The sequence below is a fragment of the Muntiacus reevesi genome, chromosome 3 (genome assembly GCF_963930625.1).
Source record: "Muntiacus reevesi chromosome 3, mMunRee1.1, whole genome shotgun sequence".
NCBI lineage: Eukaryota > Metazoa > Chordata > Mammalia > Artiodactyla > Cervidae > Muntiacus > Muntiacus reevesi.
The window spans coordinates 121,067,531-121,211,709 of NC_089251.1; the positions used below are offsets into that span (position 1 = coordinate 121,067,531).

Genomic DNA, 144,179 nt, shown 5'->3' on the forward strand with positions numbered 1-144,179 from the left:
GAATTGTTGTTATACGGAGCAGAGAGGAAGTGAATGTCAGCCAAAGTTTCAGCATGGGAAGAATGAACATCACAGAGACACACTGGGAGATGAATTTTTAATTTTGTTTTTAGAGCTTGACTCTGGAAGATAGTAAGAAAAAAGAAAATGTTTTCAAAGAAACAAATGCCAAGGCTGACTCATGATGGATCTGGGAGTTAGAACAACCACTCTGAAGGCCAGTCAATGGGGAGAAGAGTGAGGATGATTAACTGACGAGAGCACACGGGTCTTTGGTCAGCAATTACCTGGCTTTCCCTTATCTGGGCGTGATCGACTCGCACTGGCTGTGAGGAATGAAGGAGATCCTTGCTATGGAGCAGCCCAAAGGAAATTGGTCAGTGCTGCCCAGGGCAACTGGGTCATCACCAAATGGAGGCAGATGATTATTGCATATTGTGGCCCCACGCAGTGGAGAATTTTGGTGGCCTAGTCAGCAGCATCTCCTTCTTACCTGATGATGTGCAGGAATTCAGGTCCCTCCACGTAACCCATATAATGTAGGAAAAACTAATTCCATCCCAGAGCGTGGATGGATACAGGTTAGACTAAGCCCATTGGAGCCAGTCTTCCCTTGTTAGAATCCTTATCAATTCAGGAGTAGATTTGGAACCTATATTTCCCAAGCCAAAGGGAAGAAATTTTATAAAAGATTCTATCTATATCTACCTATCTATCTATCTAATCTATCTATCTATCTATCTATCTATCTATCTATCTATCTATCTATCTATCTACCTATCTCTCTCCAGCTCCTGAGAAAAAGTGAACAGGAAAGCATTTCTCTGGCTACTTCTGGCAGCCAAACTGCAAATGTAAACAGTTTATTAAATGACCTGAATTACATGAGGCAAACAAAACATGATGCATTTTTAAGTTCCTTCAACTACTGGGCCAACTGTGTTCTGTCAAATATATCTTTGCCGACCTATGATAAATCTAGGGCAGATCCCATAGTTTCTGTTCTCTTTCATTACTAAGCTCTCCAGCCAGTCTAATCCAATTTGTAGCCTGGCTCTGGTGTGCGATTTAAAGTTCTTATTTCCTTCTGCTAAGCACCAGCTAGGCTTCAGCCTAAGGAGCTTGAATTTGGAAAAGGGACAGTGTCTGCTGTGTTTTTGTTCTTCCTCCCCAACCTTTTCTGGTTCCATCTTGGTCAGTGTTAGGCAATGGGAGAAGGAAAGGAAGCAGGACAGATGTTTCTCGTTTTATCTGGAAGTTGATCTCCAATTCTCTGTTGACTATGATTGCTTCTCTTGTTAATATCACCCCACTGGTGATGCACTTCTTGGAGCAGGAACCCAAATATCTGCTCTCCCCATGGGATACATGTGTTTTGGAAGGACTTGTTGGATCATGGTGAACATATTTCTCTGAATAGAAGACACAAGTAATTGAGTCCAGTCAGAATGGCCATCATCAAAAAATCCACAAACAATAAACACTGGAGAAGGTGTGGAGAGAAGGAAACACTTCTGCACTGCTGGTGGGAACATAAACTGGTAGAGCCACTACTGAGAACAGTTTCAGTATTCCTTTAAAAACTAAAAATAAAACTACCAGGTGCTACATGTGCTAAGTCGCTTCAGTCACGTCCAACTCTGTGCCACCCTGTGGACTTTAGCTCTGCAGGCTCCTCTGCCCATGGGGATTCTCCAGGCAAGGATACTGGAGTGGGTTACCATGCCCTCCTCCAAGGCATCTTCCCTGGAGAGAAGCTATCATATGACCCTACAATCCCACTCCTGGGTATATATCAGGAGAAAAATATGATCTGAAAGGATACAGGCTCTCCAGTTTTCATTGCAACACTGTTTACAATAGCCAAGATATGGAAGCAGCTTAAATGTCCATCAACAGAATAATATATAAAGAAGGTGTGGTACATATATAGAGTGGAATATTGCTCAGCCATAAGAACAAATGAAATAATGCCATTTGCAGCATCATGAATGGACCTAGAGACTGTCATACTGAATGAAGTAAGTCAGACAAGAAGAAATATCATATGACACCCTTAAAATGCAGAATCTAAAAAGAAATTATATAAATAAATTTATTTACAAAAAAGATAAAGACTCACAGACTTAGAGAATGAACTTATGGCTGTCAGAGGGAAAGTCTGGGGAAAGGGATAGGTAGGGACTTTGGGAAGGCCATGGACCCACCGCTATATTTCAAATGGAAAACCAACAAGGACCTATTGTATAGCACAGGGAACTCTACTCAATATTATGTGGCAGCCTGGGTGGGAAGGGAGTCTGAGGGAAAATGAACGCATGTATGTGTGTGGCTGAGTCCCTTCGCCGTCCACCTGAAACCCACAACACTGTTTATCGGCTATGTGTGTTCAGATGCTCAGCGGTGTCCAGCTCTTTGCAACACTGTGGACTGTAGCCTGCCAGCCTCCTCTCTCCATGGGACTTTTTCAAGCAAGACTACAGGAGTGGGTTCCATTTCCTCCTCTATGGTTAATAATTGGCTATACTCCAATATAAAATTAAAAGTTAAAAAAATAAAAAGAGGAAGAGAGTAAAAAGGTTAAAATAAAATAAAATAAAATAAAAAAAAAACAGAAGACGCAAGTATAACTCCAGTTTTACTTTTTCTTCACATGGCCCACACTCATATGACCCCTCCCTCTATCTCTTCCCTGTCCCATCCAAGCCTCTTGCCCCTGGTTTCCAATATTTAATAGACAATTCCATGGGTGTGCACCATCAGAATAGTTCAAATACAGTCACCTACCCCTACGCTTGCAATGAACTTTGGCAAACGCATGACACTGAATAGGAAGAATCTTATCTGCACCAAAGCTGCTCCTCTTTCCCCCTCATCTGAGCTGGGTCTTCTCTCTGGAATGTTGTGCGAAAGTAAAATCGTCAAGTTGGCTGTCCAAACAGGCAGCCAATCAAAAGTAAGCAAATCAGAATGCCTACTTTCCTGGTTGATCTTGGTTCATCTTGATGCCCCTTCCTGGGATTTCAAGGAAAGGGAAACGAAAATACCCTCCCCACAAGGGCGAGACAGAGGCGACCACAGGTTGATGACCCACTAGGCATGCGGCTGACAACAAAGCAGGGTGGTTGAAGTGGCTTGAGCAGTACAGCTGGGTAGCCTTGCTTCTCTTGTTTCTAGAAATCAATTTTGGGCAGAGAAACAGTGTCAACCAAGAGAGAGGGGATTTCACAATTGGCCAGTTAAACAACAGATGACTGCTTCTTTCCTTCTCCCTCCCTTCCATGCCAACTTGTTGGAATAATTAAAATCAAGGGAGCAGGAAGAGCTGCAAAATTTGCAAGCTTCAGTGCAAAATTAAAATTGTTCAGATTTTCCAGATTGCAACAACAGAGCCTAAAACCAAGTGCAAGTCTTCCCTAAGTGCGAGGCCCAGGTGACGTGGCCCACTGGGTCCAGAAGGTAGAGCATCAAGCCAGAAAGGACCATTCTTGAGGCTTAATGGCTCATGGAGTTAGCCTCGTTCAGTTCAGTTCAGTTCAGTTCAGTGTCTCAGTCGTGTCCAATTCTTTGCGACCCCATGGACTGCAGCACGCCAGGCCTCCTTGTCCATCACCAACTCCCAGAGTTTACTCAAACTCATGTCCATTGAGTCAGTGATGCCATCCAGCCATTTCATCCTCTGTCATCCCCTTCTCCTGCCTTCAATCTTTCCCAGCATCAGGGTCTTTTCAAATAAATCAGTTCTTCGCATGAAGTGGCCAAAGTATTGGAGTTTCAGCTTCAGCATCAGTCCTTCCAATGAATATTCAGGAGTGACAGCCTTGTTAGGTACTGGGTTTGCTTGGGACCCATCGTGTCGTCCTTCTTTTTCATACCTCTAGGTGGCGATAGAGGTAAAGAATCCTCCTACCAATGTGGGTACTATCCCTGGGTCAGGAAGATCCCCTGGAGAAGATCATGGCAACCCACGCCAGTATTCTTGCCTGAAAAATTACACTGGCGGAGGAGCCTGGCAGGCTACAATCCATGGGGTCGCAAAGAGTCGGACACAACTGAGCACATCAGGAATAGAAATGTCTATTCTATTCGCCACTGTGTTTTAGAACCATTTGACTTGTCTGGTTTCACAGATTCCCAGCTGGAGCGGAATTTTGCCTCAGGATTAATCTTACCTCCAGTCTCATTCATATCTGATTTAGGTAGCATTTAGATGAGACTTTAGACTTTAAAGTTGCCTTTGAAATGAGCTAAGATGTCTGGGTCTCTTGGGATGGAATAGATGTCTTTTTCACGGACATAAATTGGGGGATGCTAGAAGTGACTTCACTTTCACTTTTCACTTTCATGCACTGGAGAAGGAAATGGCAACCCACTCCAGTGTTCTTGCCTGGAGAATCCCAGGGACGGGGGAAGCTGGTGGGCTTCTGTCTATGGGGTCGCACAGAGTCGGACACGACTGAAGCGACTTAGCAGCAGCAGCAGCAGCAGCAGCAGCAGAGGCAAAATGGTACAGGTTGCATGTTTGTCCTCTCAAAGTTCCTATGTTGAAGCCTTGATCCCCAATGAGATAGTGTTTGCAAGCAGAGCTTTTGGCAACTAATTAGGTCACAAGGGTGAATCTTTCCTAAATGGTATTACTACCCTTTATAAGTAGAGCTATGGGAGAGGTCCTCTCTCTCTCTCTCTCTCTCTCTCTCTGTCTGTCTACCATAAGAGGATACAGAAGGAAGATGGCCATCTGCAAACAGGAAGCATTCCCTCAGCAGACACAAGATCAGTTGGTGCCTTGATATCAGGCTTACAGCCTCCAGAATCGTGCGGGGGAAAAAAAGTTTATTGTTTAAGTCCCACAGGCTGTGGGATTCTGGTACAACAGCCCAAACTGACTAAGATGATTTCAGAGAGCTGTGATTTTCCCATCAGCCTTCCTGCTACTACACACACACACACACACATATTGAGACAGAGGGATGGTGTTGGACAGGAATAGAATTATAGTGAGATAGCTTAAGGGATTAGCTGGGGAATAGAGACTTTCAAGTTCCATGTGGTTGTGCCTCAAATCCCAAATCAGATTTGGAAAAGCAGAAATGGAAGACAAGTTGGGAAGAAAATTTTAAGCAAAAGGAAGAGAGTAGGTGATAGGATGGGTATCAAAGCCAAGACAATACAGGATACAAACAATACAGATGGGAGAATGGAAAAATATGATTTGGAAGTGGTTGGAGCCAGAATTTGGAAAGTCTTGAAAACACAACTTCATCCAAGCAGTATGGTGTTTTATGTGTATTTGTTCTTAAAGTGTGTGCATGTGTGCCAAGTCTCTTCAGTCGTGTCCAACTCCGTGTGACCCCATGGACTGTAGCCCGCCAGGCTCCTCTATCCAATGGGATTCTCCAAGCAAGAATACTGGAGTGGGTTGCCATGCCCTCCTCCAAGGTATCACCCCAGCTCAGGGATAGAATCTGAACCTCTTATGTCTCCTGCGTTGGCAGGGCAATTCTTTACCACTAGTGTCACCTGGGAAGCCTATTCTTAAAGTGTGTTACTTGCATTTTCTATTATCCTAGTATGCTGATTATAGGCAAATTATTGCTATAATTCCAGTTATGTGGAATAGCTTAAAACACACGTGCTCTGAGATTCACGTCATACTTTAATAAGGGAGAAGCTTCTGATAATGCCTGCTTTATTCATGATAGGAAAAAGCGACACCAAAAGAATGCTGAATTTGGAAGAAGGGAGTCTAGGCTTGAGACTCATTTGCCACTGACTGTCTGTATATCTTTAGGAAAATCACCAACCTTTCTGAACTTCAGTTTATTCATCTGTAAAATGAGTATCAACATACATTCATCCTACAAATAACCCAATTTCATTCCTTTATATGGCTGCACAATATTCCATTGTGTATATATACCACATCTTCTTTATTCATTCTTCTGTCAATGGAGATCTAGGTTGTCTCCATGTCCTGGCTATTGTAAATAGTGCTGTAATGAACACTGGGGTACATGTATCTTTTTGAATTATGGTTTTCTCAGGGTATATGCTCAATAGTGGGATTGTTGGATCATATGTTGTGCCACACAGAGTGAAATAAATCATAAAGATAAAAACAAATATCACATACAAACACATGTATGTGGAATCTATAAAAATGGTACAAATGAACCTAGTTCCAGGGCAGAATTAGAAATGCAAATGTAGAGAACGAACTTGTGAACACAGGCAGAAAATGGGGAGGGTGGGATGAATTGGGAAATTAGTTTTGGCATAAATGCACTATTATGTGTAAAATAGATAGCTAATGGAAATCTGCTTTATAGCACAGGGAGCTCAGTTCGGGGCTCCGTGATGACCTAGATGGGTGGGATGGTGGGTGGGGGGCCATTGGGGGAGAAGGAAGGAAAGTCCAAGAAGGAGAGAATATGCGTATACATATAAGTGATTCATGTTGTTGTACAGCAGAAATTAACACACTATTGTAAAGCAATTATACTCCAATAAAGTATAAATATATTAATAAAAATGATCAAATATATATACATTCATTAAACAGTTGTAAATATTCAATATGACTACATTTGGAAGTATGCTTTGTAAGTAAAAGGCACTATCCAAGGTACAGTGTCAATGTGATTCCTGAATCTTTGACTCCTTTGGAAAGGTCACATCAATTGATGCCTGCTTGTAAATGACATATAAGTCTGCTGAGACAGAGTTAAAACAGGCTAAAGTATTTATAAATCTAGCTTTCAGCTGGGCAAAGCATACTTTTGACAGATGATTCTCAGGGGAAGCTTTCAAGTGTCAAGTTCATGAGCCCATGAATAGAACCTGTAATTGAGGGTAGTCAACTTTAGCTTAAAGAACAGTTGCTAAGATCTTAGAGAACATAAGTGTTTTTTTCTTTAATGAAACTTTTATGTAAAACTTCTGCATTTATACTTGCCTATTCCCTATATTTTCTAAGTCTCATATCTCAGCTCCATGAAAATACATATTTCTGTTTTTTTTTTGAAAGAAAGTTGATAATGAGTCAATTATGTAATCATCCTTCAGTGTGACATAATTATAGCCTGGTTCCTGTGTTTTTGTGGGCAGAGATATTAGGTACTACTTACTCCAGCCATCACAGTTCCTTACCATTACCCACAAGCAATACATGATTGTAGAGAAACTTACACAAGCTGTTTTTTCTGTTTGTTTGAAGTATGCATTCTCCCATCATGGATAGTGGATCTTCTAGCATCAATTTTTCCCATGCCAATGACTCCTAATTTCCATCCTTGTATCTGCTTGCTTAAAGGGAAACTAACATCTGCCAAGCCTCCAAGGGTTGACACAGGACCTAGGCTAATCCAATCACTGCTTTCTATTTCATTGGCCCTAGTGGTTGATTCAGGGGTGGACATACAACTGAGCCCAGAGTATTGATCAAGGGTTGAGCGACTCTTAAGTTCTAACTAAATAGATGTATCAGGATAAATGGGCTTGTTTATTTGTTTTTATTTTTCCATTTTTCTAACATGTTCATTAAACATTTGTAGTGTGTGTGTGTGTGTGTGTGTGTGTGTGTGTGCGCACACTCAGTTGTGTCAGACTCTTTTAGAGATCCCATGGACTGTAGCCTGCCAGGCTCCTCTGTCCATGGGATTTGCCAGGCAAGAATACTGGAGTGGGTTACCATTTCCTTCTCCAGGGAATCTTCCTGATTCAGGGATCAAACACACATCTCTTGCATCTCCTGAATGGGCAGATGGATTCTTGGTATTACATATTAAACTGATGTTTCTTGGCATGTATTCCTTTCTAAGTATGGCAGGATCATTCTGACAATCTTTTAGAAACAGTTTAATTGTTATAGAAGCTCAGTGGTCAAGAAATTGATTAAATATGTCTCTAAAGAATTCCCATGAAATCTTTCTGTGGAACAAGATGTACTTAGGCCTCAGCATCTCTTTTCTGGTAAGCAGTAGCCTTATAAGTCAATTATGATAGATGCCCAATAAAGTACCTTGAAGGCCATATCAGACCAAGTTTGTTTAAGTAAATGCAATAATTCATGACTCTAAGAAGAGTTGTCCTTAGTTTATATCCAGCTTTGTAATTTGATAAGGTGATTTTTTTCAAAACAACCATTGGGCAGTGTCTATGTCTTGTGTACTTGAATCTGAGCATGGATCTGACATTTTCACACAAAAGTGCTTAGTAAAAGCAATGCCATGTGATTGATAAGGCTAGATAATTAAATGACAAGCAGTTTCTGCCTGATGCTCTTGAGTACTCACTATGAGAGAATCCAGCTGTCAAATAAAAAATCAGGCTAGTCAAAAATTACCAGGGTGGAGAGACCAAGTGCACACACCCGGCTGTCAATCCCAGTGAGTGTAGCCTTCAGGTCACCCAGACCAAGAACCACATATCATGGAGCAGAGACAAATCATCTCTGCTGCATACTGTCTAAATTCCTAACCCACAGGATTTTATAGCACAGTAAAAATTTGTTGTGCCTCTAGGTTGCTTGTTATAAGTAAAGTAACAGGAGGATTCACCTTACTCCTCTTCCTAGATCTGAAGTCACATTGGGCTTGTCCATTGTTCTGTTGGTTCTCATTCATGTCATCCTGGTTCCTTATACATCTGATATTTTTGATAGCAACCTGTGTATTCTGTTTGGAAAACTATTGTACAAATAATTTTAGGCAAATAGTGGTGAACCTTCCTCGAATCAGAATTTTTTCTTGCTCTGCCTGACATCTAAGTTTTTCAGTCCAGACTGCCTTAACTTCACTTTGTATTTTATCCAGATCTTTTTATTTATTTATGTCAGTGGTGGTGTGACCTAACTACCCAACTCACCATTACCTAAATTCAGGGAATGGCAGAGTAACAGAGACCAGTGTTCTCAAATTTTAAGACACACACAGTTCATCCGGCACCTTGTTAAACGGTGGTATTGTCAACAGGAATGAAGATTCTGACTCAGTAGGTCTAGAGTGAGGACTAGAAGTCTACATTTTAACAAGCTCCCAGATGATGAAAATGTTAATATTTGAATTAAAAAAAGATACATGTGTAAAGCTGGCTAGGAATATTGAGTGGGAGTTGGGAAGATTAAAACTCATGATAGAACATCCCAAGTATATTTTTTAAAATAATATGCTGCTCAAAATCAAACCGGCTTCCCTGGTGGCTCAGATGGTTAAGTGTCTGCCTGCAGTGTTGGAGAACCGGGTTCGATCCCTGGGTTGGGAAGATCCCCTGGAGAAGGAAATGGCAACCCACTCCAGTACTCTTGCCTAGAAAATTCTATGGACTGAGGAGCCTGGTAGGCTACAGTCCATGGGGTTGCAAAGAGTCGGACACGACTGAGAGACTTCACTTTCACTTTCACTTTCAAAATCAAACATGTTTGACCCTTTCCTTTGTAATATGTTACATATATAGATATTGGAGAAATTGGGGCATGTCTGATAGTACCTGCTACAGCGGGCCTCTCAGCAGTACTCTTATTTCAGTAAAGATGATCTGCAAGAAGTGAGTTTATGAGTTTGACTGAGAAAGAGAACAGAGAGCAATATGACATCTGCCTCCACACTGCACCCCATGATCAGACGTCAATGCCCTGTGGTAGGTGAGTCTTCAGATAAAAGTTGAAGGAAGTGTTTTCACAAGGAACTATATGAGGCATAGGGGTGTAAGCAGAAGGTCGCTTATCATCATTAGATCTGGTAGCTTTGGAAATTCGGGGAAGCCAACCTGTGACTTGTCTTCATTACTTGGTACCCACTAGGCAGATTTGCAAGGAGGGCATGGCAACCCACTCCAGTATTCTCCCCTGGAGAATCCCATGTACAGAGGAGCCTGGCAGGCTGCAGTCCATGGGGTCACAGAATCAGACACAACTTATGTGACTTAACACACACAGGCAAATGTGCTGAGTGGATGGGTCTCCTCAAGTTCAACGGCATATTCAAGGCAGTCCAAAACAAAACACTGTGAGTAAATTCAGCTGGCAAGAAACACTTACAGGAACTCCTAGAAATAATTAGGATAGCTTTTAAATGGGAGTCATTCAGGATACAAATGAATATAAAAATGCAGTGGAGTTTGAATAACTACTGTTTGTTGTTGTTTAGTTGCTGAGTTGTGTATGACCCTTTGCTACCCCATGGTTTGCAACACGCCAGGCTCTTCTGTCCTCCACTATCTCCTGGAGTTTGCTAAAATTCATAGCCATTGAGTTGGTGATACTATTAATTACAACTGATTACTATGAATGTTGACCTTATGATATACATAAGGTCATATACACACACACACACACACACACACACATATACACACACACACATATATAAAGGCTCTATGAAGCCTTTTTTTAGCATCTAGGGGCCATATATATTAAATTTCAAAATGAAGGGATAGGGACTTCCTTGTCCAGTGCCTAAGACTCTGCACTCCCAATGCAGGGCCCAGCTTCAATCCCTCATTAAGAAAGTAGATCCCGCATGTAGCAACTAAAGGTCCACAGGCCACAACTAAAGATCTGGTGTACTGCAATTAAGACCCAGCACAGCCAAATAAATAATTTCTTTTAATAAGGGGGTAATTCTTAAATAGTGGAGGCAATATGTTATATTGGAAAGTGTGCAAGTTTTTTTTTTTAGGATGACAAAGTCTTTCCTCTTATTTATTTTACTCAAAAGAGATTTCTTTTTTCCATTTATTTTTATTAGTTGGAGGCTAATTATTTTACAATATTGTAGTGGTTTTTGTCATACATTGACATGAATCAGCCATGGATTTACATGTATTCCCCATCCTGATCCCCCCTCCCACCTCCCTCTCCACCCGATCCCTCTGGGTCTTCCCAGTGAACCAGGCCCAAGCACTTGTCTCGTGCATCCAACCTGGGCTGGTGATCTGTTTCACCCTAGATAATGTACATGTTTCAATGCTGTTCTCTTGAAACATCCCACCCTTGCCTTCTCCCACAGAGTCCAAAGGTCTGTTCTGACATCTGTGTCTCTTTTTCTGTTTTGCATATAGGGTTATACAGAGTGAAGTAAGCCAGAAAGATAAAGACCAATACAGTATACTAACACATATATATGAAATTTAGAAAGATGGTAACGACAACCCTGTATGCAAAACAGTGTGCAGGATTTTTAAGCAGAACTTTTTGGGTTCAAATCCCTGCTGTCACCCCAAGCGGGGTTGTTCGGGGCCAGTTGCTTGCCTTCTTAAATTCAGGGAGTCTGTGAAGATGAAAAGCAACAGCCTTTACAAATTACTTGCCATGTATTATATACTTAAAAACAAATGTACATATCTTTATTTTTCCTTTGCTTATTACCAATGACTTAAAAATATATTTGAATCCCAAACACAGCTTTATCCAGTTAGGACTGTGATGTTAGAAAATCTGGAATATTTGCCCAAGAGATGCTCAGAAAATCAACAACACTATTGCATAAGAATTCAAAGCAATTGGAGGTTAAGTTCTCTACTCCTCACTCCAGTTTTAGAAAACTGATGCACCAGACCAAGAGCAATGACTTATTTGGTCACACCATTTCAAATTTGAGGCAAACAGACTTGGGATAATTGACTAATAAATTTTTTTCTTATTTAATAACCAAGTGAAAAGACAATGCTTGCATATCCTCAAAGTAGGTCATTCTCATATTCTTTTTGATGCAAAGTGGTAAGCATAATTTATAAAAAAGTTTTACTGTTTAGAGATGACATAAAGGCCAAAATATAAATATAATTTTCTTCTATATCCCCTCTCTAACTTGTTTAGACATATTTATTCATAATCACTTGTGAAAGCATAATTCACAAATCTTCTTAGAACAAGAGTGATTTTATTTGCCTCCACAGTACCACAGGCTGGTGCTCACTGGGCATCCCTGAAAAATAATTATACAGCATCGACATGGTAAGTTTAAAATTGGGATCTATTTTAAACCTGAAAAATACATTTTCAAATTACCCTCTTAAAATGCCCTCAATTAATGAAACTGAAATCAAAGAAGATTGCTTTTGTATATTGGAAATCATTCATGTAAGCTTAGGAAAATTGCCTTTTATCACAGATACTCAGTTGAATATACAAATATCTTCAACACCAGCATTTCCAAACAGGATGGGCAGTTTAGTAAGATAAAGGCTTATTGAAATGAAAACATGGTGACTACTTTTTAAAATATTTATTTATTTGGCTGTGTCAGCTCTTAGTTGTGGCACACAGGATTTTTAGTTATGGCATATAAGATCTAGTTCCATAGCCAGGGATCGAACGTGGGCCCCCACACTGGGAGCACAGAGTCTTAGTCGATGGGCCCCAGGGATGTCCCCAAAACATACTATTAAGTGGCACCTCACACAACTGGGTCGGAGAGACGCTTGCAGGTCTAGAAAAGACTTGACCTTAGGGCTAGCTTCTCTTTCCCAGAGAAGCCTCCATTCTTCAGAGCTGTGAAGATCGGGGAACGGCTGGGGACAGTGCTGGATAGTGACATTAATCTGACCAGGGAACTGCATTACTGATTCTCCACAGAGTTTAGCCAGGTTCATTGCAAACAGACTTCTTTAATTGGGTACTATCTGAAAGCTCTCTTTATCTTTTTATTGGGTCTGAGGAGGTGAGAGTCAGTGGTAGTCTGTGGTATCAAGGGAACTCTCCTTTACGGGTGCTATCGTTGTGTTTGGGATCACAAATGTCTCAGGGCCACAGATATGAAGTTGCGAGTCTATGGAGCAGTAGACTTGCAGAGCTAATGAGCTGAGAAACACCTGTCCACAGAGAAGGATTCAATCCACTACACACACACACACACACACACACACACACACATATCAAAGAACAAAGAATGTGTGGTATGTGAATTCTCCAAATATTTAACAAGTCCTTACTATGAGCTAGTTATTGGGCTCAATGCAGAGATATGAAACCAAATTGGCTAGATCTTATTAATGAGCCACCCGGAGGGAACAACTGCCCTGGAGAGTCACGTAGACTCATGGCAGACCTTGAATAAGTGAGAAATAAATCTCTTTTTTTAACTTCCTGAGAAGTTAGGGGTTTTATTTATTTGGAGCATACTGGTATCAATTCTAATTGATAGTGATAAGTGATGTTTATGTCCCACTCAATGATGTTCATGTCTCAGTTATGTCCTACTCTTTGTGACATCATGGACCATAGCCTACCAGCCTCCTCTGTCCATGGAATTCGTCAGACAAGAATACTGGAGTGGGTGGCCATGCCCATATCCAGGGGATCTTCCCAAACCCAGGAATCAAACCTGGGTCTCCTGCATTGCAGGCAGAGTCTTCATTGTTTGAACCACCTACTTGTCTTCATTAGACTTACTATCCCGGAAGGTGACTTTAAGTATTTCAGTGGCTTTAAGAAGAACCAATTTTTAAAACTAAAATAATTATTTCTTACTAATTTATGCATTTTTAGTTTCTAAGATGGTCAGACAGGAGATGGCAAGAGTGAACATTGACATTCTAGGAATCAGCAAACTAAAATGGACTGGAATGGGTGAATTTAACTCAGATGACAATTATATCTACTACTGTGGGCAAGAATCCCTTAGAAGAAGTGGAGTAGCCATCTTAGTAAACAAAAGAGTCCAAAATGCAGTACTTGGATGTAATCTCAAAAACAACAGAATGATCTCTGTTTGTTTCCAAGGCAAACCATTCAATATCACAGTAATCCAAGTCTATACCCCAACCAGTAATGCTGAAGAAGCTGAAGTTGAGCAGTTCTAAGAATACATACAAGACCTTCTAGAATTAACACCCAAAAAAGATGTCCTTTTCATATAGGGGACTGGAATGCAAAAGTAGGAAGTCAAGAAACACCTGGAGTAACAGGCAATATTGGCCTTTGGGTACAAAACAAAACAGGTCAAAGGCTAACAGAGTTTTGCCAAGAGAATGCACTGGTCATAGCAAACAACCTCTTCCAACAACACAAGAGAAGACTCTTGTCCGTGTGTAGATGGACATCACCAAATAGTCAATACCGAACACAGATTGATTATATTCTTTGCAGCCAAACATGGAGAAGCTCTATACAGTCACAAAAACTAGACCATGAGTTGACTGTGGCTCAGATCATGAACTCCTTATTGCCATATTCAGACTGAAATTGAAGAAAGTAAGGAAAACCACTAGACCATTCAGGTATGACCTAAACCAAAACCCTTACGATTATACAGAGGAAGTAAGAAATAGATTCAAGGGATTAGATCTGATAGACAGAGCGCCTGAAGAACTATGGATGGAGGTTCATGACATTATGCAAGAGGCAGTGATCAAGACCATCCCCAAGAAAAAGAAATGCAAAAAGGCAAAATGGTTGTCTGAGGAGGCCTTACAAATAGCTGAGAAAAGAAAAGACATGAAAGGCAACGGAGAAAAGGAAAGATATACCGATTTGAATGCAGAGTTCCAAAGAATAGCAAAGAGAGATAAGAAGCCTTCCTCAGTGATTAGTGCAAAGAAATAGAGGAAAGTAATAGAATGAGAAAGACTAGAGATCTCTTCAAGAAAATTAGAGATACCAAGGGAACATTTCATGCAAAGATGGGCACAATAAAGGATAGAAGTGGTATGGACCTAACAGAAGCAGAAGATATTAAGAAGAAGTGGCAAGAATACACAGAAGAACTGTACAAATAAGATCTTCACAACCCAGATAATCACGAAGGTGTGATCACTCACACTCACCTAGAGCCAGACATCCTGGAATGTGAAGTCAGGTGGGCCTAAGGAAGTATCGCTACAAACAAAGCTAGTGGAGGTGATAGAATTCCAGTTGAGCTCTTTCAAATCCTAAAAGATGATGCTGTGAAAGTGCTGCACTCAATATGCCAGCAAATTAGGAAAACTCAGCAGTGGCCACAGGACTGGAAAAGGTCAGTTTTCATTCCAATCCCAAAGAAAGGCAATGCCAAAGAAACTTCAAACTACCACACAATTGCACTCATCTCACACACTAGCAAAGTAATGCTCAAAATTTTCCAAGCCAGGCTTCAGCAACATGTGAACCATGAACTTCCAGATGTTCAAGCTGGATTTATTTATTTATTTTTTTTACTTATTTTTATTAGTTGGAGGCTAATTACTTTACAATATTGTAGTGGTTTTTGCCATACATTGACATGAATCAGCCATGGATTTACAGGTATTCCCCATCCCGATCACCCCTCCACCTCCCTCTCCACCCGATCCCTCTGGGTCTTCCCAGTGCACCTGCCCTGAGCACTTGTCTCAGGCATCCAACCTGGGCTGGTGATCTGTTTCACCATAGATAATATACATGTTTCGGTGCTGTTCTCTTGAAACATCCCACCCTCGCCTTCTCCCACAGAGTCTAAAAGTCTATTCTGTACCTCTGTGTCTCTTTTTCTGTTTTGCATATAGGGTTATCATTACCATCTTTCTAAATTCCACATATATGTGTTAGTATACTGTAATGGTCTTTATCTTTCTAGCTTACTTCACTCTGTATAATGGGCTCCAGTTTCATCCATCTCATTAGAACTGATTCAAATGAATTCTTTTTAACGGCTGAATAATATTCCATGGTGTATATGTACCACAGCTTCCTTATCCATTCATCTGCTGATGGGCATCTAAGTTGCTTCCATGTCCTGGCTATTATAAACAGTGCTGCAATGAACATTAGGGTGCACGTGTCTCTTTCACATCTGGTTTCCTCAGTGTGTATGCCCAGGAGTGGGATTGCTGGGTCATATGGTAGTTCTATTTCCAGTTTTTTAAGGAATCTCCACACTGTTCTCCATAGCAGCTGTACTAGATTGCATTCCCACCAATAGTATAAAAGGGTTCCCTTTTCTCCACACCCTCTCCAGCATTTATTGCTTGTAGACTTTTGGATAGCAGCCATCCTGACTGGTGTGTAATGGTACCTCATTGTGGTTTTGATTTGCATTTCTCTGATAATTAGTGATGTTGAGCATCTTTTCATGTGTTTGTTAGCCATCTGTATGTCTTCTTTGGAGAAATGTCTGTTTAGTTCTTTGGCCCATTTTTTGATTGGGTCATTTATTTTTCTGGAATTGAGCTGCAGGAGTTGCTTGTATATTTTTGAGATTAATCCTTTGTCTGTTGCTTCATTTGCTATTATTTTCTCCCAATCTGAGGGCTGTCTTTTCACCTTGTCAAGCTGGATTTAGAGAAGGCAGAAGAACCAGAGATCAAATTTTCAACATCCGTTGAAACATCAAAAAAGCAAGAGAGTTCCAGAAAAACATCTATTTCTGCTTTACTGACAATGCCAAAGCCTTTGACTGTGTGGATCACAACAAACTGTGGAACATTCTGAAAGCAATGGGAAAACCAGACCACCTGACATGCCTCCTGAGAAATCTGTATGCAGGTCAAGAAGCAACAGTTAGAACTGGACATGGAACAACGGACTGGTTCCAAGTCAGGAAAGGAGTATAGTATGTTAAGGCTGTATATTGTCACCTTGCTTATTTAACTTATACGAAGAGTAAATCATGAGAAACACTGAGCTGGATGAAGCACAAGCTGGAATCAAGATTGCCAGGAGAAATATCAATAACCTCAGATATGCAGATGACACCACACTTATGGCAGAAAAGGAAGAAGAACTAAGAAGCACCTTGATGAAAGTGAAAGAGGAGAGTGAAAAAGTTGGCTTAAACCTCAACATTCAGAAAACCGAGATCAAGACAACTGATCCCATCACTTCATGGCAAATAGATGGGGAAACAATGGAAACCGTGAGAGATTTTATTTTGAGGGACTCCAAAATCACTGCAGATGGTAACTGCAGCCATGAAATTAAAAGACCTTAACTCCTTGGAAGAAAACTTATGACAAACCCAAACAGCATATTAAGAAGCGGAGACATTACTTTGGCAATAAAGTTTCATCTAGTCAAAGCTATAGTTTTTCCAGTAGTCACGTTTGGATGCGAGAGTTGGACTACCAAGAAAGCTGAGTGCCGAAGAATTGACGCTTTTGAACTGTGGTGTTGGAGAAGACTCTTGAGAGTCCCTTGGACTGCAAGGAGATCCAACCAGTCCATCCTAAAGGAAATCAGTCCTGCATATTCTTTGGAAGGACTGATGCTGAAGCTGAAACTCTAATACTTTGGCCACCTGATGTGAAGAACTGACTCATTGTAAAAGACCCTGATGCTGGGAAAGATTGAAGGTGGGAGGAGAAGGGGACGACAGAGGATGAGATGGTTGGATGGCATCACTGACTGGATGGACATGAATTTGAGTAAGCTCCAGGAGTTGGTGATGGACAGGGAAACCTGGCATGCTGCAGTCCATGCGGTCACAAAGAGTCAGACACACCTGAGCAGTTGAACTGAACTGAAGTTGATGAAAAGATCATTTCAATATCAGAACACATATAAAACAGGACAGCTAAAAAAATCCAATCTCTTTAGAGCAGTTGTTCTTAATTCTAACTGTATATTAGATCTGCCTGGCAGAACATTTTCAAAGCATAAGTTCCAAGGCACTAATCTCCAGAAGTTTTGATTTAATTGGTCCAGAGAATGGTCAGGTCATTGCTATTTTTCAAAGATACCTAGTTTGGCACTCAATTAATTCAATGGTTGCATTAAATTCTTAAAGTTCAGTCTCAAAACTGAACATTAAATGTATCTCTAAGCTTCCAGCTAGACAAAGGAATATAGAAATATTTTCTTCTCCTTCCTGAATCTTATAGTGATATTTTTTGTGTGGTTTGTTTTGTGTTCTTTCCTGTGATGGTCAGTTTTTGTGTCAGCTTAACTGGGCTACAGCCCCCAGTTATTGAATCATATACTACATAGCACTTGCTGTGAAGGTACTTTGTAGTGGTGATTACAGGTCTAATCAGCTGACATTAAGCATGGAATAGTTTACTAAATAATCTGAATGTGCCTGATTCAATCAGTTAAAGTCCCTAAGATCAGAACTGCTGCTGCCTGAAGAAGGAGAATTTTTACCTGTGGACAGCAGCTTCCGCTTGTGCCTGAGAGTTTCAGCCAATTCCTTGTAGTAAATCTCACAGTGTATCTCCTACTGTTTCTGTTTCTCTGGATGAACTTTGACCGATATGGTCCCCACATTTGTGAGTGTTCGGTTGCTTAGTCATGTTCAACTCTTTGAAAGAATACTGGAGTGGGTTGCCATTTACTCCTCTGGGGAATCTCCCCAACCAAGGGATCAAATCTATGACTCTTGTGTCTTCTGCATTAACAAGTGGATTCTTTACCACTGAGCCTCCTGGGAAATCAAATACACTCCTCAAGTCTCATTAAATTGTATGTTCTGAAGGCAGAGGTATCCATGTTATTCATTATGAATCTCAGTGCCTGACATATAAACCTCCAATACTTTGGCCACCTGATGTGAAGAACTGACTCATTGAAAAAGACCCTGATGCTGGAAAAGATTGAAGGCAGGAGGAGAAGGGGACAACAGAGGATGAGATGGTTGGGTGGCATCCCTGACTCGATGGACATGTGTTTGAGCAAGCTCCGGGAGTTGGTGATGGACAGGGAAGCCTGGCATGCCACAGTCCATAGGGTTGCAAAGAGTTGGATACAAATGAGTGACTGGACTGAGCTGAACTGAACCTGACAACATGTTTGGTGCATAAGAGACATCAATGAACACTTGAATGAATGAACTATATGGTGAGGAAATAAACATGCAACATAAAGAGTGGACCATGAAACTCAGTAAATACTGTGAAATTCCACACAAAGAACAAGTGCATCCCCCCTATGGAGATTAAGGAAGATGTGAAACAAGCTGATTTTGAAGGTTTGACATTGGGGAAGCTAAAGCTGTATGGCATATTAGATCAGTTGGACTAGACAAATCATGTAAGCAAACAGATCAATGTGAGTTTAGAACAATAGATCATGACCAGACTTTCATGATTAAATGCAGAACTGTTTTCACCTGATGATCTCTCTCTCTCCCTTAGAGATTATAAAACCTATCTCCAAATGCTTCCCTGATAGCTCAGTTAGGAAAGAACCCACCTGCAATGCAGGACACCCTGGATCATTTCCTTGGTTGGGAAGATCCCCTGGAGAAGGGAACAGCTACCCACTCCAGTATTCTGGCCTGGAGAATTCCATGGACGATATAGTCCGTGGGGTCACAAAGAGTTGGACACAACCGAATGACTTTCACTTCACCACTTCTCCAAATACTCAGGAAGAAAGTGCTTTATAAAATTGTTTTCCTTTATGGTTTATTGATGATGATGATGATGATGATGATGATGATGATGATTTAGTAGCTAAGTCATGTCCAACTCTTACAACTCCATGGACCGTAGCCCACCAGGCTTATCTGTCCATGGAATTCTCCAGGCAAGAATACTGGAGTGGGTTGCCATTTCCTTCTCCATTATGGTTTATTACAGGATATTAAATATAGTTTCTTGTGCTATATAGTAAGACCTTGTTGTTTACCTATCCTAAATACAATACTAATCCCAAACTCCCAAACCTTCCCTACCTCCTCCGGCCTCCCCTTTTGCAACCATAAGTCTGTTCTTTGTGTGATCCTGTTCTTTAACAAAGTTCCTCTGGTTAAAGAAATATGCAGAGGACACAGTTCTGTGTGCTCAGCCCCTTGCTCACTGGCATGGAAGGCTTTGAAGAACCTCTAAAGAACAACTAATGTCCCACAAAGCATCATTTGAAAATCAGCATTAAAGTAATTAGCCACAGCAGTTTTCATTCATTCTATTAATCAATCAGTTTAGTTCAGTCACTCAGTCGTGTCTGTCTCTTTGTGACCCCATGAACCGCAGCATGCCAGGCCTCCTTGTCCATCACCAACTCCCAGAGTCCACCAAAACCCATGTCCACTGAGTCAGTGATGCCATCCAACCATCTCATCTTCTGTTGTCCCCTTCTCCTCCTACCTTCAATCTTTCCCAGCATCAAGGTCTTTTCAAATGAGTCAGTTCTTCGCATCAGGTGGGTAAAGTATTGGAGTTTCAGCTTCAACATCAGTCCTTCCAAAGAACACTCAGGACTAATCTTTTTTAGGATAGAATGGTTGGATCTCCTTGCAGTTCAAGGGACTCTCAAGAGTCTTCTCCAACACCACAGTTCAAAAGCATCAATTCTTCGGCACTCAGCTTTATTTATAGTCCAACTCTCACATCTATACATGACCACTGGAAAAACCATAGTCTTGACTAGACAGACCTTTGTTGACACGGTAATGTCTCTGCTTAATATGCTGTCTAGGTTGGTCATAACTTTCCTTCCAAGGAGTAAGTGTCTTTTAATTTCATGGCTCAATAATCAATCAATCATTACCTATTTAGAGCAATTTACCATACCAGGGATTCCCTGGGGCTCAGACCATAAAGAATCTGCCTGCAATGCAGGAGACCCAGATTCAGTCCCTGGCTTGGGAAGATCCCCTGGAGAAGGGAATGGCAACCCACTCCAGTACTCTTGCCTGGGGAATCCCATGGACAGAGGATCCTGGTGGGAAACAAAGTCCATGGAGTTACAAAGACTCAGACACAACTAAGCAACTAACACATTCACCACACCACATTCTGGAGAAGCTCAGAGTTTAAGAGAAACCTTCTTCTGAAAGTGGAACCAGCTTGAGAGGCCGTGAGATGCTCTCCTGAGGTTCCAAATCATTCCAGGCATGACTAAGGTCCTAAGAGTCAGCTTTCCAAGGGCTTTGAGGTTTATTCCAAAGACAATCTGTCTCTGATAGAAGAGACAGGGTTTTGTAAAAACTGTGAGTATGTGCTTACTAGATTTTCCCCATCCTTGAACTTTTACTAGAGCCCTAGGGAGAAGAGGCAAAAATAAAGTTATCCAACATAAAAATATCTGAAACACAGGGCAATGACAAAGCTGCTTCAGAAACCATGCTGCAAACCGCAACATGGAGGCAGTGCCAAAAGGTATCATCTTCACGTGAAGTGGAACAGATTCTAAAATGGGATATGAGAGAATATCAACGATCAAATGAGCGAAAGGTGAGGGTCATGGTGGCAGGATACCTGTCACTGTGCCTGCATCATATGTTGAAAGAGGCAGAAGTTCTGACAAATCCAAAATGGCCCATGGAGACTTTAATGTCTATTTGCTTAGTTTCTTTTGCATTGCAGGCTTTCAGCTTTGTGTTTCCCAATCCCTTCATTTCCAATGTCCTGGATTCTTTCCAGCCAAAGACCATCTCATGACCCAGAAGAATTTCCACTCAGAAAGTCCTCTAAAAGACTTTCAGTTTCCCCTTTCTCTTGGTGGTTAATTCCTTCATCATATATCTTTATTCATTGCATTGCCCATTCTTCTCATCTTCACTCTCAAGTTTGAACTCCTGTTCTTTTATCCTGGTCTCTCTGAAAACCCCAGGCCAGGACCAGTGTCGGAATGTCCCTTCTCCATACCTGTGCTGGGTGGCCAAGCATCAAGGATGAGAATCACACAAGCACCATGCAAATGACTGCAGCAAATCCGTGATCTCTGACCTTGACTTTCAGTGTTGCCCATCATCCCTTTGTGATTCTCTTCAGTGATTACCAAAAAAAAGATTATCAACATCCAGCTCAGTCTCTAAGCACCTCATTCTCTGCAGATGCCCTACAGGAACCAAGGTCGTTAGGCACTGATCAGCAAGATCTTTCTTGGTGTTGCTACTGGCTAATATTCACAGCCAGGCCTTGGTGTTCTCAAAAACAGTCTCACAGAACATCAACATTGGAAAAGGCCACTCTGTGCTCAGGATGTGTTTTGCCTAAAGGTTTTTTTTTGTTGTTGTTGTTGTTTTTGGTAACAGGAACTATATATATATATATATATATTTTTTTTTTTTTTTTTTTTTACTTACACATGTGACTATATTTTGATGAATACAAGATAGAAGAAAGAGAGAGAAAGAAGTATAATAAGCAACTGTAATTCACTTACTTGATAATGTTACAAGTTCAAATGCTGTAGCCTTAATTGTTGTTTAGTCACTAAGTCATGTCTGACTCTTTTGTGACCTCATGAATTACAGCCCACCAGAATCCTCTGTCCATAAGATTATCCAAGAATACTGGAGTGGGTTGTCATTTTCTTCTCCAGGGGATCTTCCAACCTAAGTATTGAACCTGCATCTCCTGCATTGGCAGGCAGATTCTTTTTTTCTTTTTTTAATTTACTTTAATTGGAGGCTAATTACATTACAATATTGTAGTGGTTTTTGCCTTACATTGACATGAATCAGCCATGGGTGTACATGTGTACATGTACCCATCCTGACCCTCCCTCCGCATCCCATCCCTCAGGGTCATCCCAGTGCACCGGCCCTGAGTACCCTGTCTCATCCATCGAACCTGGGCTGGCTATCTATCTCACATGTGGTAATATACATGTTTCAGTGCTATTCTCTCAAATCATCCCACCCTCACCTTCTCCCACAGAGTCCAAAAGTCTGTTCTTTACATCTGTGACTCTTGCTGTCTCGCATATAGGGTCATCGTTACCATCTTTCTAAATTCCACATATATGCGTTAGTATACTGTATTGGTCTTTATCTTTCTGACTTACTTCACTCTGTATAATAGGCTCCAGCTTCATCCACCTCATTAGAACTGATTCAAATGAATTCTTTTTAACGGCTGAGTAATATTCCATGGTGTATATGTACCACAGCTTCCTTATCCATTCGTCTGCTGATGGGCATCTAGGTTGCTTCCATGTCCTGGCTATTATAAACAGTGCTGCGATGAACATTGGGGTGCACGTGTCTCTTTCAGATCTGGTTTCCTCGGTGTGTATGCCCAGAAGTGGTATTGCTGGGTCATATGGTAGTTCTATTTCCAGTTTTTTAAGAAATTTCCACACTGTTCTCCATAGTGGCTGTACTAGTTTGCATTCCCACCAACAGTGTAAGAGAGTTCCCTTTTCTCCACACTCTCCCCTTGCTGAAAGTTTTAACTTTTATTTCAGGTTCCAAGGATTTGTTAACAAAACAAACCACTCAGACACAAATAAATAATTCCAATATATAATAGAGAATTATCTAACTTACTTTCAATATACAATCATTAGTAGAAAAGAGAACCAATATCTGATAGAGAATTATCTCTCTTACTTTCAATAAGTAATCATTAACAGGAAAGAGAAAAGAACAGCAGATACATCACCTAATTGGGGCTGGCTAACATCCAGACTACAGATAACGCTGGAAAGTCCCATGTAACAGCAATCTGGTGTCCCAATCAGGAAATAGTCCCAGGCAGCACATCCGCCCTGTGGGTGAGACATCATAATTGCATTTTGGGGAGTTCCCGCTTACCATCCCAGGCTACAAACTGATACCATCAGAAGTTTGTGAGAAAACTGCAACTCTGGTTTTAGGTTGATCTTTTTAACAGTGCTCTTTATCTTACCAGTCCTAGGATGTTGCTAAATACTGGGCTTGGTTGGCCAGACCTCCTCCAAGGGATAAACAACTCCAGGACCCACTCCCTATCCTATCTACAGTTCCCCCGGACTTACTGGTATCCAGGATGCACTTGGAGCAGGCACATAGTCAGGGTAGTGTCCAGGCTGGTCAGAAGCAAGATCAGAGGCCTCCTCTGCTTTCTTGTTCCTGAAGCCTGAACAGGACTACTTTAACTTCCCTAACAGGCTGGATCAATACAAACACCACCACTCTATTCTGCTGAACACAGACAAAATATAAGCATTGCTCAAGCCACAAAAATGTAGTAAATCAAATGTCTCCCTCTTTTAGTTAATATAAGCAGTAGCTACTCCTTTACCAATGACAACTTTAGTCTTGCATAAAAGTTTTGAAGATACCCAATCACACTCATGGGGCTTCCCTGGTGACTCAGATGGTAAAGAGTCTGCCTGCAGTGCGGGAGACTTGGGTTCGATCCCTGGGTTGGGAAGATCCCCTGGAGAAGGAAATGGCAACCCAATCCAGTATTCTTGCCTGGAGAATCCCATGGACAGAGGATCCTGGCAGGTGTCAGTCCTTGGGGTCACAAACAGTTGGACACGACTGAGCAACTTCATTGATGAATCACGCTCACTTCCTGACAGCATCCAATCCAGAGAAAAGTCCTTTAATACTTTCCAAAAGAACCTAATATAAGCCTGTATTTTATAATCAGTCCTCTCTAGCATTCTTTTTTGGAACTGATCCATGGTTCCCCATGAGAGCATCTTCTCCCTCCAAGGAATAATCAATCCAGTTTGCTCAACTACAGGCATATCCCTGGTGGTTAGGCATTGACAACAGTAATAAGATTTACTGTTATTGATGATCATTTTGGTTAGGTTCTATGCTAAGTACTTTATGTGTGTGACCCATTTAATTGACGACAGTGTTGATTTTACCCATTGTAGACATAAAAACAGTAAGACAGAATGAAATGTAAAAGCCATTGATGTCACAGATCCAGCATAATGGGTGAAGGAATCATGGCTCAAGAACTTATAAACTCAAGGTATTTTTAAATAAACTATGAAAGTAGCAAGACAATTCTCTTTCTCATATCCCTCTTCCAGTCTCAGAACATGAGCTGGCCCTCCTTTCAATGTCAGCTCTTCCCTCTGTTCCTTGACCATCTCCTCTGTCATCTTTTATAACTGGTTCCAAGACTTCCCTAGTGGTGCAGTGGGTAAGAATCTGCCTGTCAGTGGAGGGGACATAAGTTCAATACCTAGTCCAGAAAGATTCCACATGCCACAGAACGACTAACCCCATGTGCCACAACTACTGAGCCCATGTGCCTAGAGCCTGTGCTTCACAGCAAGAGAAGCCATTGCAATGGGAATACACACACCTTAGTGAAGAGTAGCCTCCATTTGCCATAATTAGAGAAAGCTGGCATGCAGCAATGAAGATGTAGTGCAACCAAAAATTAAATTAAAAAAATAATAACGGTTCCAGCAAATACAAATTTTTTTCTTTTAATTTTTCAACCTTTATTTCTTTACTAGAATCGTTTCCTCAGTCTAAAATCAGGCAAGAGCCTCTTTCATCCTAACAAAAAGCCTAAATTACCTCAGTGATCCCATGGTCTCTTGATCTTTTTTGACTCCAGCAAGTTCTGGAAATTCTGGTCTTTATTTTCCAGAATAATATGATTTAAAATTATAAAATAGACATGCATGAATGGAATTGAGAGGAAGATCTTTTCCATCTTGGAGGAGTGAGGGTGGGTGGGAGAGTAGAATTCAACAGAAAAATTATATCTGAGGAATATATGAATCATTGGAGGGGGGAATTCCTAGCTAGAGATATAAGAAGAGGAATGTTAGGGTAAATAAATGGGTAACTTATTTACTTATTTACGGTAAATTACTTACCCATTTACTCCCAGCATTTTATGGTAAATGCTGTAGACTGAATGTTTGTGTTCCCCAAAAATCCATGTTTTGAAAATTAACCCCTGATGTGACATTATGTGGTAAGTCCTTTAAAAGGTAATTAGATCATGAGGGCAGAACCCTCAGCAAGACATTAGTGCCCTTACTAAAGCAACCCCAAAGGGCTCCCTTGGCCCTTTTGCCCTGTGAGGACACAGGAAGAAAAAAGGCCATCTGTGAACCAAAAAATTCTGTTGTTTACAAGCCACTGGCTCTATAGTATTACAAAATAACAGACCAAATGGGCTAAGAAACCGCTAGGTAATAGTGAAATCGCAGAGAAAGGAATGTCTGGCACATATATGAGATCTGTTGAGTAGTCTAGTTAATCAGGTGCATCATCTGCTCAGGCTGCCATAACAAAACACCACTGACTGGACGCTTTCAACAGCAGAAAATTATTTCGCACAGTTGTGGAGGCTGGAAGTCCAAGGTCAGCTCTGCAGACAGAAATCTTCCCTCTGTGTCCTCGTGTGGTCTTTACTTTTTGCACCACGACCCTGGTGTCTCTTTGTATATCCAAATTGGCTCTCTGGATACCAGTCAGATTGGATGAAGGACAGTCCTAAAGCCCTTAACTTCATCACCTCTATAAAGACTTTATCTCCAAGTACAGCTACATTCTAATCCCATTCTGAAGTGGAATAGGACTTCAAAATACAAATTTTGAGAGAGCACAATTCAGCCTGGGACATAAGGGAGCAGGGAAGATTAGGCCAGAAATGTAGGTTAGAGCCAACTCATAGATGCCTTGGAATATAAGAACAAGAAATCAGAACTTCTTCTTTATGCAGTGAACTCTATGAATGTCTGACATGACATTCCTTACCTCATTGGACTGTTAAATATGGAAGGTGAAACCTAATATGACTCCTTTACTAAAATTATTTCTAAATATTATAATGTTTATTTTGTGACAACTGAATTCCCTCTAAAAAGACTTGCTTTCAAATATATATTCATATACTTCTATTTATATCCTCCTCTTTCAAACCAATCTAAAAAGATCCTCCAGATATTTAGAAGATTGTCTGAAACAATATCTTTACCTGGAACCGATGCTTAAAACACTTTTTGATTAACACTTGTAGGCATTCACTCAAAAGCTTAGCAGTTGAAGCTATTCTAAATATAGGCCATCTGTTTTTCCCAAGGGAGTCAGCAAAACCTGAGTGGCTGAGAAGCACATTTACAAGGGACATCTCTACATGGCAATGTGGGCAAAGACCTTCAGAAAGGCGGAGAGGCTGTCCTTGCTCTCTCCAAGGACGGTTCGTGCAAGATCCCTTTTTCAATCACAGGAGTCAGCACTGACTCCATTCTCAAAGGAGAAATTGAAGGCTAAGGACACAAGTTAAATACCAAATATACCACAAGCCTTAGGCTAGTTTTTCTCCATGTATATTGTCTCATTTCATTCTATTTTTGTCTTTCCATTTTATAGATAAGGAAACAGACTCAGAAAGGTAAAACGACTTGCTCATAAGAATAGAATAATGAGTTGAACACTGTCTTATTCCAAAGTGCACTATGTTTGCCATATGCCATGTTAAATGGGTTCTCTCTACCATGATTATGTAGGTCAAAGTATCATCAGCCTTTGTTTGAATCCCATCATCAGCTCTCTGCAGGGGGAGGACACCAGGATGCAATAATGGCTATGGGTCACTATCAAGGATCTGTTTGAGGATAAACCTGAAGCAAAAAAATCTCTCAACCTGCACGTATACAGCAATGTATTAGGTTGAATCACAAGAAAATGTTTGTAAATCAAAATCTGTCAAAAGTTTATATGATGTAGCCTAATTGTTTATTCCTGGTAATAACCCAAGAGGTAATAGCTATAGCTGCTACACTACTTAACGATGGAGATTTTCTACCCTAGAAGAGAATTGTTCATGTTCTTTAGCCTCAGGCACACCTAGAAAACAAGTCTCCTCTTGCCTGGGGGAAAAAACCCAGTGTTATCCTCCACTCCAGGAATACACACTCCTCTGGGAAAACAGGGAAAAACCACATGCACACGAAGCAGAAATTCAGGCATTTCCCCTTGGATTGTTGTTTCCATAATTAAGGATGAGAGTGTGTCCTAGAAATACTTGCAAATAATAAGGTGTATAAGATGAAAAAAAGTACTAAAGCAGGTGTACTAAAAGTACACCACAAGAGATTCCAGGGGGATCATCACACGTGTGGCATAAGCCCGCACCCAAAATATTACAGGTCAACGCACTGGAGGTGCCAAAGGAAATTGTGTCTGTGATCACCCTTACTGAGGAGGTGCTGGCTTCTTTAATTGATTGACACTGTTGTTGTTCAGTCGCTAAGTCATGTCTGACTCTTTGTGACCCCATGGACTGCAGCAAACCAGGCTTCCCTGTCCTTCACTATCTCCCAGAGCTTGCTCAAACTCATGTCCATTGAGTTGATGATGCCGTCCAACCATCTCATACTCTGTCGCCCCTTCTCCTCCTGCCCTCAATCTTTCCCAGCATCAGGGTCTTTTCCAACCAGTCAGCTCTCTGCATCAGGTGGCCCAAGTATTGGAGTTTCAGCATCCGTCTTTGATTGACACTTTTAGTAATTAAAACTCAGATTTAGGGGCATTTGTCAATTTCTCCAATATGTAGGAATCACTGAAATTTTAATAGGCACATCAGAACACCCTGGGGAATATTACCACCTTTAAGATATTTTTAAGAAGCATTTGATAAATTCCCTCTAAATTTTCTAACAAAAACACCTTTTCTCAAAAACCAAGAGGATAACTTCAAGAAGATTTTCGAAATTTCACTTAATGGCATTTTCCTCTTCTTCAGTAGTGATTCCCTTGGCCGTGAGGGCTGGATGAGGCTTTACTTAGAAGGTCACAGCTTTGCAAAAAGAGGAAAATACTGAAAAATGAGGCTGATTAAGAGCCATGATCACTACATGTGGATTAATCTGAACCAAAACTTTATTCTCATGCCTCAGTCCATAAGAATTTATGAGAGATGGACATTAATACTCGCTGCATCTAACTTACTCCCTATCAGTTTCCTAGGAGAACATAGATGGGGAGGTTTTGAATATCTGTTGCAGAGATATCCCAAATCATAATAAATTCATGAGAAAACCTGCCTTGAATATGTGAATTCTTTCTCCAGTCTTAAGTCCTTTAAATCCAAGCCACTGAAGCCTTGTCTGCAAATAACATTAGCTATTCATTAATTGAATATTTATGATGTATCAAGTTCTGTTGCTATTGTTGTTCAGTTGCTGAGTCATGTCTGACTCTTTGTAACCTCAGGACTGCAGCATGCCAGGTTTGCTGTCCTTCACTATCTTCCGGAGTTTGCTCAGGTTCATGTCCATTGAATCAACGATGCTATCCAACCATCTTATCCTCTGCCACCTGCTTCTCCTTTTGCCTTCAATCTTTTCCAACATCAGGGTCTTTTCCAATGAGTGGCTCTTCGCATCAGGTGGCCAAAATATTGGAGTTTTAGCCCCAGCATCAGCCCTTCCAGTGAATATTCAGGGTTGATTTCCTTTAGGGTTGACTGGCTTGATCTCCTTGTCCAAAGGACTCTCAAGTCTTCTCCAGCACCACAATTGGGAAGCATCAATTCTTCAACACTCAGCCTTCTTTACAGTCCAAGTTTCACGTTCATACATGACAACTGGAAAAACCATAGCCTTGACTGTATGGACCTTTGTCGGCAAAGAGATGTCTCTGCTTTTTAATATGCTGTCTAGGCTTGTAATAGCTTTCCTTCCAAGTTCTTCATGTATCTATTAACTTATTTAATCCTCACAAACTCCCCACACACTATTATCAGTCTCATTTTATAGATGAGAAAACTGAGTCAAGGAGTGTTTGAAATCTCAAGGCCCCACATTCAAGAAGTATTTGAGCAGGATACTAAAACAGACGTTTTGATTGCAGTGAAAGTGAAAGCCGCACAGTCGTATCCAACTCTTTGTGACCCCAGGGACTATGCAGCCCACGGCATTCCCCAGGCCAGAATACTGGAGTGGGTAGCCTTTCCCTTCTCCAGGGGGGTCTTCCCAACCCAGGGATCGAACCCAGGTCTCCTGCATTGCAGGCAGATTCTTTACCAGCTGAGCCACAAAGGAAATCCAAGAATACTTGAGTAGGTACCCTATCCCTTCTAATATTATTTGATTGCAGATTCTGCATTTTCATCACCAAAATACTGTCACTCTTGAGAAACTGGCTGTCATGGCAGCTGCCCCACTACCACCATCAAATAAGAACTTTGATGACAGTTTAATGGCCACAAAACACCCAAGGCCTCTACAGAAAATCCTCCACCCATGACACTGAGCAATCCTTCCTTCTTTAAAAATGTCTTCAAATTGCTTTCTTGTCCATTGTAGCTAGTGAAAGGCTGCCAGATATACCTGAGAACCAGTTAGAAAGTCACCCTGAAGCTGCCACCTTAATAAAACACCTGTCAATCAGAGATTATCTCTGTATTTCATCTTTCTACTCTGAGACTAACTCCCCTTTGAAACTTGGAACTCCTGCTGAAATGAAAGTGATAGCAGATGGTCTTCCTTTATTAATAAATAGCCTCTGTTCATTTCATCTCAGAATTTTGTTGTCTTTGAAAATCAAACACAAACCAGATTGACCCTTTTGATTTACAATTATGTTAAAATAATTACATTCAAAGTATCCACAATTCTTGAGCTTTTGACCCACTGAGATTACAATCAATTTTATTAAAACATAAAAATTAATCAAGTATTACTTGATCCTAATTGAATGTTGGTTTACTTGATAGATTATATCATTATAAAATAAATGTTTAGAACACGGTTTCCAATAGAGGGATCTATAAAGAACAAATAAAACTCTTATCCACCTTAGTGGGTGGTGTTCTCATAAATACATGGAAAACATCTCTACACTGCATCAGGTTTAATGAGATATGTTATTTGCTCCAGATATGCCAAAATGGTCCTATGCTTTAAGCCATATCACAATCTGAGCCTTGTTATATAGCTCCATGTAGCTTGGGCTTTAAAGAACCCAGAATACAAAGTTTACTCTTTAGATTCTTCATTTGCAGCTGTAAGTAAAGAATTTCTTTGCCAAAAGATAAACACTGCCACCTGCTGAGACTAGAGAATAAACGTGAATAAGCTTATGCACTTTTAAAACACAGTATTTTCTACTTTTCATTTGTGAGATCAGTGAAAAGCATGCTTGTCATTTCTCAGTAAAGTACAAGGACATCTGACTTGTGGTGATCACTTGATTAGACCTCACAGTCCCAAGAAAGTAGTAACAAAGGCAACTTTTGATCAAAGAGATTCATCCAGCATTGCCCAAAAGATAGAATAAATAAGGCTTTGTCCTCACTGTATTTACAGCTTCCAGATAACTTTTCTGGGATTCCCATCTCTTGCATGACCACAGAGAATCATAAATTCATTTTTCAGTTCCAGGTAACTGAACCTGAAGCTCGAAATTGAAGAGGAAATTTAGGAATAAAGAGAAACAGCATAAAACTCCTAGAAGAGAGCAGAGGCAAAACATTCTCTGACATAAATTGCACCTATGTTTTCTTAGATCAGTGTCCCAAGGCAAAAGAAATAAAAACAAAAATAAGCAAAAGGGACCTAATCAAACTTAGATGCTTTCGCACAGCAAAGGAACCATTATAAAAAAAAAAAAAAAAAAAGACAATCTACAGAATAGAAGAAAATATTTACAAATGATGCAATAGACAGGGCTTAATCTCCAAAATATACAAATGTAACATGAACTATTTCAGTTCAGTTCAGTCACTCAGTTGTGTCCGACTCTTTGTGACCCCATGAATTGCAGCATGCCTGGCCTCACTGTCCATCACCAACTCCCAGAGTTTACTCAAACTCACGCCCATCGAGTCGGTGATGCCATCCAGCCATCTCATCCTCTGGCGTCCCCTTCTCCTCCTGCCCCCAATCCCTCCCAGCATCAGGGTTTTTCCAGTAAGTCAACTCTTCGCATGAGGTGGTCAAAGTACTGGGATTTCAGCTTCAGCATCAGTCCTTCCAATGAACATCCAGGACTGATCTCCTTTAGGATGGACTGGTTGGATCTCCTTGCAATCCAAGGGACTCTTTAAAACTGAACAATTCAGTAGTACTTGGTATATTCAGAGTGCTGTGCAATAAGCATCTCTAATTCTGAAACATATTCATTACCCCTAAAGAAAACACCATACCCATGAAACAGATGTGCCCCACCCCACCCCCAATCTTTGGCAAGCAACAATCTACATTCTATCTCCATGGATCTACCTATTTTGGGTATTTCATATAAAAGAAATCATACAAGAGGTGAACTTTTGGTCTTAATTCCACTGAGCATAATATTTTCAAGATTCACCTTATCAATATTTCATTCATTTTTGTGGCTAAGTCATATTCCACTGTATAGATATATCACAATTTTTTATCTCTGCACCACTGATGGACATTTAAGCTATTGTGAATTGTGCCTTAATGAAAATGCACATACATGTGCTTAAGTACCAGTTTTCAATTTTTTTGCATATTTATTTAGAAGTGAAAATGGTATATGGGCCTTATGGTGACTTGATGTTTACCTTTTTCAGGAATCTCAATATTTTTGAGTTGAGAATAATAACAATGCAAAAGTTGAAGCTTGCCAAGTAATAGAGAGTAGGTCATGATACCATGAACCAAGTGAGGACAAACCATACTGTAATCTCACTGGGACCCAGGAGTCTCCAGGGTGAATACAGCTGTTCTCAGGATGAGGGGAAACTTTTCAGGATCTATACTCTTTTACTATATGAATAGACCTGATCCATAATAAAAGTGAGAAATCTGTTCTAATATGAGAAAAGGGGGGAAAGTGATCATAATCTATCACTAAGCTTATTGTACTCATAAGTCAAAAATTACTACCTTGGATATAACAAATTACATTTATTATAATAAGTAACAACCATAGAACTATGGTGTTGGAGAAGATTTTTGAGAGTCCCTTGGACCGCAAGGAGATCAAACCAGTCAACACAAAACGAAAAGTTATGACCAACCTAGACAGCATATCAAAAAGCAGAGACGTTACTTTGCCAACAAAGGTCCGTCTAGTCAAGGCTATGGTTTTTCCAGTAGTCATGTATGGATGTTAGAGTTGGACTATAAAAAAAGCTGAGTGCCAAAGAATTGATGCTTTTGAGCTGTGGTGTTGGAGAAGACTCTTGAGAGTCCCTTGGACTGCAAAGAGATCCAACCAATCCATCCTAAAGGAAATCAGTACTGAATGTTCATTGGGAGGACTGATGCTGAAGCTGAAACTCCAATATTTGGCTACCTGATTCAAAGAGCTGACTCATTTGAGAAGACCCTGATGCGGGGAAAGATTGAGGACGAGAGGAGAAGGGGATGACAGAGGATGAGATGGTTGGATGGCATCCCTGACTCAATGGACGTGAGTTTGAGTAAACTCTGGGAGTTAGTTGGTGATGGACAGGGAGGCCTGGTGTGCTGCAGTCCATGGGTCGCAGAGTAGGACACGACTGAATGACTGAACTGAACTGAACTTTACACTCACGGTTTTGTCTTTTTTTCCGTTGTCTTCGAAAGAGTGATCTTTGACACCCTGCATTTTTAAATGAACTCCACAGTAATAGAGGCTTCCCTTTGTGGCTCAAAATCCACCTGCAGTGTAGGAGACCCAGGTAAGATCCCTGGGTCAGGAAGATCCCCTGGAGGAGGGAATGGCTACCCACTCCAGTATTCTTGCCTGGAGAGTCCCATGGACAGAGGAGCCTGACAGGCTAAGTCAGTCCATGGGGTAGCAAAACGTCAAACACGACCGAGCAAGTAACACTTTCACTTTCCACAGGAATACTAAGTGGGGACTACCTCTATGGTAGTTACTGTTTACAGAGTACAGAAACTTCTAATCGAGAATGAATTAACTTGATTTCACCACTTCACACAAGCTGTCTATTGCTAAATGGACCTCTTATATAACTGCCATATCTACCTTTTCAGCCTCTAAATGTGAACAATCAGAGTCTCAGCCTTTGCTCTTTACATTTCCAAAAGCTGTTATGAATATTTTCATTTAGTTTCTGTAATGTCTGGAAAAAAGCATTTCTAATCTGTTACAATATAATTTCCAGGGGAAGCCTGAATTTAGAACTACCAGATCACAAGCAATTGAAACTCTGTTACTAAATCATTGTATGTATAATAAAGGTCCAAATTGAAACTCTTATTACTTGGAAAAACAGCACCATGTTTCATAAAGTTAATTTTGTAAAGGTTATTCAGGGAATTCAAAAGAAATCCAGACCAAAAAGGAAAAAAATATGTGTATCACCAGCACATGAAACACACTATGTCAAAAAAAATAAGCCTCACATCACTATTTCATAACTTCTTTTGGTTATTTGTAGGACACAGCCTTTCAAGATTTGAGTCCATGTCTAACCAACTATCGGCCAAATGATTTTGGAGTAAACCACCTCTTCCCTCCCCTAAGTATGTGTTATCAGCTCCAAATTCAGTTTCTAATCATTCCTACTTTGTTCCTCTTCATTAAATGAATTGATGTATGCAAAAGTCTTGTAAACTGTAAAATCTATAAACACTTGGAAATTTTTTTCTGTTTGTTTTAGAAAGGAATAATCTGATGGAACTAAAGGAAGCCGAAGTAATTAAGTAGACACTGGTTTCAGTGTCTAGTGCAGGGGAAATGAGATGATAGATTACAGATTAAAATGGTAATAAGGTTGGAGACCTAGGGTTTGTTTTTTGAGGAAAATGCTTGCGATTTGGTGGGTAGATGAAATAAAGGGGGAGATGTGAGAGAGGATGTCATTGTCAGCATGAACAGAACTGCTAAGAACAGCAAGTGGAAATAATGAGAGATATAAGAAATTCTCTTCTGGATTTGATGAAATTAAAAGAGATGGCAAGATACATAAACTAAGAAAATAGTGTCAACCCACCTGGCAGCTAGGAAAGACACAAAGGACAGAAGCCAACAGGATGGTAGAGGGGATAGCCCCTAAATGGAGTGTCCCTCTGTCCCCATGCCCCTGAATAGCTCACTATGGGACTAACTAACCTTGTTTAAGGCAATTAAGTATTTCGTTACTTACAGCCCAAACCGAGATAACAGAGAACCTAAATTAAATGAAACCTAAGATAATCTTGGTAAGATAACTACAATGACTGTAGGTATTTTGAGTTAGGTTGTAAATCTTTTTTTGAAAAGGAGTATGCCTTTTATTATATTCACAATTTTTTTTTAACTTCAAATTTCATCGCTTTAGAGACCCAAAATGCTGAATTGGTTTAAGAGAACCAGAGCAATGGGAAAACATAACAAATTTCTTTGTAATTTAAAAGATCACTGATGCATTTTTAAATGGCAATAGAAGACGTCTGTGTATAAAAAACACTGTTTAGTTCAAAAATCATTTATTTTGCTTTAAATCAGACATTATGCTAAATCATGAGCTACTGCAGTTTTAGAGATGAGTTGTTAGAAAAGATACTTCATTTTTATGAAGACAGTTCATTCTCATAATATTATATATGAAATCTAAATGCATGAGGATAGGTTAGACCATAATCGTCTATATTAATGATCTCCTCACATCTCAACTCCTCTGAAGGAAAACCTTTAAAATGAAAGTAATAAAAGACTTAAATTTTAAATTAATTTACAAAAATTTGATATACAATCCTCCCTAAGATGTTTTTAACAAATTAAATGAGTTATATTCCAACTATTATTTCAGAGAAAACAACACTGCGTTCTTCCCTGAAAAATGTGTTCATATATGAAGTGCAATTTGTTTTGAAGAGGTCTCCTAAGTTATTGATCATAAATAATAATGGAAAACATTACCCTCATGCTCGTTATGTGCCATGTATTCCTAATCCTCAAAACAAGAACTTTTATTGCCACCAGTTTCCAGATGAGAAACCTCAGACAGAGTGGTAAGGTATTATAACTTGTCCAAGAATAAGAGTCTGAGTCAAAATATAGACATAGAGAATCTTACTCCAGGCCCCACACACACTTCACTGTACCTGACAATACTCCAGATGAAAATAAAGTGAGTATATGTAGTGAAAGTGCCTGACAATAAGCTTTTGACTACTGAGGCATCCCTTTTAAAGATATCCATCTCAAAAGAGCATATTTACAGCTCTGTGATTGTGAGGCGAGCAGAAGTAACGCAACTTAGATTAGGAGTAGACCTTCCTACTATCAGGTAGCTTTCGCTTAACAATGACCACTGTTTGCCAATTAGGGCCAATTAGCTTTCACCGATGTTTGCCAATTAGGAAATTAGGAACGGGGCGGAAACCCCCAGAAAAGTCCCACGCGCGCGAAAGTATTGACCAATGAAATTGTTTTGCAAACGTGTAACCAATCCGCTTCTCACCCTATAAATTTGTGTATCAGCTTGGGCTCGGGGCTCTCTGACCCGCACCACTGCGTTGGTTGCGGCAGGGAGTCCTGGCTCGAGTCAGTAATAAACTTCCCTTCCTGCGAGTTGCATTGTCTTGGAAGCCTTCTCTCTTCCCGCTCGGGGATTCGGACATCGGGCATAACATGATGACACATACACTAGCTAAACAACCAGATAAGGAGCCAGGCCACCTCACCTATGGCATTCTCTTTTAGAAAGCCCTGGGTGACCCGGATAACTTCACTTGAGTGACCCTGATTCTTTTCTTCCCAAGCCCTAATTCCCACTCTTATGTTTTAAATTCACTACTGAAGTGTGAACCTGTGAGATCCCTCCTTCCACCTGGCCTCCTATGTGACTTGTACCCTCCAGGACATGTGGGTAATAAAATCTTGCTTTTTTCTAAGTTCCCTAATGGTTGTTGCTGAAGTGCCTCTTACAATCATATTACCAAGTCCAAACTCATTCTGCTTGCCACATGACAGGCCAATAAATTGGGAGATGAGGTGTTGGGGCAAAGAAGAAAGACTTTATTTGGAAGGTTGGAAGCCTCAGATGACTAGAGTCCTAGAGAACTGTTTTACCAGGGTCTAGATGCTAGTTTTTTTTATAGGAAAGAGAGATGAGGGAGGACAGGAGGTAAAGCAAAAAGGCCCATAATTTTTGCAAGTATTTCCTGACTTGACCAGACTCTGGGAGGGGATGTGTTCTGCTTCTTCTTTCCTGCAGCCATTCACAGGCGAGCGGGGTCAGAATGTTTCTCTGGGAGCTGAACAAAGGTATATCAGTTCAGCATTCAGGCAGAGGGGGCAGATTCCTTGAGATGGGCCATTATATTTGCTTCTAACTGTAGGCATTGTCCTTTTAGTGATTAACTTGCTAAAAAAAAAAAAAGCAACAGAGAGCAAAGGTTAAACTAAAAGAAACATATCTAATATGGAGTTAGATTTGTTCTTCCCTATTAGAATCATACGAAGAACCAGGAAGGCCAATCCAGCCACACTGCCTTCAGGTGGGTAAATGTCTATGAGGACTCACCACAAGGAGCAGGAGCTCAGGTGAGCATTTCACGCATTGCTAGCCAATAGCATCATGATCAGTGGGATGAGACCAGCACCCAGCAGTATATTATTGCTTTCCCTATGATCCTAAGTAAGCACTTTTTAAAGTAGATTGAGATATTTGAAAGCAATCACAAGCATTCTATAAAGAAACAATTCCTCAAAACATAAAACTTAGGAGGTTAAGTCATTTTATGGCCAAGAGTTTCACTTTGGTCTGTAAGACGTAGGATAATCTCCATGACTATACATTTGTACAGCGGCAGGACCCTATGGAACCCTTCTAGGACAGGTCTTCTCCCATGCCCTCTACTTTGCTGTTATTCAGTTGCTCAGTGGCGTCCAACTCTTTGCGACCATGTCGCACGTGACTGCAGCATGTCAGGCTTCCCTGTGCTTCACTATCTCCCAGAGTTTGCTCAAACTCATGTCCATTGAGTTGGTGATGCCATCCAACCATCTGTCCCTCTGTCACCCCCTTCTCCTCCTGCCCTCAATTTTTCCCAGCATCAGGGTCTTCTCCAACGAATTGGCTCTTTACATCAAGGTGGCCAAAGTACTGGGGATTCAGCTTCAGCATCAATCCTTCCAGTGAATTTTCAGGGTTGATTTCCTTTAGCATTGAGTGGTTCAACCTCCTTGCTGTTGAAGGAACTCTCAAGAGTCTTATCCAGCACCACAGTTTGAAAGCGTGATTTCTTGGATGCTCAACCTTCTTTATGGTCCAACTCTCACATTTATACATGAATATTGGAAAAACCATATCTTTGACTAAATTAAACTTTGTTGACAAAGTGACAGCTCTATTTTTTAATATGTTGTCTATATTTCTCAGAGCTTTACTTCCAAGGGGCAAATGTCTTTTAATTTCATCCTTTGCTTTAGCTCCTCTCTAAAGTACCTATTGAATAGATAATAGTATCTGAGTTACATTTGCTGAGTTCTTTTGCAGATGTGGAAACACCCCCAAGTAGAAGATATAACTAGTTGATGACTGTGAGCACATAGCCTCCTGGAGCCTAAGGACTGATAAAGTTATTGTCTGTGACACCACCCTTTTCCACATCATCAGCTAATCAGAGAATTGTGCCCTAGATGATCACATACCCTGTGCCTCACCTCCTTCACCTGGCTTTTTAAAATATTTTCCAAAACCCTTCAAGTATCTCGGGGCTTTTTAGGGCATGAGTCACCCACCTCCTTGCATGTCCCTGCAATAAAACTTTCTTTGCTCCAAACTCTGACATTTCAGTTTGTTTGGTCTCACTGTGTGTCAGGCACATGAACTTAGGTTAACACATTGTCTGAGTCTTTTAAATGATTTAGCAAAATAGTATTCTCACTGTGGACTGTAAGTATGTATTCACAGTCTACAAGTTGAGCATTATGTCTTATTTGGTGGGAATTTTTAGGACTTCAAGCCCAGGAGGCAGCATCTCAAGTAACTCTGAGAACTGCTGCAAGGAGGCAAGTAATTAAAGAAAACTAAAAACCTCAAGGAATTTATCACTTTTCTACTCACGGGGAGCTGCAAGAGTCCTGACTCACTGAAATCATTCTTTTGATTTTCACCTCAGGTATCTGGGGCCAGTATCCTGTGTTCTCACATCCAGATTTTCTTCAGGGCTCACCTCAGAGAGTGGCTGCAGTCTGATGACTACTAAATAGCCTATTCTTCTCCCTACTGAGTGCCCTTAGGCTCCCCAACTTACAATTGGCTATGGCTGCAATTGCTGATTACTGTGACATCCTCTGTTTACTGATACGGCAGAAAATATTCTGTTTATCACCACCCTTCCCAAAGTTATCAAAGGGTTAGAAGGAAAAATCAAGGTCCACTGATTCTTTAGAATTTTCAAAGCAGCAGCTAAATTTTGGCCTGAAAGCGAAAAGTCACTGAGTTATGTCCAACTACAGTCCATGGAATTCTCCAGGCTGGAATACTGGAGTGGGTAGCCTTTCCCACTCCAGGGGAGCTTACCAACCCAGGGATCAAACCCAGGTCTCCCACATTGCAGGTGGATTCTTTACCAGCTGAGCCACAAGGGAAGCCCAAATTTTGGCCTGGTTTTCTCTAATTCAAGCTCTCATTGGCTGCTCCAGCTCTAAACTTACTTACCCCTTTCCAGCACTAAAGTTTTATTTTGTTTTATTTTTTCTTCTTGAGGCATCCACAGATGATCTGAGAGGTAATTCCCACCCCAAACCTTCCTACTGGTACATCTGATACTGTTCGTCCACAATTAAGACTTTTTCACTTAAGAATGTAATATATGAAAGTGAAAGTGTTAGTCACTCAGTCCTGTCTGATTGTTTGTGATCCCTTGGTCTGTAGCCCGCCAGGCTCCTCTGTCCATGCCATTCTCCAGGCAAGAATACTGGAGTGCACTGCCATTCCCTTCATGAGATCTTCCTGACCCAGGGATCAAACCTGCATCTCCTGCATTGCAGGCAGATTCTTTACCGTCTGAACCATTAGGAAAGCCCAAGAAAGGCTTTCTTGACCACCAGGGGGCGTCAAAGAACATAATATAATGGAGTGTAACTCCTGGACTCTAAATCCCATTTCACTACCTAATATTTTATGCCTTTAGTAAATTATTTAACGTCACTGTGATATACCTTTCTCAGTGTAAAATCAGGACTGCTATCTGCATTGTAACAGATAACAGTTGTAAAGATAAATCTTGTGTTTTATCTTTGAACATTAATTTTTTAAATGCATTGTGACACTTTTACATAGAAGAGACTTTTTAAAAACATTGTCTAGTATTTCAGCATCAATCAGGTTGGTGTTTGATGATTGCTCTGGTACTTCAATTGTTTAACAACCAGATTTAAGTTCAATAGTCTGAATTTATATTCTGTTTAACTTTGCCTCAGAGAAAAACATGTGTGTGTTTTCTACAGTCCAGTCTACTATGAAATCAGGATACATTTGCTACTAAATGAGATCCATTTTATTTTCCCTATATGTTTTTCTATATTTCCCTATATTTTATTCTGTGTCCTTTCTCAACTTTTTCTCTGGTGGAAGGAGGAGTAGGTGTATTCTTGAATATGAGGGAAGGAAGATAAAACTTCTATTGATATTTGCCTCTTTCTTTCTGAGCTGATAAAAGTAAAATAGCTAAATAAATAATAAAACTTCTAATCAAATTTCAAACTTACATATCCTCCTAAAAAATGTTGGAATGTAAATTGGTACAGCCAATATGGAAAGTAGCATGGAGGGTTCTCAAAAAAAATTAAAAATATAATATAATTCAACAATTCCATTTCTGATTATATATTTGAAGAAAACAAAAACCATAACTGAAAAAGATATATCCACCCCTACATTCACTGCAACATTATTTACAATAGCCAAGATGGAAAAATGGATAAAGAAAATGCACACACACACACACACACACACACACACACACACACACAATGGAATATTATACAGCCATAAAAAAAGAAAATCTTGTCATTTGCCACAACACAGATGAACTTTGAGGGCATAAAACTAAAATGAAATAAGTCTGACAGAGAAAGATAAATGTCATGTAATCTTACTTATATGTGGAACTTAAAACAACAACAAAATAAAACACTGAACTTATACAGAGAACTGAGATAAAAGTGGGTGAAAGGGGATCAAAAGGTACAAAATTCTAGTTATAAAATAATTAAGTCATGGGAGTGTCATGTACATCATGGTTCCTGTAGTTAGTAAATCTCTACTGCATATTTAAAAGCTGCTGAAAGAGTACATCATTAAAGTTCACATCATAATAAAGAAACCATACATCACACAGACACGCAAATTCACAGAAATTTTCTCCAGAAACTTTATTCAACAGAAATTATAATAGCCTGCAAAGTAAAATGTAGGAGACACATTGTTAAATCATTCTGGTTTCATTTATCAGTATGGTGATGCTATCAAGATATAAAACAAAATTGAAATAACCAATTTGCCAAGCAATATGCTCACTCCTGTCATCTCCATCAGACATCAAGGAATGATATAACTTCAACTTCAACGGTCATATCTGTGAAACTAAGGACAGTATACAAATGGTTGACTTGTGGATAAAGAGAAAACATTTGAAATATCAAAATAGCTTGCTGGCTGGCTATGACGCTCCAACTTTTGATCAGCATGGCTGGCAAGTTTCTTTGTTGACTGACTCTCTTCAATCACTGCCATATCCTACAGGTATTATCCTTGCTGCCTAATAAAGCAAATTTCACAAAGTTATTTTTCTTTGTTTTACTCATTTAACTCTCTCTGTGTTTACAGGTTGACATTTTCTGGGTCATTGTGGATGATCAATGTGCTCAATGTGCTAGCTCCTGGTTGTCCAGCTGCAGAGCCCGTTAGCAGTTCAGGTGTTTGGGGAGAGGGAGTCTTTTTGTTTGTCTTGCCCATTGGTCATAAGTTGGGCAAGTTCACATTCTACTCCCTTCTGCAAGATTCATGGCATTTTGGGATTAGAGAGGACCCTAGCATGCCACCACACCACCCACCCCTCTGCTTATCCCCATCCCGCTTCATGCATCACCACCAAGTGGCAAATATGATGACTTGGAACATGTCCAGGTTTGAGTGATCAATTTATGAGGAAGCAGCACATTCCACTTTGGAATGTTTCAAAATTACAGTGGATTTTTCTCATCAGTCAAAATGTGAAACTCCTGCCCTCCCCACGACAGCAACAGACACTCTTCCAAAGCAGCCTTGATACACTCCTCCCCCAGGGACCCCATCCACATTCGGGCCCTGGGAATGGCAGCCCCAGTATGAAGCACTGCTGAGTTCTGTTGGTTTTTTCCACCTCAGGTGCCAGGCATGTATCATCAATAAAAGCAGTGTGGGGGCTGCAAAAGCCTGTGAAAACTGTACCTTGTACCCAAAGGTATCTCATCTTTTTGAAAGTGTCCTGACCACTCTGGACAGTTTGCTTCCATTTTGTGATTCTAAACCCTCAGGCAGTCCACTGAAAATGCATGCAGTTAACCACACCAGGGTCCACCAGGAAAATAGGGCAGATTCATATTCAAACAAAGTGTTCTGCTGATGGCAAGGAAGACATGTCACTTCCAAGTTTCATAAGCACTGTCATCGAGTGGACCAGTATTTAGCATATTGGTGCTTTTATTTATTTATTTATTTTTGGTATTTTTCAGTCACCTAGTCATGCCTGACTCTTTGCAACCCCATTGACTACAGCATGCCAGGCTTCCTTGTCCTTTACTCTCTCCAGGCGTTTGCTTTGGGAAATACTAAATAAACTAATAATATCTTAAAAGAGCTCAGGCATTTGAAGGCCAGCATTAAAACAAGGCACAAACAACTAATATTCCTTCCCTAAATTCTCCAGGGCCTTCTGTGGATGAGGAAAGAGGTACTGCAGGGCTGGCCCGGCTTAACACAAACAGGGTGGACTAGGACAGGCTGGTCCTCTGACAAACCAGCCCCAACTTCAGTGTTCTCTGTCACAACCACTCACATCCTTCATCATCAAGAGAAAGGATTTGATGCTATTTACTATGGTGTTGTCTTAGGAATGCCTACATAATAGTAACACTTGCAAACCATAGGCCCAAAGAAAGTAATCTGTAATTTTAGAAATCATCCATAATTAGGTAGAAAGGACCGGAATTTTAGGGCAAAGGCAGAGATTATTCTCACCACCTTTGAAGTTGTCTGATTAAAATAAAATCAGCCAACATATGAAGCCAAGTTTGCATATGCGACATTTAACTCCTTAGACCAGTTAAGCAATTTAAAAATTTTCTCAATACAATTAGAATCATTAAGGGTTGAGCAGATTCATGCCCCTGTTGGTATCCCCACCCCATACTATCATTTAGCACCCTGCTTCCTGCCAGGGTTCCCTCCAGAGGCACCTACTCACGTTATGCCATACTCTTGGCATTTCCCCCCTTTTCTACAATCTCAATTAACCTGCTCTCAATCCAGTTCTTATGAAACATTGCTAATATAATTCACTCACAATAAATTGTTAATGGTGGAAAAAATGTTCAATATGTGCTCTTTCCCCCAGATATTAATGTGTTACAAGGGGACACCCAAGGAGAAAACAGTTTTGCTCAAAGAATAAAGCTCTAATGGGCTGTAAATCCCTCTCTGGAGAACTCAGGTCCTGACTTGTTTAGTTACTAACACTTACTGCCATCAACTGAATATTAACCACTTGATGGATGATGCCTGGGCATATGCAGTCAACAGTAAGGCAGGCTACTAAATTCTTACCCTGTCTGGGGCAATCGAAATTCAGGATTCACAAAGCCTTACAGTCAGTGGCAGAGCCCACTCCTGTGGTCCTGCAAAGCAGCTAAAACTAAATAATGGACATAAAAGGCACCCAGGAGAGATAGGGACCCTGGAAGAAGGGTGGGGATAGGAGTGGACTCCTTTCGGTATTCAGCTCAGAAACTCTAATAACCAATTTGAAAGGAAAGCTAAGTTGATGGGGTCTCTTTCTCCCCTACCTGTAATGATTATGTCACCTTTATAGTTGAAAGCACAGGAGAAGATCTCATCCAAGTGTCCCTCAAGAACCTGGAGGCACTGACCAGTCTGAGCATCCCAGATTCTAGCTGTTTTGTCGGAGCTGCCAGTGAGAAGACGGTTGCCTTGGGGGTTGAAAGAAATCTACAGGCAAGCAAGGGGGAAAAAAGAGATCACAGGTTGGTGTAATTTGATTCCCAGTATATTTTTCACCAGTAAAAAGGGGATATCACTGAGTTACCTGTTCATTTTCCCAGCCTGGTACTTATTCTTACCTAGAACAGTTCCTTCAGGGTGGGAAAAAGACTGCAGAGACTAATACATGAAAACTGAAATCTAGACAATGATGTCTGATTGCCTACCCCTCACACACAAGTCTAAGGATAAAGACCACAGCTCCCTTATACTTTGAGTGTTCCCCACCCAGCTTCTTTTCATTTCAGGAGCAAAGGCTGTTGACATCGACCTCTCCACTCAAACCAAGAGGCAGAGCCCTGGTGTAGATGAGAGCACAAGTCAGACATCTTCAAACCCAAACCTCGGTGTCACCTCTATAGACCAACTTTCTGTCGTCATGAGCATAGAAATAGTCCTTCAATCTGCGGTGCAGAATGTCAGGGTCCACAGGAGAGGGCTTTCTGCGTTGCTACTTAAAGTGCAGCACTTTGCATCCATGTGGGCTTGAGAGCCCCAGTGGGCCAGGCATTGTCACATGGTATGTGAGCAATAAAGAAAATTGTCAGTCCTCAGTTCCTCTGGACGTCCTGCTTACAACCTTTTCTAAATGATCAGAGGATGGAGATGTGGGTCACTTCCTCTGTGACTGTAGGTTTGATGAGGGCAAGCCCCAAGGTTATGGCTTTTTTCATTACAGTGCCACCAGGGCCTGGCATGATACCTAGCATACTGGAAGCTCTCAAAATGAATGAAAGAATACTTTAGCTTGGCACCCCATAGAAACTCCATTACTGGATGGCAATTCAATAGGTGATATATCAGTTAACAAGCATAAAATGCAATAATATAGAGTCTGAGAACTCTTTCTACTCAGACACACACAAAAACGTGCGTTTGTTGAGTGTGCCATGCCAGACACTCAGAAACATAACTCAGTCTCTCTTCATGGCCTGTTTCCCATGGCTATATCCCTCATCTCTCTTACTACCAATCTCCCGGGCCTCCCAGCCTAACACAGAGGATGTGCTCTGCAATGTCTCAGAGACCAACGCTGATGGGCAGGAGGGCAAGGGCCACCAATAGCAGGGGAGCCTGCAGAGACTTGAATCCATTGAGCTGATACATTAAAAAGAATGAACAATCTCATCTTAGGCACAAGACCAAGGAATTGGGCTGAGCTGTGGGTGAGAGTCACCGGTTCAAAGCCTTCTCTACAATTTTCTGAGGACATCTCTAAACCTCAGATCACTGAGTGGATGGCCATCCTGCATGGATAAGCTTTTGGGAGGAGTTCATATGAAATCCTAAACTACAGCTTTCAAGTTTTAACTTTTTAAACTTTTTAAGCAGTAAATATTTTTAACTTTTTAAGCAGTAAATATTTCTAGGAAATACTTCCTCAATGGCATGTGATCTACAGGACACTTAACATTTGGGGTGCAACCTGTTCTTTTGCATAATTTAAAAGGAGTGTGTTTACTAGCACCAGGAAAAGCACTTTACTAGCTTCTTAATAGCTTTAATAAGTATGCTTTGCTAACTGAAACTTTTTTCATGGCTGAGGAGAATGCTGTTTTATACTTTGTAAAAGGTTTTAGAAATCATTTTATTACACTGAGTTTGAGGACACATTTGAAAAGTTACTCTTGAGGTAACTGATTTCTACAAAGAATGAGATAACTGGGCAAAACCTTGGTACTATCAGTGACAACAGACCGATTTATATTAAGCCTGATGCTTATTTTTGAAAATAAATAAATTGCTCCAAATGAGAAAAGCAACTCACCTTTGAAATTTCTCCTTCATGGCCTTCCAGTTTGGTAATACATTTTCTTGTGGCCGCACTGAAAATTCTTGCTGTTCCTTTTTGAGAGGAGTGGAGATATATATAAATTCATCAGAAATGCAGGACTTGGAACCACATGCCTTGAATTATCTAAATATCTATCCCTCTGACACGTAAGCTCTGTGCTAAGTTTGTCTTCTTGCCTGTGGTGAGATCCAGACACTTAATACCATAAATGCAAGCTGATCCCCCTACAGGAGAAGAACGGCGGGGGGGCAGGGGGGAAGCATCTCTCTAGCCCCAACTTATCAGAAGAGACACTAGGTTCGAAGGTAGATGGAGGTGAGGGGACAAAAATTAAAAAAGAATCAAAATTTAAAAAGAAAAAATTGGGACTCACAACAAGTTTTGATGACTCTGATTACCTACAGAAATAAATAGCAAGACTAATATCATACACCAAATATGAGTCTAAGGTTACAGAAGACACAAGAGGCCTTCTGAGAGGGGTCAGCAACCACTACTTACAAAGAATGAAGAATAGGTGCTAGCTAGCAAACCTTTTCAACAGAAGAGACAAATAGAATGATTTGTTCCCTGCTGTATATCCAGTACCTAGAAATGCCAAACTCATATTAAACACTCAATAAGTAGATGTAGAATGGATGGATGGATAGGTAGATGGATGGATGGAAGTGAGGATGGATAGGTAGATGAATGAAAGATTGATAGACAAATGGATGAATAGATGGATGGATGGATAGATGAAGTGATATAACATTTCTGTAGGATTAAGGAATAGAGTTGTTACATAAGCATAGAAGGATAAAAAAATAGAAGTAATGAAATTGTTGCCATAAAAAATTAAAATTTATCTGGCCAGGTGAAGGACGCTGTCACAACACAAAGTATAAAATCAAAGCAAAATTTCCAAAGATAGGGAATTTTGGTTACTTAATTTCCATTTAGAGAGAAGCAAGATATCTTAATTTTTAACTTTCCTCTCTGACAACTTCATGAGGAAGTAGACAAAAATTGCTACAGTAGAATTAATATGATTAAAATATAATATTGCTACTTCATTGGGTATTTCAAAAGCTTTAAAGTAAAGTGATCCACTTGTTTTAAAAGTTTGTGAATATGACAAAAATATGCAGTATAGACTAACACATCAAATTTTGCAAAAGTATTTTTAAGTTTCAGAAAACACAAAAATAATATAGCCTGAAATTGCAATTTTTATAAGATAGAAATATGAATAAGACATCAAAAAAATTCAGCCTTGAGAGTAATTCCAGTGAAGGTGAACGAGGCAATAAATATAAAGAAACAGATTGTAGCTGCAGAGGCAAGTAACTCTGTTGAATGAAATCAAATTTTAAGATGGGAATGAGGAGCAAAGACCAAAGGTAAATAAAAAATGACTCTAAATATCAAGACTTCTTAGGAGGGACAGAATGAAAAGAAGTTTACAACACAAACCAAAAGAGAAAGATGTTTTGTGAAAGCAATATGCTATTGAAGAAAGGAAAGAACAGAATCACTGCTGGGGAAAACAGCAGATGATAGAAAGGACAAAATTAAAGACTTGAACTTATATTTTATTCACCTCCATCCCTCAGCATCCTGATCACTTGTCCCTGCTTATTTCCTCCCCCATACCACTGACAACTCCTGACATTCTATATAATCTAATATTCTATATAAGACACATGTATGGTATTGTTTGAGGTCTCCCCCTTCAAAACATAGCTCCAGGAGGGAAGAGATGCCCATTTCTTTTTCCCATCGATAAATCCTGTGTTCCTAAAAGAATTCTTGGCACAAAGTAGGCACTCCATATATATTTAATAAACAGATTGTTTTGTATTAATGAGAATGATATTTAAAATGAAAAGGGCAGATTCATTATTTTTAAGGGATGATTTTTAAAAGCCAAGATCTGTGAGAAGATGAGAAAATAAGTAGTTAGTTTAAAAAATAAAATTCTCCAGATTCAGGGTGTTTGTATTCCAGGAGGCAAAAAAGACATGTGTGTATGATCAAAGGATCACCTTTGAAAAGTCCTAATGAGTAAGAGAACAGCTTGCAAAAATAATTTTGAAGAGTGAGACAGTGATAAAGACTGTAATTAAAATGAATCACAGGCAAAATTCTACAACTGATTACAATACAAAGTAGCTACTTAAAAGTATGCTAGTCACAAGGAGCAAATATAGACAAAGAAGTGAACAGAAACAGCCTAGAAACAGCATTCGATTTTTGCCATAATTTCTTAAAAAGCTATTAAGGAATTTATATAAGCATAATGTAGTCACATATGGTCAGTAAGGGAATGAAACATATGTGTAGCAACATACATGATTATCAGAGAGGTGACTTAGAGTGAAAGCTTGCTCACATTGTCAGGGCAATGACACAGTCATAGAGTAGCAGGACACACACTCACAGTGGCTGACAGATTCAGAGTCACCTGTGGTTATCACAGAGAGGATGTCGACATAGGATGGCATCAAGCATGATGGTGTCATGAGGGACATGGTGCAGACATAGTTTAGGATCAAAGGTGATCAGAAGGATGATGCAGATAGAGTGTAGCATCACACATGTTCATCAGAGAGATGACCGAGACACAGCATAGTGTCATGGGTTACTGATGAGAAGATCACAAGGATACAGTGTAGAATCAAGGAGATGAGACAGACATAGTGTAGCATGATCCAGGACCATCAATAAGCTGATTCAAGTGTAAGGTAGGGTCATACATGGCAGTCAGAATGTTGATGCAGACACGGTGTGCAATGTGTGTGTGGTTACCATAGAGATAACACAGCTTTAGTATAGGATGATGTGTGCTTCTCAAGATGATGAAAAGACATAGGGTAGCATCATACAAGCCATCAAGCAGATAATGGAGACATAGTGTATAGTCATCTGTGGACTGTAGGGAGATAACACATACACAGCATAGCAACATATGTGGTTATCAATAGATGACACAGATATGTTGCAGCACCATAGATGGCCTTCATGGATATGAAGCAAACTGAGTCATCACACACAGTTGTCTAGGAGATGATGCAAAATAGGGCGGCATGCCACATGATTGTGAAGGAAATGATAGAACAAGGTAAAACATCACACTGAGCTTTTGAGGAGAGTACATGCACACAGACATTCATCATGTGGAATCATCAAAGAGAAAAGTCTTACTTTAAAGATCATACATAGTTATCAAAGAGATAGCATCACATGTGCTTGCTAAACAGACTTTGCACACATAGCACCTCATCATATATGATTGTCAAGGTGACAACACAAGCATCTTCTGGCACAATCTAGGGTCATCAGTGAGATAACCAGCAGCATAGTGGCATACATAATTATTTTTAAAGGATGTAGTTATAGCATAACTTCGTTATTGTCCAACACTTTTGTGACCCCTTGGACTGTAGACCACCTGGCTCCTCTGTCCATGGGATTTCCCAGGCAAGATACTGGAGTAGGTTGCCATTTCCTTCTCTAGAGGATCTTCCTGGTCCAGGGATCAAACCCTCATCTCCTGCATGGCAGGTGGGTTCTTTACCACTGAGACACCAGGGAAGCCCTGATAATAACAACATGCATAATTATTTTAAAAGGATGTAGGTATAGCATAACTTCATTTGTCATTGTCAAGAAAATGATGCCGACAAAGAATAAAACTATACATGTTGTCAAGATGATTAGACAGGGTGGCATCTGACTGCGGTTATCAGTAAGATGACATAGACATAGCGTAGACTCATAAGTGGTACTCAAGAAGATGAGGGGTAGCACAGCATTATATATGTTCATCATGAAGATTTGCTAGGCATGGGAGAGCAGCACATGTGATCATAAAGGAGAAAATGCAGATTTATTATATCACCATTGATAATGGTCAAGCTGATGAGAACAACATAGTGTAGCATGGTCATCAGGGAGACGACCCAAGATATACTAATATGTATAGTTATCACGGAGATGATGGAGATATAGTTTGACATCATAGGTGGCTGTCAAGGAGGTGATACAAACCTTCTACGGCATTGCATGTGGTATCAAGAATATGATACAGACACAGTGAGTGACCGGCATGGACATCATAGAGATGAGGCACATGTCGTTTCTGTCACAGCTGGTCATCAGGGAGATGACTTATAATGTAGACTCACATATATTTATCAAACAAAACATAAATCCCTCCATAAATTAAATGTACAAGTAGGTTACCTACCATCGGCTGAAGCAGTTGCAATAAGCTTTCCAGTGTAATCAAAACAGCTGTCTAGTATTTCATCATCGTGGCCTGTTAAGGTTGCCACACATTTTCCATTTACAGCATCCCACAGCTACAATTAAAAAAAAAAAAAAGAAAAAAAAAAAGAAATGATGAAGACCCTGACTTCCTCTCTAACATACAAAGATGGCCAGTAGTCTTTATGACATGTTTACAGCTGATTAAAAAGTGGTACCAAAATCATGTGCATAATTTTCACTTTTTATTCATTTTCTTTGATTCACAACCAGACATGGCAGCCAACCATCTAACAAGGCACACTTTCAACACAGAGAAGATCAACGACAGACTTTAGAATACAAATCTGTCACTATTTTAGGAGAAAAAATCTCAAAGTGCGTGCTTCACTGATGGAGTAGAAGCAACCTCTTTTCATATGAGGGTCATCAAGTGATACAGAGCTTGCTCTAAAACTACAATGCTAGGAAATGAAAAGTACACTCAGATTATAATACATTTAATATACAATCTATATATCTAATAATAATTCTAGAGCATAAGCTCTTAGCAACAGAAACACAAAGGCAGGAGATGTCATGTTGAGACTTCTTGAAGTTTACGCTAATGGAAGTTTAATAAATGAATAGAGAGATAGTAAACAAAGACAATGTGCCTTCAAAAAATAAGATCATTGAGCACAGGGAACTCTACTCAGTGCTCTGTGGTGACCTAAATGGGAAGGAAATCCAAAAAAGAAGGGATACATGTATATGTGTGGGTGATTCACTTGGCTGTATAGCGGAAACCAACACAACACTATAAAGAAAATATTCTCCAATAAAAAAGATCTTTTAATACATTTGAATCATCAAAGCTATTTTACATCATAAATCCTTCACCCTTGGAGGATCAGCAACTTGAAACTTAAAAATTACCAATTTTTGGATAAATTAATATCTTAATTTTCTAGCACCTTTAAAATGTATTAATGCTGCCATGAATACTTGACATGGTACAAAGCACAAACACGGGAGTTACAAAGCCCAGGTATTTCTCCAGCTTACCTTGCAGGTTTTGTCCATAGAGCCAGTTAATATCAGAGAGCAATCCCAGTTGAACAAGGCGCTGCTGATCTCAGCACAATGTCCGATTAAGGTATATACCTTCCTACAAAACAGAAACAGTTTGGACTGGTGGAAGATGCATTCACTCAAGACATGTGCACAAAGAGTGATGCCAAGTCATCAGTGTACGAGGTGAATTTCAGCTTTTACAAAATATCTGTGATGGCTTCACTGTGGCTGAAAAAGAGTGAACTAGGCTCTTAATTTCATCTCAACAAGAATATATTTAAAATTTTAGGCTTAAGTAGGCTTCCCAGGTAACTCAGGTAGACTTCCAGGGTAACTCAAACGGTAAAGAATCTGCCCACAGTGTAGAAGACCTGGGTTCAATCCCTGGGTTGGGAAGATACTCTGGAGAAGGGCATGGCAATCCACTTCAATGTTCTTGCCTGGAGAATCCCCATGGACAGAGGAGCCTGGTGGGCCACAGTCCATGGGTTCGCAACGAGTCAGACACAACTCACATAACACACATAATTAAAATTTAAACAACCCATGATAACAACATCACTTAAGACAGTGCTTCAGAAAGGTGTGGATAAAGAATAATAAAGGTTAAAAAAAAGAAAAGAATAATAAAGGTAACCTGAAATCCTGGAACTAATTTTACACCAGATGGGTGGACCCCTCTGTAGTTCAGAAACTATCCATCAGTCGTCTAAGAACCCTTCCTTCTCAATGCATCCATCTGAATTGGGATCCCTGAAAACTGACCCCACTATCAAAATGAGACAAATCCAAGAGTGGAGTTTTACAACACAAATTAGCTAATTTAGTTAACTTCTTAGCAACTAGAACCAAAAATAATTAGGAATAATATTGAAGTTCTTGGACTAAATTAAATTTGGACCATTAGCCATGATTTTATTTATTCATGATATCCATGCCGACCCTAAAGACAAGCCATTGAAATTTGATTACACAGTACATGGAATAAATAATAGTTATAAACCAGGCTATTGCTAACATTCTCCTTTATGTTGCTGTTTGCCATTATTTGCTCAGAATTCTGAGGAAGCATATATACCACGTAAGTGAGAAAGAGAAAAATAAATTTTATATATTAACACATATATGTGTAATCTAGAAAATGGTACTGATGAACCTATCTGAAGGGCAAGAATAGAGACGCAGACATAATGAAGATTTTGGACACAGCAGGAGGAAGGAGAGAGTGGGAAGAGTTGAGAGAGTAGTATTGAAACGTATACATTACAATATGCAAAACAGATAGCCCGTGGGAAGCTGCTGAATTAACACAGGGGGCTTCAGTCCTCTGCGATGACCTAGAGGAGTGGGATGGGCTGGGGGTGGGGAGGGTGTCTCAAGGGGGAGGAGACACATCTATGAAAGTGAAAGTGTTAGTTGCTCCATCAGGTCCGACTCTTTGCAACCCCATGGATTTTAGCCTGCCAAGCTCCTCTGTCCATGGAATTCTCCAGGCAAGAATACTGGAGTGCGTGGCCATACCCTTCTCCAGAGGATCTTGCCGACCCGGGAATAAAACCCAGGTCTCCTGCACTGCCAGCAGATTCCTTACCATCTGAGACACCAGGGAAGCCTTATGGCTGATTCATGTTGTAAGGCAGAAGCCAACACAATATTGTAAAACAATTATCCTCCCATTAAAATTAAAAAGAAATATCATTAAAGAATGAACTGATGTGCTTCCAATGTGTCCTATTCCTATGAAATCCAAGGCACAGTTAACAGGTTTAATATTAAGCTGATCAATAGCAAGTATTTTCTTAATCTTCTGATCCAGGTTTAAAAAATTCTTAAAAATCAAGGATACCTTCCAGTATCAGCATCCCACACTGTAGCCGTGTGATCAAAGGAGCCTGTGATGATCCTGTTTCCTGATGTGTTAAAGGACAAGGAGATGATTTCAGCTGAGTGTCCCTAGGAAAGGAGCAGATATCAACATGCATACCTGTAAATAAAACAATTTCTACCCATGTATCCCATAACAGTTCAAAAGAAAGCGCTACACAAAAGCAAAGCTCTATAGGGAGAAGAGAGATTAGCAATTGTGGGGTGGGAATAAAGACTGTAAGCCAAGGACACAAGGGTTTTTGGGGGGATGGGGAGTAATGGAAATGGTCGAAAACTAGTGTCTAGGTGATGGTTGTGCAATTCTGTAAATTTGCTAAAAATTTGAGGAGATCCAACCAGCCCATGCTAAAGAAAATCAGTCCTGAATATTCATTGGAAGGACTGAAGCTGAAGCTGAAACTCCAATACTTTGGCCACCTAATTTGAAGAGCTGACTCATTTGAAAAGACCCTGATGCTGGGAAAGATTGAAGGCGGGAGGAGAAGGGGACGACAGAGGATGAGATGGTTGGATGGCATCACTGACTCAATGGACATGAGTTTCAGTAAACTCCGGGAGTTGGTGATGGACAGGGAGGCCTGTTGTGCTGCAGTCCATGGGGTCACAAAGAGCCGGCCATGACTGAGCGACTGAACTGAACTGAACTGAAACTGTTTTACAAAAAAAAAGAGAAAGAAAAGAATACGTGTTTCAAAGGACTTCATTCATACTGTTGTGGAAACACTAAAAAGGTCTGTATGTTTTATGGGCTAAATTTTTTATAAATCTTACTCAGCTATCTCCAACTGTTTGTGACCCCATGGACTATGGTCCTCCAGGCTCTTCTGCCCATGGAATTTTCCAGGCAAGAATACTGGAGTGGGCTGCACTTCCCTTCTCCAGGGGATCTTCCTGACCCAGAGACTGAACCCAGATCTCTTGCACTGCAGGGAGACTCTTTACCATCTGAGCCACAGAAAAGTGCTTTATGAGCTAATAATAGGTGATGGGCAAAAGACAAAAAGTTTGCAAAATAAAGCTAATGTTTTAAAAACTAAAATTCTTATAGTGAATTAACATGAAATAGATTAATATATATCTAGTCTTTAGCCTGACTTTCATCTGGATGTCCTCTGGGGTGGATGAATCAAACTGTATGAGACAGTGGTAAGAATGGGTCCCCCTCTGCTGTAGATCCTGCTTGGATGTAGCCCTCGTTTTGCCTAACGATTTCAGTAAATTCACCTAACTACTTTTTTCATATATAAAAAAGTTCATTTACAAATTAAATTTCTGGTTGATTCCAAATGACAAAGCTTAAATGGAGCCGAAAATTAAAATTCTGAGCACACAAATGTATTCCCTGGTGCCAGACAGTGTGCAGAGCAGGACATATGCCTTTCAATGCTCTTAGGCATTTGTCTGAAAGAAGAGGTGGTGAAGAAGCCCAATGCAGAAAACTGATGAAGGTAAAGATGTGAAAAAGTATGCTTAATGTAAATAGAACAAGACATTCATTTAATAAAGAAACACTCTTGCTGTTAGTTAAAAGCACTGCTTTTCCTCTCTTTTTCTAGTCTTTTTTAAACTTTCTTGGAAAAAGTTCATGTATAAAATGGGTTCTATTCTTTAAATCCATTTATAATTCAAAAGAATAGGATAACATGATTTCCCATTTAATTGTTCCCACCTATTGCTACTGGGAATCACCCTTTTTTGTTTGGCTGGGGCGGGAAGAAGTGAAGGGGAGCAGTCAAGAACAGTGCTGAATGGAAGTGTGGTGGAGACACGGGACCCCCGCTGAGATACAACATTAGCATCCACTCTTTGGGGAGTCCCCTTTGACTTTGTCACCTCCTGCCACTTGCCCCTTATACTTCAGACTTTGTGATACAGGAAGCTTCTGGGATTGGAGGTTAGAGAAGAAGGGAGTTAACATTCATCCTTTTAAGAAATCTTCTGGCAGGTTCCTCCAGTTCTGCCTCTTCCAAAAGGTGCCAGCCTCCACGTCCTTTGCTTCTAGCCAGGTAGATGACCATAGATTTTAAGCAATAGCCACGACCTTTTTTAGACTGAAGCTAGTTGAAATAAAAAGCCCATCAGGCTTTTTTATGGGCTTTTAAAAAGCCCCAAAGCCCAGTGTGTCCATTTAAGTCTTTGGGAATAGCCAGCAAACCAACTGAAACAGTGTCTTACTGCAGTCTGAAAATCAATTGCTCAAAAACATCTTCTAACTTAGAGTTCATTTTGTAATAAAAGTACAAAAAAAAAAAAAAAAAACTCAGGTAAAAGACTTCTCCAAAGGAATAGCTAATGAAAATATAAAGCTCTTAAAGTTATTAACATTAGCAACATACTGTTAAGGTGAACACTTCCTCTCCACTCTGAATGTCCCAGAACTTGGCTGTCGTGTCCATGCTTCCAGTAGCCACCAATGTGCTTTGAGGATTAAATGATAAACATACCTGAATTACATGAAATGGGAGAGATTTTAGAAAGATAGTTTCAGACCGTTAATCCTACTATAGAGAAGCTTGAAGCTGCCACTCCCTTAGCAGATTCAGTCTAATTCTTTGCACAGATAAGCAGGCAAAACACCAGATATGGGTAGTCATCCATCTGCAGGTTGATCCGGAAGCATCCTCTGCTTGAGCAGAGGCTGCTGTTCTCCATGTCACCCAGCTCAGGCTTGGAGGGGCACTGGTTCCCCTTAGTCACTTCTAGACCACAGAAGGTCAAGAACAAAAGCAAAGCCCACTCCTTTGAGATTCATGCTGTTTGGCTCCCTTCCATTTTTGTTTATGTGTTTTCACTTTTTCACGTCTCAGGGCATGTGGGATCTTAGTTCCCCAACCAGGGACTGAGCCACACCACCTCCAGTGGAAGAGCAGTGGACCATCAGAGAAGTCCCCCTGCCTCCCATCTTCCTGTCGATCACATCCCCTCACTTGCTTAGGACTTTGGTTATTGGCTTACAGTCTCAGTTCCAAGTCCCCGGTACCCCTCCTGTGGGCCATTCATTCAACACCCCTAGACCCACGATCCCGGACTCCTTTTCATAATCACCCCCATGGCTACACCCTGACCTTGATGTCACCTCCTCTAGGAAATTCACTCCTGATACACCAATCTCTAGTTCCAGTTTTCCAGTACTTCTGCCTTTTATCTTCTTCACTAAGCCCAGACCCCTTACCTGCTGCAGGATGACTTCCATCTCATGTAAACCCCTTTGTCTTCTCCTGGTCCATCACGCCCCAGTCAACTGACACCTGGAGAATCACTCTTGCCAGCATGCCCAAAACTCCTAGCCCCCATCTTCCACCTGCACTCTTCACAAATCTCCTAACAACCTATATCAGCCTGGGAATTTATCCACTCATTTGCCAGCCCTACCTCATCACTCAACCAAGGTAGTTTAAGAAAACAGCATGGCAGACAACTAGTGTTGCTCATTCGTGCCTTCCATCCTCAGATGTGACCTTAGTACCATTCCCTACTTTGCCCAACATGCCTCTGACTCAGTACACTCTACCATTCCCTATTCTTGACTCCACTCCCATCTTTATTCCTGCTCATCAGATAACTTTGCCTCCTAACACATCCCTGAAAAAAACTTACCTGTCTGGTGGGAACTTCCTCCCCTGACCCTCACTTTCCTTTCCCCCAGTCTCAGACTCAGAGAGATTGCTGCCCTTTTAAGACACTGCATTCCCTGCGCTCCACGAGGAGATGATCTCACCAACTTTCCTTTCACTCTAAACTAGGTCCTTCCCAATAGCCTATAAACATGCTTGAGTTCCTCCCATATGAAAACAAATTCTCCCTTGACTCTATCTGTCCCTTTTTAAACTAACTTGATTTCCCTTTACCACCAAATTCCTTGGAAAAATAGTCTACCAACACTTGCTTCCCATCTTCTCTACTGGGACCACTCTGGGTAAATGTCCAGTTGAGAGGCTTGGTTGGTCTTGGTCATCTCACTTAACCTCCCTGAGGTTCTTGATATTTTCTTCCTTCTTGACTATTTTGATAAAGCTCTGCTTTTTTTCTCTTACTTCTTATCTCTTTTGTTGTATCTTTTCAAAATTTCTCTTCTCCATCTTCCCAGGATCCCACCAGTTTTCTCCTCATAGTCTACCTTTCCCATTGGGAACTTTTCAGTTGTTCGGTGGTTTTTACTGCCACTCCGGAGAAGGCAATGGCACCCCACTCCAATACTCTTGCCTGGAAAATCCCATGGATGGAGGAGACTGGTAGGCTGCAGTCCATGGGGTCGCTAAGAGTCGGACACGACTGAGCAACCCACTCCAGTGTTCTTCCCTGGAGAATCCCAGGGATGGGGGAGCCTGGTGGGCTGTTCTGTATGGGGTTGCACAGAGTTGGACACCACTGAAGCGACTTAGCAGCAGCAGCAACAGCAACTGCCAGCCAGATGCCAGCGACTCACACATCCGTGTCTTTTATCCAAACCTCACTTCTCAGCTCAGCCCCAAAAAGCCATCTGCCAAATGGATGCCTTTTTTTGGACATCACACAGGGAGATTTTATCACCCTGTCTAAGACATGCAAATCAAATGAAGAAACCTGTTTCTCTCTTCTGCACAGACTTGGTGAATGGCGCTGTCAGTTGCCCAAGTCGGAAATCAGGAAATCATCCTAAATACTTTCTCCCTTCATGCCTCATATCTCCCTGGTAACCCAGTCCTACCCCTCCCACCCCTTACCTTCTCGCGCATTCTCCTCACGACAGGGCTTTGATGTCTCTGTTTGCATACTTACCAGATCCCCACTGGCTCATACTTCCTGTATTATCCTCCCCCCATGTCTCCTTCACAATGGCAAAAGAACCATCTTCCCCAAATGCAAAAGCTAACCATACCCCCTCTCAGGTGAAAATTCTCAACAGTGTGGCAATATCTCCAGGATAAAGTCCCAATTCCTTAGCACAGCATTTAAGATCCTCTATAAATCTGCAGTGTAGCCTCTCCTGCCTCCCCTACTTCCATCAAGCAAAGACTGGGACCTCGCTTTGCAGGTCAATACATATGCCAAGTCACTGACACCTTTAGCCCAGACAACTGGGTAACACCTGGGTTCCCTGCCCATCACCTCTGACTGTGGGCAGGCAATGCTTACAAGTGTGTGTGTCTCCATATAAGCACTTTCTGTGCAGGGAAGCTGGGGGAGTGCTGCTCTGGACACTCAGCCTCCTGCGTTCTCAAGCACGTACCATGGTTACACACCTCCTCTGGGCATTTGTTGGTGCAGCTCACTCTGCCTGGAACGCACCTTCCACTTCTCTGCAGAGTCTCCCCTGAATACCTCTCCTGGCCAAGGAGGCTTGGCTATTCCCTCTGTGCTCTCACTGAACTCCACACCAACTTCTAGCCCACCTACAATACATCTTTGAACTTATCCATGGACACCTCTACTCCCTCTAGGAAACTGCAAAATCCCCAGGGCCCAAGAACTGCAATTTGACCCCCCCCACACATAGATCAGGGCTTCACACAGTCAGTACTTAGCAAATATTCACTGGGTTGATGTCATTGATTCCAAAATCTGAATGTCTTCCTAGGAACTATTAAAAAAAGGAAAACCTTCAAAATTCCAAGGGAGTATGGAAACACGGCCACACTACAAAAATGAGGATTGTGCCTTTCTTATGACCTTGTGCGAGCTACTTAAGCTCTGTATACCTCAGAATCCTCAACTGAAAAATGAAGAAATAGCTACCCCTTAGGGTTGTTATGAGGAACAACTAAGCTAATATACATTAAAAAGTTGGATAATTTTTCACTGCATCATCCCCAGTAAAGTACCTTGAACATAGCTCTTGTTGGATGAAAATACAATAAATATGAAGAATGAATATAAATAAATTTTACTCCTAAAATAAGCAAACTCTTTAAAAGCTATCAGTTGTTCCACAGGGTACAAATGATCTCACTAATTGTTGTAAGACATTTAGCACAGAATTAGTTAAGGAGGAGGGCTTCCCAATAGTGAAAGCAATTTAGAGTATCAAACCACTTATGCAAATCTGAGTTCTAATTTTATCCAGGAAACAATCAGCTTAGATATTTTACATGGTATAAAAAAGTTATTTTAAAAGCTATTTTAAGAAGTTCACCAACCCTCAATCAAGCCAATTCTCTAAAGACAAGTCAACAAAAAAGACATCAGATTGGATATTGTATTCATATACTTATCCCATTATTTTTAGTCAATGCAGGATATGAGTCTTTGACAGTATCTGCAAGATATTAAAACTAGAGTAGCTTGTGAATGATATAAATACTATCATATATAATATAGAGAAATTTAAAATAACAGATTTTTAAATTAGTTGTAAAGATATAGCAACTACTTTTGCAATGTAATCCTAAAAAGAGTGCTTGCTTTGGCAGCACATATACTAAAATTGGAATGTAATCCTAAAAAGAACTAACAATTATGTGAAGCCCCAATGTAAACTCGTCACTTGCAATATATGTGGTACCCTGGTGGGAATGCTGACAATGGGGCATGCTTTGGAGGAGAGGAGGAGAAATGTATGGGAAATTTTTGCACTTTTCACTCAATTTTTCTGTCAAACTCAAACTTCTCTAAAAAATAAGATCTACTGAAAAAGATAAAAATAAAAAAGTAAAACAAAGCAAAGACAAAAGGAATGACAACATAAAAATAAAATAAAAATATAATAAAATAAATATACTCACTATTTCTGCTGTATGACCCCTAAAGGTATGGTAACATTTTCCAGTTTCTACACTCCACAGTTTACAAGTCTTATCAAAGGAACCAGTGGCAATTTTGTCACTAAGATTTAAAAAATATATATATGGAATTTGAAAACAAAATCAATCACAGTATTTGATACACAGAATTAAGATAAGACATTAATACATGGATCTCTATTTAGAAATCTACTTCACTTTTTATACTTCAATAAAATTAACTTTAAAAAATAAATAAGCAATTTATTACTCAGTAATTTATTTACCCTCAGGAGTCCTGAGAATGGGAAGTGCCCCTCTCCACCCCACTCCCACAAAAAATTTTATTTCACTTTTAAAATAATAAGCAATCCAGTAAATCAACTATACTCCAATATAAAATAAAAAATTTAAACAAGCTAAAATAATAAGCAATCCTGTATCTGTTGCAGTGAAAAACAAAATAATATTCTAATTTTTGAATAGTATCTCTTTATGTGTTCAGTTTTAAATATTTTACATTTTAAATATAAATTGTGTTTAAGATTGCAATAATTTTTTCATTAATGAATATGGTAAAGGATTTAGTTTAGAAAATTACTAACAAGTGGAAATTAATAATGTGTAATATGGTTGTAGGAATATGGAAAAATTCTGTTAGATATACTGAAGACAGTAGTATCAAATTTAAAAGAAGGAAAATGGAAAGATATAAATCCAATTGAACATGTGCCAGATAAGGTTTTGAGAAGTTAGACAGTAAGTGTCCCCTTGAGAAAGTAAAATCTGTATTTTTCCAATTGTAAGGTCTTTAAAGAAGAAAGAGGATTTGGAGAGGAAATATGATAAAGACTTCCATTCCTTTCAAGCAAGAAGCTTCACACATTTATTGTGGATCAGGGCTGCTGATCAACACCCAACAAGTAAGAGTAAATTAGCCTGTTCAACCCTCAACCAGGGAACTAACATCTTTTCCTTTACCCTGACCCCTGTCTGTCTTTTGAACTAATAGCAAGTCATCAAAAGTTCACACAGTTGGGCCATCACTTGCAGTGCAAGCTCACTGCTCAAAAGTGTAGGAAAGTGTTCATTTTACCCCATCTTCAACAATGTTGTTGTTCAGTTGCCCAATCGTGTCCAATTCTTTGTGACCCCCATGGATGGCAGCACGCCTGGCCTCCCTGTCCCACACTGTGTCCCAAAATTTGCCCAAGTTCATGTCTATCTCATCGGTGACACCATCCAGCCATGTCATCCTCTGATTCTCTCTTCTCCTGCTCTCAATTCTTCCCAGCCTCAGGGGCTTTTTCAGCGAGTCAGCTGTTTGCATCAGACGTTGAAAATACTGGAGCTTCAGCTCCAGCATCAGTCTTTCCAAGGAGTTTTCTGGGTTGATTTCTCTTAAGATTGACTGGTTTGATCTCCTTGCTGTCCAAGTCCCAGCACCACAGTTTGAATGTGTCAATTCTTTGGCATCTTGCCTTCTTTGCAGTCCAGCTCTCCAGCCATACATGACCACTGGGAAGACCATAGCCTTGACTATATGACCTTTGTCAGCAGAGTAATGTCTCCGCTTTTCAATACACTGTCTACGTCTGTCATTGCTTTCCTGCCAAGAAGCAAACGTCTTCTGATTTCATGGCTGCAATCACTGTCTGCAGTGATTTTAGTGTCCAAGAAGAGGAAATATGTTACTACTTCCACCTTGTCCACTTCTATTTGTCATGAAGTAATGGGGCCAGATCTTACTTTTTTTAATATTTAGTTTTAAGCCGGCTCTTTCACTTTCACCGACTCTTCTCCTTCACCCTCATCAAAGAGACTCTTTAGTTCCTCTTCAATAATATGGCATGTAATTTATTAACATCTTAATTTTTGCCATTCAGATGGCCAAAACATAAAAATAATTTTAAAATTCACATGTACCTAGTTGTTAAGTATGTCTATTCATGTTTTTAACTATTTTTCTGTGTTGTTTCTATTGATTTGTAAAGGAGTTCTTTACATGTTCTCCATAATAGCTCTTTGTTGCATATATTACAAATTTTCTCACAGTGATCACTTGACTTTTCTTTTATGTATTCATTTTTTAAACATACATATGTTAAGTTGTCTGTGCTGAAGCCCATCAGTCTTTTCCTTTGTAAAACAAAAATGTGAGGGGTCTTATGGCCCAAAATACATATCCCCCCCAAAATTATAAGTGCTCAGCAGAGCTGCAGACTTTATAAATATCCAGACTAACTCTAATGCCTTGAATCTCTCCTCTGTCCTCAGTCCCCCCACATGGTTTTCTGTGGTCTCTAATACGAAATGAAAAGAGGGTCCTTTCTACAATGTCTTCTCTAATTTTTATAATGGCCTCATCTACAACTTCATTTAGTAACAATTTTTTCAAATATTTACCTTATCTGTGTTTTCATAGGAGACAACAGCTTTAATTTCACACATCATATTTCACTAGCTTAAGCAATATCTAATTAAATTAGATTATTACAAATTGAAAGCACAACCCCCCACAAGCAGGTTTGTGGACAAATACAACTAACTCTTGATAAGCTGAAAATGTCCCCAGTAGAAAGATAAGTTAAAGGTACTAGTGGATGGAGTAGTTGCTGCAGGCATTCAGACAGCTATAGGTATAAGTAGTATGTCTTATACCTATAGGATATAAGGATATAAGGACAGAAGGATAGAGGACCTTGGTAAGATCTACTGAATGGGTTAACTAGAAGTTAGTTTAAAGATGGTTCTACTGCATTTTGTACTGCTATTTAGCATGTCACTATGCACGGTTTCCTACCTGATACAACTATAATTTAACTTCTACACAAAGCAAACCGTTTATGCATGTACAGCCCTTCTCTTGTGGTCCAGCGCTAGAAACATCAGCAGGAACTTCCGATCAGAGTTCATCTTCCGATCAGAGACCCACCAACGGCAGAGAGTCAGTCCTGCATCAACGGGAACTCTTGCTCACCGCTCTACTACTGTGTGATCCTAGTAGGGGTGCCTGAATTTTATCTATGTTATATGAGGCCAGTAATACCCATCCCAAAGCTACTTTGAACCCTGAAGAAGATATTTAAATTTTTTTATTTTATTGTTGGAGTATAATTGCTTTGCAAAGTTGAATTCATTTCTGCGTACAATGAGGTGAATCAGCTATATGTATACATATGTCCCCTTCCTTCCTCTTGAGCCTCCCTCCCACTGCCCCATCCCACCCCTCTCGGTCACCACAGAGCACCGAGCTGAGGTCTCTGTGCTATACAGAACACTAGCTATCTATTTTATACACTATCTGTTTTATACACACACATATATATGTGTCAACGCTACGCTCCCAATTCATCCCACCCTCCCCTTCCCACAGTGTCCATATACATCTGCATCTCTATTCCTTCCTTGCAAATAGGTTCATTTGTACCAATTTCCTGGATTTCATATATATGCCTTAATATACAATATCTGTTTTTCTCTTTCTGATTTACCTCACTCTATAGGACAGACTCTAGGTTCATCCATACCTGCAACCATCCTAGTTCACTTCAGTCGTGTCTGATTCTTTGCAATGCTATGGGCCATAGCCCACCAGGCTCCTCTGCCCATGGGATTCTCCAATTAAGAACACTGGAGTGGGTTGCCATGCTCATCTTCAGGGTTTTTCCTGACCCAGGGATCGACCCCCCCACCTTTTCCATCTCCTGCATAGGCAGGAGGGTTCTTTACCACTAGCGCCACCTGGGAAGCCCTAGGTTCATCCACATCACTACAAATGACCCAATTTCATTTCTTTTTATGGCTGAGCTGGGCTTCCCAGGTGGCGCTAGTGGTAAAGAACGCACTTGCCAATGCAAGAGACATAAGAGACATGGATTGGATCCCTGGATTGGGGAGATCCCCTGGAGGAGGGCATGGCAGCCCACTCCAGTATTCTTGGCTGGAGAATCGCATGGAAGGAGGAGCCTGGCTGGCTGCAGTCCATGGGATCACACAGAGTCAAACATGACTGAAGTGACTTAGCATGCACACACTATAGCATGCATCAGACACTCAGCAACTTTTGGTTCTTCATCTTCCTCTTTTCCTTCCCCACTAGATGGAGGGAGAGTTGAATAAAAGAATCAGTGGATTAATAAGGAGTCACTGAATGAGTGGATGTCTTCTTACCCGTAAGGGTTGTTGAACGCTATGGCATACACCACATTCCTGTGACCCTCCAGGGTGTGAAGCTCCTCTCCAGAGGCAGTGTCCCAGAGCTTGCATGTCCGATCATAGCTTCCTGTGATAAAGCTAACACAAGCAGTGGAAATACAGCGCAAGGTGAGACCAGCAGTGTGTTAATAAAGACCTTTGTTTTTGCTTGCAAAACTATAACCTCTTTATCTTGCTTTTTACAATGAAAATTCTGTATGTAGAACAAAGAGTTAACTGAAAGTGAAAGTGACTTAGTAATGTCCGACTCTTTGCGACCCCATGGACTATACAGTCCATTGAATTCTCCAGGTCAGAATACTGCAGCGGTAGACTTTCCTTCTCCAGGGGATTTTTCCAACCCAGGGATCAAACCCAAGTCTTCCGCACTGGAGGTGGATTCTTTACCAGCTGATTCACAAGGGAAGCCCAGAATACCGGAGTGGGTAGCCTATCCCTTCTCTAGGGGATCTTCCTGACCTAGGAATCAAACTGGAGTCTCCTGCATTGCAGGCAGATTATTTACCAACTGAGCTATCAAGGAAGCCCTCATACTCTCGTTTATCTCACTTTTTACAATGGAAATTGTGTATGCAGAACAAAGAGTTGAACTGAGAACAATATCTAAATCCTTTAACTTGGAAACTTTTCAATTGTAGCCCAAACCCAAAAAAGGAGTTACTAAATAAAGAGTAATCCTTCCAATAATCATTCTTATACTATGGTTACATAGCTAAAAAATGTTAATAATCGGTAACCTTTTCTGAAACTCTAATACATCTTAATAAATAACATCATTCTTCCAGGCAGTCAGACCATAAGATCTTGGTTTCGTCTTTGATTCCTCTCTTTCCCCCACATCCCACACACAATCTATGAGTAAATTCATTCTATTAGCCCAGTCTCAGCATACATTCTTAGGATGGTCATGTCTCACTAGCTCCATCACCTGCATGTCTTGCCTAAACAAAGCCATCTTCTATCAGGGTGTGCCTCACACATGGTTCTTACATATCTATTTTCCTCATAGAAACTGCATTTACTTTTTTAGACTTCCTCAAATGGCTTCCTAGTAATCTAGAGGAAAATGCAAACTCTGCTCATGGTCCACAAGGCCAGCAGCCCTGGCTAACTCCTGGATCTCAACTTCTCCCCAAAACATGGCCTGATCAGTCACATTCTCCATCAGCAGAAAGCTGGTCTCTGAAGACCTGGATTGTTTCTTTCAAAAACATTTGTCTTTCTACCCATCCAATTTACCACCATCACCCCCCCAAGCCATGGAACATGACTGGTACACTAAGAGGTGTTCAATAAATATTTGTTTAACATTTAACAATCCTTTAATATCACTGTTCTGCTACAGGAAGTGTTAGCATATTGTTCTCTAATAGCTTGAGTTAAAATCATAGTATCTTCATTATTCCTAAATATGCCATTAAGAAAAAATAATTCCCAAGTACAGAAAAAATGCACAACATTGAAAAGCCAGTCTTCATGTCAAGTGGTGATGATAAAAGGTGAAACAAATTCTGCTATCTAAACCCAACCAAACAGGAAAGCTAACAAGGCAGTATGTTTTTCATTCTCTTCTTGGTGTTTTCCTCCTAGCTTCTCAGCGAGTATAAATTGGTATGGTCATTATGGAACACAGTATGGTGGTTACCAAAGTAATTAAAACTGGAACTACCATATGACCCAGAAATCCCATTTCTGGGCATATATTTGAAAGAAATGGGGTCAGGATCTTGTAGAAATGCCTATACTCCCATGTTCACATAGCATTGTTCACTATGACTGAGATATGGAAATAACCTGAATATCTGTCAAAGGATGAATAGGTGGATAAAATGTGGTATATATCTATAGATAGATCGATAGATACAATGAAATATTATTCAGCCTTGAGAAAGAAGGCGATCCTGCCATTTGCTACTACATGAACAAACCTCAGGGACATGATGCTAAGTGAAATAAACCAGACACAGAAGGACAAATATCACATAATCTCACTTATAGGTGGAATCTAAACAATAGCAACAAAAATGTTGAACTCACAGAAGCAGAACAGTAGTTACCGGGGGCTAGGGAGGTGGGAGATATGAGGAAACACTGGTCAAAGTGTGCAAAGTTGCAGTTATGTAGGAGGAGTAAGTCTAGAGATCTAATGTACACCCATGATGACTACAGTTAATAATACTGTAATGAATACTGGAAATACCCTGACAGAATAGTTTCAGGTCCACCAAAAATGGTAACCCTATGGAGATAAGATGTTAGTAACCTTGACTGTCATAAACATTTCACTATGCATATGTATCAAATCATCATGCTGGATACCTCATGGGTGCTAGCGCTCAGTTGCTCAGTCGTGTCCGACTCTTGGTGAACCCATGGACTGTAGCCCCCCAGGCTCCTCTGTCCATGGGGATTCTCCAGGCAAGAATACTGGAGTGGGTTGCCAAGCCCTCCTCACATTATAAGGAGGCAATTTTTATTTTAAAAAAGATTTGTCAGATCACCAGCCCAGGTTGGATGCATGAGACAAGTGCTCAGCGCTGGTGCACTGGGAAGACCCAGAGGGATGGGGTGGAGAGGGAAGCGGGAGGGGGGATCGGGATGGGGAACACATGTAAATCCGTGGCTGACTCATGTCAATGTATGGCAAAAACCACTACAATATTGTAAAGTAATTAGCCTCCAACTAATAAAAATAAATGGGAAAAAAAAAGATTTGTATCTCTTGGTTGTTAAAAATTAGAAATATAAAAACAGAAATAGACATACACACAGAAATAAATACGCAGTGCACAGATTTTCGGACAGTGAGACTGCTCTGCGTGATAACATAGCACTGTATAGATGTTGTTATACATTTGCCAACCCACAGAATGTACAAGACCAAGAATGTACAATATACAATGTACAAAACCCTAGTGTGTACTATGAACTTTCAGTGATAATGATGTGTCAATAGAGTTCAACAGTTGCAACAGATGTAGATCTCTGTGGGAGATGGTGATAGTGACAGAAGCTGCTGGGGGGTGGGGAGGCAAGGCAGAAGTTATTCATAGATAGGAAATCTCTGCACCTTCTGCTCAATTTTGTTGTGACCCTAAAGTTGCTCTAAGAAAATAAAATCCAATAAATTTTTTTTTAATAAACAGAGGACCTTACCATGAGCCTGATTTATTAAGTGCAACGTTAGTCAGTGGTAGTATATGTGCTCTGAGAACCTTCAATAAAAGAAAACACCATTTATTTCAAACTCGAACAAAATTATTCAGCCCATTCATTTTAACTTCCAACCAATGAAGACATTCAAATGCATCTTAATTATATATAATAAATGGATAGTACACAATATTTGAACAAAGGAGGAAAACACATAGGACTTTCTCTTATTAATACCAATAACACATCTGGAGGTTACAATAATTACAGAAGCATGATCAAATCTATGTTTTCTATCAATTTGCCTTTAGATAGATTATGTCTATGAGATATCAAATAGCTGTTGTTCAGTTGCTCAGTTGTGTCTGACTCTTATAGCACACCAGGCTTCCCTGTGCTTCACTAGCTCCCAGAGTTTGCTCAAAATCATGTCCATTGAGTCGATGTTGCCATCCAACCATCTCATCCTCTGTTGCCCTCTTTCCTTCCTGCCCTCAATCTTCACCAGCACCAGGGTCTTTTCACTAATTTATATTCTCTTTCACATATTGTACATGGTTTGTATATATGCATAAACAGTATATGTAGGAAATAAACCAAAGACGTTTCAAATACAGATTGACAATGAATCATTCCTTTTTGAATCTTAAAGCTTCTTTAGAGTCGGGATATGTCATGGAATTTATATTTCCATCCCTACGTTGTCTAGCACATAGTGGATGCTTTATATTTATTGAATGAATATACTTAAATTGGACCATCTGTTTCTAGGTATAATGACTGGCTAGACTGGGACAGTCCTAATTATGTCTACAGCCAGAGTGTAACTATTAATATCATCCTCCTTCACTATCAAAATATTCCCTTTAGAGGATAAATTACAAGGTCATCTAAGTTATAGAGCTCATATTTGAAGTAAAATAGTGCCACCTGCTGGAAAAAGAATTATTACAAGAATGACTATCTTTCAGTAAATTGAAAAAACGAATACAGATTGTTGAATACTTCTCATCAGACAAAATATACTGAGTATATAAATAACAAGTATATATAAGTCATAAAAAAATAAACTCAGTGTAACATAAATCATTTCTAAAATAAAGCATTAAATGTTGTTAAATAAAGAAAAATGAAAGCTGTTATTGAAGTTATAAAGGACATTTATTTTAATTTAGTTGCCAAGATTATAGATGAAAATAAGCATATTTTAATGGAATTAAAATTATTATACAATCCATATCAATAAATAATTTACTGAAATATAGTTTAGTTCACATAGAAGCAAAACATTTGAAATGTTGATACACCATGAAATACATCTTAATATTACTCCAACTGGAAAAAAATTTAATTATTCAATAACTTAAAGCTACTTTAATGATTATTCTTTAGATTTATCATTTTAAAGAAAAGTTAAACCTGTCAACAGATGTATAGAACAGTCTTTTGGACTCTGTGGGAGAAGGCGAGGGTGGGATGATCTGAGAGAATAACATTGAAACATGTATATCTCAGGGCTGGTGCACTGGGATGACCCAGAGGGATAGGATGGGGAGGGAGGTGGGAGGGGGGTTCAGGATGGGGAGCACATGTAAACCCAGGGCTGATTCATGTCAATGTCTGGCAAAAACCACTACAATATTGTAAAGTAATTAGCCTCCAATTAAAAGAAATAAATTTTAAAAAAAACCTGTCAAGAAACCAGTTTTTGAGTTTTATTCATTCATTCAACAAACATTTAAGATTTAGTGTTAGCAAAAGTGTGGAGGACCTGAAAGAAAACATGATTGATATTTTATTTTAGATTAGTAGAATTAAGTAATTCATTGAAGTTCTTCCACTTAGTATCTTTAAGCATGCATTACCTTAAAAAGATAGAATTTGTGATTGCTGTGCTGTCCGAGTTTATTTTGTAATCTCTGTATTAAAAGTTTGACCTGGTCTGATCGTGAAGCCGTGATGAGAGGTTCTACTTTCTGTATCTCTTCTACTAATGCACTGACATCTGTACTGAAATTCACCAAAAAACACAAAGTTACTTTTTTCTATGTCAGAAATTGCACATACATTCACTACATGAAGGATTGCATTGCTTTACAAAGTTTAAGAATTATAAAATGTGAACAGCATCATCATGTTCACCAAGAGATTTCCAGGGAAAAAAATCACAGAAATCAATAAAGAGCATCTTGGCACGGATGAAAGCTACCTGGGTTCTCTTCAATGCCTTTCCATTACCTGAGACTTCTCTCGAGGAAGGTGTGCAAAGATTCTGATTTGCTCATCTAAGAAGGCCAAGTGCTGCTTCTGAATAAGAGCTCTTTTATTTTTTTTCTGTTTCTCTTTTTCTTTTAAATAAATATATATTAAAGTTACCCAATCCTACTTTACTTTCCACGTTACCTATGATCTCCCGTTTAATCCTATAACAACCCTCTAAAATTTAATGCTTTTCATAACTATTTTGGGGATGAAGAAACTGAGGTTCAGAAAGTTTCAACTTGCTGTATTTTGGGAGAAAGAGAAAGTACCTCACCAAAGCAGACATTCAAAGAACTATCATGATTATTAATTTCTTAAGACTATAACATTATCTCCCTGAAAGAGAACCAGTGTGAAAAATACAGATGCAAATTTCCCCCAGCATTCAAATAATTTGCAGCAATTCTAGTAAATTTTGCTAGGGCAGAATATTAATTCAAGACAAATATTAATGTCTGTATACCACAAAACATCCAGAATAGGGTCATTTTGCCAAACACGTCCCCAAATGGAGAAAGAATTCACAGGCCGGGCTGCTATGGAAGAGGTTAGCCAATGGCCTCCAGATGTAGCTCCTTCAGAATTCACATCAGAGTTTGAGCCCAGGGCTTGCTCTTCTTTTCAGCCCTCAGCCCCTGGCTAAGCAAGGGGGCCATGCAAGAGCCTGGCCACTTCTGCCCTGTGAGCCTGACCATTTCCCCTTCTGCCCAGCCCTGCCTCATTCTCTGATATGTCCCAGGCGTCACCTCCCAACAACCTTGTACTCACCTACTTCTGCCTCAGCATCTGCTTTGCAGAAATGCATAGTCTAATAAGCACCCTCCTTTTCATAAATAAACATGTCCTGAGCTCTAGGTTTGTGCGAGGCGCTGAACTAGGAGACCCTTCATTCAGCTACCATTGATTACTTGCTATAAGTTAGGCCCAGGGAGTGTCCAAGATATGATGCCAGCTCTCAAGCAATACAATCTTTCAGAATAAGAGTGAATATTTGGAACGGAAATGAATCAGAGATGGTTCCTAACAATGACTTTGAAAAACTCAGGGGTCAACAGAGTTAGACCTGCATAAGAATTCAAAAGATAATAACGCCTCTTGGAAAGATTTTTGTTACAAACCAAAACAGATTTTCAAACCAAAAGGTTTATTTTTTTTTTTTTTAATAAGGTTGGTTTGGGAAGAAGGAAAGGACAGACTGATAATCTTTTTCCTACGCCCTCCTCATTTAAGCAGGAGCTGTGTTCAGTCACTTCAGTCATGTTCACCTTTTTGGGACCCCATGGACTGTAGTCCACCAGGCTCCTCTGCGCATGGAATTTCCCAGACAAGAATACTGGGGTGAATTGCTATTCCCTCCTCCAGGGGATCTTCCCAACCCAGGGATCGAACCCATGTCTCCTGTGGCTCCTACATTGCAGGCAGATTCTTTATCGCTGAGACACCCCAGAAGCCCATTCAGCAAGACACTAATATAAAATTCACCAAGACAAACAGGAAATAATAGACCTAGCACAATTTTTTTAGTAATGTATTGTCTGCAGTTTTATGAGCTCATCTACACACCGTCCTATGTCAGGGTTTCCCAGTAATGATTTTGGATATGAAATACATGCTGCATTTATGTAGCTACCTTACCTGTGATCAAGATCAAGCAAGTCTATGGATTTGGTCTTTAACTGTCCACTTTTTTCATATTCCAACATAATTCCTAAAAAATAAACAAATATATTATAAAACACTTATGATGACAGCTTAGGCCAAAAGTTAACCTACTTAGATACAATTTTTTCTTTTTTTTTTTCCATTCTTGAAATTTTTCAACATAAAACATATGCAGATATTCAACAAGTAATTGAGTAAATAAATAATGTAACATTAAGTCATATAATTACTCATAACTCAGAGAAAGGTTGGAAAGAACTAGCACTTCAGAACCCACACAGCATAATCCAATTTCCTAAATAGACGCATCTTCAAAATCTGGCAAGCAAATTAGCAAAATTGTTTTCCTTATTCACAACTATCTTATTTTTAATAAGATGAAAAATGTTAAACATTTGTATGCCAACTACTAAAAATTAGTTGGGTTTCTGTAAAAATGAATCTAGAAAATAGAGTGCAAAATCTGGAACATGTACATTTATTTGACCGCTTCACTGTGACAAGACATTAAGGCAGTATGCTCACTGAACTCCAATACGAGCAAGAGGCTGTGACATGTGCAATGAAAAGTATAAGCAGAAAATAGATAAAGAAGCTTCCAGGAATACATGTTGCTTGTCAGAGATTGTTTCTCACAGTATCTTAATATTCTTGATCGTCTCCTGGCTATGAACCATAGGTAACGTGTGATTTCCAAAACACTTGGGTAAGAAGACGCTCACCCCTCCGCCAGTTCTGCAATGTACCAAAAGGCCAAGCTTCAAAAGGTAAAATTGTATTGCTTACCCAGCTCATATTCAATCAACAGAAACCTTTAAAGTGCACAAAATACCAACCAGTTCAATTAATGCTTATTTAGATCCTTCTTCTGGCCAAAGGGGCCCCCATGCAATAAATAAACAACAAAGATTATCATAACTGAGTCAACTGAAAAGCATGTATTCAACACCTACTCTTCACAAAGCACAGAGATACTGAAGGATAAAAGATAAAAAGGGAAAGTCCCAAGTTTGATTACCCATATTACTGCTATGTTCCTTTAGTCTTTGGGAATCTAGGTTAGGGAGAGGAATTATTCAGTGGATGCCAACAAAAGAATGCTCCTGACCTATACACTATTCAAAAGAGGGTGGGAGGACTGAAATTAAAAGATTAGGAGGTGAAACATAATTGCTTTATACACAGAAGGGATAAAGGTAACATGAAAATGATTCAGTGGTGAGCCATACTTTTCCTATTTGATAAAGTTATTTAACACCCTCCTGCTATTCAGTAGTACCTTGGAAACTTGCAATATCATGTGGCTTACCAAAGATCAGAATTTAAGTATCTAACATGCTAAGTGAGATGATCTTATTTATTATAAGATAACCATTAAGGCAATAGTCACAACCATGAGTCTAAAGTTTTACTTGAGTTTACTTGCTTTTAGAATTCTGGATTCAGAGTCTGACTCACTCACATTTCCAGGTGGATTCCACACATTCTGCTTAACCCACATCATCTCATTTAAACCGTTCATTTATTTAACACATATGTGAGCACTCATTTATGCACCCATCTCTACTAGAGGCTCGTTCAGAGGTTCTGCTCTAGGAGCTACAGATACCATTGTAAATGAAATTAGCAAAGTCCTTGTCCTCATGAAGTTGATGTTCTAGTCGGGGAGACTAAGCAAGATAAATAAGTAAAGTTTATTTTGGTTGAATTGAGATAATGCTAAGAAAAGACAAAACAAGGAAGAGGGTTCTGAAATCCCATGAGGAGAAGGTGCAAATTCTAGGAAGGAGGAGGCTTCACTTTACTTACGTTTTATTTAAAAAAAAAAAAAAAAAAAAGAAGAAGCTAAAAGTAACAATATCCAGGGGAAGATTATTCCAAGCAAAAAACCAGCAACTGCAGAGACCCTGACTGGGGGCATCCTGGCCCACCCGAGGAATACAAAGCAGAGAAGTGCTGCTGGAGGGGGAGTGAAGTCAGAGAGGCCAAAGCGGGTGGACCCTATATGGTCTTGGGCATCATGGCCCTTTCAGTTTAAAAGAAATGAAAGCCACTGAAGCTCTGGAGAAGCATGGTGACATAATCAGATTCACGCTTTAACAGAGTCACCTCCACAGAAGTGGGGCAAGTATAGAGCCTCTAGCAATAAAGAGAATGGTGGCCATGATTCTGGAGAGAAGTTGTTGAACTCTGTATATATTTTGAAGGTGAACTGGCAGGGTTTGTCCCTGGACCAAACATGGAGAGGAGAAAAAGACAAGTCTAAGGTTTTGACAGAAGTAAGTGGAGGAATGGAGCTTCCATTGACTGAGCAGAGGTAGACCATCAGAGGCCCCACGAGAGATGTATGTTGGACCTCTGAATGAAAAACCAGGCAGGCAGGTACTTAGGACTACTCAGGATGATTTTTAAGGCTTGAGAATGAATGAGATCGTCCAGCAAATGAATAGAGGTAGAGAAGTTCCCGATGGCTCAGCAGATAAAGAATCTACCTGCAATGCAGGAGACACAGGAGATGTGGGCTCAATCTCTAGGCTGAGAAGGTTTCCCTGGAGGAGGAAATGCCACCCACTCCAATATACTTGCCTGGGAAATTCCATGGACAGAAGAGCCTGGGGGGCTACAGCCCGAAGAATCACAAAGAGTTCGACACGACAGCACAACCATGGACGGATGCAGAGAAGTCCAGGGACAGAACTCAGGGACACTCCAACATTAAGATCAGAAAGAAGAGGACAAGTTAACAAGATAGACCAAGGAGTGACAATGAGGCAGAAGAAAACATGGAATGTGTGTCCTGGAAGTCACAGGAGGGCAGAGTGACCCAATGGATCAAGTGCTGCTGCCCGATCAAAAAAGACCAAGACTGAGATGGGACATGGCCAGTGGATTCAGCATTATTGGAGGTGTTCACTGAGGATCTGGAACAGTTTCAGTGGTTCAGTGAGGGTGAAACCATGACAGGAGTGAGTTCAGAACAAAAGGAAGAAGAGAAATCGGGGACAACATTCTTTGCAAGGAGGTTCACTCCCAAGAGAGACTTGAGAAACTAGCTAAAGGGAGTCAGTAGACATATGGGATAAGTGTTATTACCACCACCTGACTGATGCCTTAACAAATCAAAACCAAACAAATCCTCAAGTTCCACATTTTCACATGCTGATATCCAGTTATTCTTTTAATTAATATTAATTGGAAATGTAAGAGGGAAAAAAACTGAGTGTCCTTACTACAAACTTGCTACTAGCTTCATGTCAAAGTTGCACTCATGCAGGGAGGCAGAAGGAGGATCTCCTGAGTTTTTAAACATTTATTTTAAAATCACAAGTTCTATATCTGGATCAAACTCATTTATCATACACATTCATTTACTAATAAACTTACTCAATAAACACTGAGGGCCTCCTATATGCCAGAGTCTTTTTTACAGCTGAAGAAGCGATGAGGTCTCAGTTCCCATGGAGCTTACATTTTATGGGAGGGAGAGAGTCATTCAAAACATAGACAATAAATGTACTTTGATAAATATGATAAAAGACAATAAAACAAATAGTTCAGAGTAAGATCGATGAGGAGAAGTGCTTCTTTGAATAGTGGTAATGGAAGGTCTCTGAGTAGGTGACACTGACCAAGACCAAATGAATAAAAATGGCCAAAGTCTAGGGACATCTGAGTCCAGAAAAAGAGATTGATGAGTGAAATGCCCTCCATGAAGTCTTGGAAGAGCATCTAAAAAAAATCTGAAGTGTAGTGAGTGTAGGCTAAATCCTACAGAGTGTGGATCTTATTTTGAACATGATGAAAACCTACTGAGTCCAGATTCCACTGGCTGTTAGTAACACACAGACTGCAGAGGATGGAGTTAAAGCAGGAATCCAGTTGACAAGCCCAGGGATGGAGGAAGTAGAAGTGATGGTGGGTGAGATGAAGGTAGGGATAGAGGTGAAAGCAGGAAGGTGTGTGGGGTCAAGAAACTTGTGCCAAGGAAATGAGGAGAATGTGATGGACTCACAAAATACTTTGAAAGTAGAGCTGACAGCATTTGTTAATGAACTGGATACAGGATGTTTCTGCTAGAAAAAGTGGATGAGGTGGTGATGTCATCCATGGACCGGGCCCAGCCTGAAACAGCTACACAACTAGGAGGGGACAGGAGAAAATAACCCATGAGGTCTGTGCCTATTAGACATCTTCATGGAGATTGTGAGTAAGCAGTTGAATGCATTACTGTGAACGGTGTGGTGTTCAGTGCTAAATTCTTCAAGTCCCACCCCTCCCAAAGCTATCCTAAATCAAACCAGTCCAAAGTGATATCACCCCCCATTTGACATCTTAAAGACAGTTTTCGTTCAGACTTTTCATTGAGCAAGTGTATTTTGTCTTCTACTGCTTTGTGGCAAGTTTTGAGAACTTTTTACTTTATATTTTTAGTTTCAATGTGAGTTCTGAATCAGAAGCCAAGAATTCTGCTCCTATTTCTATCCTTGTCAATCTGTATGACCAGTGGACTTCACTTATCCTCTAAAAGTCAAGAGGACTAGGCAAGAGTGTCCTACTCTACACTTGATTTTAGCCAAAAGACCAAGAAGCAATGCACTACTCTAAAACTAGAGCATTCTAGCATTCTTTGGGTTTATTTCATAGTTCCTGAGCTCACTGGAACTTTTTTTTTTTTTTTTTTAATTTTTATTTTTCAGTGGGTTTTGTCATACACTGATATGAATCAGCCATAGAGTTACACGAATTCCCCATCCCGGTCTCCACTGGAACTTTTTAAAGCCCCATGTTGCAAGAGCACAAAGTGTACACAGTAAAGTGAATGCCTTAGTCATTCAGTCCTGTCCGACTCCTTGCCACCCCACCTACAATAGCCTGCCATGGAATTCTCCAGGCAAGAATACTGGAGTGGGTTGCCATTCCTTTCTCCAGGGGATCTTCCCCACCCAGGGATCGAACCCACGTCTCCCACATTGCAGGCAGATTCTTTACCATCTGAGCCACCAGGCAGGGCTTCAGTAAATGTGTCAAGGGATTGATACGTACAGTCTGGAATTCGGTCACTAAGGTAATATGCTTTTTAAGTATGCGCTTTTCTTCCCATACTCAACAAACCTTGACTTGATCATTCTGGTGCCTTTAAAATAAAAAACAATGTGACCCTTGTCAGCGTCTTCCCTTCCAGAAACAATATTCCACAACATCACTAATCGCCCCCTCTCCCTCCCCTTCCACTTCGTTCCTAAGTAACCAGAAAGCATTACAACTCAGCCATTTAAAAGTTTAAGGATTTTCTTTTTAAAAAAGAAGAAGAAGAAGAAGAAGAAAGTCTTTCTTTTTTTAAGTTTTGCGAAACCAACAACATCCGAAGTACAACATCCGAAGCAGTGAAGAGCGCAAGTTAAGAAGCACCAGGCTTCCCAAGGGATCATCCGCTCTGGACACCACCGCTCGGGCCCCAGCACTTTTCCTCTGCCCCAGACCCTCCCGGTGCAGACCTCCACGTGAAAGCAGAGGGGGGCTGGCCCGTACCTGGCGGGTAATACCGGAGCAGGAGGCTCTTGAGCTTCATTTTCTCGCTGGGGGACCACCAGCCAACAGACTTGGTCGCCATGGAAACGGCCAAACAGCAGACCGCTCCGGCGCGCATGCGCGGGGGCCTCTACAAGCTCCCGGGACGCGGGGCTTGGAGCTCTGGCTGTTGGGGCTCATCCCGCCGCTCAGGCGTCCGGGGATTGGCTGGCGGGTCCCGGAGACGCGCGGGCGCAGAGCGCACCCTGCCCGCTCCGCCGCCCACCTCTGTCTGGGGGTTCCCGGAACGGGACAGGGGGTCCAGGGCGCCGCGCAGGGGGAACGCTCGCGCCCACACCGCCTTCGCCCGAATCTGCACCTCTACGGGGTGGGTGGGACGAGTTCCCCTGGTGTCTTCAGTCAGGGCGACTTCACAAGGGGCGAGGCGCGGCCGGGGACCGCGGGCCTCGGTTGCAGCCTGGGCCACACGAGCTTTAACCCACTGGCTTTCCAGTCCGGAGGGTGGGAGTAAACTCCCGCTCGCGGTTACCATTCCTGGCCCTTCATGTCTCTGCCCCCACAAAAGAAAAATGACCTCAGCGTGGTCGCCTACATTTGGGGTCGCTGTGCCACATACCGCGCTAACTCACAGTCCTAGAAAAGGTATTAAAAAGCAGACATTACTTTGCCGACAGAGGTCCGTGTAGCCAAAGCTATGGTTTTTCCAGTAGTCATGTATGGATGTGAGAACTGGACCATAGAGAAAGCTGAGCACAGAAGAATTGATGCTTTTGATCTGTGGTGCTGGAGAAGACTCTTGAGAGTCCCTTGGACTTCAGGGAGATCAAACCAGTCAATCCTAAAGGTCACCCCTAGATCAGAGCCGTTGGTTGTGAATGATGTACTGAAATTTACAGAAATAAGACCCCTACATTGTCCTGGTGATGATGATGAGTGCTCATTTCAGCGTACAGAGAACCTCGTAAGACTCTAACAGGGCTTTAGCTGCTGCTGCTGCTGCTAAGTCGCTTCAGTCGTGTCCAACTCTGTGCGACCTCATAGACAACAGCCCACCAGGCTCCGCCTTCCCTGGGGTTCTCCAGGCAAGAACACTGGAGTGGGTTGCCATTTCCTTCTCCAATGCTTTAGAGGCCTCCCTAAAAGTTGTGTACTTACCTGATGCGAGGGGGTCAAGAATCTGCCTGCCAATGCAGGAGATCAGGTTTGATCCCTGATCCAGGAAGATCCCTTAGAGAAGGAAATGGCAACCCACTCCAGTATTCTTGCCTGGAGAACCCCATGGACAAAAGAACCTGGAGGGCTGTTGTCCCTGGGGTTGCAAAGAGTCAGACAGGACTTGGCGACTGAAAAATAACAATTAAAAGTTGTAGAACACTTTTCATCAATTCATGGCATTCTGTGCTGATCTGACCATTCACTCTCTAGATCAGCAATTGCCACACGTATGTATTTGTACATATAAATCTAATACTAAACTCTGGGTTTCTTCCCACTGACGACTGTCTTGAACTATCAGAAACTGAAAAGTTAGTGATAATCATTTTATTCCCACAAACCACTTCAGTGCAACGCATTGAAGCCACCCTGAAATTCAGTTCTCACAGTATGTCCCTGGACTAGAAGCAGCAGCAGCAGCAGCATCACCTGGGAACCTGTTAGAAATGCACATTGTTGCCCTGCCTGACACCACCTACAGAATCAGAAGTCCTAGTGGTAAGGCCCAGCAGTTTGTGTTTAGCTTTCCTGGTGATGCTGATGAGTGATGAAGTCTGAAAGCCACTGCACTAGTGTAGTAGGTTACTTTGGCTCGGCCAGGTCTGGGTGAAATTGGACACCCTCCCTCTGCCTTCAGGCCTGTTTTGTATTCTAAACCATCTTCCCTGATTGTCAGGGACAGTAAACTGGTTGCTCAGAAGATGTGAATAAGACCCAGAAACAACATGGGAAGAGAGGGAATGCTTTGCATACTTGGGTTTCAGATGCTCCAAGACACTGAGTGGGACCGATGGACATCATACAGAGGGCAGGAGAAGACGTCCCCTAGGAAGGAAGGAGGGAAGCAGGGCAATCCCTACAGATGGGAGAGGGGGAGAAGGATGAAGGGAGAGAGGCAGGAGTCGGTCTGGGGGATCCAGATTCAGCACTGATGAGGGACAGATGGGGCAGGAAGGGTTCCAGCTACAGTGGGGCTTGGTGGTTCCCATTTGACTGCATTTATCTTGGAGAGTCATGGCATCAATGAAAAACTGCATCACTAGTCCTCATTGAGAGTGGTAGGTTAAAAAGAGAAGTGCAGTTCCCTTCTGGAGAGAAAGACAATCCCTTCAGAAGATCAGAGCCGGGCAGTAGAAGTCAGCTGCACAGACCAGTTAATAGCAGTCTGCCCCAGCAGACCCCCAAGCAAGGAACTGCTTCAGGGTGCAGACACACTGATGACACATCCCTTTTTATTTTTCTCCCATCCTGCCTCCATCCCAATGAAGGACTATCAAAGCATCTGATCTTTCCTAAGACCAGAAAACTGCTGGGGCTGAGGTCCGCTAATTTTATCATTCAATCAGTGTGTATTGAGGACCTGTGAGCTCCAAGCATGTTCCAATTACAAAGGGATCTAATTCTGAAAAAAAATACTTCAGGGGACCCATTCATAGAAAGACTCAGACCTCAAATGGGTTTGAAGCTATTGCATTTATGGAGAGGGGCACGTCTGTAGGTGAGACCACACTGACACTCACAGATGGGCTACTACTGAGAAAGGCAGGAATACCAACAGGGCTGATTAACAAAGTTTCGCAGCTAGTTGTGATTCCTTAGCGTGGACTGCTTGACCGGAAGCCTTGTTCTGCCACTACCAGCTGTGTGCTCTTGGACATGGTCCATAATCCCTATGGCTTCAGTTTCCTCATTGGAATGACAGGAATGATCACAGGTTCTGAACAACATAGTTGTTCTCACTGAGTCTGGCTCAATCAGAAACATTCTGTAGCTATCAAGGATGGTAATGATAACAATAAGCATTTATTATCCTATGATTGTGTGTTCCAAATTGGGGAAAGAATGTATCCATATTGTTCCTATTGAAACTGATCATCTAGATCAAAAATTACTCTGGCAATCACTTACGTTCAATTTGGAGTCTTTTGTATGATATTTAACAACAGGTATGCTTTACTACCAGAGAAGGCAATGGCACCCCACTCCAGTACTCTTGCCTGGAAAATCCCATGGACAGAGGAGCCTGGTAGGCTACAGTCCATGGGGTCGCGAAGAATTGGACACGACTGAGTGACTTCACTTTCACCTTTCACTTTCATGCACTGGAGAAGGAAATGGCAACCCACTCCAATATTCGTGCCTGGAGAATCCCAGGGATGGGAGCCTGGTGGGCTGCCGTCTATGGGGTCACACAGAGTTGGATATGACTGATGTGACTTAGCAGCAGCATGCTTTACTACTTATGATATTTTGCATTATTCTAACAGGTGGCTCAGTGGTAAAGTATCCACCTGCCAATGCAGGAGATGTGGGAGACGATCCCTGGATCTGGAAGATCCCCAGAAGGGGGAAATGGCAACCTGCTCCAGAATTCTTGCCTGGAAAATCCCATGGACAGAGGAGCCTGGCAGGCTACAGTCTATAGGGTTGCAAAGAGTCAGATACAACTGAGTGACTGAGCAATTAGTATAAATAATAAAACTAGCTTAAATTTCTTAAGAAATAATGACTTTCTCTATAGATCCTAATAGATTTGTCTTTTTAAAGAAATGGCTGGTGAGGATTTAGAAGTATAGAGAGAGTTCTATGCCTGATCAAGTCTAGTGATAGTCCAGGAAAAAACAATAAGATATAAAAGGACCTGAAAATGTCAGAACATGAACAAGGATATCTGGGGTGGGCATGATGCTACCTTCCATGCCTGGTACCTAGTAGGTCTTCCATTGATGCTCGATGCTCAAGAGTTTGGAGGATGCATTGGCAAGAGAAAGGAGCAGATTATGTGCAGAGACAGGGCAGGGTTAAGAGAGCCAGATACCTGGAGGCAGAGTTCAGCTCAAAATAAAGAATTTTGTGCCAATGTGTCCAGTAATGCGAGAAAAAGTTCTGAGAATTTCCCATCACAGGAAGTGTTCTAGCTGAGGCAGTTTGCCCAGATGCCAAGATTATTGCAGAATGCAGTGCTAAATTGGCTGAGAACAGGGTTAGATAAGAGAGGTCTAGTTTTCCTTTTGATGCCACAATTCCATGATTTTGTGCTCTTCATGTGTTTTTATAAGAGAATGCATGTGGAAAGGTGAACCATGGTGGGTCACTAGTTGGAAGACAGAAGTTCCAACGCTGGCCTTCTCATCAGTGACCTTTAAGAAAGTCATTTGTCACATTCCAACCCTTGGTTACTCACCTGTAAATCACTCTCATTCCATACAACTTCAGCATACCACAACTTGCTTATTCATGCTCTGGGACTTTATTCTTGTCATTCTTTCCACCTGATAAGCTTCCCACTTCACCTGTTCTAAAGTCTTACCAGGCTAGATCACCTTCTGCACAGGCTTATTTCAATTCAACAGTATGTGGTAGGCGTGAGTTTCACATCACAGTTTCTGAATTATTACCTTCAGGCAATTCCTGCCTCAAGCTCCCATTTGGAAAGCTGCATCTGGCCACTCTCAGATAAGCTCATGAGAAACCACTGATTCCTTGGTCATTTCATGTTTAAAACCACATTACCCTCAGAACTGTTGTTTTTTTCTTCCTCCAACAGAGTTGTTTTTTAAATATATATATATAATGTAAATATTTATATATAAATATATATATGTATATATTTAATGTGAACCATTTTTAAAGTTTTTCTATTGAATTTATTGCAATATTGCTTCTGGTTTTCATGTTTGGGGTTTTGGCCCTGAGACCTGTGGTATCCTAGCTCCTGACCAGGGATTCTAACCTGCACCCCCAGGATTGGAAGGCGAAGTCTTAACCATTGGACCTCCAGAGAAGTCTCCAATGGAGTGTATTCTAAATCTCTGAGGGGTCTTACAACATAGCCACTTCTTACTAACTGATGGAGAAAAGGTCTAAAATTCTCAGTCTTGGTTATCCTTGGCCTCAGGCTCCTACTTGCATGAATAACCCTCCTCCTGTTTGTCAGAGAACTCCCTCCCACCTTGTTGCAGTCAATTGCAGAGATGTAACTGTGTCCTGCTTTCGGTACCAGCTGGACACTCTACTAAACATAACCTCTTAATTGCTTACTCTAGGAGAGAGACCTAGTAGGCTCTGTGTGTGTGTGTGTGTATGTGTGTGTGTGTGCGCGCACGCGGGAGCTAAGTCACTTCAGTTGTGTCTGACCCTTTGAGACCCTATGGACTGTAGCCCACCAGGCTCCTCTCTTCCTGGGATTCTCCAGGCAAGAATACTGGAGTGGGTTGCCATGCCCTCCTCCAGGGAATCTTCCGGACCCAGGGATCAAACCCACATCTCTTATGTCTCCTGCATTGGCAGGCAGATTCTTTACCATGGTGCCACCTAGAAAGCCCTTAGCTCTTTGCTAATTTCCATGCCTTACTAAGGAGCCCAGCAAACTTGCAGTTATCTAAACTAACCAGATTGACCAGGAGAATCTAGGGGGCTCTCTCCAGTTTACATTGAGAGGCCATTTCTACTTGATTTCCATCCATTCCTTTGATTCGTGAAAGCTCCTTTGTGAGGCTTGTTGAATTCCAATATAATCTCAGAAAGCTGGTATCTCTCTTCATTCTGCTTGGATCCCCAAACTCCAAAGGTCCTCTCCCCTACCCTCCCACCACTCACCATAATAAACTCTCCATCCCTCTTTCTTTACCCAGATGAAAGGATTGTTTCCTAAATATGCTTTTGATTGTGGTGCTGGGCCTGGGGGATGGGATTGGTTTAAGATCATTTTGCCAATGCCCTCTGCCTGCCTGAGAAAAAGGTCCCTCTTTGTCTTGTGAATAATAAGCAAGCAGGTAAACACATCCATCAGGGCTTTTTTTCGTGCTACCACCAGCCAAAGTCATGCCTTTGGGCAGATTATAAAAATATGTCGAGGCTTCCCTGGTGGTCCAATGGTTAAGAATCCACCTTGCAATTCAGGGGACATGAGTTCAATCTCTGGTCTGGGAATATCCCATATGCCATGGAGCAGCTAAACCCAGGCACCACAATTGCTGGACCCACACACTACAACTACAGAAGCCTGTGAACCTAGAGTCTACCCTGCAAAGAGAGAAGCCACTGGAATGAGAAGCCCTCGCATTGCGCCTAGAGAGCAGCACCTGCTCACCACAACTAGAAAATCCCCATGTACAGCAAGGAAGACTCACCATGGCTAAAAATAAAATAAATAAATCTTTAAAAAAATAGATTAACCTATGGGTTAGAGGATTACCAAGGTATCTCTTCACTCCTCCTGGACTTCCAGGGCCAGGCTTCGAGGAGGCACTTCCACAGCTGGCTGACCCAAGATAAGCATGGACCAGTTTTCTCCCAACTCATCCTCCGTGGCAGGTCTTCATAAGTTGCCCAGGCTGCCTGCAGAACCCATCAGCCAAGGCAGCCCTCCACTTGTGCAGAGAGGATGGCTGATACTTACAATCTGCCCACGGCTCATAGCCTTGACTCCTCTAAACCTCCCTACTTGGTGCGTGATCTGCTTGCAAGCTCCTTTTCAATGCAAAAGAAACTGGGGGGAGATAGCACACCATGCCGTTTGGTTAGACTTGCCAAGGGTCACACTTTCGATGAACATAGTTGGTCTAATATTCCCTTCAGGGAGATTTGACTTAGAAAAGGTTCAAAGAGGAGTCAGAGGAGTTGAAGGCTGAATGACAGTTCTGCCACTTACTAACTGAGTACATTTTCAAACTTAAGTTTCCTCTACTTACAGTGGGGATAATAATATTAATAGTACCCACCTGTGGGATTCTTGTAGAGATTGTTGTTGTTGTTCAGTTGCCAAGTTGTGTCCAACTCTTTGTGACCCCGTGGACTGCCGTATGCCAGGCTTCCGTGTCCCTCACCATCTCCTGGAGTTTGCCCAGGTTTGTGTCCATTGAATCGGTGATGCCATGCAAACATCTCCTCCTCTGTCACCCTCTTCTCCTTTTGCCTAAATGATGTAAATATATGCATTGCAGTGTGTACCCCTTTCAATTTGTAGGCACCTAACCGACTCGATGGACATGAGTTTGAGTAAACTCCGGGAGTTGGTAATGGACAGGGAGGCCTGGCGTGCTGCAGTCCACAGGGTCACAAAGAGTCCGACACGACTGAGCGACTGAACTGAACTGAATTTTTTCTCTTTAAACCTTACCATGATACAGTCATCTGTCTCTGTAACTGAATTACCTCACTCTGGAATACATACATACACAATATATTCAACCATCTGTTCAGAATAAAATATCATTTTGAGGGATTTTTTTTTTTTTTTTTTTAAATTGATCTTGTTACTTAGCTGTTAAGCAAGCCATTGGCGGCAGGGGGCAGCAGTGTACATACGGTATAGATGAACACTAACACTTGTTTCCTTTCCAAGTCCAGAGCCAGGGTTCAACAAAAGTGTAAGCTGTGATTCAAGAACGCACCTTTCTTCTGCCTTCTTGAAAACTATATTTGAAAGTACTCCCTGGATATACCAGAACAGTCCAGAGGACAGATAATTATTTCTTTTATCTTTTTATAATTTTGTGTTTATTTGTTGAGGCTTTATAATTTTAAAGTGTTCTTGTTTTAAAAGAATATTCAAAATTGGTGCAGTAGACGTTTGTTGTTGTTTTTTAGTGTACTTAACTTTCCTAATAAGTTACTGCTGTATTCTTAATCGACACTTAATATACTTGAGAGTGACAAAAAAGACCAATGCTTGAACATATAATAAAATAATAATGATAAATATAGGTGGCATGTGTATGTGCTCAGTTGTGTCTGACTCTTTGTGATCCCATGGACTGTAGTACGTCAGGCTCCTCTATCCGTGGAATATTCCGGGCAAGAATGCTGGAGTGGGTTGCCATTTCCTTCTCCATGGGATCTTCCCACTCCCAACCCAGCAATCGATCCTGCATTGGCAGGTGACTTCTTTTTCACTGTGCCACCTGGGAAAGCCCATAGATGGCATAGCTGTAAGAAATCAAAACATGTGAGATAATGCTTTGCAATGTTAATGATAAGCAAATATGCTAGCAATGGCAGCAATAATATTTAACATTTACTGAGTGCCCGCTTTATGCCAGGCACTGGGTTAAGTGCATTACACAAATTATTACTCGATTTAATCTTCACAAAACCTCCATGATGGAAACAATCCCCATTTCACAGATAAGAAACTGAGGTTCTAAGATGATAAGATAGTTTGAGCTTCTTTCTCTCTGTTTATGGTCTTTTTAAATAGTTCTTTTACTTAACCAACTTTTTTTGCTTGCCTTTTAGTCTAAAATTTTAATTTAGAAAAAAATCCTAAATTTCTATTTTCTCCTGTCTCTCTCTCTCTCTCTTTTTAAGAATGTAGTAACACATTCACCACAAATGAAGAACTGCTCATAATACTACTTTCCTGAGCTGAGTCTGTGCCAACGCAAGAGCTCTGGCCCCTGCAGGGCTTACTGTATCATATCTAACAAACTACAAGACCATGAGAGCTTGGCTACCTCTCAGCCAGGATTTTTTACTTTACCTGTGGGTGATTGCAGCCATGAAATTAAAAGATGCTTACTCCTTGGAAGGAAACTTATAACCAAATTAGACAGCATATTAAAAAGCAGAGACATTACTTTGCCAACAAAGGTCCGTCTAGTCAAGACTATGGTTTTTCCAGTGGTCATGTATGGATGTGAGAGTTGGACTATAAAGAAAGCTGAGTGCCGAAGAATTGATGCTTTTGAACTGTGGTGTTGGAAGACTTTTGAGGGTCCCTTGGACTGCAAGGAGATCCAGCCAGTCCATCCTAGGGGAGATCAGTCCTGGGTGTTCATTGGAAGGACTGATGTTGAAGCTGAAACTCCAATACTTTGGCCACCTGATTCGATGAGCTGACTCATTTGAAAAGACCCTGATGCTGGGAAAGATTGAGGGCAGGAGGAGAGAGGGATGACAGAGGATGAGATGGTTGGATGGTATCACCGACTCAATGGACATGGGTATGGGTGTACTCCGGGAGTTGGTGATGGACAGGGAGGTCTGGTGTGCTGTGGTTAATGGGATCGCAAAGAGTTGCTCATGACTGAGCGACTGAACTGAACTGAAGTGAATACATAGTTGATAAAAAGTAATATTTTAAAACAGGAAGAGAATCCATCTTCTCTTATGTTGTTTTGTTTTCCATATGCATATATACAAAAATACTTTTCAAAATTAAAAACTTTGGCGCTCTATGGTGCAATTATTATTGCTGTCATTTCTATTATAACTTAAAGTGGGGTTCAGCTGTTCACGGCTCAAAAGCCACCCAAGAGTCCAGTTTGATGGAAAGGAAAGTTTGCTTCATTTTGGATGCCAACAACCAGGGTGGAGGGCAGATGTCTGTCTGAAGGCTGACAATCAGTGGGCAAGAGTTTTTATAGGCTGAGGGAGGAGGCAAATGCAGACACAGCGCAGTCAGCCCTGACCGTCATCTTCAAACTGGTTGTCAGTATTCTGCCCAGAGTCATCTGAATTGTTTTAGGTACAGTTAATCTTCAGTTCCTGGGTCGGTCTGTTCCCATTTCCTTGAGGCCAATTCTCAGAATTGTGGCAGCTTATGTCATGGCTACAGTCTGGCCATCATGTAGTTAACTTCTTCCACCTGGTGGGGGTTTCAGTATCTATAAAATGGCTCACAGGATACGGCTCAGAATATTGTCTCTGGCCATATTCTGAGTCATATCTCTTATGGCAGAAAGTGAAGAGGAACTAAAGAGCCTCTTGACGAAAGTGAAAGAGGAGAGTGAAAAAGCTGGCTTAAAACGCAACGTTCAAAAACCTAAGTGTTCTGCCGGTAGTCCGAGTCCCCGGTCGGGAAAGAAGACTCCTTGAAACAATGCAACTCGCAATAGGGGAATTTATTATTGACTCGAGCCAGGGCCTCCCACCCTCACCAGGTGTGTGAGGACGAAAGACCCCGAGCCCCAGTTCTCTCGGATATTTATTAGGTCAAAACAAGCAGCAGGTAGTTGGCGCAATTAGATTGGTTACACAGTGGGTAGTTGGCGTAAGCGGATTGGTTACACAGTTGCAAGGTAATTTTTGTTGGCCCTACGTAGGGCTTTCAGCTTTCCCCTGATAGGTTCCCTTTCTTCTGGCTAGGCATATGTTGATTGGCTGGCTCCAGGAGGCCTGATAATTATGTTACCCTGGGAAACCAGGCCTACTCCTACTCTAGCCTGCCTGCCATGGCGTTAGCCGTGAGAGCCTCACACTAAGATCATGGAATCCAGTCCCAATGGATGACATTATTTTCTTGGGCTTCGGAGTCACTGCAGATGATGACTGCAGCCATGAAATTAAAAGACACTTGCTCTTCAGAAGAAAAGCTATGACCAACCTAGACAGCATATTAAAAAGTAGAGACATTACTTTGCCAACAAAGGTCTGTCTAGTCAAAGCTATGGTTTTTCCAGTGGTCATGTATGGATGTGAGAGTTAGACTATAAAGAAAGCTGAGCACCAAAGAACTGATGCTTTTGAATGGTGATGTTGGAGAAGACTCTTGAGAGTCCCTTGGACTGCAAAGAGATCCAACCAGTCGGTCCTAAGCTGAAACTCCAATACTTTGGCCACCTGATGTGATGAACTGACTCATTGGAAAACACCCTGATGCTGGGAAAGATTGAACGCAGAGGAGAAGGGGACGACAGAGGATGAGATGCTTGGATGGCATCATTGACTCAATGGACATGAGTTTGAGCAAGCTCCAGGAGTTGGTGATGGACAGGGAAACCTGGTGTACTGCAGTCCATGGAGTCACAAAGAGGCGGACAGGACTGAGCGACTGAAGTGAACTGAACTGATTGTCTATAGCCCTTGGTGAGGAACTAAAAGTACTTGACTTTGCTTGATGACTACATAATTATTACTTGGTCTCCCTGGACTCTTTTCCTTTGTTCCTGCATTTTCTCAGTACTCTGATTAAACTTATTCTTTGGCTAAATTCCATGGGCAAAAGGCAGACAGAGGATATGGTGGGGCAAGAACCATAGGGTGCTGCTATTTCACTGTTGTTCTTTTTTCTCAGGCCTTACATCCCCTCCCCAGCATCTCAGAACAGCAGTGACAGGTGGGTAATTCTAGGAAGATATAGCTGACTCTCTCAGTTGATCTGGCATAGGTGAGTTTCCACATGTTTCCCCCTTCTCTTTCTCTGACCTCTCTGGCACTTCCTTCTCAAAACTTCTTTGGCTTCCTCCTGCCTTTCTGATCTATTTCTCTCTTTCTGGTGTTTCACTTCCACATTGCCATTGTTTCCAACTCAATTTACGTAATAGCATCATTTTCCCAAACCAGGTCCTCTTCAAAGACTTCCCAGATTTTCCGTTCTCTTTTTTTCTCATACTTAATCAGCTGATAAGTACTTTTGTTCCTGAAACTCTTACCTGGCCACTCTGGCAGAGCTGACACCTTGGCTCACTCAGTTCTGTTTTTCCTTACTGGTAGGATGGACAGGACAGAAAATTGCCCTCAGTGGAAAAGACGCTGATGCTGGATAAGAATTTTCCCTCTCTGCCCAACCATGCTCCCTCCCGCTGGACAACCTGCCTCATACATTTCTGTAGTTTGATTATGTGTGTCCCCTTCAAAATGCATATGTTGAAATCTTAATGCCAGGTGTGATATTAGACAATGGGAACTTTGGGAGGTGATTAGGTCATGAGAGTGAGCCCTTATGAATGAGATTAATTCTCTTTATGAAGAAGTCAAAGAGGGGTGGGGTGGGGGTGGGAGGAAGGCTCAAGAGGGAGGAGATACATGTATAGCTGTTTCACATTGTTGCACAGCAAAAACACAGTATTGTAAAGCAATTATCCTCCAATTAAAATTTAAAAACAATGAAAAACTAAATAAAAATAAAAAGTAGAGAGTTCCCAAGCCCCTTCTCCCACATGTTGCTGTTGTTCAGATGCTCGGTTGTGTCCAGCTCTCTGTGACCCCATGGACTGCAGCATGCCAGACTTCCCTGTCCTTCACTGTCTCCTGAAGTTTGCTCAAACTCAAGTCCATTGAGTCGGTGAGGCCATTCAACCATCTTATCCCCTTCCATCCCCTTCTCCTGCCTTCAAACTTTCTCCAACATGAGGACATAGCAATAAGCTGGAAGAGGGCCCTCCTTAAACCATGCTGGTGCCTCATCTCAGACTTCCAGGCTCCAGCTCTGTAAGACATAAATTTCTGTTGATTATAAGCTGCCTACTCAGTGGTATTTTATTACAGAAGCATGAACAGACTAAACCATGTATCACCATGATATCCAAACAGTGTTGCTACTGAGCGCAGCATCATGTACCTGCTCAAGAATTAAGGTGGTCAGAGGACTCCCTGCTCTTACCCCAGCCTCACCACCTGGAAGCAACTGGCCAACAGAGGACTTAGTTCCAGGACCAGGGGAAATCAATTCTTGGTTAGTTTGAGGGATTTGTTCCTGGTTTGGTTGTCTGTCCTGAACCAGCAACCATAAAGGGTGCTGACTTTCCCATAGAATCCATTGTTCTGGCATACAAAGGATGGGAAATTAGAGTGGCATCTCTCAATATTCCACCTAATAATTCACCTCCAAAAGTTTGATTATCACACAAAGTGTGGTTTTGCTAGCTTAGAAGTCTGAGTTCTGGGGGCGAAATTATTAAATCAGACACAACCATGTTCCCAGAGCTAAGAGCTGCCCTTTGGCCATTTCAGGCCCCTGTGTCCCTGGATAAATTAGTAACACTGGGGAGAGTAAGTTGGTTATCAAGGGGAAACAAAATTCCTGTTAAATTATGCAAACAATGGAAAAGTATTCCTCAAACCAAGAAATTCTGTAGGGACCCCATTTCACGCCCTGTCAAGTGATAAAAATCAATGGAAGACTGTGAGAACCTGTATGACCAGGACCTTCCTAAGATTCAAACCCTTTAGGAGTGAAGGTTTGGGTTACCTCTGAACAAAGAATCCTAACCTGATGATGGGCTGGCTGAAGACAAAGCCAACACAGAATGGGTGGTGGAGTAACAAAGATACAAGAAACAAACAAAAAAAAAAGTGGTGCAGAAATGAACACTGTTGTACTTAACATATTCCTTCTCTCCATTTTATGTCATATTTTTACTTTTTCTCTCCTTTTTCTCTACTACTTTACATAGGGCTTAATTTCCTCCACGTGTTATAGTATAACAATCAAGACTATGATTGAACTAAAGGGGGAAATGTCGATGCCCCGGGGGGAGTGCTGCAACTGAAGACATTCGGGGTCTCTGCTTTGGGTGGGAAATTGTATTCTTATTGGCATGAGTGAAGGTTTCATTGCAATAATGGGTGCTTTTCTTGTTGCTGTTGTTATGATTTGAGAGTTTCTGAGGGAAAAAAGGAATTCTTCGGTGTCCATAGTCAAAGGCGTTGCTACCGGCAAGAACTGGATATTGATTCCAGCAAGTGCTTTCCAAGCCCCTTGTGTTGATTGTATCAGGCTTTGTTGTAAGCTGAGGGTTGAGACATCCACGACTACACTTCCCAGACATCCTTCTAGCTCAGGTTTCCCACGTGAGCTTGCCACCCGAGTCCTCTGTTAAAAAAAAAAAAAAAAAAATGGGGGAAGAAGTGCTTAAACCCAGGTCTGGGCTATGTTCTTGGCTACAATAGAAAGTTCAGAGAAATTAGAGTCAGAAAGATAGGAGTTTGAATCCCTTCTCTGCTACCAAATGCTATGAGTATGTGGGCAATCTCCTGACCTTCTCAACATCCCATGGGTATAATGATAACCTCTCCCTGGGAAAATTACCGTGAGAAATAAAAGAGATTGTGCGTGTAAACCACCTAGTATAGTACCTGGCACACATCACCAAAAGCTGGTTCCTCATCTCCTAACAATTGACATATCTGTTTGCTAGTTTGGCAACTGGTCATATCTTTCCCCCAGATACAATGAGTAAAAAATGTGCAATACTGCAGGAAGGAAAAGCAATTATGATATTATCTAACTGGGCATAAAACCAGGGGAAATATCTCTCCATCTAGGATATGATTTCTTTTTAGAAGTAGAAGCTTATCTGGACAAAAGCCCCCTTTAGGATGTAGGGCCAATATCGCATTAAAATGTTGGACCACATCACTCATAGTTACGTAGTTTTCAGATGGTAGAAGTGTATTTTTCTATAGCCCCCAACCCCAGTGCTCTGATTCCTCTAACATCTTAGTTCTCTCATGGAACAGGAAGTGCCATTTAATACTTAGCAATTGCCTAGAGTGTTTTTTTTTTTTTATTTTAGTACTTTCCAAGTTAAAGTTCCTAAAATATGTTGTTACATGCTCTTGACTTTCATGTTAAAGCAGAACTGTTTGAATTGCTTGTTCTCAGAATTCACCCATGGCTTGAACCTGCAGAGGTGAAAAGAATAAAAATTCAGCCTGTGTTTCTTCACAGTGGAAACCACCACTTTTGAAACAACAAAGTGAAGTTACCTCTCAGGGCTGCCTGTCTTGCTGAGGCTATTGTTTTGTCAGTGTTTGGTCTCTGATAATCCAGAGCAGAACAAGAAAGCTACTCACTGTCAAGTAACAAGATATGCAATATGTGATGAATTTTCTGCTATAAACTGTTCAGTACTTTCCAGATCCAAGGTGAGGGGCAGAAGTTCACCTTTGAGAACTGGTTTGGAGGAGGCAAGGAATTTATTTTCTCTTTTATTAAAGTATTTCAGGAGCCTAAAGAGAGTTGCATGTCAACTTTTTTTTTTCCAGACTACATTCATTTGATGCTTCTGATATAACCAGGAATGGTAAAATGAGAATTGACATTTAGGTATATACCTATACATGTATAGTACTTAGATATTGTTTTAAAAATGTATTAATTCCACCTATTTATTAATGAGGACAAGAAGAAGTAAAGGTGAAAATAAGGGATAAAAAAGAGAAAAAGACAGATGGTTATGGGGGAAGAAAAGAGGCATTAAAAACAGACAAAGAAGAGGAAAATATAGGGCATATGAACAAACCAAGAGAGATGTTGTCTACATATAAAATATAATAAATGGTAAATCTAAAATAAGATATAAACACACTGCTAAATAATCTGAATTCCAATTTAGGTTTCTAGAGCAAGTGGTCATAAGTGTAGGAATGAAACTGTTTATTTTTCTTTCCTCTCTGCTTGCCAAGTCTGTGTGTTTACCACTGTATCCCTTGTGCCTAGTACAGAAAGAGTAAGCCCTGTTCAATCACTGAATGAGGATGGGAATCATCACAGAATCACAGAAAGTCAGTTGCAAAGATATTGACAGGTACTAAACCCCCCCCCACCACTGCACCCCTGCCCACGGCCATTGTTCAGCTTATCTTGGTTCTTTCTAATAATAAAGAGTACATTTCTCAGGGCAGTTAGGGAGAACTTTCTTCTAATACGATAAATTCTCAGCTGGCATCCACTACCAGTTCAGCCGTTGAGACCGGACCCAGCAAATCAAATCCATCTTCTACAAGAGAGCCCAGTGGAAGCTGGCTGTAAGTGTCCTTTAAGACCACCTTGAAACCCCACCGTCCAATCCGTTCTTCCTGAAGACTCTGCCTTAAGATCACCTGTGTGGATACATGCATATTGTTGTTGTTGTTCGATCATTAAATAGTGTCTGATTCTTTGCTACCCATGGACTGCGACACACCAGGCTTCCTTGTCCTTCACTATCTCCTGGAGTTTGCTCAAATTCATGTCCACTGAGTCAGCGATGCCATCCAACCATTCCATCCTCTGTCGTCCCCTTCTCTTCCTGCCCTCAACCTTTCCCAGCATCAGGGTCTTTTCTGATAAGTCAGCTCTTCACATCAGATGGCCAAAGTACTGGGGCTTCAGCTTCAGCATCAGTCCTTCCAGTGAATATTCAGGGATGACTTCCTTTAGAATAGACTGATTGGATCTCCTTGATGTCAAAGGGAATCTGATCCCACAGTTCTGAAGTGAGACCAAGTACCTCTATATTTCTAAAGTCATGTGGGTGATTCCAATGTGCTTTGGGAAACCATTGGCCAGAAAATTTTCATCACTGTTCCAAAGGTGACGATGAAAAGTTTGCTCTCCCAAAAGTAGTCTGAGATGTAGTATCTGTCAGGGATGATGTTTTCCCCGGTCCAGACTCCTCTCACTGGTCCCAGGTGCTCAAGCTCAGCTCCCCTCAAGGGGACCAGCCCTGGGGGAAGTGCTAACAGGAAGGGAGGGAGCTCTACAACCTCTGTCTCTTTCCTTCTCAATCAGAAAAATCACCAACTAGAGCAGCTTCTGTCACTGAGAATGAGAAAGCCAGGAGAAATGCCTGGAGCCACGAAATCCCTTCTTTATAATTTTCCCAAATACTTTAGATTGAGTAAAATAGCCTTAAGAAAGTTGCATCTATTTCTGTCAACATATGCATGTGAGAACAGATTTTCAACAATAACTGATAAAGATTAAATCCAGAAAGAAGTAGGGTATTGTCACTTCATTTCACACCACACCAAAAATAGATGTGCAAATTGACAAGCTTGTATAAAACAAAGTGCACTCAAAGTGCACTCAAATAAAGTAAGAAAAGCTGTCATGTTGCTATTTATTTTTATCTATCTAAATTCTTTAATACATTCTTTTTAAAAAATATTTATATTATCAGCATAACTTTACTTCCTATGCTTCTTAAGATGAATTTCCCAGTATTCTGAAATTGTTCTGCCCATACTTATGGTGTGGAAATAGCCTTCCTTTAATAAAATTATGGTGTGTTTTTTCATTCATTTGTTTTTTATGACTTTGCCTTGAAAAATAAAGGATTGGTAATGCTGTTCATCAACCTCCCTTCATCGTGAATGCCTCACTTCTTTTTTAAAATGGATCTATGTGAGGGATAAATCGGAAGATTGGGGTTGACATATACTCGTGGCTACATATAAAATAGATGACTAATAAGAACCTACTTTGTAGCACAGGGAACTATAATCAATACTCTATAAAGGTCTATATGGGAAAGAATCTTTTTTTAAAAAAGAGTCAGTATCTGTGTAAGCATGGGCTCCTCAAGTGGTGCTAGTCTTAAAGAACCCACCTGCCAATGCACCTTTGATCCCTGGGTCAGGAAGATCTCCTGGAGAAGGAAATGGCAACCCACTCCAGTATTCTTGCCTGGGAAATCTCATGGACAGAGAAGCCTGGCAGGCTACAGCCCATGAGGCTGCAAAGAGTCAAACATGACCGAGTGGCTGAACACATGTATATCTATAACTGATTCACTTTGCTGTCCATCTGAAACTAACATATTACAAATCAGTTATACTCCAATAGAAATTTTAAAAAACTGATCTCTGAAACTCCAGAGTCTGGAAAAAAGGTAGCCTATGGAAAATGCTTTTCAAAGTACAGATAGTCCTCAGTTTACGACGGGGTTGCATCCCATTAAACCCATGGTAAGTTGAAAATATCAGAAGTCGAAATGCTTTTATTAATACACCTAATGTACTGAACATCACAGCTTTGCCTTGCCTATCTTAAACATGCTCAGAACACTGACTGTAGCCTAAAATTGGGCAAAATTGTCCAACACAAAGCCCATTTTATAATGAAGTATTGAATATTTCTTGTAATTTATGGAATACCATACTGAAAGGGAAAAACAGATCAGTAGTCTGGATTCAGAGAGGCTGTAAGTCTGTGGGTTGTTTCCCCTTAGGACTGTATAGTTGGCAGGGAGCTGAGGTCGCAGCTGCCAAACATCACAAGAGAGGGTTGTACCACACACTTCATGAGCCCAGGAAAAGACCAAAATTCACTTTGAAGTCCAATCTCTATTGAATGCATATCACACCGTCATAAAGTCAAAAAATCTCAAGTCAAGCCATTGTTAAGTCATGGACTCTCTGTATTTAAGCAGCATGCAAATAGACAAAGTATATTATACATATATTAAGCAATATATGAGTATAAGTATATAAACATGAGTTTCTCCAAAATAATGACATCTTAAAAAGTGCCGCAGATGGTTCTTGCATAAGAAAACTGGGCAAAGATATGCATGTTTAATAAATTTTTATTTGAGCATAGTTGCTTTACAACATTAGTTTCTGCTGTAGGCAAAGGGGATAAGCTATATGTTTACTTATATTCTCTCTTTTTTGGATTTCCTTCCTACGTAGGTCACCACAGAGTATTGAGCAGAGTTCCCTGTGCTATACAGTAGACTCTCATTAGTTATCTATTTCTATATACAGTATCAATAGTGTATATAAGTCAACCCCAATCTCACAATTCATCCCATCCACCCCTTAAGATACTGCATTTTTAAAAAGGAAGTTTCCTTGCTCAAATGTATCTATAACTAGTAACACATCAAAATGACTACCAGGAGGAAGCAAGGACTCATGAATTTGAAAAATGCTTCTCTAAAATAATGAACAAAGCAGGGAAAAGAATGCTGGATGGATGGATGGATGGAGCTTGGATAACTGAAGGAGAAAAGGAAAGAGGATGAAAATAGAATGACTAAAAGAATCTGGGAAGAGGAGATAATTAGATGAGGGGGAGAAAAAGGAAGTGAAATAGAAGAGACTGCATAGGTAACACGGAGGGGAAAAATTGCTGAGAGTTCCTCTGCAATTGAATTAAATGGTGACTTCGTCCTCAGTTCCTTCCTCTGAAAACAAGCCAATTGTTTTTTATGCTCTCCAATATCCTTTCCAGCTCTGGCATCCTTTGTGTATCTGGAATACACAAAGAAAGAGAAAAAGGAATAAAAGAGATGAGAAGAGGTTCAGAAATTCCAGAGTATTAGGCCATGTGTTTTCTCACTACGGTCATTGTAACACATTACCACAACCTTCCTGGCTTAAAACATGATTTCTTTTCTTTTATAGTTCTGGAGGTTGGAAGTCCTAAAATCTAGGCAGTCCTCCTGTGCAGTCATCATGAAATCTTTGATTCAGAGACCCAGGCTCTTTCCAGCTTTTTCCCCCTGGAACTCTATATTTATTTTTTAAACTTTTAAAAACATTTTTTGTTAGGGTAAAAGTCACACAATATAAAGCATACTATTTTAATCAAGGAACTTCTCTAGAAGCAAGACAAATGAGAAGAAAAAGACCTACAAAAACAAACGCAGAATAATTAAGAAAATGATAGTAGGAATATATATATATATATATATATATAATTACCTTAAATGTAAATGGATTAAATACTCCATCCCAAAGACACTGTCTGAATGGATACAAAACTAAGACCCATTTATATACTGTCTATGAGAACCACTTCAAACCTAGAGACACATACAGACTGAAAGTGAGGGGATGGAAAAAGGTATCCCATGCAAATGGAAATTCATCATTTGACTATATCTTTTACTACTTTTGGCTGCCTAGACTTCCTTGATGATACAATTGTCAGATTTAGCCTATGAAAATAAAAGAAAGAAAGTGAAAGTTGCTCAGTTGTATCTGACTTTGCAACCCTATGGACTATACAGTCCATGGAATTCTCTAGGTAATTTTGAATATCAGATAAACAGCACATAATGCTTTTAGGATAAATATGTTTCAAATTTTGCATGAGACATAATAATGTTAAAGAAGTATGTTGCTTATCTGAAATTCAAAATTAACTGGATATCCTCTATTTTATCTGGCAAACTTCCTTGGGAATCATATCCATTTCAACCAGTCAGATGGGGAAAAGAACATAGACAAGCATTCTCAAAGCGGCATTTATGGCCAGGCCAGGATGAAAGTCTGCTCACTGATGAACAGCATATTACTAGCTCCACTTTCAGGAAAATTTCTTCCACATCACTTTGCCAGCCACTCTAGTGCCTTTCTGATTTGCATCCAAATGCTAATCTGTGCATAGTACCACTCTTTTTATAATCCTCCCAAACATATTTATATTACTAGGAATCCCTGCCCCTAACCTATTTCTGCAGCTTCATTTATGACTCACTCAGCACTTTTCAACTTCTTCCACACTGTCTTCTTTCAGCACCTCATATAAATCTCTGAGCCAAAATGGAATTAATAGACCTCTGTAATTGCTTAGAAAATTTGGGACTGAAAGATGAGCTAAGTGTAACATAAATTAATACCCAGGGCCATACAAGGAGGGGCTGTGAGTAAGTATCCTACTATCTTATAAAATCCCAGATTTCTTTTCAATTCTTTATACATTTAGAGAGAAGGTCTTCAACTAGCTCAAGCAAATTTTAACATCTCCAAAAAGATGAAAAGAAACTGAGCATAGAATACAGTTCAAAATATGAATTTGTTTAAAGAAGGGTGGTTTTTAGGCTTCCGTTGAAGGAAAAAATGGTCTGACCCAGTTTTCAACTAGGTCATGATGTGGTAGTCTGAGTTAAATCATGAAAGGCACAAATTACCCCAGAGGAGAGGAAGACTTTCATGAAGTCAGTTCCTAGCTGCTCCCTTAGCTTGAGTGGAACTTGACTTTCCAGTTGAGGGAGTATCACACCCCCAAGGAAAAGTAAACTCATAATCTTGGCATCTCTCTACTTTTATTTTCCCATCATCCTCCTAACTTTCACCAGGTTCCCGGTCCTTCCTGCAATGATTGGTTTTCCCCTGTTTTAATGACTTGGAGTGACTCAAAATGGATGGCTTTTTTTCATATTTTGCGTCCACTATTCATTTACTTTTAGTAGAGTAAGATGCAAAGAGTCCTGAAATTTAGACAATTGAACAGTCTTTGTCCTTTTTCTTCATCTATATCTTCACTCTTCACCTGCCTCATAACGCAAATGTGTTTTTTTTTTTTTTTTTTTTTTGGCTCCTTTCACCTTATTATTTCCTTTAACATTTAAATGATTAAAGCATTAGGAGTTTTCTCTTATGCCATTCTGGTTTCATTTCTAAAGGTTTTTCCACTACTTGGTTTTGTTGATCTTAGAAGTTTGAGCCTCCTTGGTTTTCTATAAATGCTTTTTCTTCTAAAAATAATCCTCATTTTATTTTTGCCTTGCAGACTTTTACCTTTCACATTCCCATTAGACATTTCTGATCAACTTCTCTCTTTTTTTCTGTTAAAGCTCTGTGTGGGGATGGACATGTACACAATGCTGTGTTTAGAATGGATAACCAACAAGGACCCACTGTATAGCACAGGGAACTCTGCTCAAGGTTACGTGGCAGCCTGGTTAGTGGAGTTTGGCGGAGAATGGATACATGTACATATATAGTTGAGTCGCCCTGCTGTGCTTCTGAAACAATCACAACATTGTTCATCAGCTATATGCCAATATAAAATTAAAACTTTAATAAATAAAAATTAAAATTTTTTTCCTAATTTCTCTCGTTTATTTCCCCCTTCCTTCCCCTGAGAGGGAAATGGTCTTCATAACTCAGTGTCTCAGACCGGCTCTGTCTGCTTCTTCCCTTTTTTCACTCTTGCTCTTGCCTACGTTTTTAGTTTTTATGTCTTTAATATCTTTCCTCTCTATCTCCCTCCTGACTCATCCCCTATTCTCCCTTCTCCTTTCTGTCTATGCTTCAGTTTTCTAAGTTTTCCTTAGTTTTCTCCTCTTTTCTTAAGGGTCTTCCTATTTTTGCTCCCTAGCAAAAATGTCCTCATTTTAAAACACCAGCCTCAAAACAAACAACCCACTCAAAAAATTGGCAGAAGACTTGAATAGACAGTTCTCCAAAGAGGACATACAGATGGCCAGTAGACACATGAGAAGATGTTCAGCATCACTGATTATTGGGGAAATATAGGTCAGGGCTATGGTGAGATGTTGCCTCATACTGGTCAGAACAGGTATCATCAAAAAATCCACAAGCAACAAATGCTGGACGTGTAGAGGGAGGGTGGGGGGCCCTCCTGCACTGTTGGCGAAAATGTGGATTGGTGCGGCCACTGTGGAGAACAGTATGGAGGTTCCTTAAGAGACTCGGAGTGGATCTTTCCGTGCAGTCCTGCTCTTAGGCGTATATCCAGAGAAAAACATGTTCCGAAAGGATACACGCACCCAGGTGTCCATTGCAGCCCTGTTTGCAGGGCCAAGACAGGGAGGCCACCTAGATGTCTGTTGACAGAGGAAGGGGTAAAGAAGATGTGGTACCTATATACAGTGGAATGTTACTCAGCCATTAGAAAGAATGAAATGCCATTTGCAGCAACGTGGATGGACCTAGAGAATCTCATGCTGAGTGAACTAAGTCAGGCAGAGAAGGAGAAACATCCTATGACACCCCATATATGTGGAATCTAGAAAGAAATGATATAAATGAACTTACTTACAAAACAGAAAGAAATTCACAGACTTAGAAAATGAACGTATGGTTGCCCCGGGGAGAAGAAATAGTTAGGGACTTTGGGAAGGACATATACACACTGCTATATTTAAAACCAATAAAAACCCATTGCACAGCATGTGGAACAATGTTCAATGTTGTGGGGCTGCCTGGATGGGAGGGGAGTTTGGAGGAGAACAGATACATGTGTATGTATCTGTATGTATGGCTGAGGCCCTTCACTGCTCATCTGAAACTACCACAACATCATTAATTGGCTATACCCCAATACAAAATATAAAGTTTAAAGTTTGGGGGCAAAACAAAAACAAAAAACCTCCAGTAAATCTAGACATGAACAGGACTTCTCCTGGCCTCTGAGACCTGCCTCACCAGACCATTCCTCACAGCTTCACACGGAAACCTGGCATCTGGCCACCAAGACCACGTGCTCACTCTCCTGGGCCAGTCTTACCTCAGCCTAAAACGCTGTCCTGCTTTCTCTGCTTAACCTCCACCGTTCACCCAAGCTTTATCTGTCACCTTCCCTCTGACCTTCCTACACCAGTCAGTTACATGTCTTCTATGCTTCTGTTACTTCACGGGTTTACCTTCTGATCAATCAAAATTCAATCATTTGAATTTTGGTTCAGTTTAGTTGAGTTGCTCAGCTGTGTCCGACTCTTTGCGACCCCATGGACTGCAGCATGCCAGGCTTCGCTGTCCATCACCAACTCCTGGAGCTTGCTCAAACTCATGTCCATTGAGTCAGTGATGCCATCCAACCATCTCATCCTCTGCCATGCCCTGCTCCTCCAATCTTCAATCTTTCCCAGCATCAGGGTCTTTTCAAATGAGTCAGTTCATCACATCAGGTGGCCAAAGTATTGGGGTTTCAGCTTCAACATCAGTCCTTCCAATGAATATTCAGGACTGATTTCCTTTAGGATGGACTGGTTGGATCTCCTGCAGTCCAAGGGATTCTCAAGAGTCTTCTCCAACACCACAGTTCAAAAGCATCAGTTCTTCAGCGCTCAGCTTTCTTTATGGTCCAACTCTCACATCCATATATGACTATTGGAAAAACCATAGCTTTGACTTGATGGACCTTTGTTGGCAAAATAATGTCTCTGCTTTTTAATATGCTGTCTATGTTGGTCATAACTTGAATTTCAGTAATTAAAGATGAATTTAACCTTTAGAAAGTCACTTATAACAACATACGAAAGAGATGCATAAAACAAACATACAGTGTACTGAACAATTATTTTTAATAATTCAGGCACTTCCTTGGTGGTCCAGTGGATAAGACTGCTTTCCCATGCAGGGGGCATGAGTTCAATCCCTGGTTGGGGAACTAGGGTCCCACATGCCTTGGGTGCGGCCAAAAATTTAAAAAGAAAAATTCATAGAACCTCCACCCAGTTTAGCATTACCCAAAACCCCACAGTATCCTGTTTTGGTCACCTTCTCCTTACTCTCTTTGCCTTTGTGCTAATCCCTTTCTCATTTTTTTTTTTTTTTTAGTTTTAATACTTTTGTATGCTTTCTTACACAGTGAAGTTTAATTATTTTCCTGTTTTTGAGTTTTATAAAAATGGGGTCATCTGTAGATAGAGCTTATATATTGCTCTCTCTCTCGTGCTTTTTATTTCATTCAATGCTATGTTTGAGTCCAGGTTATTCCATAAAAAAGAATGAAACAATGCCATTTGCTGCAACATGGATGGACCTAGATTATCATACTAAGTGAAGTAAGTTAGACAAAGACAAATATCATATGATGCCGTTTCATGTGGAATCTTAAAAACAAAATGATACAAGTGAGCTTATTTATAAAGCAGAAACAGACACAGACTTAGAAAACAAATTTATGGTTTTCAAAGGGGAAAGGTGGGGGAGGGTGATAAATAGGAAGTTTGGGATTAACAGATGTACATGACTATATTTAAAATAGATAATAAATAAGGACCTACTGTTCCCTATAGGGAACTTTACTCAATATTCTGTAATAACCTAAATGGGAAAAGAATCTGAAAAAGAATAGATGTATGTGTATGTATAACTGAATCACTTTGCTGTACCCCTGAAACTCACCCAACATTGTAAATCACCTTTAATACAACATGAAATTCTAAAAGAAGATTCTAGGCTACTGTTGCATTTAGATCTCCATTGCACACGATATTCCACAGGTTACTTCTCCACTCTAAAGTTGATGAACCAGTTTGGAGCTACTATTTTCAGTGTTGCTGAGAATATTCTTGGGCAAGACTCTGGGCACACGTGTGTGTGCATGCCTCCAGGGTATGAATGGGGCAGCACTGCTGAGTCACAGCTTGTGCGTGTGTCTGTGTTTTGTAAAATTTGCCAAACTGTTTTCCAAACAGGTGGTAACAAATTCCATTTCCACTCACCAGTCTATGGGAATTCCTTTGGCTCCACAGCCTTGCCAAACTTGGCCCAACCGATGGGCAGGGATGGGCATTTTCATCTCTGTATGCCCAGAGCTACCCAGTTGACGGGTTTTTAAAAGATACTCCCAAGCCCTTATTAATTCATAAAATTCCCTTCTGTTTATGAATCATTACAGATTTATTCCATGTCTGAGAACTTTTCAAGGATCTACCTGGGGAGGACTGTGGTCAACCATAAGTGGGCCTCTACTCTGAAAATTTCTTTAATATGGAAAAAGATTTAGTCCACTAGTACTGTTGGACTATAGGGTAAAGTTTGTATGGAGCAGAGTGAGGGAGGCTGCAGTCCATCACCCGGCCAGACTTTAACCCTAAGATGGGGATGAATGATGCTCACTGAGTCTTCCATTCCTGAGACAGAAGGGGACTTTCCATCTCTGTCTCACAAAACAGTTCTGGATTCAAGAGACTTGAATGTACCAGGAAACTTTGTGGAATTCTCCTGCCTCTGGAGGCAGGATATAGGCAGTGCATCTCTAGCTATTTCAGGGAGCCCCTGCCCCTTAAACTCCCACCACAGTGTATTAATACATGCCCACTAGTAAATTTTTCTAAAATGACAATCTTTCAGATTAATTTTGGGGGGCTATGCCTTCTGGCATGAGGGATCTTAGTTCCCTAACCAGGGATGGAGCCCACACCCCTGTATGGAAGCTGGGAGTCTTAACCCTTGGACCGCCTAGGAAGTCCCTACAGATTGATTTTCTTACATTAAAAGAAGTGAAAAAGGAAAGTTTTGGACAGACCTCATACTGGTCTTTATACTTCTCTGGAATCATTTACTAGAGTGGTAGTAAAAGTGATATGGAATAAAGTGACAAAATATAAAATAAATGCCACTTGTAAACTCATATTCAAGGATTTTTTTTGAATGTCAGTGAAGTGTTGCTAATAAAAATTTCCCCACCTACAAATGAATGTTTCCCTTAATTCAAATGTTAACTGAATGTATGAGTTAACATTCTACAAATGTCTCTTGGTTAGAGCCTCTGTGCTAAGTGGGTTTAAAATTCTCATCTATAAAGGTTTTTTCTTTTCATTTTTAATACTTCCTCTTTTGGATAATGTCGATTAAAAGTGTTCTTCAAATTGAATGTTACATACATGCCTATCAGAGAAGGCATTCCCTTTAAGAAGAAATTCCTCAAAACCTGATAGGAAAAGAGAATATTTGCCCTTAGAGAAAGTTTGTAGATTGTTCTAACACTCTCAAAAAGTGATGTTTGAGATATGGAAAAAGAGATGTCTTGCTATCAGCCTCAACAAACCTCATCAAATTCTTTCCTAATTAATGAATGAATTCTTCTTAGTGAATTATAGTTTTGAATCAATGGAACAAAAATAGGTATAAAACATCACTCAAAATGAACACATTTGCCCACCTGGTCAGCCATGCTATTATTTAAATGTCAGGAATAAGCAACTTTTTGCAAGAAGAGAATGTCATCACTAAAGAGGAAAAAACACGATCAAATGGCAGAGACTTTGCAGAACAGAAAGAGCACGGGGGCTAGGGCTTTGATGGTGCATGTCCTAGATAGTGTGAAAAGATAAGAGGCTGAGTAAAAACTCAGTAATATTACATTTTAATTGGAAACATCAATATGCACTCACACATTTTTAGAAATACATTTCCCAGCTTCTTCCCTGGAAGGTATTAGAAGCAGTGCATTTAGTTATAATCAACACTTTATATATTGCAGATCTTGGTTTCTATGTACCATTTTTGCCCCCCACCCCACCCCACCCCCAGACATAACTGTGGCTTCTTGGAGAAATATCTAATTTCAAACCTGAGGTAAAGGAAGAGCAAGGCAAGCCTGGGGCATCTTGTTACAGAAAGCAAGAGATGCTCACAAATGAACGGGCATGTGTCAAATTTAAGACACTGTGGGCTCCACAAAAAGTGATTGTGACTCACTGAATAAATAAAAATCCATACTACTACTCAAAAAAAGAAAACAGGAGACATTTGTTATCATTGGAAGTGTTGATTACATCAAATCCTTCCTTTGAAAAACAATACTTTGGGGGAAGAACTATACAGCAAGCCAGATACTAGGAGAAAGCTTTTTACAGCAGAATTCTTGCTAATAATATTGAAAGAGGGGATACTCCCCTGGTGGCTCAGACGGTAAAGAATTTGCCTGCAATGCAGGAGACCCAGGTTTGATACCTTGGTCAGGAAGAGCCCCTGGAGGAGGGCATGGCAACCCACTCCAGTATTCTTGCCTGGAGAATTCACTGGACAGAAAAGTCTGGCAGGATACAGTCCAAAGAATAAGGTATTTTTAATCACAAAAGTGACAATTGATTCATGCAAGATCTTTTGTGGATATAAAACTACCATGTAAATTATATTGGGAATACTGGCATGATGTCATAGTATTACCCTATAAATTGTTCACATTGCTGAAGGTAAATATGAGAGACGTGTGTCATCGTCTTAGCCAAGTGGCCAAATTAGCATCACTAATAATGGAACAAACTGGCATTATGTGCTTGGTGAAGAGAAGCATAAAATTTAAACCTCAACTATGAAGTTATATCAGAAAAATCTCATCTGAATCTAGTCAACTTATAGACTTAAGTTCCAGTCTAATGGAAATACAGGAGAGGGAGAACAAGTTAAATTAAAAGAAACAGTCGTCAAATTCAGAATGTACAATTTGATAAAACAATATATCAGTCAATAAGATGAAAAGAAACAAGAGGGAGATCTAGCACAGTTTCTCTACTAGAAAAGCTATCAGTCAAGAACTGTAATGTGCAAACTTTTGTCAGATATTAATTTGAAAGAAAAAAATAGCCAAACAAAGAGAAATTTGGATGGAGCACAATTTGAGGACATATAATGTGGTTTAGGGACTAGACATATTAGCGAATGAGTGTTAATTTTATTAGATATCATATTGACCTATTCATTGTGGGAGAGAATTTCATTGTTTTAGGAGAATCTAGCTAACGTCTTGGGGCCAAGTAGCATCATGTTGGCAAACTCTTTTGAATAATTTATCAAAATAATTTGGAGAGAGGGAGATCAAGAATGCAAAAGAACAACATAACAAAATGTTTATGGGTGTTGAAACTAATTGCTAGGTAGCTGGTGTTCATTATACTAGTCTTTCAACTTTTCTGTATGTTTGAAAGTTTTTATAGTAAAAAGTGTTAACAAAAGAAATGAATAGTAATGAATAAAATCATCTTTTAAAACTTAGAGTATAATTTTAAAATGACAGTTATCAGTGGTTTCCCTGGCAGATTGGTGGTTAAGACTCTTGTGCTTCCAATGAAGAGGGCATGAGTTCCATCCTGATCAGGGAACTAAGATCCAACATGTCGCCAAAAATAAAAATTAAAATAATAGTATCAAACTGAAATATATGATAATTATTGGAAGATATTAAAAAAAACTGTGGTTCTATTTGCAGTGAGTAATACAAGTGTACTTGGCTTCCACTCCTGGTCAACTCTGATCCATCTTATGCCTTGCAGCCAAAGTGAGCTTTCAGAAAAGATCAGGTCTTATTATTCATCCTTCAGTGGTTTAGAATCAAATCCTAAGTTTGCATGCCTTCTGACAGACTCCTATTTGTATTCCCCACAACAATCAGACAAATGACTTTGTTCCACTTTATAGAAACACCCTTTATAACAAAGGTTCTTTTGTTCTCCTACCGTGGAGACTGGAGATGACTGATTCAACCACTGCCCTTTCTCCCTTCTTCTAATTGGAGAGGCTGGAAAGCGAAAGCAACATTTTCCAAACTCCTGTTCAGCTAGGGAGCTGGATGTGATGGGATCTACCTACTGGATGTATTTGTTCAAGATTTGGAATGTAGAAATAAGGCAAGGCCATATTTACATGCCTTCTTTCTGGCTTTTGCTATCTGGCAAAGCCAAGAGTAATACATGAGGTTTCTTTGCTAGCACTCCAGGTCCATCTCTAGCTTCAGGGGATAATGCGTCACTAGAGCCTCTTGATGAGGTTTTCAGACCCATGGACTGCAGCTCCAGACTCCGCTTCCCCAGTTTCTGGATAGTTCAGAGGCGGCCAAAGTGGAGGCCACAGTGACACCTCTACCAGCTGGGGATTTCTTTTTTTTTTTTTTTTAATTTTATTTTATTAGTTGGAGGCTAATTACTTCACAACATTTCAGTGGGTTTTGTCATACATTGACACGAATCAGCCATAGAGTTACACGTATTCTCCATCCCGATCCCCCCTCCCACCGCCCTCACCACCCGACTTCTCTGGGTCTTCCCAGTGCACCAGACCTGAGCACTTGACTCATGCATCCCACCTGGGCTGGTGATCTGTTTCACCATAGATAATATACATGCTGTTCTTTCAAAACATCCCACCCTCACCTTCTCCCACAGAGTTCAAAAGTCTGTTCTGTACTTCTGTGTCTCTTTTTCTGTTTTGCATATAGGGTTATCGTTACCATCTTTCTAAACTCCATATATATGTGTTAGTATACTGTAATGTTCTTTATCTTTCTGGCTTACTTCACTCTGTATAATGGGCTCCAGTTTCATCCATCTCATTAGAACTGATTCAAATGAATTCTTTTTAACAGCTGAATAATATTCCATGGTGTATATGTACCACAGCTTCCTTATCCATTCATCTGCTGATGGGCATCTAGGTTGCTTCCACGTCCTGGCTATTATAAACAATGCTGCGATGAACATTGGGGTGCACGTGTCTCTTTCAGATCTGGATTCCTCAGTGTGTATGCCCAGAAGTGGTATTGCTGGGTCACATGGCAGTTCTATTTCCAGTTTTTTAAGAAATCTCCACACTGTTCTCCATAGTGGCTGTACTAGTTTGCATTCCCACCAACAGTGTAAGAGGGTTCCCTTTTCTCCACACCCTCTCCACCAGCTGGGGATTTCTATCAACAATCTTGGTCTTGGCATATCTCCCGTGATGGGTCAGTTCTGTTCAGTTCTAGAATTATTCCTTGAGGGCCATCCAGCTTTGAACCCATTCTATGAGCCCTTCCAATAATTTTCTAATACCTAACTTCTCATTTTAAAGCTTTTTTTTTTTAATGCCTAGAGTGGTTTTCATTGTCCACAGTGAACTCTGACTGATAAAATTGCATGAGTCTGAGAAACAAGCGTCTTAAAAAAATAAGAGATTTTAAACTGAAACTTACCCTTGGGCAGGGTTTCCAAAATCTGGAACAGCAAACCACCTTGAACACTTGAGAAAAGAATAACTATCTGACTCCACCTGAAACTACAGGATAAATATTTCCCTAGGTGGAGCCTAGGTTATATTTTTTAAATCTCCCCAAGTGATTATGATGCAACATGCCTAGCATGGAAATCCATGGACAGGTACATAGGATTTCAAGATGGAAAGGTTTGTAGACATCATGAGAGCCAATCTGCCAAGTGATGCAAGAATCTCAATGCTGACATTTTGATATTTCCCAACCTTCCTCTCCTACAGATTACATTATTGTCTGCAATAACTTATCAACGTGGCAGAAACTATTGAGAAAAGCCACATCACAGAAAGAATGAAATAGCTTCTTCCAAAAGTGTGCAATAAAGGAAATAACCAAGCTAAATTGTGGCTTTAAAATTCCACATTTCACTTTGCAGAATGTATACTAAACTTTAATAGTCTGGCAGACTATCAATTTCTTTAAGAATATTTTTATCAGCTTAAAGCACATTCTAGATACTGCTAATATTTCAGAGCAGCATCTCAAAGCAGTATTTCTCAGGATCATGGAACTGCAAAATACAAGATTAGAAGTAATCTTAAAGATAACTGTTTTAAAACAGGGACCTGGAGTGGCAGGCACAACTTAAAACTAATGACACTGAAAAAAAAGTGACTCCAGAGATCCCGAGCTTGGTCTTTTGCCCAGTTGTTGGCTGAGCAGAGAGCAATGTATTTAACATAGCGTTCACGATTCTTTTGAAATAAATGCCAGTTTATGTTTGTTTCCCTACTTATTCATTCCTTATTTGTCACTGAGGTCTTACCTGAGATGGTCATTAATTTCATCTCTTCTGTGGATCCAACTCTAACATACATAGTTGAAAAGTTGACTAAAGATGGATGAGAAAGAGCAAAACAAAATAACAAAAAATAACAAACACCTGTAATTTGGAAAGAGACCAGAGATTATGGTTATGTATACAATGAATTTAAACCATAACGTCAAGTTGGATGGGCAACGTCTCTTCGAACATCACCTTTGAGAGCCTGAGAAATAATTGGAAATGGAAGCCCAACCACTCCAAGATTCTGACTCTGGCAGTTTCACTGAATATTGCTTTCAGTTGATGAAAGAGGTAAACCACAGGTCCAACCAAATTCCTTTCAGTAGCTCACCTCTCTTTTGGGTATCAACTACACTGTTATCTGAAAATTATAAATCTGAATGACTAAATGATATAGTTAAATACCACAGAAATCATTTGATCTGACCTTTAAGGTAGAGAATTTACATCAGCAAATAAATAACATGAGGCTTATCTGGGTCAGTTCATGGTTAACCACTTCATACAGATTCTGCATCTGACAAACAGGGTATCAGGATCTCAAGAGCTTTATTTTATTTTATTTACTTATTTATTTGGCTGTGCCTAGTCTTAGTTGCTGTATTCAGGATCTTTTCAGTTGTGGCATGTGGGATCTAGGCCTGGGGATCAAACCCAGGCCCCTTGCATTGGGAGTGTGGCATCTTAGCCACTGGATCACCAGGGAAGTCCCAGGATCTCAGAGTTTGATATTGATCCTAGCCATTCACAGTTATCTGAAGAGCACCTTCTAGGTGCAAAGCCCTGTATTAGGCACTGCAAGAAATTCAAAGAGGTAGAAGCAATGTGACACTTTTTTCCTGAAGGAGAGCCCAACACCATACGGAGATGAAGCACATGTGGTAGGTACAGTTCATGGGCGAACAAAATGCATGCTCCAGCACTGGGAGAGACTCAACCTGCTAAGGATCAGAGGGATGAGGGCATAGCTTGGACTAGACTGATCTGGAAATGGTCCATGAAAGAGAAAGAACACGACCTGGGTCTTTTTCTAGATGCGGATGAGGGCAGCAATCTAAATGAAGCATAGAGAAAGATGTGAAAACAGAAAATGGCCCAGTTTGCCAAAGCCCAAAGGAAAGGAAGTCAATGTGCCTGCAGTATGTAGAACCCAAGCTACTAAAGAGGCAGGAAGGGACTGCATCATGGAGAACCCTGCTTCCCAGTCTGGGGACTTGACAGGAACCCAGGAGCTGTTTATAAACCACAGAATGTTAAAAATCAAATTTTGAGGATGTGGCAATGATACACAAGGCATGTTCAAACGGGAAGAGATTAGAGGCTGGAAAACCTCTTAGGTGACGAGACCACAGAAAAGAAGTGAGGGCAAGGGCAGTGAGAAAGCATGCCCCATGGCAGCTCCAAAACAAGCCCCAGCCTTGAGTCCGTGCCAAGGAAAAGCTGCTGAGTTTGCCTAAAAGGGGGCACTTGGCAGTGTCCAAAGAGGGCCTTACCACCTCCCCCTGAGGCTGAGCCAATTTTATACCTGGGTCTTCTCTCTAGGTTCCTGATCTCCATTTCCTCAGAGCATCTACTATAGAAAACCTGCCATTGTTAATTCTTTCTTTGATCTTTGAAATGTAAATCATTTTAAAAAGCTTTTTGCTAGTTTTACAACTCAGGAGTGTCTTTCTCAAACACCTGGGAAACATTTCTGTGAAATATAATCATCAATGACGACCACTATCTCCCAGCCTCTGCAGAAGGATGGAAGCCTAACTTCAGTAGGCACCTTGTTTCAGGTTACAAAACTGTTTTATGCAATGAAGTTACCAGAAAGCTTACTTTTGGGAGTTGTTGTTCCATCACTCAGTTGTGTCTGACTCTTTGAGACCCCATGGACTGCAGAACACCAGGCTTCCCTGTCCTTCACTATCTCCCAGAGCTTGCTCAAACTCATGTCCATTTACTCAATGATGACATCCAACCATCTCATCCTCTGTCATCCCCTCTCCTCCTGCTCTCGACCTTTCCCAGCAACAGGGTCTTTTCCAATGAGTCGGCTCTTCACATCAGGTGACCAAATTATTGGAGGTTCAGCATCAGTCCTTCCAGAGAATATTCAGGGTTGATTTCCTTTAGGATTGACTGGTTGGGTCTCCCTGCTGTCCAAGGGATTCTCAAGAGTCTTCTCCAGAACCACAGTTCAAAAGCATCAATTCTTCCATGCTCAGTCTTCTTTATGGTCTAATTCTCACATCTGTACATGACTATTGGAAAAACCACAGCTTTGACAATACAGAGTTTGTTGGCAAAGAGATATCTCTGCTTTGTAATACGTTGTCTAGGTAAAGTCAATTAGCAAACACAGATGGACTATAGTAGCCTAACACAGGCCTTAAATACCCTCTTGCCCTTTGTTTCAGTGGAACTGGGTCCAGACTTTAGTTCTGCCTTCTCTCTCCCCTATTGCAATAGCCTTGAACAAAATCATCTTTGCTTATTTAACTTTGTCCAGGGCAAATTTTGCTTTGACAGCCATAGTGAAAGCCCAGCTGACTTGGGAGACCATGAACTTGCAATGGCATTGAACCACAGATGGTGGAACTCTGCCACCAAGACTTAGCCATCTGCAAGTTAAGAAGATGGAGCACTGAACTTAACCCCACGTGGAGTTTTATAGCCTGGATGTGACACAAGGAAGCAAAAGGACAAGGATGTCAGCAGGAGAATTGCTCTGGTGACATGTCATGGGGTTTAGGCTGACTGGAGAAGAATTAGAACCTGATGATCGATGAAAAGAAAAGATAGAAGTCAATAAATTAGAGGACTGGGTGTGATTTAAAAACAAAGCAAAGCAGATGTAAGGAAATGTGAGTAGTAGCAAGAAGAGAGATAACCATCCTCAGAGAGGCATCAGCCCAGTCTGACCTCATTACTCCTTGCTAGAATCCCTTTACTGATTTCTCATTGTCTCAGGGACAATGTCACTTTCTTAAAGTGACTACTTCCTTTTCCACCCTCAGCTCCAGTCATTTCTACAATGCACACACACACAAACACACACACACAAGCATGTGGTTGTTTGTGCACATATGTCTCTATGCCCACCTGAAACATGTGCACACACGCTTAGCTCCTGCATTTTCTGATCCTGGATGCCTTCTGCAAGTTCCAGGCAGAACCCATGTGTTCCCTTAACTTCCATAGCATTTCTAATACACAGTGCTTTTATGGGTTTAAAAAGCAAACAAAAACAAAAAAAAAAAAACCTCTTCCTCAATCATAGGTTAAAACGTGAAATTCAGGGGGTTTGTTGTCACAGTTCTACTTTGAAGGGAGACAGTATTTCTACTCCCCACCCCCAAATTGTAAAAGGGAAAAGCGTCCTTTACCCCAGCTGACACTTCCATCCGTGCTGACTCATTTGCAGGCAGGTTTCACATTTAAAGGTTGTGAGCCGGTTTTCACAGTGGGGCAGAGAGGAGGGGTGGGTCGTTCAAGTCCAGACAAAGTCAGAGTGAATAAGCAGGGTGGTGATGCCACAAGAGGTGGGCAGGAACCCTGATGGTGGAAACTGAGGAAGTGGAATCTTGGCAGCGAATGAAATCTGGGCCAGGGGAAATTGCACCGAATGTGTCGAATCCAGGGAGTACCATGGGGTGAAGAAAGAAGCTCAAGGCATTCACCGCAATTGCCTAAGGCTCGGTTTACTAAAGGAGACACATGCCACCTGACTTTTCTACCTGGAGCCACCACCTGATGTGTATTGAACCAAGGGCAGGCAGTTGGGGTCTGTAACACAGAGAGAAAAAGAGTTTCCTGCCTCTTGTTATTGGGGGCAGAGTTGGGGGAACTCAATGGTAACTTTCTTGCTTTCAGGGAAGAACGTGTGTGTCAGCTTCTGCCTTGAGACGTGAAGGTAGTTCATTACCAGGGAGTTCAGGTTGGATATTGTTGCTCAGTTGCTAAGTCATGTTCAGCTCTTTGTGAGCCCATGGACTGTAGCCCACCAGGCTCCTCTGTCCATGGGATTCCCCAGGCAAGAATATTGGAGTGGGTTGCCATTTCCTTCTCCAGGGGATCTTTCCAACCCAGGGACTGAACCCATGTCTCTTGCATTGGCAGGTGGATTCTTTACTACTGAGCCTCCAGGGAAGTCCCTCAGGTTGGATGCGACCTTCATTAATTATGCTTTGCCAGCCCTTTTCCTCACAAGTTCCATCCTAGTAACATGGCTGAGATGGATGTGAGAAAACTTCTGTGGCAGAAGATGTCACCTGAGGAACAGAAGATCTTGTGCAAAAACATGGTTTGTTTGGACCACGCTAAGAGTGATTTATGAACACCTGTGATAACTCCCAAAAGACTCAGGACCAGTTTCCCTCTCCTTGAGCCCTGCATCCATCTTCCAGGGCTGCCAAAACAGATATCACAAGCTGAGAGCCTTGAACAGTATAAATTAATTTTCTCACAGTTCTGGAGGCTGGAAATCCAAGATCAAGGTGCCAGCAATATTGGTTTCTTCTGAGGCCTCTTTCCTTGGCTTGTAGATGCCCATCAACATGCTGTGTCTTCACGTGGTCTTTCCTCTGCACATTTGTTGTTTTGTTTGGTCACTAAATTGGTCTGACTCTTTTGTGACCCCATGGATTGTAGCCTGCAGGCTCTTCTGTCCATGGGATTTCCCAGGCAAGAATACTGGAGTGGGTTGCCATTTCCTTCTCCAGGGGACCTTCCCCACCTAGGGATCGAACCCACATCTCCTACATTGGCAATCAGATTCTTCACCACTGAGCCACTTGGGAAGCCCTCTTCTGTGCATGTCTGTCTAAATGTCCCCTCCCTACAACAACACCAGCTGTATTAAATTAAGGCCCATCCCTATGACTTAGCTTATTGTCATTACCTCCATAAAGATCCTGTCTCCATGAACAGTCACATCTAACTGGAGATCAAGACTTCAACATGTGAGTTTGGGGGATGAGTGAAACAGTTCAGCCCATAAAAGCCCCTTCACCTTGGATCTTCTATCTTCCTGGGTCAGCCCCTAGACTTCATCACTCAGGAATCCAGAAGTTCCTTTCTTCCTCAGATTTGGACTTCTGAAACATGAAGCTTGTTATGGCCTGACTCCAAATGAATTTAAATCCAACACTTGCCTTGTCACCTGGAATTTAGGTGAATTTAAACTTAATATATGCATGTTAAGGTAACTGATACTGAAGTGAAGAAGGAAAGAAGCAGGAACTAGAAAAGTGAAAAAAGTTTTCTATGTTAAGCCTTTCAAACCTGTGGTCACTGATAGTTAAAAATGCTGGATTCTAATAATTTGAGGAATGGAGAAGGTGTCGTGCCATGCCAGAGCATGGGCAACCTTTTTTATAACCACATTATTGTACCAGATTCATTCATAACCTCGTTTCAGTTGAGTGAAAAGTATAGAAAGAAAACAAATTTGCAAATTCACCAAAGTCTGTGGATAAAAATGTTGGTTTGTGCTAATTAAATCACCAAGTTGAGGATATAGTTAAGTACCTTATGTTAGTCCTCAGTCGGAGTCTTGACACTTGGTGAAAAAGTCAATCCAATGAGGAATAGTTTACAGCCTGAGTAATTTTAATTCATGACATATCCTTTCAGTCAGAGAAATTCAGAGTGAGCCAGGGCTTGGTACAACAGTCCTTCCTGGATCTTACTGTATCTCAGAAAATTAAGAGTATATTCTGAGGGAGGTTTGATCACATTTGTCTTTCTTACCTTATCTAGATTTCTTGCTCAGCCAAGGGGAAGACATGGGCATTGTTTCAGAGAGAGAGTAAATTACGACAGGTTCTTCACAGGTATGGAGAAGTTCTCCATCCTCATGTCCAATCTCTATTCCTTTACCTGACTTTATTCTTCTTTCATATTACACATTTACTTGGTTATATGTTTGTTTCCTGTCTCTCCTTCTGTAAGTTACATTAAAGTAAGGACGGTATCCTGCTCATCCTCAGTGACCAGAACAATGCCTGTCTCATAGTAGATGCTCAATAAATAGCTGTCCACTGAATGAATGAATGGGTGGAGAACGTAACTTTCACTAAATAAACCATGATTTAATGAGGAAAAAAAGGACTGTGATATGCGTCACACTGCTGGTGAATAAGGTAGCAACATCACAATTGGGATTTACTCCTTGAAGAAGCAAGTATTGAAGTCTTTTTGATACCAAAGTAAGAAAGTCTAAAATGTTCTATGTTCTAAAATGTTGATAATGTTATGCTCAAAATTAAAGTAGTGCTCAAAATTCTCCAAGCCAGTCTTCAACACTATGTGAACTGCGAACTTTCAGATGTTCAAGCTGGGTTTAGAAAAAGCCGAGGAACCAGAGACCAAATTGCCAACATCCGTTGGATTATCAAAAAAACAAGAGAGTTCCAGAAAAACATCGACTTCTGCTTTATTGGCTACATTAAAGCCTTTGACTATGTGGATCACAACAAACTGTGGAAATTTCTTCAAGAGATGGGAATACCAGACCCCCTGACCTGCCTCCTGAGAAACCTGCATGCAGGTCAAAAAGCAACAGTTAGAACTGGACAGGGAACAGACTGGTTCTAAATCAGGAAAGGAGTATGTCAAGGCTGTATATTATCATCCCGCTTATTTAAATTCTATGCAGAGTATATCATGCAAAATGCCAGGCTGGAAATCTTCCAGCAAACAAAAGCCCAGGACCAGATGGCTTCACAGCTGAATTCTACCAAAAATGTAGAGAAGAGCTAACACCTATCTTACTCAAACTCTTCCAGAAAATTGCAGATGAAGGTAAACTTCCAAACTCATTCTATGAGGCCACCATCACCCTAATTCCAAAACCAGACAAAGATGCCACAAAAAAAGAAAACTACAGGCCAATATCACTGATGAACATAGATGCAAAAATCCTGAACAAAATTCTAGCAAACAGAATCCAACAACATATTAGAAAAATCATACACCATGACCAAGTGGGCTTTATCCCAGGAATGCAAGGATTCTTTAATATCTGCAAATCAAGCAACATAATACACCACATTAACAAATTGGAAGATAAAAACCATATGATTATCTCAATAGATACAAAGAAAGCCTTTGACAAAATTCAGCACTCAATTATGATTAAAACTCTCCAGAAAGCAGGAATAGAAGGAACATACCTCAACATAATAAAAGCTATATATGACAAACCCACAGCAAGCATCACCCTCAATGGTGAAAAATTGAAAGCATTTCCTCTGAAATCAGGAACAAGACAAGGATGCCCACTCTCACCACTACTATTCAACATAGTGTTGGAAATTTTGGCCACAGCAATCAGGCAGAAAAAGACGTAAAAGGAATCCAGATAGGAAAAGAAGAACTGAAACTCTCGCTGTTTGCAGATGACATGATCCTCTACATAGAAAACCCTAAAGACTCTTCCAGAAAATTACTAGAGCTAATCAATGAATATAGTAAAGTTGCAGGATATAAAATTAGCACACAGAAATCCCTTGCATTCCTATACACTAACAATGAAAAAACAGAAAGAGAAATTAAGGAAACAATACCATTCACCATTGCAACAAAAAGAATAAAATACTTAGGAGTATATCTACCTAAAGAAACAAAAGACCTATACATAGAAAACTATAAAACACTGATGAAAGAAATCAAAGAGGACACAAACAGATGGAGAAACATACCGTGTTCATGGATTGGAAGAATCAATATTGTCAAAATGGCTATTCTACCCAAAGCAATCTATAGATTCAATGCAATCCCTATCAAGCTACCAATGGTATTTTTCACAGAACTAGAACAAATAATTTCACAATTTGTATGGAAATACAAAAAACCTCGAATAGCCAAAGCAGTCTTGAGAAACAAGAATGGAACTGGAGGAATCAACCTGCCTGACTTCAGACTCTACTACAAAGCCACAGTCATCAGGACAGTATGGTACTGGCACAAAGACAGAAATATAGATCAATGGAACAGAATAGAAAGCCCAGAGATAAATCCACGAACCTATGGACACCTTATCTTTGACAAAGGAGGCAAGGATATACAATGGAAAAAAGACAACCTCTTTAACAAGTGGTGCTGGGAAAACTGGTCAACCACTTGTAAACGAATGAAACTAGAACACTTTCTAACACCATACACAAAAATAAACTCAAAATGGATTAAAGATCTAAATGTAAGACCAGAAACTATAAAACTTCTAGAGGAGAACATAGGCAAAACAATCTCCGACATAAATCACAGCAAGATCTTCTATGACCCACCTCCCAGAATATTGGAAATAAAAGCAAAAATAAACAAATGGGACCTAATGAAAATTAAAAGCTTTTGTACAACAAAGGAAACTATAAGTAAGGTGAAAAGACAGCCCTCAGATTGGGAGAAAATAATAGCAAATGAAGAAACAGACAAAGGATTAATCTCAAAAATATACAAGCAACTCCTGCAGCTCAATTCCAGAAAAATAAATGACCCAATCAAAAAATGGACCAAAGAACTAAACAGACATTTCTCCAAAGAAGACATACAGATGGCTAACAAACACATGAAAAAATGCTCCACATCACTCATTATCAGAGAAATGCACATCAAAACCACAATGAGGTACCATTACACGCCAGTCAGAATGGTTGCTATCCAAAAGTCTACAAGCAATAAATGCTGGAGAGGGTGTGGAGAAAAGGGAACCCTCTTACACTGTTGGTGGGAATGCAAACTAGTACAGCCACTATGGAGAACAGTGTGGAGATTTCTTAAAAAACTGAAAATAGAACTGCCATATGACCCAGCAATCCCACTTCTGGGCATACACACTGAGGAAACCAGATCTGAAAGAGACACGTGCACCCCAGTGTTCATTGCAGCACTGTTTATAATAGCCAGGACATGGAAGCAACCTAGATGCCTATCAGCAGATGAATGGATAAGGAAGCTGTGGTACATATACACCATGGAATATTACTCAGCCATTAAAAAAAATTCATTTGAATCAGTTCTAATGAGATGGATGAAACTGGAGCCCATTATACAGAGTGAAGTAAGCCAGAAAGATAAAGAACATTACAGTATACTAACACATATATATGGAGTTTAGAAAGATGGTAACGATAACCCTATATGCAAAACAGAAAAAGAGACACAGAAGTACAGAACAGACTTTTGAACTCTATGGGAGAAGGTGAGGGTGGGATGTTTCGAAAGAACAGCATGTATATTATCTATGGTGAAACAGATCACCAGCCCAGGTGGGATGCATGAGTCAAGTGCTCGGGCCTGGTGGGCTGGGAAGATCCAGAGGAACCGGGTGGAGAGGGAGGTGGGAGGGGGGATCAGGATGGGGAATACGTGTAACTCTATGACTGATTCATATCAATGTATGACAAAACCCACTGAAAAATAAAAAAATTTTAAAAATTAAAAAAAAAAATGCCAGGCTGGATGAAGCACAAGTTGGAATCAAGATTGCTGGGAGAAATATTAAAAACCTCAGATATGTAGATGACACCACCCTTATGTCAGAGAGTGAAGAAGGACTAAAGAGCCTTTTGATGAAAGTGAAAGAGAAGAGTGAAAAAGCTAGCTTAAAACTCAACATTCAGAAAACTAAGATTATGGCATCCAGTCCTGTCACTTCATGGCAAATAGATGGGGAAACAATCGAAACAGTGACAGACTTCATTTTTGGGGGCTCCAAAATCACTGCAGATTGTGACTACAGCCATGAAATTAAAAGATGCTTGCTCCTCAGAAGAAAAGCTATGACCAAAATAGACAGCATATTAAAAAGCAGAGCTATAAAAATAAAATAAAATAAAAAGCAGAGCTATTACTTTGCCAACAAAGGTCCATCTAGTCAAAGCTATAGTTTTTCAGTAGTCATGTATGGATGTGAGAGTTGGACTATAAAGAAAGCTGAGCACTGAAGAATTGATGTTTTTGAACTGTGGTGTTGGAGAAGACTCTTGAGAGTCCCTTGGACTGCAAGGAGATCCAACCAGTCCATCCTAAAGCAAATCAGTCCTGAATATTCATTGGAAGGACTGATGCTGAAGCTGAAACCCCAATACTTTGGCTACCTGATGTGAAGAACTGACTCACTGGATAAGACCCCGATGCTGGGAAAGACTGAACGCAGGAGGAGATGGGGACGACAGAGGATAAAATGGTTGGATGGCATCACCAACTAGATGGACATGAGTTTGAGTAAGCTCCGGGATTTGGTGATGGACAGGGAAGTCTGGCATGCTGCAGTACATGGGATCACAAAAAGTTGGACATGCCTGAGCAACTGAACTGAACTGAACTGAAAAAAATGAAAAAGAACCAACAAAAGAACTGACATGAAAAGACATTAGACACCACAGGTGCTGCCTACATGACCCAGAAACACCAGTCACCTGATCCAAAAACTTGACACCAGCTAGTTCCATTATGTCTCTGAGGACTGCATGATCTTAGGTAAGGTCCTTAACTCCACTGACCCTCAGTTTCTCTATACCCAAAATGGGCATTAAAATTGTACCTACTCACTTTAAATGAGTTAATATATCAATGATCTTAGCAAATGATATTAACATATCACTTGTTGCTTATTGTCTAGATTTTATTAATGCATGATTACTATCCAAATCCAAACCCAACTTCCTGCATCCATATGTCCTTTCCCATATTTATCATGCTTTCCTCTGAATACTGTTGTGTGCCTCCAGCTCATCTCCAGGATGTCCCTCTGGCCTTCCCTGACAATTCTTTCCTGTCCTTCCATCTTTCATTCTCCTATCTCCTTGCCTGAGTTGAAACTTGAGTCCATCACAAGTACAACACTCTTCCTGTGGGTTTTTTTTTTTTTTTTTATGAGTTTCTCAAGATGTCCACAAGACCAGGAGCAGCCAGAGACCAGCATTTTTGTGCTTCCATGATGGCACTTCTTCACTCCTACATTCCTCCCCATTCTTTGAAGTATATGTGTATCATTAGATCATCCGTTTCCCCTCCTTCTGGCTACCAGTTGAAGGTCTTCATCAGCTCTTCACTACCCTTGAAGAATTTGGACCATATTCACCATTTCCTCTTTCATTCCTGTTGCTGACATCAGTTTAGGCAACGTTATAACCATGTGACACAGGGCCGCTTTTCAAGTGGTTTTGGCCCGCTCCCCAAATCAGCCTCTATTTCCAACTAAGAGTCAGGGGACATATTAAGTGACACCACAGAAATGTAATCAGCAAAAGAAACAAAAGGAGGGAAACTCAGAAAGAAACCTCCTGGTTTCTTCAAAACATAAATTGCAAAGGAAAATGAGAAGGGTGGTAGTGGTAAGAAGCATAGATTAAAATTAAAAAGAAATCACACAAATGCAGTGTGTGCACCTTATGTGGAGCTTCATTCAAACACATCAAACTGAAATAAATAAATAAAACAACCTTTTTGGGGAAACCAACTGGGAAGTTAGAATATTGACTGAATATTTGGTGATATCAGGGAATTGTGGGCTCATTTGCTCAGTCATGTCTGCCTCTTTGCAACTCCATGAACTGTAGCCCACTAGGCTCCTCTGTCCTTCGAATTCTCCAGTCAAGAATATTGGAGAGGGTTGCCATCTCCTTCTCCAGGGGATCTTCCTGATGCAGGGATTGAACCTGCGTCTCCTGCTTGGCAGGTGGATTCTTTACCACTGAGTCACTGGAGATAACAGTTCAGTTAATCTGCAACTATTCCATCCCATACCCACTGTTTGCATATGTCCCGCTTTGTCTAGTATTGCTCAATTCATGGCATATTGACACTTGATTGAGACACTTCATTTCTTCATTGTGCCAGACTATCCCGTGAAACTCAATGGGTGTAGCATTCCTGTCTCCTGCCCACTGAGTGCCTTAGTACCCTACCTTCAGACACTATGACAACTAAAATATGCCCCCAGATATTTCCAAACACCCCCTGATACCCCTTTTCCAATTGGTGTCTCCTACTGGCCCTCCTGTTTCTGTTGTTCAGTCACTAAATCATGTCCAATTCTTTGTGACTCTATGGATTGTAGCCTGCCAGACTCCTCTGTCCATGGGGTTCTCCAGGCAAGAATACTGGAGTGGGTTGCTAGTTCCTTTTCCAGGGGATCTTCCCTTCCCAGGATTGAACTCGGGTCTCCCACATTTCAAGCAGTTTCTTTCCTGTCTGAGCCACCGGGGAAGTCCATTAAATATGGTTCAACTGAGCATTCTTTCTTCTGGAAACCCTCACTAATAATGCCCTACAGCCTTTCACAACTTCCTTTACCCAGATGCTTACCACCCCGTGTTGTAACAGCTGCTTTTCTAGTGGTTCCCTCCCTCTCCCCACACTGCTTGGCCCTAATTATCTAGAAGAGAAAGCACCAAGTCATAATTTAATCTCTTGGTATCTCCAGCTTCACTTGGCTCAGTGCCTGGCTCATAAGAGTACTAACCCATGTTGGATGAATACACACAGGAAACTGAGCATACTTTCCCTGATGATTCAATGTTAATACCTGTGGGCACAGAGCTGCCTTCAGATCCTACTGAGTCACAGCTTTTGGCTCTATACCAAGTGACCTGTCATTGCCCATTTTATGGATGTGTGCGTCTGGATTTTAACTCCTATGATCAGCATGCCTGCCTGCACTAATCCTTCACGGCCTTTGGCATCTGAAGCTGACTGTCCAGCCAGAGTGCTGTCAGGCACTCTGTGAGCTTAAGTGAATGACTGTTGTGACAATAGCTACCCTAGTCCAGGGCCTTTTTGCCCTATTTCTGAGTTCTTGCTAGGTTTCACACTCTCGTTGTCTCTCCTTTGGTTAGTGAAGCAATGAGTTTTTCAAAACCCACTGTATAGTCATTTGCTTTTTGGCAAGTGCTTAAAGGTGACTCAGGAGGACTTGTGAAGTAGTGAAACCTCTGCTGAGATGCCCATTCTTTGGACCCTGCTGGTGACAGATGGATGGACTCAGTGGTTTCTAAATGGTCACTGTGTCTCTGCAGTCACAAAATAGATAGGCATACTTTTTTTATTTCAAGAAACATTGAACTATGTCGCAGATATGGAATCTTTCTAAATTATGGTTTAAATGACTTTGAATTTTAAAATAGAATCAAAAAATCTTTCCATTATAATTCATATCAAATGAACCAGGACCACAAGAGATAAAGACAAAGAGAACAACCATGCATGCTTAGTCACTCAGCCGTGTCCAACTCTTTGCGACCCCATGGACTTTAGCCCGCCAGACTCCTCTGTCCATGGGATTTCCCAGGCAAGAATACTGGAATGGGTTGTCATTTCCTACTCCAAAAATAGAACAGCTAGGCAAAGAAATAAATGGGAAATATGAGTTTCAGAGCAGGACTTCCTTGGTGGTCCAGTGGTTAAGAATCCAGCTGCCAATGCAGAGGACGTGGGTTTACTCTCTGGTCCAGGAAGATCCCACATGCCATGATGCAACTAAGCTGGTGTTCCACAACTACTGAATCTGCACTCTAGAGCCCATGCTCCAAAGCAAGAGAAGCCACCACAATGAGAAGAACACCACAACTAGAGAGTAGTCCCCACACACCACAACTAGAGAAAAGCCCCTCGTGCAGCAATGAGGCCGCATCGCAGCCAAAAGTAAATTTAAAAATTTTTATTTAATTAAAAGAAAAGCACTGCAGGGCATTTTCATATTTACTAAACCTTTAAATATTTTTAATATACATCTTAATGCTATTTAACTCAATCAACAAACAGTGTTTAGTTCTTTTATTTTCAATTTTTATTCTTCTCATCATTTTTGTCTTTTGCAAAGTAATTACAGCAATTTAGGAAACAAAGCTATACAAACAAGAGTGTTAAATGTCTTTTTAAAATAGCCTTCTGCTCAAGAAAATCCACATATCTTATTCCTTCAAGCATAACTGTATATCTCATTCTAAACCGAATAGCTTATGGAAACTAGTATTAAATAGCAAAACACACACAAAAAACAGACATATAAATAACATAACATAAAATAGAATATAACATGATGCTTAACAAAGCAAACTATGATGCAATATGAATCAACTTCACTAATTGGACAAATGAGACAAGTCCAATGAGACACAAATCAGATAAGCTTTGAGCCCTCAACAAGGCATAAGTGAAGCTGTCAACTCAGCCAGGTTCCTTTTGTTCTTGGGCTGTGCCCAATTCCATTCCAGGGAGCATCCATTTTTACATCCTCTTGACTCTTTGACTGCAAAGAGAAAGAGAAAAAGATCAGCAAAGATAGGGTGACAGGCAGGTGGGAACGTGTTTTGTGCCTGCAGATTGACCCACACTCCCTAGTCTCATTTCAGGATACCAAGCAGCTCAGAGGCACTATGAGGAAATCAGGGTTCAGAGAGGATGACCCTGCCCAACATAAGCCAGTTAGCCAAGGGCAGAAGCAGAATGTAAACACTGTGTCTTCATAATGAGTGTCTGACACCCTGGTGTGAAATGATTCTGTCCATTGATAAAATGTCACTCTGCTATCATCCATGAAATCTACTTGTGTCTCCTTCATTGGAAGGCGAATTCTTTACCACTGGCGCCAATTGGCCCCATTCAAATTACCCTTTAAAATTGCCATGGCACTTAGGCTAAAGCCTCCGAGCAAGCCTGTGATCCACCACTCTAACAACACTAACCCCAAACATCTGGAGCGAGGCTGATGGACTGTAAAGGTTTCTTACCTGAGCATATGCACAGCCTGTTTCACCCACTTCTTCTTTGGATCTGCACACACAGCCAGTTTTCTCCTGGTATAAAAGCTGAAAAAAAAAAAATCAGACAATTTGATTTATGTTTCAAGAAGTTTTAATTTTTTTTCACAGAACATACAATAGAAATTTCATACTCCAACTGATTGCTCTACACTCTAAACAATTCATTTGTTTCAGAGGTGAAACAAAATGAAAAAATAAAGCTTCTGATAAAGCTTGATGCAAGAAATGAAAGTGATTCTCCCTAACTTTCTCTGCAATTTAATGAATGATTGTGCTATAATAAGAAGATAAAGTCCCAGAATTATCTAATTTTGTTGGTGGTGGTTACATGACATATGGATATGTCTGATCTATAACTCACATCGTTTCAAATATAATATCTTAGATACATCAAGAATATTATATGTGGTGGTATAACTACTCTCAGTTTTTACTTAGAGCTGCAACCACTTTCTGGCAAAAGATGCAAATTTCAAAGTTTATGTCTTCCCTATTTTCCTAAGATAGCATCTTAGTTTATAAATTTATCTTCAAAGGTGATTTTGCCCTCAACTATGTTCACATTTTATAAACTAAACTTTTGCCTTATTTCAGTCCTATTTAAAGTGAACTTTGAAGATATATGTACTCTTAACACAAAGTTATCTTTGCCACATCAGTAATTTCTGAATGAAACTCCAAAAAGGCAAAAGCTTTTTCTACCTGAAATTCCCATGTACTCCTGATAAAAATGAATTAGAATCCCTTAGTAACTTACATGACTGCATTGATGTCACAGGCTTCATTGGCCAGCTGCTGTGTGAAGCCCACAAGAAAACTGGGGTGAAGTATTTTTTCTGTATATCGGAGACAGCAGTCAAAGCTGCTTGCTGCTAAAAAGAAATGAAAGGTATTGAGTCCACATGAATTAATTTATTCAGTGGTAGGTATCACAAAACTACTTGAAATTGTGGAAAACCTAGAACCCAATTTATATGGCAAATTAACTATTTAAGGGAACAGTTCCAATGTCTTTGAGACCCTAAAAATATTTTCAGTTCCCCTAAAAATATTAGTTTGTGTGCTGGGAAATTTTGGTTCAGCAATACAATATAGAAGCATATGACTTTTCACCAAGGAATAGCTTTAGTAATAAACACAAACTAACAGTGCTTTATTTCAGTTCACTATAATCACTCAAAAATATAAATACCTCCTATTGGAAGAAACCCTTATAAATAGTCTTTTAAATTCAGAAAAGAAATTGGCAGATTTTTAATCTATTATCTTGGCTTCTGAACATTGAGAGCAGGGAAAAGACAAGAAGGTACAAAGGAAAATGTGGCTTATAGGAGCTGCTAATATGAGCTACAATTAAAGACTTTTGAAATGGTAATATTAGTTAATGAGAATTTTTAATTTTGTTCATAAAAGTTCAACACTTGTATTTTCAGGAATGCACCTATTGATAAAAGTGATGTCCTCTTATAGCAATAAAGCAATTCCTGGACACTCCTCCAAGTTAAATTATAACCTGCTGTATCTCTAACCAGCCGTGAGGGATAATTAGAATCACAGAGTTGGCAAGTGATGTCCCAAGGCCTTGCAATGATGAAGTTAGGCGTCATAATTCACCCCTACAGGATCAGTTTTGAACTTTGGCAAAGCTATTTAGTTGAGAGGTGAGAAAGTTGGGGAAATGAGAGTGCTGCTTACATTTCAAAGTGACCCCATTCACTGGTAGTGTTACACAATTTCCATCACTCCCAGAAATAACACTTTGGCCTTTCTCTGAATCTCGGTGGTCCCTAGAGCCCATTCTGGAAAAGAATCTGCTGAGATTGACAGCAGAGAAAAAAGCCTGATAGGCAGCAGTAACTGTTCCCTCTTCCATTAGCCAGTGAGATGACAACCCCCATCACTTCCTTTAGAAGATTTTCTAACAGGTTTCCATTCCCCTAGGACACCCCTAGATGAGCTCAAGTCTTAGAGGAAAATGAAGAGTTCTTCCTCCTGAGCTGGCAGAAAGAACAACACTTACCTTCTGACTTGCTGCAGAGGTGGAGCAACAGCACTGACATCAAAGCAGCCAGGAGCAAACTCTTGCTACTGCACATCATTTTCAACTCGAGGAATAGATGTCTCAGTGCTGGGTACCCAGTGCCTCGGGAGTGCTGTGATGTTTGATAGCAGCCTGGGCCTGGGATGGCCCTACTTATAGCAAATATTGGGAATGTACATAGAAGGCGTGTTCTCACATGGGGTTTTCCCCATTGATTACCCCGCCCCAGCATGTCGTCACAAAGAAAAACCACAGGGAAAACTTCCTGCCTTTCCCTAATGTCGGGAAGGTGTGAGGTCAGGATGGAGGGGGAGGGAAGGCTGAGACAGGGAAAATCCTTTGAATTTGCAAAGAAGGAAAAGTAGCTTTGCCCTGTGTCCCAGAAGAGGTATCAGTTTTAAATTAATCTCTTGTCTCTGAGAAGAGAGGACAAGGATTAACAGTGGTACAAAGGTCAGCCCCACTTAGGAACATTCCAGAACTCCTACTGCTACACTCTGAGCTTTCCAGAGGCAACTGGGGAGGGAGAGGACAAGGTGGGACACCAAAGCATTTATGGCTTCATCATTGGTGCTCAACTGTCACCAAAGCTTTTGAATTTCTAAGCTACTATTCAGAGCTGGTAATACAACAATTTATATTAGTGTTTCCAGTTTTAGTGGAAAATTTGCTGTTGCTGTTTGGTCTCTAAGTTGTGTCCAACTCTTCGCAACCCCATGGACTGCAGCCCGCCAGGTTCCTCAGTCCATGACATTTCCCAGGTAAGAATATTGGAGTGGGTTTTCATTCCCTTCTCCAGGGGATCTTCCTGACCCAAGGATCAAACCCACATCTCCTGCATTGACATTCTTTACTGCTGAGCCACCAGTAGTGGAAAATACCAGCTCTTAAGTAAGACTCAAGCTTTGGCTTCATTTAGTTTCAGGTTCAGTCTTCTATATCTACATTAATGTGATTCTAATCAATACTGCAGCTCAGAAAGTGAGATCCCCTCTTCCCTTAACCCTTCATGCCAATGTGGTTGCGTAACTCAATACAAAGCCTCAGAAGAAAAAAAAAAAAGTGGGGGGAGCCTATCAGAAGAGAATAATCAACAAAACAAAGGTCAAATTACAGTGATAATGATAATGTGGTATGAATACCTAACTTATGACAATATAAGAACTCTCCACTAGGAATAATATCATTGTAAACTAGGTAATGGGTTTGTAGGAAGGATATGACTATAAAGAAATAACACAAATCACAGCAAGATCCTCTACAACCCACCTCCCACAGTAACAAAGATAAAAACAAAAATAAACAAATGGGAATCAATTAAACTTAAAAGTTTTTGCACAACAAAGAAAATTATAAACAAGGTGAAAAGACAACCCTCAGAATGGGAAAAAATAATAGCAAATGAAACAACTGACAAAAGATTAATTTCCAACATATACAAGCAGCTCATACAACTCAACACCAGAAAAACAAACAACCAAATCAAAAAGTGGGCAAAAGACCGAAACAGACATTTCTCCAAAGAAGACACACAGATGGCTAATAAACATATGAAAAGATGCTCAACATCGCTCTTCATTAAAGAAATGCAAGTCAAAACTACAATGAGTTATAACCTTACACTGGTCAGAAGGGTCATCATCAAAAAATCCACAAACAATGCTGGAGAGGGTGTGGAAAAAATAGAACCCTCCTGCACTGTTGGTGGGAATGTAAATTGATACAGCCACTGTGGAAGATGATACGGAGATTCCTCAAAAAATGGAGTAAAACAGCCATGTGGCCCAGCAATCCCACTACTTGGCACATACCCTGAGGAAAGCAAAACAGAAGAAGGCACACGTAACCCAGTGTTCACTGAAGCACTATTTACAGTGGGGTGACAGAGGATGAGATGGCTGGATGGCATCACCGACTCAATGGACATGAGTTTGAACAAACTCTGGAAGATAGTGAAGGACAGGGAAGCCTGGCAAGCTGCAGGTGATGGGGCCACAGAGAGTCAGACAGGATTTAGTGACTGAACAGCAGTACAGCTAGCAGCCACACCTCGAAATACATGCAGCAAAAATAAACAGAAGTGAAGGGAAGAATAAATAATTCAACAATCAAAGTCAGATATGTCAATACCACATTTTCAATAATGAAAAGAAAAACTAGACATAAGATGCACAAGAAAACAGAAGATTTGAACAACAGTATAAACCAACTAAACCTAACAGACATTAATAGAACACTCTAGCCAACAACCATGGAAGAGGCATTTTTCTGAAGCGTACATGGAACATTCTTCCGTAAATCATGTGCTAAGGCATAGAACACATCTCAGTAGGCTTAAAGGGATTGAAATCATATAAAAATATGTTTTCAAACCACAATGGAATTAGAATTCAATAATGGAAGAAATTTTGGGAAATTAACAGCTATGTCTAAACACATTCTACAATACGTGTCTAAATGACTGATATGTGAAAGAAGAGGTCAATAAAGAAAGTAGAAAATATTTTGAAAGGAAATAAAATGAAAATACAACATACCAAAACTTGTATGGTACCTCAAAAGCACTGATCAGAAAGGAACTTAGAGCAGGGATAAATCGAGCAAAGCAAAACAGTAGAGGAAATCAAAGGAATAAAATGTGGGTTCTTAGAGAAAATCAACAAAATTAATGAGTGTTAATTAGACTAAACAAGAAACAAAAGGGAGAGGTAGAGTGAAGAGAAGACAAACAGTTAAATACAGAAATGAAAGAAGAGACACCACTACCAACTTTAAGAAATGAAAAAGACTATAGGGGAATACTATGAACAACTGTATGTCAATGCATTAGATAAAATAGATGAAAGAAACAAATTACTAGAAAGACAAATTATGAACCTGATTCAAGTAGATGTAGAAAGTTTGAATATGCAACAAGCAATCAAATTAGTAATTAGACATATTTACACAAGGGAAAGTCCAGACACAGATGGCTTCACTGGATTATTCTATCAAATGTTCAAAAAAAAAAAATTAAAACCAATCCTTTACAAACTTTTTTTAAAAGTACATGAGGAGAAGACAATTTCTAACTCACTCTATGGGGACAGTACTGTACTGATATCAAAATAAGATAGAGAAATTACAAGAAAAAACTACAGACTAATATCTCTTATGAATACAGACACAAAAGTCCTCAACAAAATACTAGTAAACTGTATCCAACAATATATAAAAAGGATCATGCACCATAACCTAGGAAATGTAATATATGATAGTAACAGAATGAAAAACAAAAACCATGTGAAAATCGTTGGACAAAACCCAACACCCAATCATAATTAAAAACTCAACAAACTAACAATGGTATCTATGAATATCGCACAGCTTGTTCATACTTAATGTTGAAAGACTGAACGCTTTCCTCTTGAGAGTAAAACCATGACAGGAGTGCCCATTCCCACCACTTCTATTCATTGTTCTACTAGAGTTTCTAGTCAGGATAACTCGTCGAGAAAAAGGCAAAGGCACCCAGATTGGAAAAGAGGTAGTAACTGTCTTAATTTGCAAATGATATAATCTTGTATGTAGAACATCTAAGGAAGCTACTAAAAAACTATTACAACTAATAAATTCAACACGGTGGAAGATTCAAGATCAGTTCAGTTCAGTTCAGCCTCTCGGTCCCGTCTGACTCTGCGACCCCATGAACTGCAGCACACCAGGCCTCCCTGTCCATCACCAACTCCTAGAGTCCACACAAACCCATGTCCATCGAGTCGGTGATGCCATCCAACCATCTCATCCTCTGTCATCCCCTTCTCCTCCTGCCTTCACTCTTTCTCATCATCAGGGTCTTTTCAAATGAGTCAGCTCTTCGCATCAGGTGGCCAAAGTATTGGAGTTTCAGCTTCAGCATCAGTCCTTCCAATGAACACCCAGGACTGATCTCCTTTAGGATGGACTGGTTGGATCTCCTTGCAGTCCAAGAGACTCTCAAGAGTCTTCTCCAACACCACAGTTCAAAAGCATCAATTCTTCAGCACTTAGCTTTTGTGTAGTTCAACTCTCACATCCATACATGACCACTGGAAAAACCATAGCCTTGACCAGACAGACCTTTGTTGGCAAAGTAATGTCTCTGCTTTTTAATATGCTGTCTAGGTTGGTCATAACTTTCCTTCCAAAGAGTAAGTGCCTTTTAATTTCATGGCTGCAAACACCATCTGCAGTGATTTTGGAGCCCCCCAAATAAAGTCAGCCACTGTTTCCACTGTCTCCCCATCTATTTGCCATGAAGTGATGGGACCAGATGCCATGATCTTAGTTTTCTGAACGTTGAGCTTGAAGCCAACTTTTTCACTCTCCTCTTTCACTTTCATCAAGAGGCTCTTTAGTTCTTCTTCACTTTCTGCCATAAGGGTGGTGTCATCTGCATATCTGAGGTTATTGATATTTCTCCTGGCAATCTTGATTCCAGCTTGTGCTTCATCCAGCCCAGAGTTTCTCATGATGTACTCTGCATATAAGTTAAATAAGCAGGGTGACAATATACAGCCTTGACATACCCCTTTTCCTATTTGGAACCAGTCTGTTGTTCCATGCCAGTTCTGACTGTTGCTTCCTGACCTGCATACAGGTTTCTCAAGAGGCAGGTCAGCTGGTCTGGTATTCCCATCTCTTAAAAAAATTTTTCACAGTTTGTTGTGATCCACACAGTCAAAGGCTTTGGCATAGTCAATAAAGCAGAAATAGATGTTTTTCTGAAACTCTCTTGCTTTTTCGATGATCCAGCGAATGTTGGCAATTTGATCTCTGGTTCCTCTGCCTTTTCTAAAACCAGCTTGAACATCTGGAAGTTCACCATTCACATATTGCTGAAGCCTGGCTTGGAGAATTTTTTTTTTTTTTTTTTTGGCTTGGAGAATTTTAAGCATCACTTTACTAGTGTGTGAGATGAGTGCAATTGTGCGGTAGTTTGAACATTCTTTGGCATTGCCTTTCTTTGGGATTGAAATGAAAACGGACATTTTCCAGTCCTGTGGCCACTGCTGAGTTTTCCAAATTTGCTAGCATATTGAGTGCAGCACTTTCACAGCATCATCTTTCAAGATTTGAAATAGCTCAACTGGAATTCCATCACCTCCACTAGCTTTGCTCATAGTGATGCTTCCTAAGGCCCACTTGACTTCACATTCCAGGATGTCTGACTCTAGGTGAGTGATCACACCATCGTGATTATCTGGGTCGTGAAGATCTTTTTTGTATAGATCTCCTGTGTATTCTTGCCACCTCTTCTTAATATCTTCTGCTTCTGTTAGATCCATACCATTTCTGTCCTTTATCAAACCCATCTTTGCATGAAATGTTCCCTTGGTATCTCTAATTTTCTTGAAGAGATCTCTAGTCTTTCCCCTTCTATTGTTTTCCTCTATTTCTTTGCATTGATCACTGAGGAAGACTTTCTTATTTCTCCTTGCTATTCTTTGGAACTCTGCATTCAAATGGGTATATCTTTCCTTTTCTCCTTTGCTTTTCACTTCCCTTCGTCTTCTTTTTTTTTTTTTTTTTTTTTTTTTGGCTTTTTATATTCTTTTTATTTTATTATTTTTTTTTCACTTCCCTTCTTTTCACAGCTATTTCTAAGGCCTCCTCAGACAGCCTTTTCACTTTTTTCATTTCTTTTTCTTGGAGATGGTCTTGATTCCTGTCTCCTGTACAATGTCACGAACCTCCCAACTTACATAAAATCAATTGTATTTCTATATATCAATAAACCACTTGAACATAGAATTAAGAAAATAATTACTCTTATAGTAGTATAAAAGAATAAAATACTTATGTATACATTTAACCAAAGAAGTGAAAAGTAACTTAAAATTACAAAACATTATTAAAGACATTTTAAAGAAGACTTCTAAATAAATGGAAAGACCTCCCATGTCATGGGTTGGAAGATCCTTATTAAGATGTCACAATAAACTGTGGAAAGTTCTGAAAGAGATGGGAATACCAGACCAGCTGACCTGCCTCTTGAGAAACCTGTATGCAGGTCAGGAAGCAACAGTCAGAACTGGCATGGAACAACAGACTGGTTCCAAATAGGAAAAGGGGTATGTCAAGGCTGTATATTGTCACCCTGCTTATTTAACTTATATGCAGAGTACATCATGAGAAACTCTGGGCTGGATGAAGCACAAGCTGGAATCAAGTTTGCCAGGAGAAATATCAATAACCTCAGATATGCAGATGACACCACCCTTATGGCAGAAAGTGAAGAAGAACTAAAGAGCCTCTTGATGAAAGTGAAAGAGGAGAGTGAAAAAGTTGACATCAAGTTCAACATTCAGAAAACTAAGATCATGGCATCTGGTCCCATCACCTCATGGGAAATAGATGGGGAGACAGTGGAAACAGTGGCTGACTTTATTTTTGGAGACTCCAAAATCACTGCAGATGGTGTTTGCAGCCATGAAATTAAAAGACACTTACTCCTCGGAAGGAAAGTTATGACCAACCTAGACAGCATATTAAAAAGCAGAGACATTACTTTGCCAACAAAGGTCCATCTAGTCAAGGCTATGGTTTTTCCAGTGGTCATGTATGGATGTGAGTGTTGGACTGTGAAGAAAGCTGAGCACCGAAAAATTGATGCTTTTGAACTGTGGTGTTGGAGAAGACTCTTGAGAAGAGTCTTCTCAAGACTCCTTGGACTGCAAGGAGATCCAACCAGTCCATCCTAAAGGAGATCAGTCCTGGGTGTTCATTGAAAGGACGATGTTGAAGCTGAAACTCCAGTACTTTGGCCATCTCATGAGAAGACTTGACTCATTGGAAAAGACACTGATGCTGGGAGGGATTGGGGGCAGGAGGAGAAGGAGATGACAGAGGATGAGATGGCTGGATGGCATCACCAACTCAATGGGCATGAGTTTGAGTAAACTCCGGGAGTTGGTAATGGACAGGGAGGCCTGGCGTGCTGCGATCCATGGGGTCGCAAAGAGTCGGACACGAGTGAGCGACTGAACTGAACTGAACTCTCTAAACTAATCTACAGATTCAACACAAGTCCCAGCAAACTTCCAGCTGAATTGTTTATATATTTATAAATTTCTTTTTAATTGAAAGATAACTGTTTTACAATGTTGTGTTGGTTTCTGCCATACATGAACATGAATCAACCATAGGTATGTATATATTCCCTCCTTCTTGAGCCTCCCTCCCATCTTCTACCCCATCCCACTCCTCTGGGTTGAGCTCCCTGCATCCTACAGCAAATTCCCACTGGCTGTCTGTTTACATATGGTTAATGTGTACGTTTCCATGCTACTCTTTCAGTTACTCCACCCTTTCCTTCCCCTACGCTTCCCTGGTGGCTTGCACGCTAAAGCATCTACCCGCAGTGAGGACGTCCTGGGTTTGATCCTCGGTCGGGAAGATCCCCTGGAAAAAGAAATGGCAACCCACTCCACTTTGTCTGCAAAATTCCATGGGCTGAGGAGCCTGAAAGGCTACAGTCCCTGGGGTCGCAAAGAGTGGGACATGACTGAGCAACTTCACTTTCTTTCATTTGTTTACTTTCTCCTTCCCCTGCTGTATCCACAAGTCAGTTCTCTATCTCTGCATCTCTATTCCCAGATGACTTCTTTTCAGAAGTGGAAAAAGATGGTGCTTAAATTCATATGGGGTTGCAAAGAATCCCAAAGAGCCTCCTGATTACACAATTTACTATAAACCTAATTAACACATGTGATACTGGCTTAAGTGTAGACAAATAGATCAATGGAATTGAATTGAGAGTCCAGATATAAACCTTTGTATCTATGGTCAACTGATTATTTATTGTGGTATCAAGACCATTCAGTAAGGGAGAGAATAGTCTTTGCAGCAAATGATGCTGGGACAACTAGATATCCACATACAAAAAAAATTATGTTAATAATGTTAATGATATTACCTCACACCATACACAAAAATTAACTCAAAAAGGATCATATACCTAAATATAAGAGTTTAAACTCTGACCCTCTTAGAAGAAAACATGGAAGTAAACCTTCATGACCTTGGATTGGGTAATAATTTTTCAGATACAAGACCAAAAGCTCAAGCAACAAAATCAAACTGGACTCTATTAAAACTATAAATGTTCATGCTTCACGCAGAACTGTAAAAATGTGAAAAAACCATCAACAGAAAGGAAGGAAATACTTGTAAATTATACATCTGATAAGGGACTTAATGCTTGTATACAGAATATATTAAGAACTCCTACAACTCAATAATGTAAAGATTTTTGTTGTTCAGTTGCTAAGTCATGCTGAACTCTTTGTGACCTCATGAACCACAGCACACCAAGCTTCTCTGTCCTTCACTGCCTGCTAGAATTTGCTCAAACTCGTGTCCATTGTGTTGATGATGCCACCTAACCATCTCATCCTCTGTCACCCCCATCTCCTAATGCAAAGATAAATAATCCAATTTAAAAATGGACAAAATACCTAAGTAAACACTTCTTCTAAGATATATAAGTGATCAGAAAGTACATGGAAAGATGTTTAACATCAATAGTCATTAGATAAATGTAGATCAAAACCACAATAACATTCCACTTCACACCCACAGGGATGGATATCATCAAAAATGATGTGGAGAAACTGGAATCCTCATCTATTATTGATGGGAGTAAAATATGGTGCAGTCACTTTGAAAAACATTTTGACAGTTCCTCAAATGGCTGATTGTGGAACTGTAATATTGACCCAGCAATTCCACTTTTAGGTATACAACTCAAGAGAAATTTATCTTCACACAGAAACTTGTATGAATGTCATGGCAGCATTATTCATAATAGCCCGAAAGTGGAAATAATACAAATGCCACCAACTGATGAACAGATACATAAAATGTAGTGAATGTGTACAATGGAATGCTATTTGGCAATAAAAATGAAAAAAGTACTAGCGGATGATACAATACTGATGAACCTCGGAAACACCTAAACAAGTGAAAAAAAAAAACACGAAAGGCCACATACTATATGAGTCCATCTATATAAAATGTTCAAAACCAGCAAACCTACAGATACAGGAAGTCGAATACTGATAGTTGAGGATAGAATGAGGGGTTAGGGGAAAGGGAGGGAAAGGAAAAGTGACTTCTAATGGTTATGGTGTTTCTTCCTTATTTTTTTAATCTAAAAATAGATAGTGATAACTTCTATAATCCTGTGAATATACTAAAGCACATTGAATTGTGCACTTTAAAAAGGTGAATTTTATGGCATGTGAATTATATCTCAATAAATTTCATAGCAGCAGCAACAAAAATTCTCCCACCCACCTACATCTAACACTCACCCCAGCCCACAGGTACTTTTCTTTCTTTTCATAGATGTGTCATTTCATATTTGTCACTTAAAAACTTTTTTAAAACTACGAACTTCAACTAATTTTTTGCTCATTTGATGAACATGCTAATGAGGTTAACATAAGAAAATTATTTCAAACCTAATTTATTACAAAGCTATATCACACTGGAATTCAGGTTCTGGCTATTTTTTCAAATATGTCAGGCATTCCTGATGAGTCCTAATTCCTTCATGTAGTAGAGTCTTGGTGTCTTGCTTCTTTTTTTTCCCCCAGAAAAAAAAAATGTGATACATATTTTATGTGGAAGGTACAGAGTGTCTCATGATGACAGCATTCAAGGGAATCTATAAGAAAATGAAAAATGAACATGAAAGTGAAGTTGCTCAGTTGTGTCCGACTCTTTGTGACCCCGTGGACTGTAGCCTACCAGGCTTCTCCGTCCATGGAATTTTCCAGGCAAGAATACTAGAGTGGGTTGCCATTTCTTTCTCCAGAAAATCTTCCTGACTCAGGGATTGAACCTAGGTCTCCCGCATTGTAAGGCAGATGCTCTGCCATCTGAGCTACTAGGGAAGTGAAAATGAAAACACACAAATAACTATAAAATCTAGCAATATGGCAAGTGCCATCTTCATATTATATGAAATATTTTCATAGAAATTAACAAAATGTGGTCACTTAAAAACGACTTAACTCCCCTTCCTTTCTATGATGAACACAAGACACGCCACGCTGACTTAACAGAGTAACATCAAAAACTATTCTCTTCCTGCTAGGGATTCCATGTAAAGTTTTTTGGATGATGATACAAGTTCCTTGTAAAATAGCATTAATTGGCATCCCAATATACATTAGGTGCAGACAAATTCTGCACATTTGATTCCACTTCTAGGAGAATTCTCTGGGCCAGAATACTGGAGTGGGTAGCCTTTCCCTTCTCGAGGGGATCTTCCCAACCCAGGGATCAAATCCAGGTCTCCCGCATTGCAGGTGGATTCTTTACCAGCTGGGGAGCCACAAGGAAGCCCTTGAGATACCTAGAAGAGTTAAAGTCATTGAGTCAGAAAGCACATTGGTAGATGCCTGGGGCTGAGGAGTGCAGGGGTAGGAGCGGGTGGGGAGTTAGTGTTTAATGGGGACAGAGTTTCACTTTAGGAAGGTGAAAAGCTGAGTCTTGAGATGGATGATGGTGAAAGTTGTACTACATTGTGAATGTACGTAGTGCCACGGAACTGCACAGTTAAACATGATTAAAGTAACATGGTTTATATTATGGGACTTTTACCACAATTAAAGCACATTTTTAAGATATAACATGTATTGATCACTACTATGTGCTGGGTGACTTAACAGAGAGTGTGATGTCTGTTTCCTTACAGGTGTGGACATGATGCAAAGACAAGGAATTAGGCGGCCCTGAACTCTCTGGCTTCCACACAAGTGGGTCCTGGCTGAGCTTCAAGGAACAAACATGCTTCTTATCTTACCATGGTTTCTGAATAGTACCAAATTGTAGAATTTCTAAGATAGAGAAGGGTGGTGACCATCCAGCTCAATATCTTAATTTTAAAGATAAGGACATGGAAGCCAGAGAGTGGTTTGACTTCATCAGCATTGAACCATGACGACCGGATCTATAATTCAGATCCTCCTCCCCAGGTCAGAGATTGTTCTGCATTTCCTCCTCAAAGTTTTATTATCTGATTATCAAATGGGTGGAATTATATATCATCAGCTTATACTTCTGTTTTCTTTAGATAGTGACACGAGTTGTAGTTTCTGTACAGGCTTAATCACGTACACCAAACACTGAAGCATTACAGAGATGGTGAACAAAAAATAACAAGCCCCTGCTTCATTGGAGGGTGGCACCGAAGCAAAAACCCACAATGACAGCTCGAAACAAATCAAGCATCTTGCTTCTTGGCATCTGAGTTTGGACTCCCCTGAAAGCCAGGCCTCAGGCATAGATAACTTATTTGAGACATAATCCCAGGAAACAAGAGTCAGGCAGGGAAATGAAGCAAAGGAAGGATTTCAAGGTCATTCTGTGGGCACTGGGAGATCTGTTACACTAGAACCTCCAGAGAAGCAAAGACGTGTCTTACAGAGTTATCCCCCTGAAGAGTGGCCAACTGTTCATTTGTCAGCCAGCTCACATGTCTCATTATCTCAGGACTGTCCTGGGGGGATTCAACCCCCTATAGTTTCAAGCTATGCTTGAACTTCCCAGGTGGTGCTGGTGGTAAAGAATCCACCTGCAAATACGGGAGATACAAGAGACATGGGTTCGATCCCTGGGTCACAAAGGTCCCCTGGAGTAGAAAATGACAACCCAGTCCTGTAATTTTGCCTGGAAAATTTCATGGACAGAGAAGCCTGGTGGACTACAGTCCATGAGGTGGAAAAGAGTTGGACATGGCTGAGCACAAACACACACTCAGGAGTGAGGAGGTTGGTCCAGCATGCTCTCTCAGCCCTGAGAAAGTTTTGGAGCAGAAAGACAAGCATAGCATACTCCAGGTAAGTTACTGTCCAAGTGATATGATCTCAGGTCACTCCAGTACCCCTGGGACTGAAATTAAAGGTGAGCTGAAAGAACGTGACTGTAGGTTTCAGAGATAACTTGCCACAATGGTTTAAGAAAGCTTTCCTAGGAATACCAATTTGAAGCAAGCAATTATAAAGAAAATAACTACTGTACATGTTAAGGCCAGGTGATTCCCCCCAGAACCCAGGAGGACAGCTCGGTTTTGTAAAAAATATTTTCCAGAACATACTGAATATGCACATGTCTTGTTTCCTTGTATCCCACTGATCCTGAGACAAAAGCTTTGTCCTAAATCCATTATGTTGCAAGGCTGTGTAGTCATACTGAGGAATACTTATATGTTGGATCTAGGAAAACCAAAGCTGAATATTTCTGAGGCTCACAAAGAAGCCTGAAAATGTCATCATTACCACTAAAGATACAGTCAAGAGAGGAATTACCAAAAGATGCCACTGTGACCTCAGTGTGAGCCCGAACTGAGGTGCTAGGTCGGTGCAAACATCACGAGGAGAAACCCCATGATAAAGAAGGTTTCCGTCTCTGTATTAAATACAAGACACCTGTCAATATGATTCTTCATAACATTTTTACAGGGAGTATATCAGTTTTCAAAAACTGTCAGATATCAAAAGTCAGATGTCAAAAAAGTCAGATATCAGTTTTCAAAAATATATATATGACATTACTCTTTGATAGCTGTTTAGGTTGTTGTTTAGTTGCTCAGTCATGTCTGACTAATTGAGACCCCATGGGCTGTAAGCCCACCAGGCTCCTCTGTCCATGGAGTTCTCCAAGCAAGAATACTGGAGTACATTGCCATCCCCTTCTTCAGGGGATCTTCCTGACTCAGGGGTTGAACCTGGGTATCTTGCACTGCAGGCAGATTCTTTACCATCTGAGCTCCCAGAGAAGCACAGCCACTGGTAGACTCATGCATTAATTGTTTGGGTTTTTTTTTTTTTTCAAGAACCAAAAGAGATACCACTGAGAGATTGTTAAAGCACTGGTTGTAGGTCCAGTAAAACTGGACGTCAGCTTTACTCTGAATTTCTGCAGGGTTGTTGTTTAGACCAAAATAAAGACCCCTATATCCAGTATTATTATAACAGGAATGGAGCTTGAGGGCTGCCAAGTAAATTTTTGAGTTTGGACACCCACCTCAGTCTATGACCAAAGTCGTATATGTTTTATATGTGAAAAGTGTGTATTCCTTTTCCGACCTACTGAGAGACCCTCCAGTTCAGATTTAGTTTCTCTGTAGGAAGAGGAATAAAATTTTGGCTCACTCTTCCCTGCTTTGTTTATCCTCATGGGAGGTTCTTAAGTACTCTCCAGGTTCCATCTCCTCGGTTTCTGGGTGGTCACAGCAGAGGAGTGTCATTAACGACCTACGGGAAGAAATCAGCAGAGCTATTACAGGATTCACAGTCATAACCAGTGGATGCAGATGGTGCCAAAGTTTCCTATGCATAGCCATAAAACCTCACCTTCCCAAAGCCAACAAGGTAAGGCTATCAAACAGTTTGAAGGTGGAATCATGAGTCTGATGAAAGGAGAAGGCAAAGCTCCTTCCCTGCCTTGACATCTTCTCCAGGAGAAGGATCGCATTTGAGAGGCCAGCATCCAAGCCCATGATACCGACAAATGTCCGTATCGCCAAAGCTATGATTTTTCCAGTAGTCATGTACAGATGTGAGAGCTGGACCATAAAGAAGGCTGGGTGCTGAAGAATAGATGCTTTTGAATTGTGGTGTTGGAGAAGACTCTTGAGAGCCCCTTGGACCTCAAGGAGGTCAGACCAGTCAATCCTAAAGGAAATCAATCCTGAATATTCACTGAAGGACTAATGCTGAAGCTGAAGCTCTGATACTTTGGCCACCTGATGAGAAGAACTGACTCATTGGAAAAGATCCTGATGCTGGGAAAGATTGAAGGCAGGAGGAGAAGGGGATGACAGAGGATGAGATGATTGGATGGTATCATTGACTCAATGGACATGAGTTTAAGCAAACTTCAGGAGACAGTGAAGAACAGGGAATCTGGGCATATTCCCATCCATGGAGTCTCAAAGAGTTGGACATGACCAAGCAACTGAACAGCAAGTCCATGGTGGGCTAACCAAACATAGGACCATTGGATCTGAATCCCCTCCATTCTAATGCTGGTTCTCTTTCTCTCTCCTCCAGACACTCCCCTAAGTTTGCTGGCTTCCCACCTTTGGGTCCCTCACTTGGTTTATGTCAAGGTCTTGAGTGATTTTATTAGTATGCTGGGGTTTTTTGTTTGTTTGTTTTGTTTTTGCTTGACTGCTCCATACTTGTCAAATGGCCACTGAAAATTCTAAGTTTTCTCTTACTGTCAGAGTCTCCATCTCACTGTCATCTTGGGCTACATAGCCTCTGGTCCTTTCAAAGTTGACAGATTGAGGGTTACCTTCTTTGCAGCCAGTACACCTGACAATGAAGTCTTGCCTTGAGTTGATTGTTGCATCAGGTGGCCAAAGTATTGGAGCTTCAGCTTCAGCATCAGTCCTTCCAATGAATATTTAAGATTGATTATACTTCTATTCACATAAAAGGAAAAGTGAGGGGTGAAGGGTAAAGAAAGTGAATGATTACCCCTCCAAGGAAAGATCCAGAGAGTGTGCCTCATTGACATGGGCCCTGTTGTTCACCCAAGAGAAGAGGAATTCATTCATTCCGTAAGGGTATTTGTGCACCTCATTTGCACTAGAGACTGTTCATGGCACTGAGGATAGCATAGTAAACAAAACAAATCCTCTACCCATGCGCAACTTGGATTGTAGTAGATGAGACAGACAAGAAAGACATTAACAGATAAGTAATTTAATATTAGGTAATGTAAGTGTTATGAAGAAAACTAAAGTGGGATGATGAAAAAGACTGTTCATGAGTGCCATTTGAGTGAGGTGATCAGGAGAGGTCATGAGTGCCATTTAGGTGAAGTCATCTGGAAAGAACCTCTGGTGGAGACAGTGAGCAGAGACTGAATGAAGCCAAGGAGAGAGCTCTGCAGGCATCTGGGCAGAGAGCACCCAAAGTGGAGGGAACAGCAAGGGCAACATCTCCAAGACAGGGAACTGCTTGGGAAGCTGGAGGGACGGCAAGACCCGTGTGCCAGAGGAGGGGGAGTGAGGAGCAGGCGGTATGGAATGAGGACAGAGAGGCAGTCAAGAGAGAGACCAGGAAAGACTCTGTTGACCTTGGGCAGGAGTTTGCTTGACTGTTCTAACTGGCATGGGGGTCCACGCATGCTCAGTCACTCAGTCGTGTCTGACCCTTTGCAAACCCATGAACTGTGTGGCCCGCCAAATTCCTCTGCCCATGGAATTTTCCAGGCAAGAATACTGGAGTGGGTTGCCATTTCCTCCTCCAGGGGATCCTCCCAATCTAGAGATGCAACCCGTGTCTCTTGCCTTGGCAAGAGAGTCACCTGGGAAGCCCAAATGGGAAAGGATGGGATGCCATTGGCTAAATATGTGTCGGAAACAGTATAAGATTTTAAAAGGAGAACAGGTCTTCCCTTGTGATCCATTGGCTAAGACTCTGCACTCCTAATGCAGAGGGCCCGGGGTTCAATCCTTGGTCAGGGAACTAAATCCCACATGCAGCTAAGATCCGGTGCAGTGAAGTAAATAAAGAAATAAAAGTAAATGTTAAAATGAGAACAGGATAGAAGCAAGGAAAGCAGTGAGGAAGTTTGTTGATAGCAGGGTGGACATGGTAGGGGTAGTCAGAAGTAGTAAATTGGGAATATAAAGATAAAAATAAGAGTTATTTTATATATATTTGGATAGTGAATGTGAAAGAAAAAGTAGGAATGATTCCAAGTGTTTTGTCTTGAATAACTAAGGAAGTGGTAGTACAATTTAATCGGGGAGCCATGAGAGCTGAGTGGGTTATTGAGGGAAGAACGGAACCAGGACTTCTGTCCTGTCTATAGTGTTCAATGGACATCCAAATGGAGATGCTTCCTTCCCCCACATATGACAGTCTCACCTGAACTCAGGCGTAGCTGAAGCCAACCTCAGTTTTGAGGACTTAATAATTGGTTACAACCAATACAAAATCAATAACTGTCTGGAACTGAACATAAAGCCATCTTAGAGATTATTTAGACATTTTTAACATTAGATTATACTTAATTTAATGAAATTTCAAATAAACAAGAAATCTGACTTTCAACATGAGTTGGAGGCATTGGTTGTTTCATTGCATTTTCGCCACTAGTATGTATAACAGAACCTTCACTGTTAATGTTACACAGTATGCTACAAATCTAAGAACAAAATTTTAAAGAAAGCCATGATGGACATTTGAGAGGAAAATGTTTTATGTAATTCAACACTAGCTTTTGAAATCCCAGTTTTTCCAAAATGTGAGTCATTGCTTAATACGTTTCCCAGGTCAAAAAGAACATATGACATATCCTCAACAAATGGAAACCACAAAAACTCAAGCAGGAGAGGATATGCTACTGTCTGGGGGAAAGTGCTTCAGATACTTAGAAAAACTTCTATATGTGTGAAAGTAAGCCACATTATTTTAAAGCACTTTTAAATACACTTTCTCTTTCTTTCATATTAATTTTCTAAATCAGTGTTCTTGTGATCAAAAAGTCTGTCATTAGACTTAGAAAACAAATTCACGGTTACCAAAGGGGAATGGTAGGGGAGGGATAAATTAGGACTATGGGACTAAGAGATACACCACTATATATAAAATAGGTAAACATCAAGGATTTACTGTATAGCACAGTGAACCATATTCAGCATCTTGTAATACTCTATAACAGAAAAGAATCTGAAAAAATGTGTTACAAATACATTATCATTTTGCTGTATATCTGAAGTTAACGCAATACTGCAAACCAATTATAGTTTCATTTTTTGAAAGTTTGTTGCTGCTGTGCTGGGCTTAGTCGCTCAGTCATGTCCAACTGTTTGCAACCCCATAGACTATAACCCACCAGGCTCTTCTGTCCATGGGGATTCTCCAGGCAAGATTACTGGAGTAGGTTGCCATACCTTTCTCCAGAGGACCTTCCCAAACCAGAGTTTGAACCCAGATCTCCCACATTGCAGGCAGATTCTTTACCATCTGAGTCACCAGGAAAGCCCAAGAATACTGGAGGGGGTAGCCTATCCCTTCTTCAGGGGTCTTCCCTACCCAGGAATTGAACTGGAGTCTCCTGCATTGCAGGCGGATTCTTCACAAGATGAGCTACCGGGGAAGCCTAAGTTTGTTGTTACTAGATGATATAACATTGGTTATTCCAGACCCATCTCTTTAAAATTCTTTTGATTTTCTGATAGTCTGTATTTTGCTTCTTCTGAATGAAGAAGCTGGGAATTTGGCTGCCTTTCAAGAAATCTTTCATTATGAAGGAGACAATTCTCAAAGTACATGAGGGCTCAGGAGATTTTAGCAGGAGTTTCCCACTATAAATCTGGAAGCCAATGAATCTCCCTTGTTACTTCAAAATAGATTGCATCATCAAGCCAGTCAACAGCCCATGACTAAATTTTTCTTTGAAATAAAAAAATCTCATCTACAGAGACAACTTAATGCTATCAATGTGATTGATTTTTTTATCTTCAAGTCTTTTAGAAAATATGAACTTTCCAAATTATAGTACTGATACTATAAAACTGGTGCTGCCTTTCTTTGCTTAATTACTAACAGAGTCCCCAAGACTGACTGGTTCAAGCCAAGATGTGTTCCTTGAAATCCAGGTTGAAAAAGAGCAAAAAAGCTACACAAAACCTCATGAAATTTAAATCTCCTAAGAAATTAGATAAATACCATACAAGATACCAAAATATTCAGTGTTCATGCTGGATGTATACGGGTATGGAGCAATGAGAAGACATCTAAACTTTCTAGGTTTACACTGTTGAACCATGTACAATGATTGGCATGTTGTATTTCAAAAATAGTCTTAATCTTCTGTATTTGCAACATTTATTTTAAATTTTATCTTGCTAAAATTAGGTTTCACTTCTTTTGTTTATCATTCTAAAGCATAAGTCATATTTTCATTAAAGGGTTTTCACTGATGAGATGCTAGTGTTTCTTGGCTTAATAGAGTCCCCTTTTAATGATATTCAGTGGAAAATGCAATAGATATTCAACAGTATTATGACTGATTTTAGTATGATAACTTCCCGATGAGACAAACAGAAGCTAACATTTTATGAACTGTTATGCTGACAAGGATTTTGAGGCTAACTACAGGACACTGAGAAAAGTTTCATTATGTATTAGGAATGGTTGCTGTGAGATGAGGGAAGCAATGACGAGAGCATCATATTTATCTATAGACTCTGGAGTCATATCTGCTCCTGGATTGTTTTAATGGTTTAAAAGAAATGGTTGAATATTTAGTCTTTTTCTTGCCAAAAAAAATATATATATATCATAAAGTGTGTATGTCAAGTTGAATACATAAGTTTTCTAGTGTCTTTTCTTCTCTTAAGGATGAAGAAAGTCTGTAGGACATAATGCAGGAGAAAATAGAGCTTTAAAGATATTTGTGCACTTAAAAATATAACAACACCATATAATCTGTTTAAATAAAAAAGATATAAATAAGTCAAAAGAGAAATGTAAAGATTAGTCATGCATTCACCATCTAGAGGATTTCAATGGTTTAAAAAAAAAAGCTGTGTAAACTTCTAGACATAATTCTTTTAGAGTATCCACATATTTAACATAAATTTAACCAGAGTGCTCATATTTTCCAAAACTTATCCTTTTCATTTGAGAATATGGATAAATCATCCATTCATATTAAAAAATATACTCTCTATGCCATTGTTTTAAACTATTGTGTAGTTTCCCATTGCATAATCATCCTTGCTTTAATTCCTTAGGCTGTTTCTAGTTTTTCAGTTTTTATAAACAGCACTATGAAGGACAAACTACAGATGAATTTTTGCACATATTCTTAATTACTCTCTTAAAGTAGGTCCAAGAAATGCAATTTCAGGGTCTTTAAAAAGTGTACATACTTAATATCAATAGATTTGAGATTGCAAAGCTACCTACTAGAAATCTCTGATTGGGTAAACCCAGATCCCTGTACATTTCACAGTATCCAGAAATAGGTGTATTTACTTAGGACTTTTTATGAAATAAAAGTCTAAAATGCAGCAAATGCCAGCACACTATCAATTACTGTGACAAGTGCTAGCTTCTGTCTCATTCACTGTTGGGTACTTTTTATTTTTTTCTGTCACAAAGACAAAATGCCCTGTGAAATGTACATGCCACACCCTGAACTCTTAAAGTAAATATTTTGCCAGGGAAATCGAAGAACCGGAAGAAGAGAGCCAATGGAAGGGAGAAGGGCAGTCCTGTACTTTCCGAAGGAGCCTCTAAGTACTAAGTGTATTTATTTAAAAGATCAAAGGTTTTAAATAGGTAATTGAGTTATTGCTCTGATGATGAAATCTTGGTAGCTCCCTGTTGTAAATGTGAAAATTCCCCTGCATGCCTCTCAAAGCTGACATGAAGGAGCCAGCTATAATAACCGAATGAGGCAGAGAATAATTTGCTTAGGAATGCTGCTGGGTCAAGGCACAGGTAGGGACCGAGGCCACAAGTTCCTTCAGAGCAGGTGGTTTCACATTTGAGCCAGCAGTTTTCACCTGGTCTATATGAACAGCATCAGTTTCAAAGGCCAGCATGTGACATGCTCCAAGTTCTAATATGTGATGTTTAAACTTTCCAATATTAGGTAGGTTTGCTGCACTCCTGCTAGGGATCATTTAGCTATTCATCTGTTTATGTTCTGGAGCTTTTCTAGAAATTACTACACCTAATTTTTCATTTAAGGCAATCTGTATCTACCAAGAATATAATCAGAAATGCTTGAGAAAATTACACACGTGATTGTTCATTGCATTACAGACACCAGGAAAGAAAATACCCCAACAGTTAATAATAGAGTAGAGATTAAAATGATTGTAGGATATCCAGAGTATTGAGTCATATGTTGCCATTTAAACAACTCTGAATCATTTGATCAAAGGGAAAATCTCAATGACGTTATGATAAAGTTGTATGATACAACATTTTAAATGTTCTGTTAACACATTATGGGAAATTGTATATGTTCATATCCATGCTTTTCAAAATAAACAAATTGGAAAGAAAATCACCAAAATGGAAACAGAAACGACCTTCAGTAGTGGGGGACTCCCCCCGCCCTTATTTTCATATTGTTTCTATATCAATTTTTACAGTAAACACTTTATAATCAGAAAAGAATAAACTATTTTCAAAA

At 40.4% G+C, this 144,179-nt stretch overlaps 2 protein-coding genes across 3 annotated transcripts; both read right to left on the reverse strand.

Moving 5' to 3' along the window:
* Window positions 1-41,183: 41,183 nt before the first annotated feature.
* On the reverse strand, window positions 41,184-76,267 carry DAW1 (dynein assembly factor with WD repeats 1). The gene is made up of 13 exons (XM_065927621.1): window positions 76,228-76,267; window positions 70,672-70,744; window positions 68,640-68,784; window positions 66,778-66,836; window positions 63,577-63,699; window positions 59,407-59,506; window positions 55,042-55,149; window positions 52,665-52,771; window positions 50,810-50,912; window positions 49,743-49,857; window positions 45,485-45,561; window positions 43,503-43,665; window positions 41,184-41,218 (listed from the first exon to the last, which is right to left on the reverse strand). Exons 1-13 carry the CDS (start codon window positions 76,265-76,267, stop codon window positions 41,184-41,186), a joined length of 1,248 nt encoding a protein of 415 aa, XP_065783693.1.
* Window positions 76,268-120,931: 44,664 nt separating this feature from the next.
* CCL20 (C-C motif chemokine ligand 20) lies at window positions 120,932-124,109 on the reverse strand. 2 transcript variants are annotated; one of them, XM_065927623.1, is made up of 4 exons: window positions 123,951-124,109; window positions 122,688-122,799; window positions 121,898-121,975; window positions 120,932-121,416 (listed from the first exon to the last, which is right to left on the reverse strand). In XM_065927623.1, exons 1-4 carry the CDS (start codon window positions 124,027-124,029, stop codon window positions 121,395-121,397), a joined length of 291 nt encoding a protein of 96 aa, XP_065783695.1. In that variant the 5' UTR covers window positions 124,030-124,109; the 3' UTR covers window positions 120,932-121,394. The 2 variants fall into 2 exon arrangements, with proteins under 2 accessions (XP_065783695.1, XP_065783694.1); XM_065927622.1 differs by having other exon boundaries at window positions 122,688-122,802; window positions 123,951-124,108.
* Window positions 124,110-144,179: the final 20,070 nt, after the last annotated feature.

What these genes read in the sequence shown, in the direction of transcription:
- DAW1 (XM_065927621.1), bottom strand. Translation starts at nt 76,267, where the DNA reads ATGAAGCTCAAGAGCCTCCTGCTCCGGTATTACCCGCCAG. An exon ending in GGGGTCATACAGCAGAAATA is followed by an intron (nt 55,150 to 59,406) that starts GTGAGTATATTT and finishes CATGTAATTCAG; the next exon opens with GTATGTTTATCATTTAATCC. An exon ending in CTATGGACAAAACCTGCAAG is followed by an intron (nt 49,858 to 50,809) that starts GTAAGCTGGAGA and finishes TTTTAATTGTAG; the next exon opens with CTGTGGGATGCTGTAAATGG.
- CCL20 (XM_065927622.1), bottom strand. Translation starts at nt 124,029, where the DNA reads ATGATGTGCAGTAGCAAGAGTTTGCTCCTGGCTGCTTTGATGTCAGTG. An exon ending in TGTGACATCAATGCAGTCAT is followed by an intron (nt 121,976 to 122,687) that starts GTAAGTTACTAA and finishes TTTTTTTTTCAG; the next exon opens with CTTTTATACCAGGAGAAAAC. An exon ending in CAGGCTGTGCATATGCTCAG is followed by an intron (nt 121,417 to 121,897) that starts GTAAGAAACCTT and finishes TTCTCTTTGCAG; the next exon opens with TCAAAGAGTCAAGAGGATGT.